We start from the raw sequence: 121,896 nt of genomic DNA, 5'->3' as shown, positions 1-121,896 counted from the left end.
TCCTGTGAGCATCAAACGCTGCAGCAGCAGAGATCTCTGGCAGACCTTGGCTGGTTTTGCTTGGGTTGCACTGCAGCGGAATCTTTGTGTGCATTGGAAGGACGCAGTGTTTTCTTCTGCAGACAGCAATGTGAGGACAATATATATATATTTCATTTAAGGTTCAGGAGAAAAGCAGACACCCTGGAGATGATGCTAAGTCATTTCTGTGATGTAAAAGAAAATAAATCAACACGTCTTTAATCCAACTGGAGCTGGTATTGCAGTCTTGCTTGCCCCAAAATATGTCAGTGCTTCACCTTAATCTAAAGAAGGTTCACTCAGTTGAGAGAACAAATACATTTCTTCACCAAACTATCAAGCATGATTGATAGACAATGGAAAGGTGATATTTATTCAGCAAAGATAGCTGTTTCACATACAGAGGCAGCATGATATACCCAAAGATTAAAATGTCCTCCTGCTTCACATTGCACTATATGGTGGGCTTATGATAGTTCCCTTCCAATTCAGTTGTTTAGGAATCTTGGAGAGATTTTTACTGAGCAAGAAGTGAAAGACAATGTAGGATTGGAAACTATAGCCCATGGGATGTATTAGACTTCTGTGCTCTCTACTGTATAACAATTATCCAGGTTTAAACTCTAAAGAATATAATACTGCTATAATAGTGTGTATTTCTTTTTTAATGATTTGGATCTTTGCCTGGAAGTTTTGGGAAAAGGTTTCCGATCACCTAAGTGTCCCTCAAAGGTTATTTTTCTTGGTAGCTTAAAAAAGATAAAATATGATGTGGATATTCCCTGCTACTTTATGATTACTGGTATATGAACCAAGTTCTTATATCATATTGGTTGTCATTCATTGATTGATGGCTTGTTTCATAACAGATTGCCCACCTTCATCCATATTTCAATCAGTAGAAAGAAGTTAAAAAGGACTTAATTTATTTACATGGTCAGCCTTAACTGAAAAAAGAGACTATGAAATGTACTCTTTATTCCAGAAGGCCATGTGTCTAGCTAAGAAACAGGAATACTATTATCATAGGAGAATAGCGACACCATAATGAAAGGCATCTTTTATTCCAACACCCAACAGCAGAAGACTACTCACCTTGGATCTAAAAATAGAAGGCAGAACAATTAGGCTTATTCTTGATCTGGATCTAAAGTGAGTTAGACAAGACATAGACAAAATTTCAGAGGGAAAAATATCACCCAGCATACCAAGAACTAAGAAAATCATACCTTGAAGGGGAAAAGACAATTTGTAGCACTAATATTAAGTTAATTCAGGTGTTGGAATTGTCTAAGATGTATTTTAAAGCACTAATCAATTAAAATTATCTTGAAAGAAATCTAAAAAATAGAAAACTTCAAAAGCAATTGATTTTATAAAAAGATTGGAATTATGAAACTAAAAAAATATAACAACAGAAGTAAAAATCTCCATAGAAGGGCTCAATAGTAGAGTAGAAATGACAGAGAAGAAAAATCAGTGACTTTGAGTACAGAGCAATAGAATTCACACAAAATGAACAACAGACAGAAAAAATAGACTGGAAAAACGAGCCTCAGGGACCTGTGAGACCACAACAGAAGAATCATCATTTAGGTCATTACACTCCCAGAAGGAAAGTAGAAAAGAGTGGCTGAAAAGTTGTTTGAAAAGTATTGACTAAAAAAGTCGTAAATTTGGTAAAAGACACAAATCTACAATTCTAAAGACTTGAGTGAATGCTAAACAGAATAAACACAAAGAAATCTATGTTAAAGATATACCAAAGTAAAAACTTTGAAAACTAAAACCAAGAAAAAATCTTGACAGCAGCTGGAGGGAGATAACATGGCACCTATCCAGAATACCAATGCAAATGATAATGGATTTCTTATTTGAAGTAATGGAAACCAGAAAGAAGTGGCACAATACTTTTCAAGTGCTAAAAGAAAAGAACTGTCAAATGCAAATTCTATATTCTATAAATTTATCCTTTAGGAATGAAAGAGAAATAAAAATATTCTCAGAGGAAGGAGAGCTAAAAAATATTACTAGCAGATGTCGTTTTTAAGAATTCACTTTAACTCAATATATAAAAATATTATCATTTCAACATGTAATAAATATTAAAATATTACAAAGAAATAAATCACTTACTCTAAAAATATTGGCTGAACATATTTTTTTCCAAAGGAAGGAATTGATAAAGGAAGGAATAATGGAGCATCAGAAAGGAAGAAGGAATAATGGAAAGAGCATAAATATGGGTACATTAAAAAAAAAAACTTTCTTTTCCTCATGAGTTTTAAAAGCACATTTGATGATTGTAACAAAAATTACAGCACCATTTGATTCCTATGACAAAGCTATTTTAAAACAAAGAAGAGAAAGGGACCTTAATGGGGCTTCCACACTTCACTCAAAGTGGCAAAATGTTGAAATTCTTAGACTGTGTAATTCATAGGTAGATAGATTGTTAGGTCGATAGTAATACTCAGAATAATCACTACCAAAAATATACAAAGAGATACACTCAAAAACACCATAAATAAATCAAGATATTTACCTTATTTTCTAATTGATAAAATTTTTCTTTTTCTTCAGAGGTGTGCTTTACTAACTTCACCTGTGCTTTACTAATTTCCAATCAGAACCCATAATTTTTTTCTGTATACATATTATAATTTATACCGGTGGCATAAAAATTACCACATATTATAATCAGCTATATAGTTATGTGTTTCCCACAGAAGTCAGTAAGTTATTTTGTCTCAGATTTGTCTTTGTATGTATGTATGTATGTATGTATGTATGTATGTATATATGTTTATCTACCCAGGTTCTGGGTTTACCTGTAGGATTGTCTCTACTTTTAAAATTTCCTCCATAGAAGAGGACATAGTGATGAACACAGAGTTAGAGACTAAGACAAACATAGAGATAGAGAGATACTCCTTATCTCTATATAGCAATTTCACTAATCTTAAACTTCCTCTGTCTCAACTGAGGTCATTTATTACTAGACAGTTATTGTACAGAGTGATTAAATATTAAGAGTCTGAGACTAGACCTGGTTTAGAGACCTGGCCTGTCATTTACAAGTTCTGTGCTAGATAAAAGTTCTTATAACCCTTCTAATCTTAATATTTTTCATCTATAAAATGAGAATCATCATTGTTTCATGATTGTTGTGAATGCTAAGCTTATGCATGATAAACATTTAGCATGAGACCGGACATAACAGTCTGCCTAACAAATGGTAGCCATTTCCAAATCGTTATAACCCTTTCAGTAATTACATTTATTAGAAGACCAGAAACAATTTTTAAAGAAGCAGATATTGGGAAATAATAGCATACCAATACATTTTTTTTGCATACCAATAAATTTAATTTCAACATTTTTTTCTAATTTCAACATTCAGGTTCTAATAATACTGAAATACATATAATGAATTTAATATGATTTCAATGAAAATAATGTTTTTTACATGTTGTTAATACATAGGGGTCTCTGGTAAGCTTACTAACATTAATTTTACTAAATTAAGTGAATAAAAGGAAAGCACAAATTTTCCCAGTTTTGAATTTTGAGCCTGAATGAATAAACTATAATGCAAGACTCATTTATAAAGGTGTTTCTTTTTATTATAGAAAGTTGCCAAACTGACTTGCCAAAGAAAAGAAACAAAACTTAGTGTGGTTAACAGGTTGCATTTATTATTTTCTCTAAAGTATCTAAAAAGTAGAATATATTGTACGACTTTTTTAAAAATAATTCTTTACACAATATTGGTCGGTTAGTGGCAAACACAGTTTACAAGTAAAAGATATAATTTTCAAACTAAAATCAGTTTGTGGTCTTTATGGAATTTACAGAAGCAAGTTAAGATTCAGTTTAAATATCGGAAGCAGTATCTGCATTAAAGCACTTCCAAGACACAGAAAACTGATAAGCTTAGATAAAGCACCAGGTCAACAGGTTACCAAGTTAACACTGATCTCTTATGGTCCCCATCACATACCTGATGGAGAGCAGGAGGAGAAAGGGAAGGAGCACATAGAAAAAAACAGAACCCTGAAGTTACATTTGCTTAGGGGACCAGGTTCCCCAAAGGCATCTTGGTCAGGTTAATACATTTCTGAGGAGCAAAGATAGTTAGATTATAATAGTTAAGGCTCAAGATCATGCATTCATAATAAAATACAATTGATATTTAAATGGCATTGAATGTCATACAACATATTGAAAACTTGTCATTTACGCTTACAGTATAGATATTTTCATTTTGAATCCTTTAGGACTTTATAGGCACATTGATAGCAAATTTTATACAAAATTAATAAATTTCAGGATCTCAAACTTAGTGGATGTGACTGCATTTTTATGATTATATCGAAAAATAATTTTGTGCCTATCTTTTCAAAATAATTTTAATACTTAAAATTAATGTTTAGGGTTTTAAAGTGTTTCAGACATAAAACATTTTACAAAGTAGTTATGTATGTGATGAGATAGAAACAACAAAGAACTTGGAATGATAAATGAGTAAGTGTAAACTAACTTGCATACATTAATGTTATAAAATCCCACCAACAGCAAACTTACACTTTGATCTCCTAATTCAGAGTTCTCACAGTTTCTTTGATCATTTTCTTTCTCTAAATTTTAAAGAACCATAAAATACAGCCAAACGTACTTCAAATTGGTCAGTTTCCCAATGAAATTGGCCAGTTTACCAGGATCAAGACACTGTGAAAATCCCTAGACACAATGGTAGCCCTTGACCCTTCTAATTCATATTATTATATGCATTTGCCAGATCTTATATACTCAATGTTACATTATGGATAAATAGTAAAATACATCAGGTCTATGATAATGTAAGACTTGAGTCTATTAACATAGCCTATTATATCATTTTAATAAATGTATACTTTAAAAAAATGTGTTTCCCTTATTTTTCTTCTTCTAAGAATCATTCTGTTGAAGAGCTGAGCTTGGGTGGAACTAGCCAGAGATGAGAAACCAGGAATCCAAGAACAATGAAAAACATGAATTCCCCTTCCTCATACCAAAAAGAAAAGAAAACAACAACAGAGCTCCAATCAATCTTTCTCCAATGTGGTCTGATTCAGCCCAAGGTCTTTGTGATTGATCTTAAAGGCACTTTCTAAGAACTGCCCTTCCTCTTCCCCCAATTGGCATCTGTGTAGCTGAGATCATGATTTAATGGCTTGTAGCATTGTACTGTTTTTAAACACTATCCTACATTAAGAAAGAGGGGACTTAAATCCCATCAAATTAAAATATACATAAAATATATAAGGCCCTTTCACTACTAATCTCTACCACCCCCTCCCCATTCTCCAGAGGAAGCACACACTACGTAAATCACATATAGAACCCAAGCATTGGGTTATCAAATGGGAAGTTTAAACCACTTTAATTCACTACAGCGATTTAAAGTGTTGTCTTGGTTACATTGAATACAGAGGGGTAAAACGGTGAATTTAATATAAAATCTTGTGAAAACAAGCTTAACTTCCATGAGTTGTAAACAATTGGTGATTAAGTGAAATCTTTACTATCTCTAATCTTTGCTTTTATTTCTGTCTTAAACTGTTAACATTTTTGCGATATGTAAAGAAGGTGAAAAGGTGGTAAATGGAACTAGATCTGGCTTTGAATAGTTGGTTTTCCTAAGCTTTCTCAAATTAGGCATCTTCTTTGGTAGCTTGAGCTTCCCTGTCATCATCTATCATATCGATATCTGATGTTTTTTTGTCACTTTGCCTCAAACGGTAACTTTTATAAGCACGCTGAATGATGGTTGCGGAGATTGCCTCTTGTTTTCGTTTCAGGGTAGTTGTAATTGGCTCGTATGTGATCTTAAAAGGGTTAGCTAAAATAAACCCCGATTCCATCTCTGAGAGAAGTTTCTCCATCCTCACATCTTTACCCACAACTCGCTTTGTAAAAGCAAGTAAGATGTCCAGGCAATGAATTCTGTCCCCAACAGCCATTGGAAGATCCATGGCCACTAGCTGGCCCTTGTTTGGTTTTGCCATGAAAAGAGGAGCATCCAGAGCAGCTGCAAAATCTGAAAGCTTGCTAGAATCTATGTACTGGGTCCCATCAGGGTCAAACCTCTTCCATACCTGAAAGAATTTCCTAAAATCATCTTCACTCAAGGTCTTGGCCCTTTTTTTAGAACCAATATTTACAAACTCCATAATAAGAGCAATGTACATGTTCACAATGATCAGCCATGCTAGGAGGATGTAACTGACAAAATAAATAATGCCGACAATGGGATTACCACAATCTCCTCTCACCTGGGTCCCGGGGTTAATTTTATCAGGATCACAGTCAGACCATTTACTGTTAAAGATTGCATTGAGCATCCCATCCCAACCAGCAAATATTGTAACTTGGAAAAGACAGAGCATACTGCTGCCAAAGGTTTCAAAGTTGGACACATCATTAATTCCAGCTTCCTTTTTAACATAGGCAAAATTGTACATTCCAAAGATGGCATAGATGAACATGACCAGGAAGATGAGAAGGCTGATGTTCAACAGCGCGGGGAGGAAGAGCACCAAAGGGAGCAGCAGGTCATGGAACACCTTTGGCCCTTTCCCAGGACGCAGGATGTGGACGATCCGGGAGAGAACCACCAGTTGCAGGACGGAAGGAGGTACAAGGTAGTATTCTCCTATCAGAGGCAGAAGTAGCCCTTGATGTGGGGAAAGATAAACCAGGCAATCAAATTATTTAAATTTCATGGTATTTAGAGGAAAATAAATTTATTTTACACTTCACCTTTTTCTATAAGTTAAGATAATTTTATTCATCCTCCCGATATAACATTTAGCACACATTGAAAGTTTGGGTTAGCGTTAGCCAAATAATAGTTGTGGCAATGCTCAGAGTATCTAGTAAAGTTTGGAGGAGAATTCTTTGCATTATCACCTTAAGAGTATTATGTCTCAAGTACTTCTAGAATAACAGAGGGCATGAATCTATAATATAGGACAGTAGTCATTTTTTTCTGATCGTAGTTGAATCAAGAAATTTAATTCAATGCAACCTTTATTGGATACTTAATTAAGGTGTTGCGCAAATATGCAAAGATGATTAACGTGGCTCTGTCCTCAAAGATTTTGGAATCTTTAGAGGTAGACATTTAAACCAATTATAATGCAAAGCAGAAAAATCTGGTTGATAAATGTAATTACAAAAATGTTTTTTATTGAATTTATTGGGGTGACATTGGCTAACAAAATTATACAGGTTTCAGGTGGACAATTCCACAACACATCATCTGTACACTGAATCCAGTGACTCACAGATTATAATTTAATTTATTTATTTCATAAACAGTATTTGGGCCCTTGGGAGCTTTCAATGTGAATCGAATAGCTGAGTCTTTGCCTGGAACAATTTTTTGGCAGTAGTGGGTGAATGAGGGAACTCTGAAAGTGAAGACAGAACTATAAAACAAGGTGAAATTATAATTGCCATAAAAAGCATGAGGATGTTCTCTGGAAGTACTGGAGGGGATGTGCTTCATTTTGAGTTGAAAAGGTGGGGGAGGGGAGAATCATATGAAGCTTTTATCTGAGATGGCATGCTGTATCTGGAAGACTCAGGTCTCACATTCTTTTGAACTTTGTCATTACTAATGTTGGCATTCTCTCTGACGTTCTGTCTTATCTATACCCTCATCTTCAGTGTTTTAATGAACCTTCTACTCTGACTCAATTTTTCACTTCTCCTCAATCTTCCAAACTCTTCCATTATGCAGGAGTATCCCCTTTAATATAAGCATATTTTTCCACATCCTCTAAACTGCAGACAGCTCATTCTTTCCCACTCCATATTTCTCCTGGTAGAAAGATGGAATAAGCAGACATCTTTTTTTTCTTTACAAAGTGATTTCCAGACACCTTTCCTTTCCTTTCCTTTCCTTTCCTTTCCTTTCCTTTCCTTTCCTTTCCTTTCCTTTCCTTTCCTTTCCTTTCCTTTCCATCATGTTTAGAAAAAAATTAATTTCAACTCCTTGTGGGTTATGTTATTTCACAATACCATCGCCTACCATTCCTGACTCTAGGATCTAGTCATTTCTCCTCATTTATATTCAACTAGACTCTTCAGTACTTGGCTCATGTTGTCCTTTCCATCTCAGCACCTACCATCAACAACCCATTCAAAGGCCAGTTGCTCAGTCGTTGGCTTTTTTAATTTTAACAATTTTTCTTTAATGGCCACATTCTGGACCCATGCAGGATACCTGCCTTCCGAGATCTCAACTCCTAACAGCTTTCTCTGACCGCAGTTTCCTCTCTTTCTGATTCAGTAATGCTCACTTCAGTCTCATAAGGCTCTTTAATGCCATATTCCTCCTTTACCTTCCTACCCCCTTCCTCTGCCTTCATGCACTTTCAGTCAAACGTCTTGTACTTGCCTGTCAATAGTAGTTGCACTGTTTCCACTACCAGGTGAATGAGTGGATTTTCTGGAAGCACAGCTGGGCTGACAATTTATCTACACTTTTTTTACTGCTGATACACACAATAGTACTTGACAATAAATATTAAATATTGTCCCTATTCTCATGGAGCTCACATTCTAGTATGTGTCTTATAGGAGGCAGACAAGAAACAAACTTTTCTCTGCCTAAAACCCTTTTCTCCTATTTTATTTCTTGGCTTCCTCCTTATCCAATAGTTAACTTCTGCTTTTTCCATGAAGTTTTCTCTGACCTCTACTTACTGATTCGGTGTGCTGCTGTAACATCCCTTATATAACCTTTTCCTCAATAGCACAGTAAAATGCACCGTTAAATATCTGCACGGGTGCAGTCCCTGGCCTGGCTGGCGATCAAAGTGCAGCATCTGGCATGGAAGGGCAGATCCCAGCTGACCTCTGGGCCCTGGGCAGCACCTGGGCCCCCAAGCCCCCACATGCCCCCCTCCGCCTGAGTCACGGCGCCCGAGTCCCCACGGGGAGATGCGGTGAGCGTGGCTGGACGCCGCGGGCCGGGGCATAGCGTGGGCCTCTGGGCCACCCAGCGGCGCTGCATGGAAGGCTGGTGGGCAGCGTGCTCTCTCCTGGCCAGCCTCCCAGACCAGCTCCTGCATGAGAGCCCGACCAGCCCCTGCGGTCCCAGCAGCTGCAAACCAGCTCATCCAGAAGAGGCTGCGCAGGTGCAGGGCGGGCTCAGATGCCCAGCACCTGAGTGCCCCTTGCCAGCGCTGCATCACCTATGCCCGCTATGTTCCACGCCACCCCCTGGTGATCAGCACACGTCATAGCGAATGGTCAAACTCCCGGTCAAACAACCACCAGAGGGGACAATTTGAATATTAGGCTTTTATTATATAGGATTATAAACTATGGGCATACAGGAATTATGGCTAACTTGTTTACTAATGAGTTCTTTGAATATAATGCAATATCCATTCACAAAGAGGATAATCAAATACATTAGTTAAGTCAAAGACTGAGGTCTCCGGAGTAAAACTAGTGACCTAGAGCATTAAACTCTACTGTTGTGAAAGCTGTAAGTAGTTTTAGAGATTAGAGGAAAGGGAAGATAGTGAGCTTGAAAGTTTATATTATGCTATGATATATAGATATTTAGTGTCATCCTAGAAAAATAATATAGTTGATATGCTGAAGAGGTAATTAAATATTTACCTGGTGGTCTGTGAAGTCTATGTACTAATTCAAACACTATTTTTTAATAGTTTATATATGTCAGGCATGTGTACAAACATTTTTATATAATATGCAAAAATGTAAAGCATTTGTGTTGGAAATAACTGCTTTGCTGAGTAAGAGGAGACATTTACTATAAGAACTTGCCTGAATTAATATTACTACAAATGAAAATCTGATAACATGAGATCTTACCTGTAATAGAGAAAATGACCACTATAAAATCTAAAATGTTCCATCCACTGGTGAAATAGTTACAACGGAAAGCGATGAGCTTCAGCACACATTCTCCAGTGTATAGAACGACGAAAAGTAGCTGAAGCCAGAGGACAGCGGTATCCATTTGTCTACTCTGTTCATCACTTTGTATCATAAGGGTTATTGCTTGGAAACAGATAAGAACCATAATGATGATATTAAAAGCTTGACTTGTTACCAAGTCAAAGATGAATCTTTGGAACTTGTTCTGTGGGTGAAGAAAAGGGTGTAATAGTCATATTAATAGGATATCTATACATACACATAGGCTTTAGATTTATATCTCTCCTCCTAGCATAAATAGGAGAGTAAGTCAGGGCCTAAGTTTTTACCAAACTAGAATTATAGCACACAAAGCAAACAAGACCATCAAAAGCTTTGCCAAGGAACACATTTAGAAAAATTTTTGTCAAAAGCATCTGTTGTTAAGAATTTTAAAAACATGTTTATTTTAAAGATGAATATATTAAGGAAACTTTTTTAGAAACTTTAAAAAATCTAGATGTTTTCTTACTCCTGGGCGAGGTATTGTTTTTCGAGAGTCCTCATACATCAGCTTCTTCAGTGCTAGATATTGTTTCTCCTGTTTTTCTGTTATAAAGATATTGGAGCCTCCCTGGTAAAGAAATGAAATAAAAATATATTAAAATCAGATTTAACCCAAATTTAATTTTATATTAATATTCATTTTGGAAAGCTTGGTAATGATTGATTTACTCTTTAAAGAAAGGCTTAACTGCAATGAAATAAATCACGTTTAAACACGTCTGATTTTCTGCACAAAAATCCATATAAAACATATATGGAATACATATTGGTAGTGATTGATATCTAGTTATCTTTTAGTGCACCTTCCTGTGGGTGGTCAGCCTATTTTAAATTTTCAGTTTACTGAGCTACCTCTTGTTAGACCAAGACAAAGGGGAAAGGGAATCTCTAGAAAGGTGTATCTTTCTAGAAATTTGACCACCGACCTCTCTAATCCCATCTGATTAGTAGAGATTCAGAGTTGTTTGTTTACCAGAATCTGCACATAGCTAAACTTTACTGACATGGCTAAACTGTACTTTTAAAATTAAACGATTCTTTTCTTTGCTTTGTTAGAAGACTTTCCTCCACCAATAAAAAGTAGGTCCCTGTGGTTAGAATAAGTAGACATAGATGAATTCTGAAACCTTTGCAATTTGTAGAAGCATTTACATGAAAATGGGACCAAAGAAATGGTTCAATTCTGCCTCTGAATTCTTTCTAATTAAGCACTCCTATTTAAGCCACCCAATTCAAATGTATGACTCTCTCTACTTCTAGCATGAAAGCTACTCTAACTGAGAAGATGACTATGCTGGTTATGACTCTGAAGACTGAAAATTTCAGAGAGGAAAAACGTGTAGTCTTCACATATTTGTGCAAATGCACAATGTTTTTTATTTCTTAGCATGCCATTATTTATGAACATACTAGTACATATAGAAACACTTAAAATCTTTACTTTTTAAACTTGTCTGTACACATTTGAATATAGAAAACAATGTACAGAATGAACATTTTAGTAATGTTTATCAATATGCAGGAACATCAATCTTTTTTTAGGTGAGTACCAAATAGAAATGACATTAAGTTGAACCCAAAATCAATCATTTGAAGCAGGACATTCTTATAAATGTGTTTGATATTTATACTTATCTTTATTTTATGCTTGTTGAAATTAGCAAGAATAACACCGACCAGCATAGTCAGAGGAAGAAATAATCCAATGATAATAAAACCAATAAAGTAACAATACATGTAGATATTCGCTTCAAAATCAGGCTGCATATTTACCTAAAAGTGAAGTTAAAAAATAAACAAAATGAGGAAGAGCATAGTGGATTTTTAGAGCAGTGAAAATACTCTATATGATATTGTAATAATGGATACATGTCACCATACATTTGTCTAAGCCAGGGGTCCTCAAACTTTTTAAACAGGGGGCCAGTTCACTGTCCCTCAGACCATTGGAGGGCCGGACTATAGTTTAAAAAAAACTATGAACAAATTCCTATGCACACTGCACATATCTTATTTTGAAGTAAAAAAAACAAAACGGCAAAAACACCCGCTGTGGCCCGCGGGCCGTAGTTTGAGGACGCCTGGTCTAAACCCATTGAATGTACAACACTGAGTGAACCCCAGGGTAAACTATGAACTTTGATTGATTATGACATGTCAATGTAGATTCATTCTTGGTAAAATATATATATATATATATATATATATATATATATATATATATATATATATACATATATATATATATATGTATATATATATATATATACACATATACATACACACACACACCATTCTGGTGAACGATGTTAATCACAAGAAGACCATGTATGTGTGGAGGAAGGGGGTATGCGGGAAATATTTGTACCTCCCTCTCAATTGTGTTGTAAACCTAAACCTGCACTAAAAAGAAATTCTTTAAAAGTAAAAATGTATAAAAAGTGAAAAAAATAAGAAAAATATTGGTACTGACTTTTTAAAACATTAGATTTATAAAATAATTTCTGACAAAAAAATCCAACAATGCTACTTGAGGTATGTTTCCTCTTTATTCATTGGTGAAGGGATATCATTACTTTGTTTACTGTATTTTAAAGTTTATTGTATTGGTTTAATAATTGTTATGAAGTCTGATAATCCTTCAAGTGGGCTTATTGGGCCTCAACCATTGTATACAATCCCGAAAGGACTTCATTGTCCATGAAATACTCAGTCTGAACAGTATTTAACTTTTGTCTAGCATAAGTATTTACTTTTACACTGTTAATTATTGTTCTTGCCGGTGCCCTGTTCTTAAATTAGAAAAATGACTTTGCTTGAACTATAACGACTTTAGGATTATATTGTACTTACGCCAGTAGAATCAACAGCTGAATTCATAATAGTGATCCATCCATTAAATGTTGCCTGTAAAAAATGGCATGTGTTTAATTCTTATGGAAATTTTATGCTTCATGGCAAGTTATGAATCTGTTATTAATATAGTAAAACATTTGATTAGTAAGACTGACTCCACTTCAATATATTGTGTAACTGAGATTCCTACCATTTTCATTATTACATTTATGTTGTCTGTTAACAAATATTTAAAACTACTTAGTGTAACTGTAGTTGGTAACCTAAAATATTTTAAGATAGTATAAATAGGAAGGCAGACATATAGGTAGAGAGATAGGTAAATAGTAAATAAATACATGCTGCTCAGGTATCATAGTTACTTGTAACTGCTATTGCATGTGCTTTTCTATGGGGGAGCCAAGACAAGAATGGTTCACCTCCTCACATCTGCTAGATGTTGGGTGACTGAGTAGTCATTCTTCAAAGCACTAAGTAGAAATAAAACTGTAGTAACCTGAGTTGGACCAAAAATTGTGACCCTAGTACATGATCAGTGATGGAAGCAGGTTTGGCCAGTACCTGCCATTTCCCCAGTCAGTCCTGCCTTCATCTCTCCTGCCTTCTCCAAAAAGTACAGGAACTGTTTCACTTTTGTTTTTCCAAATGAACTTATTTGTTTATAACATGTATCTATGAACAAATAATAGCTAAAATAATTTATAACCAATTCTATGAATCATCCACATCTTGTCCTTATGCTTACCTACAATATGGATGCACATGTAAAAGATAATAAAATCAAAAGCACACTTACTACTTGAAGCAATGAAAGGAAACCATTTCCAACATTATCAAAGTTCAGTTTTGCATTCTCCCATGGCATGGATTCATTGAATACAAGACTTGCACATTCACTCCCATTACTGACTTCATATGTAGGAAATCTTTCTCCACTTGTTGGGTCAATGCATTCATAGAACGTGCCAGCAAATAAGTTTACTCCTATGATGCTATAAGCCAGCCAGATCATAAGGCAGACCAGAAACACATTCAAAGCGGGTAAAGTTGTTTTCATCAAAGCTCTCACAACCACCTGGCATATAAAAAGCAAACATGTAAACTTTAGGTAAGAAATGTGAAACTATTTTGATTAAATTGGGAATGCTAATTAATTTAATGTCATATTGAAATAACAAAAAAAAAGGTTATCTTTAAACCACACACATGCTGGTATTTGAATAACCAAAATAAAAAATTTCAATTAAAAGAAATACATGAAAAATCCAGATATTCTCAAAAATTTTTAAGTAAAAATAACCATTAAAAAAATAGAGCTAATTAGTATAAATGCTAGAATAAAGAATTATTTTACTAATTTAACACACGCATATCAACTATTGTGTGAGAAATGGGCAAGACAAATGAACCTGTATACATGTATAAGATTATCTAGAAAGCATATGAGGCCCTGGCTGGGTAGCTCAGTTAGTTAGAGCATCATCTTTTTTTTGTTGTTGTTGTTAATCCTCACCTCAGGATATTTCTCAGTTGATCTTTTAGAGAGAGTGGAAGAGAGAGGGAAAGACAGAGAAAAGCATCGATGTGAGAGCAATACATCAATTGGTTGCCTCCTGCATGTGCCCTGACCAGGGCCCAGGCTGGGGAGGAGCCTGCAACCAAAATACATGCCCCTGACCAGATTCAAACCAGGAATCCTTTGGTCCACAGGCTGACTCTCTATCTACTGGACCAACTGGCTAGGGCTAGAGCATCATCTTGATATGCCAAGGTCAATGCCAAGGAGGACACCAAGGCTGACACCAAAGTTGTGGGTTCAATCCTCAGTCAAGGCACATATAAGAATCAATCAATGAATGCATAAACAAATGGAACAACAAATCGATATTTCTCTCTCCCTCTCTTCTCTCTCATCAATAGAAAGCATCTAAAATGAGAGTAAAATAGGACCAGACATAATTGTTGGGGAGTCTAACCTTCAGGATGAACAGCCTACCTAGGAGAAAGTATAGAAGTGGCAGAGGACATAAAAGAAGACCAAGAGATTGTAGATCAGTGAAATCAATCAGAAGACTGTTCCAAGAGACATGAATAAGCAGCTAGCCTCACAAATTCACAAATCACTTCACTGAATCACTCTATGTCACTGTGAGATACTCCAGAGTGGAAAGTTTGGGAAGTGAATTCACTACCTACACTTGAATTAACAGAAATAGCCTATAATCACTGCCTTCATTTCCTCAACTCCCTTCATTCTTTAATATTACAATCAGTATTGTATTTATTCTTAATCACTCCACTAATGCTGGTATGGCAAATGTAAAACCAGTTGTTATATCTAACAGAATATCTTCGATCTTTGCTATAGAGAGGAACATTAATGTGAAAGAGAAATATCAATGGGTTGCCTCTCTTACTCACTCTGACCAGGGATCAAACCTGCAACCTTTTGGTTGCACAGGATGATGCTCAACCAACTGAACAACTCAGTCAGGACAATCTTTGCTATTTCCTTATCTTTCAGTTACCATTTACACTTTTGACTCTCTTCCCTCGAAATCACTTATTTTTCCTTTTCTCTGAGTCACCATTGATTTTCTTTTCTACCAGTCTAACCTTCCCTTCCCTCAGTCATCACTGGATACATATACATTTGCCTGTACTTTCTTGCTTATAGTCCTTAGTTTTCTGGGCTTGAATTAATATCTTGACTTTTAATTATGGTTTCAAAAAGACTTTATTTCTAAAACTAAGTCACAAATCCTTTGTTGACACTTTAGGTATTTTGATAGGTCCACTGATGCCTCTGATGAAAAAATGCCATGCCTGTTAGTAATTGCACATATGTAAGAATAAAAGCCATGGATATGGTTGACCCAAATATTTCAACAGGGGGAGCATCAAGACCCAAAATTCATTAAATACATAAAATATTAATTTTATAATCATGTAGCTTCCTTATATAATCAGTGATATGTCTTCAGAGATCATTCAACTACAGAATTTCCAGAGGTTTCAATGAAGCTTAAGATCTAGAACTGACCTAAGAATGGCTACTACTAATATATACCTGTCCTTGAATTGTCCATGGCTACAATCTCACTGCCATTCTAGTAAATGTTTGACATCAAATAGTAGAGTGCTTAATTTACAACAAGTAGAGGGAGCTTTCCTGGCAAATATCTTCCTACTTTTCTCTAAATTAGGTGCAGACAATTTGCTAATAGAGGCACTCTTCATCCCGTGTATCTAAATTTACTAGAGAAAAAAACAGCGCTGGTATTATCCCATAACATTTTTTACAGTAACAAAAAGTTTATTTTAGCTACATTAATTAACATCTCTCTCTGTGTTTTCCAGCTTCATGGAGGTATAATAGACAAATAAAAGTTGTATATATTTAAGGTGTACAAAGTCATGATTTGGTATATGTATACATTATAAAATGATTCCACAATCAAGCTAATTAACCACATCTAGTTCTTTTTTGTTTGTGGTGGTGGTGAAAACACTTCAGATCTAGTCTTGGAAAATTTTAAGTATACAGTATAATATTATCAACTGTATATAGTCTCCATGCTGTACATGAAATCCCCAGACCTTATTCATCTTATAAGTGAAAGTTTATGCCCTTGACCAATATCTCCCTTCTGTAATTCCCACCCCACAGTAATATGAGTTAACAGGTCATGTGTAGTTTACAGCCCTAGCATATTCTATAAAAAATTTCTATGTCTATGTTTATGCTGGAAATTTAGTTGTCTTGTTATTTAACCTCTTCAACCACATTTTACTTTTCAGCTTATTTTCCTCCTTATTTTGGTTTAAAAGCAAACCATTGGGGATAATACCACCTGTGGGCCTCAATAATGCTGTTAAAAAATATTTCATAAGTTAACCAGGGACATGAATAATTGTATTAGTTATTATTTAATTATTAATGATAATCCCATAATTCTTTTTTGCATATTCCTAGAAACTGGAAAAAAAATTACTGCAATAATACAAAGCCTAACTTCAGAAAAATTAACTAGGTGACTTACATGAAAGGAATATCAAATACTACAAAACTCAAAGGGATTTTCTTCAGGTTTAACAGGAGACAATTATAGTTCCTCTTCAAAGGCAACTTGAGCCTAAGTCTAAAATTCAATTCTCACGTCCCTAAGTCATGACCTGTATTTTACTAAAAACCGTGTAGCTGTATGTTTTTAAAGATCAAACCAAACATTTATGATCAGTTTGCATAGACATTTTCATTCTAGTAAACAATGAAAACATTTCTAAGAAATATATCTGGATAGCAGGAAATCATACATAAACTTGCACAAATACATACAGTCAAAACAGAGGAAACTCTGATCTTCAGTAACATGGGAAATGGCAATGGTTCTGATAAAATAAGTGGCAGATACTGTAAAGAGCACGTTATGAAATTTCAGTCTCCAAACACAGAGGGTCCCAGAATAACCAAGTAACTGCAGGGCTGAAGGGAGGTGAGCCATTCCTGCCTGGAATAAGGTTTCTATGTTGTACATCAGCTCCTCACGCCCTCAAAGATGGGAGGTAGTCTTCTAGTCATCTTCCTGGTAAAACCAAAAGAACTTCCAAGATTCATTCTTGCCTTGTCAACATATAAGTTCTCAAATTCAAAATGTTTCAGCTCTTCAACTACAGCTCAGACCCCAGTACATGTTGTGTGACTTCTGGCTCTCCTCTCCCAACAAGAGGGAAATGCTCCTCCCATGAACCCAGGGAATCTACAGCTACCTATGGTCAGCTTCTCTGTGCTGTCCAGCTCCTCGCCCTTCTCAGGGTCCCGGCTCCACAGGGCTGCGTGCGGGCTCTGCTACAGGCATCAGAGTGACACCAGGCCCCTACTCTGTGCACCATCATCTGGGGCACAGTCCCCCGCTCTGGGGTGTCTGGGGCAAAGAGGACAAGGAAGAGGATGCGAGGACTAAGAGGGAGCTGAGTCCCACAGGGAGCGATCCTCTGAAAGGAGGTGTCACCCCGCCTGCTCCTGCAGCAGCAGCGGACCCCTTTCCTGTGGGGACCAAATGTTGGGGGACCCTACGGCGCAGGGTGGACCCCTGCTCTCCGCTGCTGGCCTCTGGATTCCAGAGGCTCTGCCCCGGAGCAGCACAGGTTGGGCATTTGATCCAGGAAGTGTTGGTTCACAACCTTTGGAGTTTCCCCAGGTTGAATTCAGAACTGTTCCCCTCACACAGGTTTGTTTGACAAGCAAGGGCACTTTGGAACAAGGCTAGTAGATTTCTGCCGAAAATATTTTCTCTCAACTATTAGGGTTTTTGTTTTTTTGTGTTATACTTTTGCTTATTTTTATTAGTTTTCATCTTAGGAACAATAAACACCTAAAATCCTAGTAAGCAAAGCTAATATACCAGTACTCTTCATCTATACTTTTTGTAGAATATAGGATTTTTGTTAAAGATATAAATGAGAAGATTACAAAACTGTACCTCTGTGGAAATTTAGTAATTTTAAATTAAAAGTTATAGATTAGTTTAGGAACGTTTCTCTTACCTTCATTCTTTCAAATTGAGACAGAACTCTAAGTGCCCGAAGGAATTTAATGGACATAAGTAGTTTTAGTTCCTGAGATTTGCCTATTAAGTTCAGACAAAATACCTAGGTATGTGAAAAATAAATAATTAATAGGATTTAGTGTTAATTTTAACAGAAACAATCTATAAAATAAACTTTTCATTTATTACAAAAAGATACATAGTCAAAGCCTAACAAGAAATATGCAAAAGCTTTACTATATATTTCAATCCATCTTAACAATGACTTATAGAAAGGTATAAGAATATCATTTTGTGTTAAAATCACTTAAATGTTTTAAAGATATCTTCTGGTAATAATACATATTACTAAAAATAAATAATATATATTGTTTATTATTTATTATAATTTACTTTTATTATACTTTATTCTTTATTATAATTAAGGATTAATACTTATATCAATTTTTTAGTTTGTAATTAGATTAAAAATCAGTTTCATGATTATTTCAATATAATTATAGTATACAATTTATTTGCTGAAACAAAACTTTGAATATATTAACATATTCATCTGTATATAAATATAGTTAAGACAATATACAGAATTAGATTTTAGAGGTAAGGCATCAAGAAAGATATAAATATTGTTAAGTACAAAGAGTAGAAATATGGTAAGGTTATTTTTTCAAAGTAAACATATTTGCATAAAAACGATTAGAGATTAATAAATATTAATAGAGATTGAGCAAGGTGGAAGAGTTATGATTAACTTTTATTGTGCCTTCATATTTTCTGTAATTACAAGGCAACATAAATGAAAAATGTGGAAGCAAGAATATCAGATGGGAAGCTATTGCAGTGATCCAAACGAGGAATTTTGGTTGCTGTGGTACTGGTGAAGGGAATGATATGTATCTCATTTTGAAAATATAATTTAAAAGTTGAGCAAATAGAATTTAATTATTTTAGGATGCTGATAATTTTAAAATATTATGCAATAAGCCTAGTTTGTTAGCAGTGGGTACATAGGTGACTGTTAGAATAATCAAGAAATGAAGTGCTGAATTTTACGTTTTAGAATGAGAAGAAAAGGATAAATATTAAACATTACAAATGAAGAAATATGGAATGTTGGTGACTAAAAATGTATATAGAGAGATAAAGGAAGATACAAGTAAATGGAACAGTAAAAGAGTAAGAGTAAAGAAGCAACAGCAAATCAAATAGTTCTAAAATGTTGTTTTGCATACGTACAATAACAACCATGAAGTCCAGCCTGTGCCAGCCATTAGTGAAATAGGCTTTAAAACCATATGCCACCCACTTTAGAAGCATTTCCAGAATAAAGATGTAAGTGAAGATCATGTCCGCATATTCCAATAATATTTTAATGGTCTTTCTTTGATTGATATATATGTCTTCAAAAGCCTATGGGGGAAAAATTCACGGATTAGCATACATGTAATTTCTAAAACATTTTTTGCATGAGGGGAATGGAATGCCACCTCTAAGAAGCAGATGGTGAGCAAAGTCATAGGTTGTAATCTCAAGGACTGGTTCACTTTTCTTGCATTTATTCACATACCCTTAAGTATCATTTTCTGATCCAAATGCCTGTAACAGACATCATTAATTGATCCTAGAACCACTTTTTATAGAGATTGAACATGACTTCATAATTGTTCTAAATAGTGACCAAATAAGTTAATCAACCTTAATATAAAAGGCAGTATTTTCAGTCACATCTGATGTGGCTCTTATCTCTAATTCCATGTGGCCAATGTACAAATATATGCACTTGCTAATAACAGAGCAGATATTGTTTTTTAAATGTTTTTAGAAATCCATAGTGTTATTATAAGAAAACGTCACAAAGCTTGTTTCACTGCAGGAATAATCAGGTATACCAGTTAAAACACACAAATATGAAGTAAAACTGTAATAGTTTCTCTAAAGCTTCTCAGTTTTAAAAGGTCAACCTTGGTTTTTCTATGAAGGATGCAAAGTTTAATAATGACATTCAAAGCAATTTCATGCTGCTTTTATTTTAGCGCTGACAAAAGGCAACAAAGTACTAATAATCTCAGGCAGACTTGTATCAAAGTATATTCAAGGTTAAAAAGTAAACAAGGATTAAAATAATCTTATTCAAGAAATGGTGTGATTTTCATAAACCCACTGTTAAACAAAAGTAAATATAAAATGACAATAGAATTACTGACTTAATTGAACCAATTATGGAGTAAAAGTGTCTATAAAAGCAAATTATAAGTATCATTTAAAGTTACTTTAAAGGACTATTTTATTACTAGAGGCCCAGTGCACAAATTTGTGCACAATTGGCATCTGGCCGGCCCTCTCTGATCATGGCCATCAGGGCCAGCCGGTTGGGGGGAGGGGACATGGGAGATTGGCCAGCCGATCCTGCCCCTGATCAGGGTGGGGGGAGGTGATTGGGGGTGGGGCCGGCTGGGAGGAGGGGCCACAGGAGGTTGGCTGGCTGGCCCGCCCCTGATCTGGGCAGGTTGGCTGGCCGCAGTGAGTGTCATAGCGACCAGTCATGCCAGTCGTCTAGTCGCTTGGCTTATATATATATATATAGATAGATAGATAGATAGATAGATAGATAGATAGATAGATGTGTATTTATTTTTTGAATAGGCATATAATGCAAAACAATATGATAAGATGTACAGAAGTCTCCATTTTAATTTAAAATTTTAAATAACAGGCAAAGCTAATCAATGGCAGTTGAATTGCACATACTGGCTACACATATGGAGTGGGGAAGTGACTGTGGAGAATCAGAATGTGGTTCTGAATTCCTGGTAATGTTCTGTTTCTCAAGCCAAGTGACAATAACACAGGTGCATTTACTTTGAAAATCCTTTATACTGTACAATTATAATTTGTGTGGTTTTTCAGAATGTGTAATAAATGTCCATATAAAGTCTACTTAAAAACATATGCAGTACAAAGTATGGTTCCCAACCATTATTTTATCTTCTCTATCCTGTGCACCTCACAGTTAACTATTTCTTATGCATTCTTCTCTGATCTTCTTCAATCAAACAAAGCAAATAACATACATTCTATTACTCTTGTTTTCTTACCTAAAATGTAGCATGTAATACACTTTATTCTAGATCTTTTTTTTTTCATTTCTTACCATATCTTGCAATATCAGGATGCATACAGCTCCTGCACTTTTTAAATAGCTGCACAGTATCCCACTATATGATAATCCCATAAACACCTGTTATGGACTATTTTTGCTTTTCAATCCTTTGCTACTATAAAAAATTATCCTGTGAATAGCTAGAAGTACAGGGCATACAGAGTCCAGATACTGCTTGTTTGAGAGATTTAGGAGAGTCTGAAGCATGAACCAAGACAGACCATTCATATGGTAAAGCCACTGGAAATGCGTTGGGTGAGATGAAGTCTCAGGGAATCACGAGGGTGGGGCCAGGTTGATGGAGACTCAGATATGGTCCCTGCCTGCTGGCTCTTTCAGGGTGAGGCTCTGAAAAGGAACAATAACCTCTTCCAGCACTTCTGGCTGGGAAAAAGCTGTCCCTCCAGCTCTTGTCCTGATGCTGGACAATTCAGTTCCTCCCTGTATGTCCCTGATGACTTTGAAGGTGCTCCCACAGTGTAGGAGCTCAGAATGAATGAGTATAAGTCCATGCATGGACCCTTTGAGACAGTGGTCGCCAACCTTTCGGACCTCAGGGACCACCAGTGATCTGCAGACCACAAGTTGGTGACCACGGCATTAAGAGAAACCCCTGGGACTTCAGCAGTCTTCTTTCTCAGCCAGCCAAAATCCCCATTGGTTTTTATAGCCAGAAGTTATGGGAACTTCTCTTCCTGGTACTGGAACTCTGGGCTGGGGGGCCTGGTGTGGAGCTTGGAACCCTGGTTCCTCAGGGGGTCCCTCCACAAGCCACGATATCTCTCCCAATTTTTATCTGCCACACTTGGGTGTGGAACCAGCCCATTCAGCGTCTTCATCCCTCCTACCAATCTCAATATGTCTTCTTCTTTATATCTTTAGCTGTAGGACTTATGTTTAGCTACATTTCAGACAGTTCTGAATGATGGTTGTTCTGTAGTTTAGTTGCAATTTTGATGTGGTTGAGGGAGGATACAAGTACCGAGTTTACCTGTGCCACCATCTTGACAGGAAGCCTAAACTTTGTTTCTTATATGAAACTTTAATAAAATAAGAAGAATTAAGTATCTTTTAACATTCCTTTTTCCCACTGCCATTCATATATAGTATTTTGGAATTGTATTATTTATTTAATATTAAGTGATGCCTATACAGATTTTAAAGAAATTATAATGTATATATTTCAAAACTAAAATCACAGATTATGAACTATGGTGTTATAATAATAAGTACTAGGGGGAAACTAATTTGTTAGGTGACTCTACAAATTAACAGACTTCTAATACACTTTTCCTATAAAAAAATCTCACATACCCTCACTTACCAGAGCAACTGTGCTGAGCAAAGTGACAAGGCCAATGAAACACTTAAAAAAACTGTTTTCTACAATCTTGCAGCAGGTTTTCCTTATGTTTCGCCAAATTTTTCCTCTCTTGGATTCTCTACTAATTTGACCTGGTGAAGATCTTCGTTCATTACCTGTCAAGAATAAAACTGTTTAAAAAAATCTTGACAATTCATGAAAAAAATAAACATCTCAAAGTTTCTACCATGTGCTTTACAGAATCTGATTTAGGTGGCCTGTGACTTACAAGCATTTGATTTTTACCCCTGCTATACTGAACACTGCAATCACCGAGGAAAAAACACAAAAACTTAACTTGTGAGTTTGGTAATTAAAAGAAATTATGACAGGCAGAGATGACTTAGTACATTCCCTAAACCTGCAGGACAGAGTCTGAGAGTAGAATTTATCCCCTACTAGTACTACCACTTCTACAAAAAAAAAAAAAAATTAATTACACACATACATCTTCTGAATATCACATTGATATAATGCCTGAGAATTCATTCTCTGAAGATTCCCATGGCAAAACAAGTATTCCCATTTAAATTTGCAAATATTTATTGAATGTCAAGAGGTATTAATATCAGTTAAATTGATTTCAATTCTTAGATGGTATGGAAATGGGAATTTTGTTCGAGATTACCTGAGGAGCTAACCTAGATTATGGAGTACTTTGTGAGTAGGGTACATGTGCATGGGTTTTGAACTCTATTTTCTGGTCAAGAGAGCATAAGGAAAGTTAAGGAGAAGAAAGTGATTAACCTGAAAAAAAAAAAAAGAGGAAATGGAGGTGGATGGAATTTAACATCAACATTTATTATTTTAGAATTTTACCTAATATCAATGTATATGTCTTTGGTCAAATTTAAAAAAAGAAAATATTTCTTCCTTTGTTTTGGATGAAACAAGTCCTACAACTCAGCTACTAAGAGCAGATGCTTATTTTGAATATAAAAATTTGAGCATTTAGTAGTTTCCATTTTGATGATGTCCAGTCATCTCAAAGGATTAGAACCTGTAGCCATTTGTTAATCTTCCTAGGAAACTACTTTTAATTATAAGTCATTAATAGATGTATGTTATATATCTGGTGAGTCAACCAACTGAAGCCTTATACATTTCTTAATATTCATGTGGAATGTAAAAGTATATCACTATTACATGATTTGTTTTTCTATGAAAGTTAAGGGTACTTTCATATGAATATTTAAATGTTGACTCCATTCCACAAGGCATAAAAATACATATACACATAACCATAATTCAATTTTTTTAACAATCTTATAAAATAAGTTTTGTTATTACCTTCATTTTACATATAAGGAAATGAGTCAGAGAGAGGGTAAGTAAAAGTAGAGGACTGGGATTTGAACTCAGGCTCTCTGATTCCAGAGCCCACACTCTTTTTTTAAAAAAAAATTATTTTTAATTTTTATTGATTTTAGAGAGGAAGGGAGAGGGAGAGATAGAAACATCAATGATGAGAGAGAATCATTGATTGGCTGCTTCCTGCACGCCCCACACTGGGGACTGTGCCTGCAACCTTGACATGTGCCCTTGACCAGACTCGATCCTTCAGTCCACAAGCTGACACTCTGTCCACTGAGCCAAACCAGCTAGGACAAGAGCCCACACTCTTAACTACTGCATTAGAGTCCCTAGAAAGTAGCCCCATTTCCTTTTTTTCCAAATGTTGACTTTTTTCTTGATATTTATTGTAGAGGGCCCCCTGGGAAGACACATGGACATTCTTTAGATTGCTGTTGATTAAGCCCAAGATATTTGACAGAGTCATGTCAGTTGCACCCCGCCCCAGGAGTGCGGAGGTGTTGTCAGTTCCTGGCTTACCTTTGTCTAGGTTCCGGAAGAGGGCTTTGAGATGTGGAACCAGTCTAGCACCAGAAAAGAGGAAATGAAATAGACCTGGGCCCTCCCAAGCTCCTTTAATCTTAAGTTTTCCAGTGAACCCCCCTTGTATATGGGAGTATAAATAAATGTGCTGCGTGGCTCAGGGGGTCATCTGTCTCTCCAGCAGAAGAGGTCAGCGACCCACCCGGGACCCAGCTTGCATCTACTTCTGTGTCTCTTTATTTCTTTATTTCTCAATCCCTGGACGCCTCTATCAAGAACCAGTTTCATCTCTCTCTGTGCTGGCCACGGAAAAGGGAGATCCCCGCCGCATCAGGCCCCCGCATTTATTTTAGTTTTCTATCAGGATTCAATATCAGTTCCAATGGGCATGTGCACACACACTGTGTGTATTCGTCAGCCAAGTTAATGTTTTCTACAATCAAAAATATATCCAATAGTATTATATAGGTTAAGAGAAATTTAGTCTAATTGCAGTATAATATCCAAAGGAACTTTTTCTTACTGTTTTTAAGATGCTTTGGCTTCTCATGTTCATGGATCATTTCTTCTTCTTCAGAGATAGCAATATCAACTGTACTGCATTCAGATGAGCTAGATGGCTTTACCTTCTGAAAAGGAAAGTCCCACCAAAAACGTAAACAAAGTTTCATTTACTCACTGTAGTTACAGTTCATCTCATTTTTAGAAATAAGAAAATTTTGCACATGAATACCATTATTAGGTTTAAAAGACTTTAGGCCAAGTTCATGATTAACATTAAAATGCGTACATATATCTGTGATTGATGGTATTAAAATTATTTTAAAAATTAATTTATGATAAAAATTTTTAAATTTAATTTACTTTTATTTTATTTTTTCCATCACCACTTCAAAAAGAAAAAAAAAAACAACAAAAAAGATAAAATACATTTTAAATTAAAATTGGCATTTAGTTAATAACACTGTTCTCCCAAATGATGTATAGGCTATCTCCAATTTCCAAAAGGATTTGAGTTACAAAGTTTTCTTGAAGTTATTCACAAAGTTCCCAGGATGCTATTTCAATTAGATGAATAGCATCAGAATAAATCACCCCTTGATGCTAAAGATGGGCAGCAAGGGTGTACTTAGTATTTACTGTAAAATCCAGTCCAGACATTCTTATGTATTTCATCATACAATGGGACTGATGGAGGTTATCCTGAAGCGAAATGAAGAAATGGCACAAGGAAAAGGGTCAATAATAAACCTGGGAAAGTGGTACCAGGACATGCAAAGAGGCTAGTTGCAGAGATTGACATTTCCCCCCACTCTATTCTTGACTGAAGTTCAAGACTGGCTAGGATAAAGGTAGTTGTGATTTTGTACATGTGAACAAATCTATGAGTAGCTAACCAATCAATAGAACCAAATAAGTATGCGGCATAAAGTTCAACATATCCAATTATATTTCATTTCTTCTTTCCTTTACATTTTCATATCACAGACTTTTTAATGAGATTTGGAAAGGAATTTCCAAGAACATCTTTACATGGTGTGCTGTGATAAATAGCAATTTTGCCCAGAGACGGTTGATAGTCAAAGTCTTAAGTAAAGATACAGAATTGTGCTGGAGAGGAATTTTCTCTGGTTTTCTCATAATAGTATTATTATTATTTTTTTTAAAAGAAGAACCTGAGACTGGCTGGTGTAGTTCAGCGGTTGAACATTTGACCCATGAACCAGGAGGTCAAGGCCCATGCAAGTTCTGCGGGCTTGATCCCCATTAGGGGGCATACAGGAGGCAGCTGATCAATGATTCTCTCTCATCATTGATGTTTCTCTCTCTCTCTCTCTCTCCCTGTCCCTTCCTCTCTCTGAAATCAATAAAAACATACTTAAAAATATTTTTAAAAAGGAATCTGAGAGCTCAGCCGGCTTGGCTCAGTGCTTGAGCATTGACCTATGAACCAGGAGGTCACAGTTCAATACCTAGTCAGGGAACATGCCTGGGTTGTGAGCTTGATCCCCAGGGTGGGGCGTGCAGGAAGCAGCGGATCAATGATTTTATCTCATCATTGATGTTTCCATCTCTCTCCCTTCCTCTCCCTTCCTCTATGAAATCAATAAAAATAAAAATAAAAAAGGAATCTGAGACTGAGTATGCTAAAGAGTGAAAGTTTCTCTAAAACAAAGATGCCTTTACTAAAAGCTAGAAAGCCTTTGAATAATTGAAATTCAACCCTTCTATAAGGCCAGTTTCAGAAGTTATTGCCCAGAGTGGCTGCCAAGCCAGAAGAGGTTTGGAAGACAAGATGGTGCTAGAGAGTTTGGGGACCTGTAAAGAGACATTCTTTGCCTCTCTCTCCCTGGTGTTTATGAGTAATCTGAGAGGAGTCCCTAGTGAGTTCCAATGCAAAAAGCCCACAGGGCCATTGTGACCTAGATAGATTGTAGCTTTCTATTACACTATATCTCCTCTACTAAGACATTATGCAGCTTTCAAATGAAGACAATAAAACTGTATCCAGTAGGATGTATGCATGCATGTGAAAAGCAAGGGAACAGCAATATCTACCCTTCTATTAATGTGTCCCTTTTTTTTGGTCCAGTTTATAAAGCTACAAACTGTTCCCAAATCAAACCGTTGGTTTCTCTCTATTCATTAGTCCAATTTAATTACATATGTTATAAAATACGTTGCAGAAATGAACTGACAAGAATCTTAGAATTTTGGCAAGCAATAATGTATCTTAGCAGTGTTGTAGTCCAATCTCACAATTTAAAGATGCCCAGAAGAGTTTAATGATTTCTTCAGTAGTTCAAATTGATTTTGAAAATTTAGTTTTCTTCAGTATGCTTATCATCACTCCACACTGCCTGTTTATTAATTTGTATAATTTTATAATTATATTATCCAATTTTTGTGAAGTGCTTACTATATTACAGGCATTGTTATATGCACCTCTGTTCTTAATCTTTCTACTTTTATTATTTTTTCTTTTTTAAATATATCTTATTGATTTCAGTGAGGAAGAGAGAGGGAGAGAGATAGAAACATCAATGAGAGAGAATCATTGATTGGCTGCCTCCTGCATGCTGCATGTTGAGTCTGCAACACCTGCATGGACCCAGATCTGGGAAAAGAACCATGACCTTTTGGTTCATAGGTCAACGCTCAACCACTGAGCCAGTCTGGCTGGGAAATCTTTCTTTCTATTAGAAATAGAAACAATTTCATCCTCATCTGTAAACTGAAGTTTATAAAGTTTAAACAGCTTGATCAGAATCATAAAATCAGGAGTGAAGAGTGCTGTTGCTAGGATTGAATGGGTAATCTAACTCTGAACCTTCAGTGCTGATTCACCTTCTTATCAACAATGCCCTAAGTTAATAATAAGCAATCCAGATATTGAAATATCTTACCTCTTTGCTGCTGCCATAACCTGACTTGCTCTGAATCTCCTTATTATCCAGATTTTCTATATCAGATTCTCCGGAAGCAATTGGTACTGTTTCAGAAGCACTAGGACTGGGGATAAGTGACTGACTCTCATTTTCAGTCACTGTGGTTTTCTCTGTGCCACTGCTTTTTCCTTTGTCCTTGAGGGCATCTTCAGTGTTGCTCAATTCAGAAAGGGTATGGTCAGAAATATTCTCTTTAACATTTACATTGTCCACTGTGTCCTTGGGAACATTTAGTCTTTTACATAATATTTTAGAAAGCACATAGCATATTCCTTTTTTAATTCTTGCCATTGCGCGCTGGAGATTTTTGGCTTCTTCACTCTCTGCATGTGTTGCAGCATTGCATGAGCTAAAGGAGCTCACCAAAGCCAGAAACAGGTAAAATATCTAAATGAAGACGTAAATGAGGTTAAGCATATCTCATTTTTTGTTTCTCTTTAAACAATAAAAAAATTCTTTAAAATGGCTGACCTGAGATTTGAAAACAGCATATACTACAATACTATTCAGTTCTTACTCATCTACAATAGGTCAGGTGCTATGCTAGAGATTTGTATAGCTAGAGCTCAACTGAAGGTCACAACATTCTATGAAGTATTTGTTTCTCTTTTCTAGAGGAAACAGGAAAGTTTTGTAGATGTTACATATCAAAGGCCACACAGATTGAATTCAAGTCTGTCTTATTTCAAAGCTTGTTTTCTTTTACTGAGCCAAGCTACCTCTGACAAGGTGAGAAAATGAATTGCTACTCAAAGTGGCTGACTTCAATTCTACCCCAGATGTATAATGACATCTTCTTGGATTCTGCAAACCCATAAGGAATCTCATTGGGAGGCATCTACTCCTGGTTCTGTGGCCCACATATATTTCTTGACCCATGCAAGCATAGGGATTGGGTAGGTTAATTGATTATTTTTAGTAATAATTTTGGCCAAATAAGAAAGAGACAAATGATAGAAAAATTATTATTATTAATACTTTCAAGTTATTAAAACTCTATGATAATATATATTTTGATTTTACTATCACTAAGAAATATGATCTAAGTATGTTCAGTTTCCAGAGAATCAGATTTTTATCTTGTTTATAGTTATAAGGTATAGATGATGTTTTTGGATTCTAGTGTTGAAGATTAACATCAATTATTCTCTTAGACTTACAGTAATAATTTGAGCATAATTACCTATTATGGAAGTTTCCTCTTCTTTCTTCAGATATATGAGCTTAAGAGTTAGTTCATTTTATGTTTTACATATTATTTTAGAGTGCAAAGTTCAAATGGCATGCATTATGTTTAAGAATATATATGGTAAGTCCTCATTTAACATGATTCATAGGACCTTGAAAACTGTGACTTTAAGTAAAATAACATAAAACCAATTTTAACATAGGCTAATTGGTATAAATAAGAGCTAAGTTCCTACAGCATATTTCTGGTCACAAAACATCACCAACCTTCTAAGTAAAGATCCAAAACATTTCCACTAGTAAACAATAAAATAAATGTGAGCTATACACACATTTAAGAAACATTAATAAAAACAAGTAAGACAATTATTTTCCAACCCGCTTATTCTACTTCAGGGTCATGGATGGGTGGCTAAAACAACATTAAGTGAAATGACATTATTGAAGGAACTGCTGTATATATAACTTACGCAATGTTTTCCTGTCAGTGTTTCTGATTTTTTCAAACATTAAGATCTACTCTTAAAAAAAGTATACTGACAATTAATGTGTATACAAAATAAAATAAGTCTATGAAGCTCTCTAAACACTCATTTGTTAAAACTTCTCTCAGAATTCTGTATCTATGTGAAGAGATGAAGTTCTCAGATACTCTAATTACTGTCTTTCTCCTAAATTTACACACCTGAGAAAACATGAACTGCCCACCATGTAGTGTTCAGTCCTAATGGACTACTTGTACTTCCCTAAACCTATATCTTCATATATATGTAGGAATAAAGTTCAAGTAAGACTCAAATGGAAAATTAAAATATTATTGCAAATATTGTCATCACATAGATAATCATAATCTTCGCAATATTTTGGTGGAGCAATAAAAGGTGGATGGCTCAAAATTGGAAATTTCTTACAAGTGATAATATCTGAATAATTAACACATTTCCTAGAACCTCCAATGACAGAGTCTCTGAGGGCAAACTGAAAATAAAAAACAACACATAACTGGAAATACAATGATCAAATGCCAATATCCCCCAAGATTCATGTGATTGTTCTCACATGAGGCCTCAATTGACAAGCTCAATGAGTCTTTACCAGTATAGGAACTTCACTATTAGCCTCTCTGTCAGTCTCAAAGGACAGTAAGTTCAGGATGTAAAAGAGCAAGACCAAATATAATTTAAGGTAGTTGGTTGTTTATTTCTCCTTCCCCTCTTCCCCCTTTGTTTGGTTAAGTATTAGGCATGGTGACAAATAAGAAAAGGGTGTTAGGTAAGAATGTCATGACTATAAGCTTCATAAGAGCAGGAACCACATTTTCTCTTAAGTAGACAACTAGCACAATGTGAAGCACAATGTTAGTGATAAATAAATACGTGTTGAAAATGAATTAATTGTAGAATAAATGAAAGAACAGATTTTGTGTCAGAATTTGGACAAGGAAAATTATGCTACAACAATTATATTTTAAGAGCTTATAATCTAAGATTTTTTTATATCATAGATACACACACACACACAATTACCCACACACACATATTCATGCACACATACATATGCACTAGGAATGTCACATATGAAAACAAAGTTCAAAATACTCTGGAACTTTGGTACAAATGAAGAACTTTTACACTATAGAGTGCTTCTGCTTTGTTCAAGTGTGCTCTGAACTTAGTAAAATAGCCTGGTCTCTTGAAGGATTAAAAAGGAAAAACAGGATGTGTAAATGACCAAAGCTATGGAGGATTGATGACCTCTCCTAATTTGAGGATTAATAAAGAAGGAAGGGGGAAAAATATAAATTATATTATATAAACTTAGGGGTTTTTTTTCAGTCACAGTGTTATAATGAGAGTCAAAACACATATTTATTGCTTTTGGGTTAAGAGATGAAAGTTGAAGCAATATATATAAAACAAAACAGTGGGGTCTAACTTATCAGGTTATTATTATTATTTTTAGTCTTTTGGGAAATGTACTTAATTTCTATCACTTATGAGAAAAAAGCAAATATTTGAGTCCTGTTTTTCTTCCGTAGTAAAATTTTCTTTTATAAGCTATTCCTTTTTCTTAGAAAGAGTAAAAGCTACTTACTCAATTCATGTAGCACCACTTCAATGACTGGATATTTAAAAGTGAAAGCTTTCTCTCTTAGTTAATGCATAGCAGTTTTATAGAACAGTGGTTTTCAAACTCTGCTGCACAATTTAATCAGATAAAGATTCCTAAAAAATCCTGATGTCCATGTATCAATAAAATCAGGATCTTTGGGAATGGATCCAAGGCATTATATTTTTATTAATTCTTCAGGTAATTCCAATGTACATCCAAGTTTGACAATTAGTGTTATGCATAAGTGATTCTGAAAATCTAATATGCATACCAATCACCTGTGGATATTGTTAAAATATAGATTCTGCTCCCATAGGTCAGGGTGGGTTCTGAGAGTCTGCATTGATAACTATCCCCCACATGATGCCAATGCTACTTTGAGTAGCAAGGTTATAAACCAGTGCTATCCAATAGAAATGTGATGCACATCAAATTTTTAATAGCCACATTCATAGCATAAACAAAAAGTTAAAATTAATCTACTAACATTTAATTGAACTAAATATATAAAAATATCATTTTAAAATGCAATTAAATAAAAATCTTCTATATATATAAAACCCTAATATGCAAATAGACCGAATGGTGGAACAAACAACTGGTCACTATGACATGCGCTGACCACCAGGGGGCATGCGTGGAACATGGCGGGCTTCAGTGGCAGCAGGATGGTAGAGCAGGTGAGCGGAGGCACCAGACCAAGACAAGGTGCCAGTTGCTGTCATGGGGCGAGCCTCTGAGGTTACTGAAAATTCTTTGCTTCCATGCGCCGTGGTCCCACCCAGTGCTCACACCTGCTGCCAACACTGGCCTTGCTTGCACCCGCTGCCGGCACCCAGTGCTGGTCCCGATCACTCGGCACTGTCAGCAGGTGTGAGTGGTGGCTGCTGGTCCAAATGCCCCTCAGGGCTTCTCCACCAACCCCTGCTCATGAGGGGTGTTCGGGGCTGGCACTGGCTGCTGCTCACACCCACTGATGGCGCTGGGCCCTCTCGTACCCACTGCTGGTGCCAGCCCCTATTGCCCAGCGCTGTCATCGGGTGTGAGCAGGGCCAGAGCCATCAGCCCGTGGGAGCCACAGTGGCAGGAGTGGGGTTGCTGACAAACAGGGGACAGGGGGCCGTGGTGGGAGGGGCCGGGCAGGGGTGCGGAGGATGGGCCAAGACCTGCCCCTGTGCCCACCGCAGCCTCACGGCCCACAGTTACTTTCAAGATGCACAAATTCATGCACCAGGCCCCTAGTTATTAATCAAGTAATTTACATACTTTTTTGGGGGGTAAGACTTAAAATCCAGTGGATAGTTTTACACTTGGGGCATACCTCAAATTAGAGCACTCATATTTCAACCTATCAAGAGCCACATGTGGCTATGTGGCACCACATTGGGCAGCACAGTTATAGACCATTGGGTCCCATGAATCCACATCATAGAAATATTAGACTATATTACATCAGTCTTCTAAGGAAAATTTAAAAGCATGGCTTACTTACCAAAAAGTTTCCAATTAAAATGACCATCATGTAAAAAGGAACACAACTGACTTGGCCTGCTATGTCAAAGCAATCCCATAGAGTCTCTATCCACTCTCCACAGAGAATCCGGAACACATTCAGAAAGGAGTGGAAAAAGTCCATCATGTGCCAGCGTGGAAGTTGGCAGTCTTTGTCTAAGTTGTAGACATATGCTTTGTAATACAAACCAAGCAGCCTGGTGCCGACCACAGCAGAGAAGAACAGGAATGTGAACAACAGCAGGATCAAGTCACTCAGGGCCACCAGTGACTTTATAAGAGTCAGCTTCAGAATCTCAAATGTTGGCCAGTATTTCCCCAACTTGAAAATTCGCAACTAATAGAGCAATGTAAAAAACAGGAATAAGAAACAAAATACAAAAAAACGTGGTTATTATTTATTATGTTATACATTTAAAATCTGTATCAGCAATATACATATTCAAATATATAGTATTTACTGTAATATTCAGTTTTGAACATTTTAATATTAACCACTAACCATTCACTTTATGAATAATTCTTAATACAAAGCATACATATTCTATAACTATTTACACACAGTTCATACATATTGATCTGTCAATGCCCATTCAATATTATGTTATATTTACTCTAGCTATATGTTTTAATATCTGGTAGGGCAACTGTCTCTTCTGTTTTGCTTTTCACACTATATCAGGTATTTTCCCACATTCTGACATGTAGATGATATTGAAAAAAAACTGTCATTTTCCACTGAATTCCATTGAAGGTTCTATTGTGTGTTTTCCTTTTAAAGAAACACATTAAAGACCAAACACAATATTTAGTTTGAATATTTCCCTTCTTTTCACTAATTTTTTTAATTGGTACAGCACAGATTACCTTAACATTTTAGCCACCATACCACAATGAACTTAGTCATCTAAAATCCACACATCATTTTTATGTGCACTATCTACTTTCCTTAACCTTTCCTAGTATATGTGTGGCTTTCCGGATTCAAGAGTAGGACTTTACATTTATCCAAGTAAAACTTAATCATCTTTTATTCATTCTGTTACTAGCCTTTCAGATATTTTGATCCAATCTTTGATCACATTTTCTGCATTTCCCAGTCTTGTTTCTTACATAAACTTGATAACTACATCTTGATATTTTTCTCTCAGTCATTAGAAAAGTTTATGGACAAGGATTAAAACAGGTTGCTCTTGATTCCTGCTTCATTCCTTCAACTTGTTGCCAGAATGTGACAATATATTACTTATCAAATGCTTAATATTTCCATAAATACCATTCTAATAACATTATTACCTTATCTAGTTTTCTGATTCTTACCATCAATCTTCTTTGCATACATACTGATTCTGACAATAATTTTTATAAGAACATTCTGCTGGCCTGATTGCTGTTATATAAAGTTTTCTGCCCTGCATTTAGAAATACCTGGTTCCAGTTCCTTAGTTACACATTGACATTCAGCTTCTGGGGCTCTTCATTACCTTGCTCCTTGAAGCTGGCCCAGGACCCCTAGCCCTGCTTCCTAGAACTACATCTTAAATTTGCTACATACTAGTATATGGCTTATTTCCTTGAATGCTTTGGTTAAATAATAGCATTAGAGACTGCATACTTTTTCCCGAGGCAGTATTAACTCATGTAATAGTCCAAATGTCCCAGTGGTATTTCTATTACTATTCTTTCATTTTATGCTTGAGAAAACTGAGATAAATTTTCATAAAATAAAATTTAGGTCTTGGATTCTACTTACCACCCTGAATAATCGAAAAACATTCAGTCCATGAATATTCGCTAGAAAAAGTTCTGCTAAACCAAGGAACACAATTATACTATCATAAATATTCCAGCCTACTTGGAAATACCCATATGGATGCATGGCAATTATTTTAAAAATCATTTCTGTTGTGAAAATTCCAATAAAAACCTAAATAAAAACAAAACACATGGATGAGAACATGATTGCAATGGCTCTTTGGAACCCTCATGCACAGAAACTGTATCTTTTTAAAGCCACAATCCTCACAGTTCTGTCTATTACAATAGACTCATATGTTTTATTTAATAATCTAATATTAAACACTGTATACAAAATCATCAATTACTTTTTAAAGCAAGTCTGGAAGAAAATAAAAGAATATTTATGGGTAAAAAAATCTTTTCGTTTTGAATAGTTTCTTTTGGTATATGGGATATTTGTTAAGATATTTAATTTTTCAACTTGCAAAAGATTAAAAGTAGTACATATATGATCCATAAATAAACAGAATGAAGCTATGAAAACTGTCTTTTGAAAACTATATTGGAAGAAATAACTAAATTGTGGTTTTGGTATCAAGTAAATGTATAATTCAAAATTGGTAGCAAAATGGCTGTTTGTATGAATACCAACCAACTAACCAATAACAACTTAATAAAAGGAGAAAAAATTAAACACTATATATTTGCTGGAATGTGACTTGTTTTTAAATTCATACAAATCTGTTTTGCCTTTTGCATTGTATGGGATGAAAAAGATAGGTGGATCCCAACAATACCTTGCAAAGGATAAGCTCCAATCTAAGGCAAAGACAGGTGGTGAGAGCAGACAGGGTCAGGTGCAGTTGTAGTCAGGATTCAGAATCAGGTGTCAGTGAAGAACAGGTGTCTGTTATTTGACTTCTACCCTATTCTGATCTATGGGGATATGGTACCCAAGAGAAGGTATACTTGGGAAAGGAGAGGAAAGGAATAATTTCCACTTAACATGACTGCTAAGCAGCTGGCGAGAAATCACAAATTTAAATGGCAGATTTTTAAACTCTAGGTATAAACCTATTCATTGTTAGGAACATTTACAAAGCAGGGCTGGGGACGGTGAAGTGGGGAAGCATGAACACAATACTTTATCTTGTGCTTATATAATGCATTTGCAACATATTAAAGTTATAAAATAAAATAATGGAATAATGACAACTAAAAAAGATTGAAATTGCAAATGAAAGTAACATAAAATAAGAGCCTTACCAGGTTTCCAATGTTGAGAACATTGGATGTTGCTGCACTCATTGGATAACATTCCATGGCCAAAAAATATATGTTTAGAATTATGCATATAGTGAGAAAAAGATCAGTAAATGGATGCATCATAATCACATGGACAAACTCTTTCAACTTTACCCAACAGGGAGAACAATTCCAAATCAAGAAAATTTTAGCAAATTTATACCAACACAATGGACATGTCTTCTGAGATTTTTTATGCTCTGCAATGAAAGAATAGTAAAGTAAAACTTTAGAAAATTGCCTAAGTATAACTAATAGGAAATTGACTTTTGCATGTACTAGCAAAAAGAGGTTTGAAACTAGACTTCTGATTTGGAATTAGCAAAAAAAGAGAAATATTTTATACTAATAAGCAGAACAAAGTAAATTTCCTCTATTTTTTTCATGGAAGCTGAATTAGACAAATGAAAATGAGACCAACTGTCTAGTGGAAGAAAAACATAAGAGTATCTGTCAAAAAAACAAATATGGAATATAGCTGAGAGCATTATGATTTATAATTCCTAGATTTATATACTTTACAAAATAATGCCCTTTAATATTGGCATAATAATGAGTTACTGGTTGTATGTAAAGCAGAATCAATATAGAGAGGACCTTAACATATTAATTAATATATATACATAGATACATATATACATATATACATACGCACACACACACACATACACACATTCAAGGTTTATTTTTAGTTACAAGTTGCCACTTCTATGTCACTTTCAATGTTAAAAATAATTATTTAGCCCTCTAGTAACCCTTTCCAATGTTTAAAACATTATGTTTATGGAATTTTTCTAAATTTTTCATCCTAATATTCTCAAGTTATTCCTTAAATTTTAGTTATCATATAAAATTCTGAAGTCATTATAAAATTTCTTTAAAAGTGAATCTTATGAATAGTACCTTTCATAGTATCTAAATATTTTTTACTTTACCTTCTTCATGTCTGATAGTAGCATCATCCAACATATCCAAAGAAGTGATCATAGAAGTTGGTGATCTTTTCTTCATTTCTATTTGTGTGGTCTTGGCCTAAAAAGAAATTTGATGAGTATAATACTGGCTTCTTCCCAAGATTATAACTATAAGAAGGTTTACAACCTCTTCAAATATGCTGATTTTTACTTCCAGAAGCTTTTCTTTTTCTTTTGGAAAATACATATAACTTGCAACTTGACAAAATAATTGTATCCTATGAGGTCAACTATAAAAGGAGTAAATCAGAGAGTGATAGTGGTATTACCCATATCTGACAAATAATTCAATGTATAGTTTAGGATTATTGTGAAATATCCAGTTGGTAAGCATGCTATTAAATAGCAACAGTGTTCCTCTAACACAGGGATGGGGAATGTCTGGCCCCTGAGCCATATAAGGCCCATGAAATTATTTGATCTGGCCCTTCCAAGGCATTAGGAGTGAGTTAATTAAATGTTTGACAAAATACAGCAGGCTAATTTTTAAGTTGATAATTTTGTATGACCCGTGAATGATGTTATAAATATCCAAATGACCCTTGTCAGAAAAAAGGTTCCCCATCCCTGCTCTAACATCTTAAATTTCTTTCCTTGAGACTTTGTTAACAATATAACTTTGCAAATTCCCTTGACAAAATAAAAATGACTTGGTTTTGTAACAATGAAATAAGTCTGGAAGAATATCAAGTAATAAATAAATTTTTTAAAATTGCGTTTTTAGAACATATATGATAATTCTACAAAGGAATCACTTCTTTCTGTCTCTCATGTCTCTTGAATAACAGTTTTAAGGTACCCTCTGCTTTGCTGATGTGGCTAGATAGGCTTAAAAAGAATCCTTGCATTGAAAAGGCACTCACAACTCCTAACGTTGATGTGGAGATTATAACTTCTACACATTCAGTATTACAAATATAGCTCAAGATGTTTCTAGTGACCATGTATAAACTTTGTAATTGGATTTAAACTGTCAAGAAATTCATAATGGGTAATGATATTACACCATAGATTTCCCAAGAGTTTTCACATTTGGCACACACAGAGAATAATAATATTTATCTATTTGTTAACTTGGGATAAATAGATGAAGCTACTCTTGGATAGAAGTAACTATCCATGTTTTAAAAGTAGAGTCAATATAGAGAGGACCTTAATATATTAATTACATATATATATGTATTGTAATATATATATATATATATATACATATATATATATATATATATATATATATATATATATATATAATGTAATACCCATATATATGTAATTACATACACACTGTTTGGAATACTCCCACCTTAACACTGAGGGAATCAGTAGTTGAGACTCACCAATAACCCACACATAATACACTCAGGTTGGCAGTTCTGCTGTGGTCTATCTGAAGAGGCATAATAGACATGAAAGGAATCGCATTCATCTCACTCAGTACCAGTCAAATCCCCTCTAATTTCACAAACAGTGGTGAAAACCTATTGTATTTCATACTGAGTTCCACTGGCAGATTCTGCAGGTCTATAAATCTTGGTTTCCTCCCCACCCCCTTCTTTTAACTCAAAAAGTAAGCTAAAAACTGAGGATGCCAAGTTAATGTATTTACTTAAACTATGATTATTTAAGAAATTATTTTAGCTGACTAAAATTACATAAAATACGTTATAAATTATACAATTCCAAATTTCCATGAAATAAAAAAATACATAAGCATACCTTTTTCCTGTTATTAAGATCTGACAAGAATTTCCCAAGTGTATCTTCATGAAGATGACACTTGGGTGATATAGGGAATAATATCTTTCACTATGCTCTTAATATAGAGAAATTACTTCCTATAGAGCTATTTCTTGCAGTGACAATAATTCATGGAATCACACCAAAGAGCAAGTCAGTAAAGACAGCCTTCTGCGTGTGGAATGGAAAGATGGTGTGGGAAGAATAATAATGTTATTGTTGATATATTCAATGCCAAATTTCTACTAATGTGGGTTGAATATGGATGTATTTTAGAATACAAAATGAACAAATTGAGCTAAAAATATTAAATGAACACCCACGTGTGGGCCAACTCTTGAGGATACAGCTATTTATAATGCAAATTGAGAGGATCATAATAGTAACTCCTTTTTGGAAGTTTAAGAGTTAATAAGGGATATGCCTGAATTTCAGACAATTCAATGTCAAAATTAGACTGGGAAAGGGAACTATGTTTCTCATAACTGGTTTAAATTTTCTCTGGAGGGAGGTGTGAATAAGGAAGAAAGAACACAGTCATATTTCTGGCATTAAGCAACAAATACCTGAAGTGTTCATCTTGGACTCAGACTTTCTCTCTTTACAGCAGCCACACTGACCCTGTTTTTTCTCCCTATATAGCATGATCATTCCTCAGATCTCAACTCAAGTAACAGTTCCTCATAAAAATCTTTTCTGACTCAGAGAAATGCTTTATTAGTCTCTCAAAGCAACATATTTCTCTCTTTATAGCTACAGGTGTGTTTTTCTTGGAGAGAATAATAAAGTCAACCACCAGAAACCCAATATTCAGCTTCAACAATTAATAACACTATACCCTTCATTTTTAACATATTATTCATCCAACTTTCTTTCTGAAAGATTTAAAATCAAATTTTAAACATTTTTTCTTATTTTTCAATTATAGTTGACATTCAATATTATATTCTATTAGTTTTAGGTACACAGCTTAGTGGTTAGACATTTACATAATTTACAAAGTGATCACTTTTTAAATCTAGTACCCACTTGGCACCATAGTTATTTCAATACTAGAGGCCCGGTGCATGAAATTCGTGCATGGGGGCAGGGGGGGGGTGTCCCTCAGCCCAGCAAACACCCTCTCCAATCTGGGACCCCTCAAGGGATGTCCGACTGCCCGTTTAGGCCCTATCCCAGTGGGTTGCCCCCACTTTCCGCACACCCTGGCCGGCCCTGGCCTCCCCTTAAGGCTACAAAGTTTCAATTATAGAAGATATACACAAACCCCAACAGAAACGGCTGCCAGCCACAGAGCGAGCAGGAGGCTTGGCTCCACTCCAGGCTACAAAGTTTCAATTGTAGAAGGTAAATAAATTCCAGATACCAGGGCCTCCACTTGGGTCACCAGGGGGCGTGGCTGGCCTGCAAACCACCACAGGCCCCTTGCTCAGGCCGCCCCACGCCCCAAGGGAACCCCCACCCTGATCTGGGACACCCTTCATGGCAAACCAGCTGGCCCCCACCCATGTACCAGGCCTCTATCCTATCTAATAAAAGAGTAATATGCAGATTGACCATCACTCCAACACACAATATGGATGCCCCCATGTGGTCAAAGATCCTGCCCCCATGTGTACACAAGATGGCCACCACAAGATAGCCAGCAGGGGAGGGCAGTTGGGAGGCACCAGGCCTGCAAGGGAGGGCAGTTGGACATCCCTCTCACAATCCAGGACTGCTGGCTCCCAACTGCTTGCCTGTCTGCCTTCCTGATTTCCCCTAACCGCTTCTGCCTGCCAGCCTGATCACGCCCTAACCACTCCAATGCCAGCCTGATTGATGTCTAACTGCTCCCCTGCCAGCCTGTTTGCCCCCAACTTCCCTTTTCTGCCGGCCTGGTCACTCCTAACTGCCCTCCCCTGCAAGCTTGATCACCTCCAACTGCCCTCCCTTGCAGGCCTGGTGCCTCCCAACTGCCCTCCCCTGCTGGCCATCTTGTGGTGGCCATCTTGTGTACACATGGGGGCAGGATCTTTGACCACATGGAGGCATCCATATTGTGTTGGAGTGATGGTCAATCTGCATATTGCTCTTTTATTAGATAGGATAGAGGCCTGGTGCATGGGTGGGGGCCAGCTGGTTTGCCATGAAGGGTGTCCCAGATCAGGGTGGGGGTTCCCTTGGGGCATGGGGTGGCCTGAGCAAGGGGCCTGTGGTGGTTTGCAGGCCAGCCACGCCCCCTGGCGACCCAAGCAGAGGCCCTGGTATCTGGAATTTATTTACCTTCTACAATTGAAACTTTGTAGCCTGGAGTGGAGCCAAGCCTCCTGCTCGCTCTGTGGCCGGCAGCCGTTTCTGTTGGGGTTTGTGTATATCTTCTATAATTGAAACTTTGTAGCCTTAAGGGGAGGCCTGGGCCGGCCAGGGTGTGCGGAAAGCAGGGGGCAACCCTAGCCTACTGTTCTTTCCAGCTCAGTGGCTGCCGCCATTTCTATTTGGATTTGTTTACCTTCTATAATTGAAACTTTGTAGCCTTGAGTGGAGGCTTAGGCTGGGAAGGGCAGGCAGAAAGCTTGGCTTCATCCATTGCCTGGGAAACCCAAGCCTCCCTCCTGCTCTCTGTGGCTGTAGCCATCTTGGTTGGGTTTATTTGCATACTTGCTCTGATTGGCTGGTGGGCGTGGCTGGTGGGTGTGGCTTTGCATGTAGCGAGTAATGGTTAATTTGCATATTGCTCTTTTATTAGGTAGGATTATTAACTGTACTTGCTATGCTATGCCTTACATCCCCATGACTATTCTGTAGCTACCAATTTGTACTTAATCCTTTCACCTTTTTTTACCCAGCCCTCTCCCATCTGGCTACATCTGTTTCTGTTTTGTTTGTTCATTTGTTTTGTTCTTTAGATTTCACATATAAGATAAACCACGTGACAAAGCATTTGTCTTTCTCTGTCTGACAGAATAAGCTTTTAAAGAAATGTAATCACAACACCATTATCATCATCAGCAAAATTAGTAATTCCTTAGTATTATCCAATACCCAGACCATGCTCAATTTTCTTTCATTGATCAGAAACATTCTATTTTAGTTGATTTGTTCCAATAAAAATATAAATAAGATCTACATATTGCACTTGTTGATGACCATTGACTATATTGAGATTTTATTTTTTCTTATGTGATTTATTTGTTGATGATACTTGTAGAATTCTCTACATTCTTTGTTTGACAGATTATGTCCATTTAGTGTAATTTAATCTGTTCTTCTCTCTCCTACTCTCCCTGGAAAAAGATAGATCTAGAGGCTTATTAGACTTAGCTCAAATTTTGGAAAATAATTTATTGTATGTGGTGTTTTATGTTCCCTATTTCATAACATCAGGAGAGACATAATAACTGGTGGTCCTAGAGTTACAATTTTGTGTCATGATAATTTTATAGTCTATCTCCCCACTAGTTCATTAGCTTCATGAAGATAGGTACTATATTTGTATCTATTCAAGTTTATTTTTAATCTTCAGTGTTTTGTACAATGCCTAGCATGTAGCAGATTGGCAATAATGTGTTATTTAACTGGATAGATGTGTTATAGAAATGTCAGTTTAGATGGGCAAATAATTTGAAAATATTTATAATCCTGCAGTTGTATATATCTGATTCTTTTCCTGAGGTTTTTGCCGGTAACTGACAATTTATAGAAAAGCTTTACTTGCAAATTGTGCAATTGATTAACAATACTATTTCAGCATTGAAACAATTAAGTAAAGTGGTGAACACTAGGCTCTCTTCCTATGTATTGAGAAATCAAATACTAATAATTATAGATTTACTAGAGGCCCGGTGCACGAAATTCGTGCACGGGGTTGGGGTGTCCCTCAGCCCAGCCTGCACCCTCTCCAATCTGGGACCCCTCAAGGGATGTCCGACTGCCCGTTTAGGCCCGATCCTAGGATCGGGCCTAAACGGGCAGTCGGACATCCCTCTCACAATCCAGGATTGCTGGCTCCGAACTGCTTGCCTGCCTGCCAGCCTGATCACCCCCTAACCACTCTCCTGCCAGCCTGATCAATGCCTAACTGTTCCCCTGCCAGCCCAGTCATCCCCAACTGCCTTCCCCTGACAGCCCGGTCACCCCCAAATGCTCTCCCCTCCTATTACCTCTTTAGTAGATAGGGTTTTTTTCTTTAACATATTGGACTGTGTACCTGCCGTGGTCTTCACAAACCAGTAAAAAATGTAAACCCAAACTAAAAGTGTCATAAAATAAACTTAAACAGGAATTTCATGAGACCTTAGAAAGGTGATATGATGTGGTTGTTTCTTTCTTTTTTCTTTCTTTCTTTTTCCTGATGTTTCAACTTTTGTCCTTTCTTTCTTTTTTCCTTTTATTCCTTTTCTGTCCTCTCTTTCTCTTAACTTTTCCGTTGGTAGAATTGTCAGTACTTGAATCTGTCTTGCTTCCAGAAGACAAAGAAGAGGGAAACACACAGTCATCTGAAGAAAAAGATGATCTATGATGGGATTGGTGGTGTTTCTGGTTTTGCTCTTTTCCCGGTTTGATTGTCATTTCTGCCGGCCCCGGCATCTTCAGGACTTGTGCATGGGCACTTCTTATTCATGTCTACAAAACCTCCCTGCCTTGGTGAAAACTGTAGGGGAAAAGGCCTTCCTGGGTGGGCTCAAGCCCTGCCCAAGGTGCTGAGGAACCAGGGTGGGGAGCACTCTGCACCACCTCTGCAGAGCCAACCTCCGGACCTCGGGGTACTCTCCAGTAATGTAACTGCAATGTCCAGGTTTGCCTTCAGAAATTAGTTGTAAGTTACTTCTGATGTGAAACCCTATCTCAGACATTTCCATGTGGTTCCTAAAGATTTTAAACAAAACCCATTTACCTCCCTAACCTGGTCAGAACTTTCTACCCAATGGGAGAGGTTTGCTGGGCAGCATCGCCCAGATTACTAACCCCCTCCCTCTCCAATCACTCGGCTGGCGGCAAGGGAAGTTCCAAGGCTATAGTGTGTGGGGGGGATCACTCCATGGGGGTGCACCCTGACACCCCAGGCTGCCTCTTGGAGGGAATAGCTCTGGGGGGCACAGCTGCCTCCCAGGCCTACACCCCCCAGCTGCAGATGGGAGCTGATCTCAGAAGGGGCAGGGTGGGGGGGTGGGAGGGAGGTGTATAGGCAGCCTGGGTCTCCCAGGCCCACAGCCCAGGCTGGGACAGGCAGCAGACGGCTCCTGCCATGCACTGGAACCTCGCAGGCCCAATGCCCAGGCCACTGTGGGCAGCTGATGGCGCCGGCCTTGTGCAGTCGCCTCCCAGACCCACGGCCGGGTCGCAGAGGGCAGCTGATCAAGGCAGCTGGTCTCGGAGGGCAGATGATGGAGGCAGCCGGTCTCGGAGGGCAGCCTATGGAGGCGGCCCAGCGCGGGCGCCTACCAGACCCACGGCCCAGGTCTGGGCAGGCAGCTGATGGAGGCTGCCGTGCGCAGGCGCCTCCCAGACCCACAGCCCGGGTCACGGAGGGCAGCTGATCCAGGCAGCCTATCTCAGAGGGCAGCCGATGGAGGCGGCCAAGCGCGGACTCCTCCCAGACCCACGGCCCGGGTCACGGAGGGCAGCTGATCCAGGCAGCCTATCTCAGAGGGCAGCTGATAGAGGCGGCCGTGCGCGGACTCCTCCCAGACCCACGGCCCGGGTCCCAGAGGGCAGCCTATGGAGGCTGCCGTGCGCGGGCTCCTCCCAGACCCACGGACCTGGTCCGGGAGGCGGCCGTGCGCGGGCTCCTCCCGGACCCACAGACCGGGTCCGTGAGGGCAGCCGATGGAGGCTGCCGTGCGCGGGCACCTCCCGGACCCAGGGCCCGGGTCGCGGAGGGCAGCCAATCGAGGCGGCCGTGCGCGGGCTACTCCCAGACCCAGGGACCGGGTCCGGGAGGGCATCCGATGTTGGCGGCCGTGCGCGGGCTACTCCCAGACCCAGGGACCGGGTCCGGGAGGGCATCCGATGTTGGCGGCCGTGGGCGGGCTCCTCCCGGACCCAGGGCCCGGGTCGCGGAGGGCAGCCGATGGAGGCGGCCGTGCGCGGGCGCCTCCCGGACCCACGGCCCGGGTCCGGGAGGGCAGCCGATGGAGGCGGCTGTGCGCGGGCGCCTCCCGGACCCACAGCCAGGGTCCGGGAGGGCAGCCGATGGAGGCGGCCGTGCGCGGGCTCCTCCCGGACCCACGGCCCGGGTCGCGGAGGGCAGCCAATCGAGGCGGCCGTGCGCGGGCGCCTCCGGGACCCACAGCCAGGGTCCGGGAGGGCATCCGATGTTGGCGGCCGTGCGCGGGCGCCTCCGGGACCCACGGCCCGGGTCGCGGAGGTCAGCCGATGTTGGAGGCCGTGGGCGGGCGCCTCCCGGACCCACGGCCCGGGTCCGGGAGGTCAGCCGATGGAGGCGGCCGTGGGCGGGCTCCTCCCAGACCCAGGGCCCGGGTCGCGGAGGTCAGCCGATGGAGGCGGCCGTGGGCGGGCTCCTCCCGGACCCACGGCCCGGGTCGGGGAGGGCAGCCGATGGAGGCGGCCTTGCGCGGGCTCCTCCCGGACCCACGGCCCGGGTCCCGGAGGGCAGCCGATGGAGGCGGCCGTGCGCGGGCTCCTCCCGGACCCACGGCCCGGGTCCGGGAGGGCAGCCGATGGAGGCGGCCGTGGGCGGGCGCCTCCCCGACGGACGGCCCGGGTCCGGGAGGGCAGCCGATGGAGGCGGCCGTGCGCGGGCTCCTCCCGGACCCACAGACCGGGTCCGTGAGGGCAGCCGATGGAGGCGGCCGTGCGCGGACTCCTCCCGGACCCACAGCCAGGGTCCGGGAGGGCAGCCGATGGAGGCGGCCGTGCGCGGGCTCCTCCCGGACCCACAGACCGGGTCCGTGAGGGCAGCCGATGGAGGCGGCCGTGCGCGGACTCCTCCCGGACCCACAGCCAGGGTCCGGGAGGGCATCCGATGTTGGCGGCCGTGTGCGGGCGCCTCCGGGACCCACGGCCCGGGTCCGGGAGGTCAGCCGATGGAGGCGGCCGTGCGCGGGCTCCTCCCGGACCCAGGGCCCGGGTCTGGGAGGGCAGCCGATGGAGGCGGCCGTGCGCGGGCTCCTCCCGGACCCACGGCCCGGGTCCGGGAGGGCAGCCGATGGAGGCCGCCGTGCGCGGGCTCCTCCCGGACCCACGGCCCGGGTCCGGGAGGGCAGCCGATGGAGGCGGCCGTGGGCGGGCGCCTCCCCGACGGACGGCCCGGGTCCGTGAGGGCAGCCGATGGAGGCGGCCGTGGGCGGGCTCCTCCCAGACCCAGGGCCCGGGTCACGGAGGTCAGCCGATGGAGGCAGCCGTGCGCGGACTCCTCCCGGACCCACAGCCAGGGTCCGGGAGGGCAGCCGATGGAGGCGGCCGTGCGCGGGCTCCTCCCGGACCCAGGGCCCGGGTCGCGGAGGGCAGCCGATGGAGGCGGCCGTGCGCGGGCTCCTCCCGGACCCATGGCCCGGGTCCGGGAGGTCAGCCGATGGAGGCGGCCGTGCGCGGGCTCCTCCCGGACCCACGGCCCGGTCCGGGAGGGCAGCCGATGGAGGCGGCCGTGGGCGGGCGCCTCCCTGACCGACGGCCCGGGTCCGGGAGGGCAGCCGATGGAGGCGGCCGTGGGCGGGCTCCTCCCGGACCCACGGCCCGGGTCGCGGAGGTCAGCCGATCCAGGCAGCCGTGGGCGGGCTCCTCCCAGACCCACGGCCCGGGTCCGGGAGGGCAGCCGATGGAGGCGGCCGTGCGCAGGCGCCTCCAGACCCACGGCCCGGGTCGGGCATGAAGCTGATCATGGCGGCCGAGCGTGGGCGCCTCCCCGACCCACGGCCAGTTTCAGGGCTAGAAGAGGATCTGGCTGGAGGGCAAAGCCGCCTCCTAGGCCAACAGGCTGGGCTGCTCGCTGCCTTCTCTCAGCGGCAGCCTTCCCTGGGACTGGGGGACTCCTGCGGGCCTGGGCGCCGCCATCTTGTGTCTATGGGCGCCGCCATTTTTGTCGCGGAGTGATGGTTAATTTGCATACTACTCTATTATTAGATAGGATTGCAACTGGAACTCCTCAATGAGGATTACATTTGAGGATTCATGGAGACACTCATGTGTCTGGTACATAGCTGATGACCAATAAGCATTATTTGTTATTATTGTTATTATTATTTTAAACTTCCCTAAAACAGGATATAGTCAGTGACTTAGAATTTTATGTTGATGAAGTATTCTCCATATGAACTGCTGTGCCTTTTTGCGTTTGTTTTCTTGTGTTCCCTATAATTAGTCATTAACATTTTTCAGTTGCTTAGTATATTCTGAGAAGTGCCAAGCACTTAACATGAATTTATTGCACTTGAATCTTATAACAACCTATGCGACAGATGCATACTATAGATTTTTACATATTACAGATAAAGAAGCTGAAGTTTAGAAAAATTAACGGAATTGGCAATACATCCATTAAATGATTAAAATGTACTGAAAAACTGAGCTGTTAGCCAATATGATCTTTTGCTTTCCTGTAATGTGAGAATATGAAGCATCTAAACACTCTCCCGATAATACCAACATTGGAATCTGACTAGTCTTCATTCAGATGGGTCACCTAAAGTGTCCTCAGTATGTTCCATGTTAAGTTCTCCCTCCAGTGTTTTCTCATGTATAAATCAAAAAAGAAAAGAAATCCTGTGAAAATGTTTTTCACTCTCACTTCTTGGAAAACCTTTGCATGACAAAATGTTCTAGTACTCTTCCAAGAAAAGAAATCCTTTACAATTGGAAATTTTAATTAAAATCAGAAAGGCTTTGTGTGACCCAAAGCAGCCAAATGAATGAGGATATTGGAAAATTAGGAAATAATCCAAGTTCTTAAGCAGAGTTAATAGGGCATCTCATCCTGGGATAAGAGCAGTATTGTGCTCTTGGATACATTTGTGTGTTGCCCTTGACATTTGAAATGTCACTTCAAAAGAAATTACACATTCAACATATCATTCAGACGGTAATCATTCAATCTGAAGGATCCAAGACTCATTTCTAGAAACAGAAAGCTTTTGTAATTTGTTTTTCTGTGACTTCCTCATGGGTGATATAATGGTTATACTCAATAGCCTCTTTTTATACATGTTTTCTTCATATGGTGTATAACTGCTTCTTGTTTCAATGGTATGTGTGTTATGGACCACGTAGACATAAGTATCCTATATAATAAAGAATTAATATACTAATTAGATCGAATAGCAGAACGACCATCCAAGCGACCTTCCAGACGAAACCAGGGCTGCGAGGGCTGAGCCCCTTGCGTGAAATTTGTGCATTGGGCCTCAGTCTATCAATAAGTTGTCATTCGGTATGATCCTGCATCATGTCACCCAGGCCCCACTATTTGGAATAATGATTTTCCTAGAGCTTCTTTATTGATAACTAGAGGCCTGGTGCACAAAATTCATGCATGAGTAGGGTCCTTAGGCTTGGGAGGCAATCAGGGCTGATAGGGGCCTTCTGGGTGCCAGCTGGGGCCTTCCTTCCCCAGTGGCCAGCTGCCTTCCTTTGTTCTGCCCCGCTCCCTGCTGGTCAGCGCACGTCATAACGAGCAATTGAACTCCCGGTCTCCTGGTCGAACTCCTGAGGGGACACTTTGCATATTAGCCTTTTATATATAGGGATGACTTGCTAAAAAGGATTACATATGTAGGTAAGTTAACATTTTCCCCTTTATGACTCAGAAGGAAACTTTAGTATCCATGAACCTCCTAGCCAGCTTTACTAGGCATTTCAATTAGTGTCAGAGCATATATCTTGAACCTTTACTTTTCCCTATCTCTCCTATATTAAGGAGATAGAAGGGCTAAGCAGTCAGGGACAGGACCTTGGGGGAGGGAGAAGAGTGGGGAAGTCCTTGAATAATAGGACAGATGTGAACAGGATACAGCTTTCTGACTGTACCACAGAGACAAACAAAAGGATCTAGAACTGACCCTAGGTGGAATTGCTAAGCAACCCAGCTGGGCGGGAAAAGAAGGGCACATGGGAGACATGAGCTTTAAAATGTATGGATCTTGCTAAGACAGGCAGCTTGCAGATAACCAATCACAGGGATGTTGCTAAGGCGGGATTATTTGAAAGCACTAATTAGGATCTAGCAAAGCATGTATCTACCCTACACAAAGAAGAACACACTCTTCTCTTCTCTCTCTAGCTTCTATGGAAGAGGATAGGTTCCTCTCTGCCCTTGTGGCTTATGACTGTGTGGGACTCCACACAAGGACTAATGGACTTTAATTAGCTTGGGTGCTGAACTACAACATGGAATGGAAGCTCTGGACACTGGCCTACTTTTCGAAACCCAGATGCACCTTTTCCAGGACTTGCTTGGGGTGCATGGAACTTTGGAACCTGAGACAAAGAAGCTTCATGAGTAAAGCTTTGGGCCCCCTTCCTGCTGCCGCCTGCGGCAAGAAGTCCATCTACGCTCAATAAACTTTGCCTCTGTTCACCATTTTTGTCCGTGAATCCATTCTTCGGTTTTGCGAGACAACGGAATCGGACCAGAGCAGAAAATTTGGCATCAATATGACAGGGTCCCTGGTATAGGGCCTTTCTAACATTTGTCAGCTCTCTCAATCTATCCTTTTTCCATCTAATAGAGAATGTAGTTTGAGGGTTTTTCCCTCCACAGTGCACAAATCTTTATTAGCAGGTGTCAAGGGTACAAACTAGTAACAATTCCAGAGGAATCCAAAGGAGGCAGGACATGGCTCCTTCCCCCCAGCTGAGGGCCTGTAACCAGACCAGCACTTGGCTGTGGCCACCTTGGACCCAGCAGTCTTCAAACAAGATCCCAGAGGAAAAGGAGCAACGCCGCCGAAGAGGCCTGGGCTGGGTACCATCATGGGCTGCTTGGCCTCTGCTCCCAGCACAGCTCAAAGACTCCAGGTAGGGTTGTTAGGAGACTGGCTAAAACTATCCCTCTCCAAGCCAAGGAAGAGGTGTGAGGTTGCGAGCTCCTGTGGGATTTAAGAAAGCTACTTCCGGTTGTTGTCCTGAGTCCTGTTCTCCCATTTAGCCAACTTTGCAGCACTATTTAGATTTTAAAAGATAAATTCCTACAACTTCTTTAATGCCACTTCTGTCATTTGTTTTGATTCATAAACCAAATATTTTGCTAGGAAGCTAAAAATTTGAAAATGTACTTAAACACACTAAAATCATCAAAAATTAGAGTTCACCCTTGTTAAGTCTTACTAATCATGGATTTAATTATTTCATGAATAAAATAATTCATATATCATGGTGCATAGTGCATTTCCTCTTGAAGGATCTAGAAAGCCAAAAAAGTAATTTTTTTCTCCTTTCACAAATTCAGCCCTGTGTGTTTGTTTATCCATGCTTTTAGTATTTTGTGATTTCTAATTATGGAGGACATTAACACTTTGAGTTGATCACCAACATTTTCAAAATTATGATGTGCTATTTGAAGCAAGTCTGAATTAATAAACTGTAACTGCATTGTGGGAAGTCAAGTTTACATATATATGTATATAGTTTATTAGCAGCAGTAATACATGTTTTGTAACAAAAATGTATATATTAATGAAATATTTATAGGTATTGGCTTTTCTTACTATAGTGCACTCAGGAAAGAATGTTATGTAGAAAAAAAATGCTCTTATCAAAATTACTTTCAATCTTCTTATCATGCACCACACACATATTGAGGATCTAGCAATATACTCTAAGATCTTAAGAAGACAATCAAATTCTGTGATTCTAAGAAGCATTTTAAAAATTATACCTCAGCTGCTTCATTTTCTTCTTGAAGTAAAGTGTGCTGAAATTCTGTTCCAATCTTCTTAGTTTTTTCAGCAGCTGTCCGTTTCTCTTCTTCATAGGACATTGCAAGTATGCCCAAGAACAAACTTGCCATGTAAAAGGCAAACCAAAAACTTATTATAATAAAAAATATCATGTAGATCTTTCCAGAAGCATAAAGAATCTAAGGATAGGTGGAAAACAGGGCAAAAAAAAGGAAAATGTTATTTGTCTTCCTGTAATCTTTTTTAAAATAAAAATGAAGATTTTTATGAAAATAATTTAGTCATAAGTGAAATGTAATCACAAGACAGTTCAAGCACTGGCTCTATGTGGAAAAATAAGCAAAATGAACTTCAACTTTAGACTTATCTAAGGTATAAAATATATAGTACAAAACCAAAGAAAGATTTGAGTAATTTAATTAATATAGGGTAAGCATTTGACTTTTATGTCTTCATTAATAAAGAAAACATAGTAAAAGAAAAAAATTGTCATCTCCCAATAAAGAAAGCTGGATGATCTAAATATGGAAGGTTATTTTCTTTGCAATGGAATCTTTAAATATATGAAATTTAATAAAGTTAGAAAATGAATGTTTACAGATTACTTTCTTCTAATAATTACTTTATGTTAATATTACAACAAAATCCAAAATTAGGTATTCAAAGGGATGGGGAACAGAAATATTTCTGTACCTGTCAGAATATCTATTTGGTAAAGAACTTTAGGATTAATCACAAGGGAAAGACATATAATTCACTTACATGTATTCATTTATAGATAGAAAAATACTAAATTTTAGATTTCCAAAGTAAGCATTAACTAGTTTTTATTTCATAATAAGTACCTAAGACAGATCATAAAATTAAAAAAATTTAGAAAATTACAAGTAGACATTACAAATCCAAAATATAGTCCATTGATTTAGCCTTCTCGTTAAAAATATATGAACAAAGTCAAGAAAAAAATGGGAATAGTTTAATTTTTAAATATCCATTTGATTCAATAAATAAGCATTATTTACAGAAAATATTGTGTTGATATAAAGAGTTAAGAATGTACTGATTAATAGGAAGTTGTAACATTCCATGAGGAATAATTTTCATTAATCTATAGTATATAGTCTTTAAAAATATTTTTAATAAACCCTCGTATCCCAATGAGTCAACTGTTTAAGATTTGGTTAAATATTTTTTCCTATTGAACTAGCTGTCATTTACTGTACTATATTCAGGAGTCAGAATCCTCTCTGAATAAAAAACTTGAATCTTTGTTTTAATTATTATTATATCTTCTTGAGAAACTATGGCACACAAATCATCAGTGATGAAGACAGACTTTCAGAATTTGGATTTCAAGTCTGATAACAGCAAGCCTTCTGTTACAACTGAGGCATGATTGAACATTAAAGAGAAATGAGAATAGAAGAATTGAAAAGAAATAGCCCATTGTAGGTATTCAATAAATAATTATGTAATACTTGGTAATCTCATAGGTTCAAATTTGTGACTGAAGAATTGGTACCCAGAAATCTTCTTAACTTAGTTCATATCACAGAGCAGGACAGTGATCCCTGTATATACCTGTGTTGTAACTTTGAAGAGGTTACGCAGCCACTGTGAACTTAGTGTCTTCATATAAAAATCAGATGTATATATACGCACCATGTAAGATTGTTGTAAAGGTTAAATGAGATATCACACATAAGAGTACAAACTTCAATACAGTGTTAGGGTATAGTTTGACCCTTAATAATTCTTGTTCTCTTTCCTTCTGTCTTCAAATGCTTCACATCCAAATGTAATAAACTATGTCACATTTGAACATTGTCTTGAAAGGGAGGGGCGTGGTACCATGCTTATGTGCATGGCAGATTCTCTCTGTTCTTACCTGATGATACAGTGCTTCAGGGTAATCCTGCATCACCAACCGGAATAGGGCTAACAAGGCCCAGCCAAAGTTGTCAAAATTTGTGTAGCCATTATCAGGATTCATGCCAGCTTTTATACACGCATATCCTTCAGGACACTGACTAAAGAATACAAAGAAAAGAACAACTGCTTACTTTTAGGTGACTTCCAGATTATGGCCAAATCATAAATATAGAACATTTGCCCATAAATAAGAAAGGGCTCTTGTTTCCATAGGGAGCAATCTTCTCCCAAACAATTTCCAGTGGAAAGCTGCAAATGAGTTAGATTTTTAAGTTGGTATAAGTGAAGAGTGTTAATTAAGCTAAAAAGAAAAGGGGCCTGACAAGTACTTTTTGCCAAGCCTTTGTTAAAGTTTTCTTTAGTACCCAATATCAGCGTGAAGTTATGAATGATGAAATATTACATAATAAAAATAAAACTACAAGAGTTAAGGGTTTAATTTTTAATTGGTCTCACCTCAAATCCTTAGATCCTATATCTAAGGGTGAGAAAACATTTATTACATCAGTAATTACAAGCAGTACTTGCACTACCATGGAAAGAACAAATAATATTTCATTTCCTTTTATGGAGTCTTCATACTTTTATCTACTGGGGGCTTGAGTGTTGAGGTCAATTATTACAGTAGTGGCCCAATAAATGATTATCTATCCTAGTTCCCTCATACATTATTTTGGCTTTGGCCATGTGTCTTTTTTTGAACATTGGTTAATGGTTAATAAATGTGATACAAACATAGGTATAAAAAGTAATTACGCATTGAGGCTTGCTAAATTGTTGATCCACATAATCTGAACAAATGAATATTTGTTTTTAAGGCACTAACTTTTGGGATCATTTATCCTGCAGCAAAGTATGATGGCTACAGGTGAAGTATTGCATGACTTTCTGGCCTTGAAATATATTATTGTGATTCTGGATATTCATAACCAGGTATCTTCAATATGTGTTAGGAATGTCCACAAAGAGGAGTTAGCTGGTGTTGTATACGACAGACACAATGGGATGAGTTCACAATTTGGACTTGAGAATAGAGTGTAAACCCAGAAGTGGCTGGGCAAAAAGAGTTGAGCAAATATCTAAATCAATGAAATACGACAAAACTGCATAATTTAGGCTCCTCTCCCCATCATGTGCCATTTGTCAACCTGGGCCCCTGCGCCTAAGAAAAAGTAAGCCTACAGATGGGTATCAAGTCATCCAGCTGCGGAAAGTAGCATAAGGAACTCCGAAAGGCATTGCACTGTCAAGAAGCACTTTATTTCTACTTTATTATCTCTTCATCTGAAATTATAGGACAAGACATGAGAGCTGTGTTCTCACTGAAGAATTACTTATAAATATTGTTTTCAAGAACAATAAGCTTTTTCTTAATTAAAATTATAGTCATAAAAGATAGACAAGCCATAAATAAGTGAAATAACAGCATATCTTTAATATTTCTTTCTTCAAAGGCTTGGGGCCAAAGAAAAGATTTTATTGTCTTTTTTTGGTATTTTCTGCTAGCTCTGAGGCACGCTGAAAACAGAAAAAAATCAGATCTTGTTTAAGTCCCAGCTCTGCTGTTTCCAAATGAGCATTATATCTTTCTTGACCTTAAACAAATCATTTAGCTAGCTTGCCCATTGTTTTCTAAAAAAAAAAAAAATAGAATCGGTTTAATAGTATTCCATACTATTCATTCTCAGCATGGTTTCAATGAAAAAAATAGATGATCTAATCAAATAGGAACCATAAGTAAAGATAATAATTATCCAATAAATATAATTGATTGGTAATACTGACTTGACAGAAGAAAACATTAACCTCACTTACCTGGCATCTGATCCGTTGCCACAAAGGAGAGCATATCTTTCTCCTTCCAAATAATAATAGTTTTCTGTTTCTGAAAATAAGAAATAAATTATATTCTATATCTAATTTTCTAATCTTGAGTGAACAGCATATCTGAAAGCCATTTAAACCTCTATAGTGAGAAGAAATTAGCATATAGCCTGGCTTTCTTTTTTTATTGTCTAAAGTTTTACATATGTCTCCTCTCCCCCACATTGTCCCCCCTGCCCCTCCAGCCATTCCCACCCCAGGCAAGCCCCCACCACCCCAGTGTCTGTGTCCATTGGTTATGCTAATATGCATACATATAAGTTCTTTGGTTGCTCTCTAACCCCCGACATCCTCTGCCATTTGTCTCTGGATCTATTTTTGTTCATCAAATTATGTTGATCATTATATCCCACATATGAGTGAGATCATGTGATATTTATCTTTCTCTGCCTGGCTTATTTCACTTAGCATAATGCTCTCCAGTTCCATCCATGCTGTTGCAAATGGTAAAAGTTCCTTCTTTTTTATCGAGGCTTAGTATTCCACTGTGTAGATGTACCACAGTTTTTTAATCCACTCATCTGCTGATGAGCACTTAGGTTGTTTCCAAATCTTAGCTGTTGTAAATTGTGCTGCTATGAACATAGGAGTGCATATATCCTTCCTGATTGGTATTTCTGGTTTCTTGGGATATAGTCCTAGAAGTAGGATCACGGGGTCAAATGGGAGTTCCATTTTTAACTTTTTGAGGAAACTCCATACTTTTATCAAGGAAGCTGTCTCAGCATCTGAAGCACAGGCCAAAAGTCCTCTGGCAATTCATCTACTTCACTGACCTGAACGTGACAAAACTCAGTGTAGAAAGAGGAGAATCCCTTTCAAAATTAGAGTTCAAGAAAATGAATGTAACCAGCCAGGTACATCCAGACCCCTGAAGGAAAATTTCCTAAAACTAGTATGTTGGAAAGCCAAGGGTCTTTATTTCCAAGATTTATTCCTGATGCTCTTCCTGAGCAGAAGACAAGATTTTCTGTCTTTGGGTTAAATTTCCATTCTCTTCTCACTTCGAAGCTTATTTTTCTTCATTGAGCAGCCAGAGCCAATTATTTCCCTGGTGTCACCTAATTTCAACCACAACCGAAGCTGATCTGAATTATAGCCCATAGAATTTATCCAGATATCCTTACCTGTCTATTAAAATGTAAACTGTGTATTTATAAATATAGTTACCAGGGTTGGGAACATGCATTCCTAGGAGCATTTATTTTTAGATCCTAAATTCAAATCACAGAAATCAAACCCATGAGAGCAGTCTGAGTGTGTGTGTGTGTGTGTGTGTGTGTGTGTGTGTGTGTGTGTAAGAGTATATACATACAAAAAATACATGTACACAAAATTGTACTATATATGTTATATATACAAAATTGAATTACTCCAATCTCAAATAATGTCACTTAAATTTGTCATCTAAAATCATTTTAGAAGAATTTTTAAATTATACATAATTAGAAACCATTGATCAAACCTCTTGAATAGCAGTTAAAAACGAAATGACAACCAAAGAACTTATGTGTATATATGCATAACCCAATGACACAGACAATAGTGAGACGAAAGTCTGAGGAGGGGATGGGAGTGAGGAGGAGGGAGTCAAGGGGGGGAAAGGGGGACATCAGTAATACTTTCAATAATAAAGATAAATTTTAAAAAACAATTGAAATTTGACATTAGTAAAACTGGACAGTCCCAAATACTTTTCTATGTACAAGGATTATGACGTGGCAATTAGGTTAATAATACTATATTTCAGCAGCTCCTAGCATGCTATTTGAGGAAATGGATTGACTATTTTAAAGAGGTAATCTTTAAAAGTGATTTGTTCTTAATATATTTTAACAAAGATGAAAATAACCTGTTTTCTTAGCAATAATTAGTGAAGTAGCAAAAATTATTTTTAAGTAATTAGCATATTTTGTTACATTGTCAAAGCAACCAAAGGGTATTTCAATTGTAATCTAACATTTAATATCCATCTCCTAATGTCCTCACCACTAAAATTGGGGCATTGAAATAGACACATGTCATAAGGAAACATTTCACATACTCATATGCTAATAATTCTGTATTACTTGCATCATTATCATTTCATGGGGAAAACTAAAGAGTAGAATTGATTAAGATTTATTTTAGAACTTATTAAATCCAAAGTATAAATTAATGTAGAAGGACTACATAAGGTTAATCAATATTTGGTTTTTATTAGTTGAAAAATATGCTTTTATTTTTTTCTAAATTCTGTCAGAAAGGACCTGATAATTTTAATGTGAGAGAAAAATCCAGTAAGAGTATGGTCTGTGTAAAGGGAATGGGTATTAAACCTGGATTGTGCTTGGTTAGAATCCTGATTTTATCCCCATGTAGTTACAGTATTCTGGAGCATTCACTAAATTTCTCTGAACTTCATTTCCTTATTTGTACCAGGGGTTATTCATGTCTCCTCTGCAAGATTATGGTAAATATTATTTCTATTAGCCTAAAATATGCTCAAAATTGGAAACTTTAGAGATCCAAAAGATGCTATCATGAAAGTGAAAAGACAAACCATAGAATGGAGAAAATGTTTTCAAATCATGTATCTGATAAGAGTCTAGAATCCAGGATATATAAAACCTTATTTTGATTCAATAATAAACAGAAAAATAACTCAAAGAGAAATAGATTAGAATAGACATTTCTCCAAAGAAGAAAGTAAAAGAAGTTAGTCACAAAAGACCATACACTGCTTGATTCCATTTATATGAAACTAGTGACCTGGTGCACGAAATTCATGCATGGGGGTGTGTGTCCCTCAGCCCAGCCTGCACCTTCTCCAATCTGGGACCTCTCGAGGAATGTCCGACTGCCCATATAGGATCGGGCCTAAACGGGTAGTCAGACATCCTTCTCACAATCCAGGACTGCTGGTTCCCTACTGCTCGCCTGCCTGCCTTCCTGATTGCCCCTAACTGCTTCCGCCTGTCAGCCTGATCACCCCCTAACCACACTCCTGCCAGTCTGATTGATGCCTAACTGCTCCCCTGCCAGCCTGATTGCTCTTATCTGCCCTTCCCTGCAAGCCCGGTTGCCCCCAACTTCACTCCTCTGCCGGCCTGGTCACCCCTAACTGCCCTCCCCTGCAGGCTTGATCACCCCCAACTTCCCTCCCTTGCAGGCCTGGTCTCTCCCAACTGCCCTCCCCTGTTGGCCTGATTGCCCACAACTTCCCTCCCTTTCAGGCCTGGTCCCTCGCAACTGCCCTCCCCTGCTGGCCATCTGTGGTGGGCATCTTGTGTCCACATGGGGGCAGCCATCTTTGACCACATGGGAGCAGCCATCTTGTGTGTTGGAGTGATAGTCAATTTGCATATTACTCTTTTATTATATAGGATGTCCAGAATAGGAAAGTATATAGATACAAAAAGTAGATTAGTGGTTGCCAGGGGCTGGTGCAAGGGGAATGAGAAATGAATGGTAATGGATAGGAGTTTCTGTTTAGGGTGATGAAAATGTTCTAGAATTAGATAGTGGTGATGGATATAAAACCTTGTGAACAAACTAAAACTGTGACTATTATGGTACATAAATTATACCTCAATTTTAAAAAATAGAACTAAAAATACCCCCCGTCCCCCTAAAGAAGCATTTAAATTGTTTAACATAGATGGCAAGTGATTCTTACCTCGAATATAACATGGGTTTCTGGTTCTGTTGTGCAGGATTTCAGTTTCATTTTCTTGGGGCCATCGGAAACATTTATGCTTTAGGTTGCCCATGAAGAACCCCATCCCAATTAGAGAAAATATGATCAGAAAAAATAGAGTAAGGATAATGATACTGGTAAGTTTCTTCAAGCATTGGAGCAGGATCCCTACATAAGACTTCACACCTGAAAAGAGACAAGTTTGTTTCCAATAAAGTAATATACTTTAGTAAAGCAACATTAGCAAACTTCTCCCATGGCAAATACATATCCATTGAAATTGGTAGCTTTGTGTTTCATAATCTAATTTACCATTATCTAGGTCTAATAAATAAAATGAATAAAACACCAAACTGGAAGGTTTTTGTATAATTGCTAATGTTTTTATACTTAACAAAATAATGTAGTCACAATATATTTTATAATTAGGCATTTGTTTGTTTCTCTTTACTACATAAAGGACAGACTTTATCTCTTGGTTACTGCTTTTCATATCAATCACTATTGTTTATAAGCATATGTAAAATATAGAGTTATTAATCAAAATGAGTTGAAAATGTTGAAACAAAAACTAGTTTGAAACAGCAGTATTCTATAATATTCTTTCATTAATTTTTAAGAATTCATTTTTTGGAGCTGATTAAATAAGAGATGTAAAACCAATGGATAAACCAAACACTACATATGTATATAACCAAGTCTTCATTAAAAATGAAATATTTAACAAGTATTTCCATTTTATTAGAAGAAAAAATGGGAACACTTTACTACAATGTAATTTCTGTGACTACCATAATGAATTTTTAAAACATGTATATTTGCACTGTACTTCGGTTTGGCAACTACCCCGAGCCCTCTGTATATTATTTTACTGAAAAATGTTTCATATTGTTTTATTGGAGTAGCTCTTAAATAATATCACATGTGTGTGTTTGTATATGTGTATATATGTATGTGTGTATACATATACAGTATATATAAACCAGGTTTTTGTGAGTTTTATTCTTTGGTAACATTTTGTTTGAAGGTAAAAAAGTCACCATCCAATTTTACAGAATCAAACTTATTAATAATTTTCTTTGTTATCTACCATTCATTGTTACCTACCATATGCCAACTTTGACTTTGATTTCTTGGTATTGTTTTCCCCTTCATTTTAGTTTTAAACTTTTATTTTGTTTTAGTTTAGGTATCTCTGGGGGAGTTCAATTTATTTCTGATTTAATATCAAAGTCTCTACATTTTAACAGAAACATTTAACTCAATTATTTTTATTTTCATAAATTGCCTTTATTTTGGATTGGCCTTTGCCATTTTGGTTTCCTATTTTATATTTCCCTTATGATTTTCTATGTGTTTTATCTTTCCTAAATTAACTTTAATATTTTTCTTTTTTCTTCTAGTATGTCTATTTTGAGCACCTGTATCAAACTAAAATTCTTATTTTCAACAAACGTACTCTCTACATCAAAAATAAAACTGTATCTACCATAGTCTTCTCATATAAGAACATTATCATTTTTGCTTTCTCACATTTCTCAGTTTCTAGTTCTCATTTTTATTAATATAATTTTGAACCTCTGACCTAATTATAATAGTTGAATTTTATGGATTTAGCATTGTATATTATTTTTCATGATTTACAGGAAAGATAACATTGATATTCTTACAAAGGCTTGTCAGAAAATATAAATTCGTGCAAGTAGGGAGTGGAGGAGACTTGGATGAATGTGCCTGACCTAAAGGGTAAGCTGCTCTTCAATTACAGGTGGTAGTTGCATCCAGGAATTTGGTTGGATTGATGCTGACAATTTATCCAAATTAATTTAGATTTGAATGTAAAATCACCAGATTTTTATAAGGTTGGTATTTATTCCAAAGTTTTTAAAAGCACAAACAACATATGTTTCTAGTTCAAGAATGACCCACAGATGTCCAAGTTAGAATTTATAATATTTGTATTCTGTTTTGCAACCCACTAACAACATAATTTGGAATTCATTCTCTGTTGAAATGATTTAAGACTTCGTTGTGATTACTTTTGATAGTAAATCTTCTCATTGTTGAATATTTTATTTTTATATTTTTGTTTTTCAGCAGACATTCAGGAAAGACACATGTAAAATTCAAGAACTCTTGGGTGACTGAGATTATTTTTCTGTTCACTTCACACATAAATGACAAACAGGTATGAAGTTCTGATGTCATAACCTCCCTGCCTACATGCCCTCCAAGTTCTGAAACTCTACTGCCCACTCACGAGGTCTAAGGATTACCTTTCCATAGGCTCTTTATCTTTGCTTTTTTGCTTGTAGGAGTTTTGTAATACTTTTATGAATGTATCATTTATTTATTTATTTGTTTGTTTATTTATCTAGTATAAAGATGAGCCTTTTCTATTTGTAACTAAGGTCTTTCTCAATTTAAGTCAGGGGTCCTCAAACTTTTTAAACAGGGGGCCAGTGCACTGTCCCTCAGACCGTTGGAGGGCCGGACTATAGTTTAAAAAAAAACTATGAACAAATTCCTATGCACACTGCACATATCTTATTTTGAAGTAAAAAAACAAAACAGCAAAAACACCAGCATGTGGCCAGTGGGCTGTAGTTTGAGGACGCCTGATTTAAGTGATTAAAAAATTCTAGTGTATTTTTTAATAATTTGTCTTTTACATTTTTCTGCCTCCTTTTTAGTATTACCTATTATCCATAAAATGAAACTTAAATTTTCTCTCCTTTATTAATCCATCCAATTTTTGGTTCTACTGTATTAATATAGAATGTCTCTAATTTTTCTGTACAACAGATTTTGCTTTACCATAATATTATAGAGATGATACTATATTTTAGTGCCATCAAATATTAACCAAAGTTATTATAATTTTATATTTTAGTTTTAACAGTATTTTTATTTTTCATTTTATAATCTCATTTTCCTCTTTTGCTTCAAAGAGTCTCAATTTTCTTCTATTGGGACTACAAAATATGATATTTTTGTGCTTGCTCCTATTTCTTAGAGCACTATTTTTAAAGAAAAAAAAGAGAATTATTTTCATTCTCTTAAATAGTATGTTTCTCTTTCTGTGTTGCAAAATATTTTTATACATTTTATATTGCTGCTATGTGCCTTGATTACTTTCTCCCTTGTAAAGAGCAGATCCTACCAGCCTGAGTGCTCTGAACTCTAGTGTGTGTATTCCTCTTGTATTAGCCGGGATGCACCTGATTTCTTCTATAATCCTTGCCAAGATTAAGATGCAGTTGATGCAATTTTATGTTCTAGTGATTTGTAGAGACCAGTAAGGAAGTTCAGACTATGACTATTCCTAGTAGGGCAATTCTCACTGGTTTCTTCACTGGGTTGGGCAAAACTGTCATGCACAAATCATGTTTATTATACACCTCTACTGAGATATAACTCACAAACCATACAATTCACCCATTTAATGTGTACAATTTAATGTTTTAGTATGGCCACATGGTTATGCATCCATCACCACACTCCCCAATCTTTTTGCTGTTTTGCCAACCTGGAATTTGTTTGAATTGATACACAGTATGCATGTGTTTGGCATTCTTCATGGGGTACCAGTGCACAAAAGTTGCCTGTAGTTCTTACTTTTGGTATTATCACACTTGCCTCAGGGTTTATTAATCTACTAACTATTTCATATTAGTCTGAATCATAGCAGCAAAAAAAAAAACAAAACCCTCTGATTGGAGTTTTCCTACTTTGTTGTTTTTATTCATTCTGAATGACAAATTAGAAGGTTTTATGATATCTTCAGGAATGGGAGCTAAAATTTGTCCTCAGCATCTTCCATCAATGTGGTCACAGCCTTATTTAGCAGGAACTCCTTGAATTTTGTAGAATATGGAATACACCCTATCCAAGCACTCAGAACAAAAGGGAATTTATCTTATTTTACATTACTTTTTTCATTTCATCTGGTTGTTAGATGAAATTAGAAAAAGGAGAAGTTAGATTAGATATCTGTCTAGGCTGCTGTCTCTCTAAGAAGTCTAAAGACAATTATATAAGTTCATATTTAAGATATAAGAATAAATAAATAGATAAATATTAAAAATAGAAAAATTATATTTTTGATTGATCTCTACATTTTATAATTAATTAACCCACCTCAAATAAATAACAGTCAAATGTGTAATTTTTTGCCTTTCCTGTAATGACTGAAACAAATTTAAAGATCAGATAATTCATTAATTGAATAAGCTGAAGCAGTATTTAATTTAATATTTCTCCAAACAATAACAGAGGAATTCAAATGATTATATGGGAGTACATAAAACAAAATGAAGAAAAGGAACTCAATATCATTTCTTACCTTGGTTTAAGGGAATAATTTTCAAAATTCTCAAACTTCTTGCAACTCTAAATATTGGTGTGAAGTTTAGAGGCGAATATATTGTTATGTGCCTGTGGAATTAAGTTAGAGTTATTTAGAGGTTATACAACGTATCTTTGGCTCCTTATGTTCTTTAAAACTTATTTTAAAAACCATATATCCAAACATTTTCCTTGCTTTTATTGTTCCATTTTGAAAATAGTTTTATTACTGATTGGAAGACGAAGATTGCTACAATGTGCAAAGTAGCCAGGTAAATATTAATCCACAAATAAATTATGAGAATTTATAAAATTTTGACAGTGAGTACTCTTAAGTCCATATTTATATCATCTTCATAAATATTTTGTTGCTTAACTAACAAAAAGATTATTTAAAATACAAAACCACAGTCTTTTAAAGGAATGAGTTTCAATGTAAGGGTTTAAGGTGATTCTGATGATGACAATGGTGATGGTGGTGATAGCAGAAGGCAGGGTACTTACTGGTCCAGAGCACAGACTCTGGATCGAGACTGCCTGTGTAGAAATCCACTCTTTACTAGCTGTGTGACAGAGAAAAATTACTTAACCTTTCTTGCCTCAGTTTCTTCAGAAGTAAGGTGTGGATAATACTTTCTTTTTCAGAGGGTTAGGACTAGGTGAGCTAATATATGTAAAGTGCATAGAAAAGCAACTGGCACATGCTATAAGATATCTAAATGTTAGCTATTAACTGTTTGCCAACAGCAACAGCAGAAATAATCTATACTAATAAAAGGGTAATATGCTAATTAGACCGGGAGACCTTCCAAATGTCCTTCTGGACAAAGCCATGGTGGTGGGGCTGAGGCAAAGGCAGTTAGGGGAGATCAGGCCAGGAGGGGAGGGCAGTTGGGGGTGATCAGGTTGGTGGGAGCAGGGTAGTTGGAGGCAAGCAAGCCAGCAGGGGGGCCAGTTGGGGGCAAGCAGGCCAGCAGTGGGGGGCAGTTGGGGGTGAGCAGGCCATCAGGGGGGCAATTGGGGGCAATCAGGCCGGCAGGGTGGGGGCAGGGGGCGAGCAGGCCAGCAGGCAGAGTGGTTAGGGGTGATCAGGCAAGCAGCAGGGTGAGCGGTTAAAAGCTAGCGGTCCCAGATTGTGAGAGGGATGTCCGACTGCCAGTTTAGGTCCGATCCTAAACCGGCAGTCAGACATCCCCCGAGGGGTCCCAGATTGAAAAGGGTGCAGGCTGGGCTTAGGGACACCCCCTCTCCATGCACAAATTTTGTGCAACGGGCCATTAGTGATAGTAATAGTAGAAGTAGTAGTGATAATTGCAATAATTTTAGCTACTATTTTTTATTGCTTACCATATGGCAGACACTAATTATTAACCTTTATAAAGATTTTTTGAAGAAAAATTCTTGACCCAAAATCTAGAAATAGAATATTATTTTTAATTTCTTTAATAGGGGTTCAACACCATTGATCACTCAGCTACAAAGCAGAGTATATTAAACAGATGCATTGAAAAAATAAATACACATGTAAATCATTAGAATTTAATGTAACAACACTCTATGAAATGTAGAAAATGTATGTGTGTGTATTTTTAAAATATCTTATTCAGATATCTAATATATTTACTGGTATTAAGAAAGGTAGCTAAAAAAAAATAGTAAATGTGAGACAGGACCAAATATGCTAGTATCCTCTGCTGAGTCTCCAGAAGATTTTCTGCTCACTAAAACTAACTTAAAAAGCAAAAATCAACCTCTATTTTCTTCATTTCATATTGAAAACATAGATAATATCCCATTCCTTTCATTCTTATTCCATATTCTATGACCTAGTTCAGTTGGAGCTGTCTGAGAGAACTCACTATGATTAGAATTTATAAAATACTCTATATTTGCAAAAATTTTTCGGGCAGAAAATTTTGCCAACTTCAATTTTTTAATGAAAAGTATATGCTTAGCAAGGTATTAAGATGTTCACAACTTAAATAAATACTCACTCAAACAAAGTTACACTGAAGTCAAGCCAGTTCCACGGATCACCAAAGAAGTAGAAAGATCCTGTCCAGATGCCTCTTGCAATGAGTTTTATAAGTATTTCAAATGTGTAAATTGCAAGCAAAGTGATCCTGCAGAAAAAATTATATATTAAAAATTATATATATATATATATATATATATATATATATATATATATCCTATCTAATAATAGACAAATATGCAAATTGACCGCACCTTCGCTACGCCAAGCCACGCCCACCAGCCAAACCACGCCCACCAAACAATCAGGATGAATATGCAAATTACCCCAACAAAGATGGTGACTAATTTGCATATCAAGACAGCGCAGAAAGAAGCCAAGAGCTGCAGAAGGGAGCAAAGCTGCAGAGAAGCAAGCAAGCCGGGGGGGAGGAGAAGGGAGGAGCGGAGGCGGGGCCGGGGGAGAAGGAAGTTGAGCAGGCTGGGCCGGGGGAGAAGGGAGGAGCGGAGGCGGGGCCGGGGGAGAAGGAAGGAGAGAGGGCTGGCGGAGAAGTTAGAAAAGCAGGGGGGCTGGCGGAGAACGCGGGGCGGGGGACAAGGGAGGAGAGCAGGCAGGGCGGGGTAGAGTGCAGCAGGAAACCTTATTGCAGGATTTTTCCTGCAATGGGAACGCTAGTATATTTATATATATATTGAAAATAATACATTGTCAGTTCTGAAATACAATGTTTATGATAACTGTCTGGCAAACAATCAACTAATGAACCAAGCAACCAACCAGACAATAAGAAAAGCAAGTGCCCTTTGAACCACAGACAGGCTTTAGATAGGGCTTCTAGGGTGGCATATGTCTCATGGCATTAACCATATAATTTGATTATCAGTTTTTTCAACAAATCCTAGCTCAAGGTTATATTCTCTCTATATATTCAGAAATATAAAATATCAACTTTATTCCATATTGGGGATCACACTGAATTGTAAAGGGGTTTAAAGACTAATTTTATCATATGTTTAAATAAAGATTTTTATAGTGAATCAGTACTATATTTATCTTTCAATTTCAACTAGTTTTAAGAATTAAACTTGAGAGGTAGCATCAAAAAAGCCTTCATCCCTAGAAAATGTAATGGTCCTTTCCATCATTATAGGCTAATGCAACTCAATCTACTCACATCTCTCAGGAAAGAGAAAAGAGATAGGAAGAAAGGAAAATAACTTTTCTTAAAGAATAAAAAGAATAAAGTGATTTGAGTTTGAAGCAAATCAGGTATGGGATTGCAATAGTAAAGAAAATCTGAGGCACTGAAATATTACATTAATCCTTAGTGATTAACTTTAAAATTATACCATAGACATAAACATACAGCTAAAGACTCAAATTTACACAATGTTAACCTAACAGGTTTGGAAATAATGAAAGGGTAGAAAAACATTAAAATTGATTCGTTGATATATATGTAGAGTTCTGTTTGGCAAATTCATTAATCATGATATATAAATATTATATTATGTACAATGAATATTATATATACATTATAAATATTAAATTATGCAATGTTATAATACTTAGTATGTAATGTACTATAATGCCACATGTAAATATAAAATATAATCTTATATTAGATTACATACAATGAAATTATATAACTTACTGTAATTCTGGCCCCCACTTTGGCCTCTCAGTCAGGGACATAAATATGCAGTCAATCAGAACGCTAATCAAAATTAATAGTCGAAAAAAGGTAGATTGCAGTCAAGGAATAATAGATAATAAATAATATTGGAAATATATGTTTCTAAATCTGTTTATATGTATGTACACATATGAGATAAAATATTCTTTTTTTAAATATATTTTATTGATTTTTTACAGAGAGGAAGAGAGAGGGATAGAGAGCTAGAAACATCGATGAGAGAGAAACATTGATCAGCTGCCTCCTGCACACCCCCCACTGGGGATGTGCCCGCAACCAAGGTACATGCCCTTGACCGGAATCAAACCCGGGACCTTTGAGTCCACAGGCCGACGCTCTATCCACTGAGCATAACCGGTCTCGGCAAAAATAGTTTCTTAAATTATCAAAAATATATTAGTCATTGATAAATGATGAAGATTAAGATTTATTAATGTTTACTACTGTTGTGTATACTTGAAAATATATTTAAATGAATTTTCAAATATGAAACATTTAGTGCAGTTATAATCCAAATTTGTATATGACCTAAAATGAGATATCAATTCAAAAGAGGAAATGACTGCAGCAATATTTGAATAGAACGGTTGCATTTGATATTTGTACATTCTAAAGCCAATAGAAAAGGATATGGATGTACCAAAATCTTAACAGCTGCTCTTCTAATTGAATTGAAAGGAGACAATGTACACCAGGTGGCATTAAATCTGAAAATTTTTCTCTTCTTATTTAATACCATGAAAGTCTGTAAGGCAAAAAAAAAGATCATGTGAAATTAGAACATGAACTATATAATCTAACCAATTATGCAACATATTGACAATGGTCATTTCCGAACAATTACATTTTTCTTATATTTTGATATTCTTTTACATATAAAAGCAATGGAAAAGTGTTTTTTTTATACTCTTTTAATTGATATTTAGGCTTATCTACCACTATTTTTTGCTGGGGGTGGAGGGGAGGATTCTACTGAGAAAACCATTTGCCACACACCAGTCCTCAAAATTTCCAGCAAAATTAAAATAATAGGAAGAAAGGTATATATTAATGATTCACGGAGATTTATTTACACATACCAGAATTCAATGAATGTAAAAAAACATTAATTTCATTTCAAAGCCAATGAGGTGTGGGATTACAATAGTAAAAATGACCCAAATGCACCTAAATGTTACCCCAATCATTAGTAATTATCCATAGTATAAAACCCCACTTGTTTATTATCATTTTCATAACATACATTTAAATAATGTAAATATAATATGTTGGAACATAAAACCAAAACTAATGAAAGATAAAAAAATATCCTAAAAATGAGTCATTTATGTATATATGTGTGTATCTGTATATATGTATATATATGTGTATATCTACAATATATATGTATATACATATACACTTACACACAGTGAAAGTGTGTGTGTATGTCTCTGTATACACACCTTTACTATAATACATATACAATTGAAAAATTCATTTATTGTGATATGTGCATAAATACATTTCATATTGAGTATTATATATGTTATATAACAGGATATAATATATAGCATATAATGCAGTGTAATACAATCTATAATAATAAAAGCACAATATGCTAATTAGACCAGTCGTCCTTCCGAACAACCTTCTGGACCAAGTCGGGGCTGCCAGGGCCAAGGTAAGCTGCCATGGCTGTGAGGACCGAGCCCCTTGCATGAATTTTGTGCATCAGGCCTTTAGTATACTATAATATACTAAATTATATGTATTAAATATGATCTCTTATATAGGGTGGGGCAAAAGTAGGTTTATAGTTGTTCATATGGAAAGTAATACAATAATTAATAAATAATAATACAAATAAATTGTTTCACATACAACTGTAAATCTACTTTTGCCCCACTGGGTATACTATAGTATTATATTTTATGTTATATAACATATAATTATACAGAAGTGTATATGGTAATTATATATAGGTATTTATATTTATACTAGAGGCCCAATGCATGAAATTCATGAAAGAGTAGGCCTTTGCGGCTGCGACGGCTACCTCCATCTGTCTCTCACAGCCCCAGCTTTGTCCGGAAGGTCGTCCGGAAGGATGTACAGATGGCAGTTTGGTCGATTTGCATTTTACGCTTTTATTATTATAGATATAGTTCTTTAAAATTGATAACTTTAAATAGCCAATCACTTATATATATAAGTATTTATATAAGTGTATATAGTTATTTATACTAGTATATAGGTATTTATATTTATATTAGTGAATAAAAATATATATTTGCTAATTATTTATACATACTAGTATATGTTCTAAGTGGAAACCTTTTCCAACATACAATCTATGGATATCTCAAAAGAGCTGTGGTTCTACAAAATGATCACCTTGCCGTCCATCCAGAATTTTGTTTCAATTCTATTGGTATATCAATGAATGCTCTACACAAGCATGTCAAACTCAAAGGCTAACACAGGCCAAATAAACAAAGTTTAAGTTCATGTGGGCCACACAAAAAAAAAAGGTTCAATTTTCATAAAATCGTAGGTTTATTTTGATAGAGCCATGCTAAATACAAAGAGCTGAAATAAATGAGTAATCTATACTAATAAAAGGTAACAACAGGACAGCAGGCTGTTGGGGCGACAAGGCCAGCAGGGGGGTGAGGGATGACCAAATGACTGAACAGCAGGCTGTGTGGGGCAACCAGGCCAGCAGGGGGGGCCGTGAGGGGCAACCAGGCTGGCGGGGGGGGGGGGGAGTTGGAGGTGACCAGGCCAGCAGGGGGGGACAGTAAGGAGTGACTAGGCCAGTGGGGGGGGCAGTTGGGGGCAACTAAGGCAGCAAAGGGGGGCAGTTATGGGCAACCAGGCTGGTAGAGGGGGGCAGTAAGGAGCGACCAGGCCGGCAAGGTGAGCAGTTGGGGGTGACCAGGCCGGCAGGGGGGGTAGTGAGGGGTGACCAGGCTGGTGAAGGGGGCAATTAGGGGCGATCAGGTTGGCAGGCAGAGATGGTTAGGGGTGATCAGGCTGGTAGGTGGGGCAGTTAGGGGCAATCAGGCAGGCAGGCAGGTGAGCAGTTAGGAGCCAACAGTCCCGGATTGTGAGAGGGATGTCCATCTGCCGGTTTAGGCCCGATCCCCAGGAATTTCGTGCACCGGGCCTCTAGTCATTAACATAAAATAATAGAACATTTTATTTTCTTTTTTTCTTTTTTTCTTTATTGATTAAGGTATTACCTATGTGTCCTTATCCCCCCATTTTCCCCCTACCCTCCCCACCTTCCGCTAATGCCCTCACCCCCCTGGTGTCTGTGTCCATTGGTTATGCTTATATGTATGCATACAAGTCCTTTGGTTGATCTCTCCCCCTTATCCCCACCCTCCCCTACCTTCCCTTTGAGGTTTGAGCATCTGATCTATGCTTCTATAAAAATTAATATTTTTTCTTGAACATTAACTTACCAGACACTGAATAACTGCACAAATTAATAAGCATAATGCAAATAAACCTATTTTTCTTGTTCTCCGAAAGCGAAATATTTACTGTTGTGTACAACCAAACAAGTCAGTCCAAGACTAATGACATGGAAATCGGCTGCTAAAATCTTCGCTGCTAGTATTAGTGGAGAGAAATGGTGTGCCTGTGCATAAGGCGTGTAAGGTAAATGAATGCAACATGATTCTAGTGATCAGTCATTAGCAAACGTTGTAGTTTGTTATTAATAATTATGTATAACAGGATATTGTAAAAATTAAGTTATGAAATTTTTATTAAAACGTTTCTTACATACCATTAAATTGGCTGGGCCACAAAATATTAGTTGTGGGTCGCATGGGGCCCACGGGCTGTGAATTTGACATGCTTGCTCTACAAGAATATCAAATTACATTTGTCCACAGTGGGGCTAATCATTTTGTCCCCCAAACTTGATCTAGTTTATAGTTATTGCATTTTTGTCAGCAGTACCACCATTCTTTCAGGCTGAAGACCTTGGCATTATTAGTCAGTCTTCAAATCTTGCTGATTCTTCTCGGATTTGTTACCTCTCTCTCTCCTCTAAGACACCATTAGACTGGATTACTCTTTCTCTCCTATTTCATTTTTCTGACCCTATCTCTTCCATGCAATAATAATCTAGAAATCTTCATATTAACCTTACTTAAATATTGCATTCATCACATCCGTCTTTTGGCCATCACATTAAATCCATGTTGAAATCTCCCTTATTTCATCTATTTCCTATTCCAGAATTAATCTCTGCTCTTGCTTGTTCATAGGTCTTCCCTTTGCCTTGTTAAAATTTGAAATGTTCTCTAAACTGTAACTCACATTCTATTTCTTTAATGAAGACTCTTCCAGCTACCAAGCCACACAGATCACTGCCTTTTCTAAACAATTATTCTTATGTTTAACATTTTGTGCTTGTTTTTCAATTTTTCAAATATTTAGTAGTCTCTTCAAGTTATTCTGGAGATAAGATAGGATATGATTGTATGAATGAATAAAAATGATAATATATAGGTTGACTTTATTTTCCTAACTACTGAGTGAGCTCTTATCAAGTTGAACATGTGAAATTGTGTAGCTATTATATAACTTTTATATTATAGTGCTTTAAAACTGATAACCTTAAGTAGCTGATCATCATACTCCAATCAATCAAATCATTATATGAATGCATAACAGGGGGGAGGGAGTGAGAGGGTCTAGATAAAAGAAGGTGAAGAGATTAGCCAAAGAACACATAGGTATAGCCCATGTATGCAGACAATAATGTGGTGAAGGCTCGGGGTGGGTGGGGTGGGCAAAGTGGAGGTGGGCAAAGAGGGGGAAATGAGGAACATCTGTAATAGTGTCAACAATTTTAAAAAATATTTTAGTGGGGTTTCAGGATACGAGATTAATATTTTAAAATAAATTGTATTCTATACTGTAACAATAAATAAGCAAAAAAATGAATTAAGGAAACAATCCTATATAAAACCCTAATATGCAAATTGACTGAATGCTGGAATGACTGGTCACCATGAAGTGCATTGTCCACCAGGGGGCAGATGCTCAACACAGGAGCTATCCCCTGGTGGTCAGTGCGCTCCCATGGGGGAATGCTACTGGGGTACCACCACGGGGTGGGGGCCTAAGCCAACAGGAGGACATCCCCTGAGGGGTCCTGGACTGCAAGAGGGCACAGCCTGGGCTGAGGGACGCCCACCTTACCCCGTGCACAAATGTCATGCATCGGGCCTCTAGTTCCATGCACTAGTATAATATTGCCATAAAGGATATAATATTTAGGTATACATTTAATAAAAGCAAACACATGTACATTGAAAACTGCAAAACACTGTTGAAATAAAGAAGATCTAAATAAATGTAAAGACATCTCATGTTCACAAGATGGGGAGAAAAAATAAAAATGGTATAACAGTATAGCTGATTGCAAAGTAAAGTAACCCCAAACAAACTAGCCAACCAGGCAAACAGTGACTTTTGATAAAATTCTCAAATATGTGTGGGATGTCTTATGTAGTTTTGTATAATTTAAAATTACTTTCTAATTTATTCTTAATTCTCTTTATATGTCTTATCTCAATTACATTTTTTGCATGTCTGAAAAACAAATGTGGTCACAATAAGTTCAATCGATCCTTACATTTTGATTCTGGTAGTATGGGTCCACGTCTTCCAAGGGCTCTGACACCATTCCTTGAGGAAGATTTCCATAAACAAATGGAAGCTCTTTTCCAACTTCCAAGTCAGTGTTTGGCTTTAAATCTTCTTCATGGTCCTCATTGTGTTTTTTAGCAATACGCTGTTCCATAAGTTCAAGAGACTCCCTCGTGAAGGGGACAAGGCCCTTAGGTTCTGGGGAAGCCATTTTCAATTTTGCACCTGCAAGAAATGTATTTTTTTTAGCTCTCTATTAAATTTGGATATATTGTAGAAAGAAAATTTTTAAATTAAAAAGTTTAGGAAAAATATAAATAAAAGGTAACAGATAACTGCATGTATTCAAAGAAAAGTCCTGAGTTTCTTAGAAAACTGAGCTGTTAAATTAGGTCCTGCTATACTTAATATTAGGCTTAGTTTGTAACTTCATGTGTAACTCACTCTGTTTTCTTTACCTCTCCACTGAATCTTTTTCCTCTTACTGAAATATGCCTTTCCATTTCTCCTTTGTAATAAGAGTTCTAAAGCTGCTAGAGATTTAGAGGTGGGAAGTGGGGAATCCAATGATTTCACTCTCATCTGCATTTAACTATTGACTAGGCTTTCCTTTCCTAAACGCAGTCTTCATTGCCTCTGAACCTCACTCTTCTCGTCTTTTTCTTAAAATTAAATTTATTGGGGTGACATTAGTTAATGAAATTATGTAGGTTTCAAGTGTACAATTCTATGATACATAATCTGAATACTGTGTTGTATAAAGTCAAATTTCCTTCCATCACCACACATTTAACCCCCTCTACCCTTTTCTACCCCTCCACTCCCATTTTTTTCTCTGGTAACTACCATACTCTTGAGTGTGTCTTTGAGTTTTTGTTTGTTTCGGTTTTATCTACATGAAAAATTGAAAACATTTATTTGCAAAGACATATGCAATCCTATGTTCATGGCAGCATTATCCACTCTTCTTATGATTCTGAATACTCGCTTTGACACAGTTCTTCCCTCCAAATTTTAACTCTGATATTCCTTGAAGTTATGCCTTTCCCTTCTGTTATGTCCTTCTTTTTGGTGAATGCATAGGCAAACACACCAATGAGAGCAACTTAACAAGTAAAAACAAAATTTATTGTTTTTCCCCATTACTATAATCAAACTTTAACCTTCTACTCATTATATAAAAAAACACAAATATAAACTAATTATCTTGAATATTATTCATGAGATTTGTATTTGTCATCAATTTCTCTAAAGAAAATAATCTTCTTTCAATTATTTTTCATTATGTATTTACATATGATCCATTGTTTACATATCTACATTGAGGTAAGTCATCTATATCTGGGTTGCTGTAGTATTTATAGGTTTCCTTCCGTCCTAGTCTTTATTTCAAATCATCCTACAGGCCACTCAAATTTGTCTTTATGAAATGTAATTTTATGTATGAATTCCCCATTCATAAGCCTTGTTACTTCCTCTCACATAAAAATATGTTATTTTGCTGATTTTCTCCAGTCTAATTCTTGTCAAAACCTACTCAAGTGATCCTATTCGGTGACAACCAACTGATTATTCTTTATTCATTCCCCTTAACCCTCTTTGTAATTTTATTACTGCAATAAAGGATAAGAAATTTTGTACTTGATAATTGTGGCATTTTGTATGTATATATGTTGTCTCTTATAGTGCTGGCCTTGGCTGAATTCCTTCTATAATGTTTTCCTAAAACAGAAAGCACACACATATGTACACACATATATATTCTGCACCAGAATTCCACAGTTTAATGAAACTGAGTTGTTTAATAGTTTAGTTCATTACTTATATATTAAGAAAGAAAAGATGTTAGTTAATATTAACGGAATAGCAGTCATTGTAAAAATCAAACTCTAAATGCTTGCTTAAATAAATGGTGTGAGGCAGACATTTAATTATACAAATGGTAAACTCATAGACATCCAAGGAAAGAAGACACAGTACATTTTTGTGTCCTGGGACATAAAAATGGAAAATCAAGTACTGGGATGACTCCTATGCCTCTCATGGGATCACCGTCTTCTGGACTTTTCTTTTCATCTTCTGGACTTTTCTTTCCATCTAAAGTGGTTCTCAACCTTTCTAATGCCATGACCCTTTAATACAGTACCTCATGTTGTGGTGATCCCCAAACATAAAATTATTTTTGTTGCTACTTCATAACTGTTCACAGGTTGAGAACCGCTGCTGTAGAGCCTAAGACCATCAGAAAACACAGATATTTACATTACGATTCATTAACAGTAGCAAAATTACAGTTATGAAGTAGCAACAAAAATAACTTTATGGTTGGGGGTCACCACAACATGAGGTACTGTATTAAAGGGTCACGGCATTAGAAAGGTTGAGAACCACTGATCTAAAGAATGGCTGCCTTTGCTTACTTCTCAGAATACACATTAAACAATGCCATCTCAGCTTCAATTTTATTTGTTTTTTCAGTTTAATTTCCCCCATATGCCTATGTCTCAAAAACTGTAAAAAGATACTCATAATTGGTCTAGCCCAGCCTATGGATTTATTTCCCCTTGGTATAGTCACTTGTGACTAGAGAGAAAGATTTTCACAATAGCAACAGCTTACCTTATTTCTACTTCCCTCAAGGCATGTTACAAGGATGGTGTGTGAAGCAATAAGAGATAAATATGGAGTACACATAATGGCATGTATCTACTTGGATCTCTCTTTCCAGATTAATGCTTTAAAAAACTAACAATTGTTCATCTTAAAATTTGCTTATATTCCAAGTACCTTGCTCAATATCATGCACAAAACTAACACATTAAAAGTTGGTTAAGAATCATTTATATATACCATATGTACATACAAACACATCTACAGCAACAACACAATTTATAAACATAGGCTACAGATACTGAAGTTTGTTGTTACATTTGAAATCTTACTTCTTTAATATATTAAATGTGCTTTCAAAATTGAACTCCTGAGGAGGAACCAAGATGGCAGCCTAGGTAAGCACCTAAACTGCTGCCTTGCACAACAATTTTAAAACAACAACTAAAAGACAGAACGGACATCATCCAAAACCACAGGAAAGCTGGCTGAGTGGAAATTCTACAACTAGAAGGAAAGAGAAAAGCTCACGGATCAGAGGAGCCGCAAAGCGCTGAGGTACGGAGACGCGCGCACAAAGAGAAAGGGCGGCCGAGTGCCTGGCTGGCAGGAGAGAAAAGGAAGCCCCCGACTGCACTGAACCCCAGTTCAGACTGCACTGAACCCCATCTCCGGCCGAAACCCCGTGGACCCAGGCTCATATGGGTGGAGTCTGAACTGTAGAGAAAGGCACATGGAGACTCAGAGACTCGAAGACTTGGGGGAGCAGCAGTGGGCAGGGGTCTGGAGGCGCGTGCGTGCGTGAGTGTGCGCAGAGAGGTCTGACTGCGGAGGTTGCTGCAGGCTTTCCATAGCGGAAGGAGTCGGAAGCTCCTGACTGCACTGAATCCCAGTTTCGACTGCACTGAAATCCAGTTCCAGGTGAGCCCCTGGGGGACCCACGCTCTTACAGAGGGAATCTGGACTATCAGGCGGAAACTCAAGGGATCCGTGGAAGGCAGAGGTCTGGAGGCACGTGCGCAAGGGCAGGGCTGACGGGAAGCCAAGACGGTCTGCTCAGCCCTGAGACTCCGCCCCATCCAAGCTGAGCACAGAGGCTTTTGCAATTTTGCAAGTCTGGTCCTATAAGGCTGTCTCCAATACAGAAGGTATCCCGGTGTAGACACAGCTGATACTCACAGCCAATTGGCCTGGAGGTCAATTCCTCCCAGTGATACCAACAACAATCAAGACTTACCTACAACAAGGCTGTACACACAGTCCACAAAGGGGAGCACCAAGAGTGTTCACCTCAGGTAACTGGGGAGGCCAACCCACTGGGCCATATAGGAAACCTGGCACACAAAGCTACCCTACCAACTCAGGGAAGCAGCGAAAATGCAGAGTCAAAGAAACAAACCACAAATGAAAGAAATGGAGGAGAACAAATGACTGGATATAGAATTCAAAACCATGGTTATAAGGTTTTTCAAGAATTTCCTAGAAAAGGCCGATAAATTTAATGAGACCCTCAAGATATGAAAAAGGACCAACTAGAAATTAAACATACACTGACTGAAATAAAAAATATTATACAGAGACCCAACAGCAGACTAGAGGAACGCAAGAATCAAGTCAAAGATTTGAAATACAAAGAAGTAAAAAACACTCAACCGGAAAAGCAAAAAGAAAAAAGAATCCAAAAAGTTGAAGATAGTGTAAGAAGCCTCTGGGACAACTTCAAGCATACCAACATCAGAATTATGGGGGTGCCAGAAGAAGAGAGAGAGCAAGATACTGAAAACCTATTTGAAGAAATAATGACTGAAAACTTCCCCCACCTGGTGAAAGAAATAGACTTACAAGCACAGGAAGTGCACAGAACCCCAAACAAAAGGAATCTAAAGAGGACCACACCAAGACACATCATAATTAAAATGCCAAGGGCAAAAGACAAAGAGAGAATATTAAAAGCAGCAAGAGAAAAAAGAGTTAATTACCTATAAGGGAGCACCCATATGATTGTCAGCTGATTTCTCAACAGAAACTATGCAGGCCAGACAAGAGTGGCAAGAAATATTCAAAGTGATGAATAGCAAGAACCTACAACCAAGACTACTCTACCCAGCAAAGTTATCATTCAGAATGGAAGGTCTGATAAAGAGCTTCACAGATAAGAAAAAGCTAAAGGAGTTCATCACCACCAAACCAGTATTATATGAAATGCTGAAAGGTATTCTTTAAGAGGAAGAAGAAAAAAGTAAAGATAAAAATTATGAACAACAAATACATATCTATCAACAAGTGAACCTAAAAATCAAGTGAATTAAAAATCTGAGGAACATAATAAATTGGTGAATATAATAGAATCAGGGGCAAAGAAAGGGAGTGGATTGATAATTATCAGGGGGAAAGGGGTGTGGCGGGTGCAGGAAGAGACTGGACAAAAATCGTACACCTATGGATGAGGACAATGGGGGGAGGTAAGGGAAGAGGGTGGGGTGGGAATTGGGTGGAGGGGAGCTATGGGGGGAAAAAGGAGAAACAATTGTAATAATCTGAACAATAAAGATTTATTAAATTAAAAAAAATTAAACTTACATGGAGTTCCTTGAGTATAAATTAAAAGATTTCTTAATGACTTATGATTATAGGTTAGTATAAACAATAAACAATTAAAATCATGAACTTTGAAATTATATAGACATGCATTTAAAAGCTAAATTCTGTTACTAATGTTCTGAGAGGTCTCAGTCAAGTTATTCAATATTCTTGAACATTGTCATAAAATTGGTGTTTTTCTTTGGGTTAAATAAGAATAAAATAAAATAATATAGGTGACAATGCCTAGTACATTGGCACCTAATAAATGGGAAGCAAATATAAATTTTAATTGTGATAAGATTTTATATCTTAGAATGATGGGCCAAACCTAATAAAATAATATATAATGGGAATATATGTATGGTTATGAAAGTTGGGCCAAAAAATCCCATCTGCACAAGTACAGTGAAGATACTTTTTTTGTAACAGAGGAAACTGCCAAGGATTTTACTTAATAGTAATTGCAATGTAAATCAATACTACCTTGTATCTGCCAAATAGCTATATAACCTTGATCCGTATTGAAGGAAGATGTAGGAGGCAGATCTTCTCTATTCTGCTGTAATCCATAACCACACCCAAAAGGCATGTAGGTAAACTGAAGGGTCTTCAGATAGAATCGGAATATTGATTAGACTCAAATTACAGCATCTATAGACTACTTAAAAAAATAGAGGCTACATTAGTTGAAGTAGAAAAGACTCAAGTAAAACATTCTCTTTTCAAAGTATCATAACATTGCCTGGGTCATGTTTCTTCACATGTAAACCAGAATCCCTCATGTATTGCACAAGGTCATAAGGGTTAAACAGACCATATACAGAAAGCCTGCAGGACAGTACTGACTCTGTCCATGCTAATTCTCTCCCCCAATTCAGTTATCCCAGAAGACTTCCTTAGTGATTTTTTTTTAATTTTTAAAATATGTTTTTATTGATTTAGAGAAGAAGGAAGAGGGAGAGAGAGACAGAAACATCAATGATAAGAACCATCCATTGGCTGCCTCCTGCACGCCCTCTAATGGGAATCGAGCTCAGAACCTGAGAAAGCTCTGACCTGGAATTGAACCCTGACCTCCGGGTTCTTGGGTCCACACTCAACTACTGAGCCATATAGGCCAGGCTCCTTAGTGATAATTTTGATGCTGAATGAAAGTACTCTGGGTGGTTGACTATGTAAATGAATTGATAGTGAGCACTGACTTTTATAGTATGTCAAAGAAATGCAAGTACTTATCAAATGGAACCGACTTGCATCTGACTTCTAGATGGCTAAGAAAAGATTATAAATTATTAATAATTAAGTCACACTTAGGTAAAAGCATTTCTGTGGGGAATTTATAAAATATGGTCCAGGCACTATGCTTTCCGGTGAGTGATCTTAATACAGCACACTAAAGCCTGAAAAATATAGAAAGATTAATAGTTAATCTGTCCATTAGACTGCCTTTCTAAAAAATCGAAAGCTAAAGTGCGCTTTTGGCAAGAATTGTATCAAATTAAACTCAAGTTTGGACTCTAACAAGTTCTAGTTGCACTAATATTTTATATTGATTAAAGTGCAAGCCATGTATCTTGGATATCAGTTGAAAGTAGCACAACCAGCATCAATATGAGAAAAAGAGAGGCATTATGATAGAAAAGTATTCTCCTTATAACAATTTTCAAGCATTTGAAAATGAGCCAATATTGTATTTGTCATAATTAAGGCAATTATAATTTTGGTCACACTTACTGAGTGACTACCATTTGTGAGGCACTGGACTAGATGTTTCTATTATCTCATGTTCTCACATGTCATCCTTGTGATCACCATTTATAAATAAGGAAGCAGACATTGATGAGTTTCATGACTTCTCCATCATGGTATAGCTAGTTGAGTGGTGAAAATATATGCTAACTCAGGTGTGCCCAGTGAAATATTTTTGGTGGTTTGAGCTGGAAGTATCATTGATGCTCACTGGACTGCTTCTGCCATATGATATTGGCTGTGATCTTGGCTTTGACTTAGTCCTCCCCTTCTCTCCCCGTCCTTACATTTTCTTCTGTAGATGCTCAAATTGAGGATTATTGAGAGCTGAGTTTAAATCTATCAATGATTTCATTTCTCCCAGGCTGATATGTTACTGTCATTAAGCATAACTTGAAGCATTGGGATCATATAGAATATACTTAGTAGTTTATTTCAAAGCAGAGTGGCAAAATAGAGGCTATTCAATAATTGATACAAAGAAGTTAGTGGGAAATGCTTTTCTCCCAAGTATTTTCACCATTAGTGGGAGTGTTCTCTTTTTGTCAGTCATTTCAACTTAAATTTAGACTACATTCTCTGTAAAGCCTTTGGAGCATGAGAGAGAGTGCATATGGGTTGAATTTTACTTTTTCTTCACTGGCATTTTGAAGTTTGGGCATTCTCTGACTTCTAGTTTTGCTGGTGGTGTGGGTTTTGTGTCGTTTTAATTGTTGTTGTTGTTTTGTATTGTATTGTTCGTGAAACATACAGGGAGGTTCAGAGTTGGGCAGTTCCCATTATCCTTGGCTCCAGACACTTCTAATAGCCAAATAAATTTTGGACGGCTGAATGATTTAAATGCTAAACAAAATTTAAAATTAAAAACCTACACAATAAAACTTATAAAAGAAAGCATAAATAAATGGCTTTATAATTATTTAAAATGAAGTTCCTAGTTTAATGAAGCAAAGTGATGGCTAGGATGTGAAGAAATAAATACTTTAATATAAACTTTTTTGGTATTATAAATTGGTACATATTTTCCAAAAACATATCTAGCACTTGTTCTCTAAATTAAAATATATAAACTTTACCTTAGTAATTTGAGCAATAAGAACATACCCAATAGGTACACCTCGAACCAATTAACATACACAGTGTTCAAAGTTGTATTTTCTGTTAAATTTATTGGGGTGACATTGGTTAATAAATTATATAGGTTTCAAGGGTACAATTCTATGACATAACATCTGTATATTACACATATATATATATATATATGAATAATAAAGTAAACATTATAAAATGACAATTGAAGATTCAGATGGTATTTGGATGTTCCTTGTGCAGTTTTGTTTGCTTTTCCATATGTTTAAAATATTTTGTAATAAATATTTGGAAAATATCTAGCTCCATAACCAAATATTTATTGGATCACCTGGATTTCAATCTGAAGTTGAGAACTCTTAAACTGTGACCTTGAGCAAGGCACTTAACCTCTCCATGGCTAGTTTCCTCAATTATAAAAAATGGGAATAATAAGAGTACTTACCTCCTAGAATAGTGTGAGCATGGAATAAGTTAATAAATACAAAGCATCCAGAAGAGGTAATATGCACTCAATATATACTAGCTGTTACTATTTTAAAGCACTGTATTTTTATGTTTAACTGTCTTTAAGTTAAAATTTCTGCCATACTTCCTAGAATGTATAAAGAGAATATGCTGAATATAATTTCTTACTAATAAATCAAAGGAATGATAATCAATTACAATCAACTGCCATACTGTGACATGCTTAATTTTTGAAAGAGTTCTGCTCTTTACATTTTTTTCTGCTTTATTTATTTGTATCTCTTTCATCACCATACTTTTAGATTTTTTTCCTGCTGCTTTCACATTGCTTCCTTCTATTGGCTTCCCCTTCTAACAATTCCTCTCTAATTTGCTAGCGATAAACAACCATAACAATTGCACATGAGAGACAGTCCAAAATCTCCAATGGAAAAAAAAAATCAACCATACTGTAAAACTTTTAACTTTTCATTAATCTTCTCCATCCTCCCTAACCCCAAGTTCCATTATTTTTTGTCCTGAGATATAGCTTGCAGCATAAATAAATGGCTTTATAATAATAAATAGGGCAGAGCATAAGTCTCTTTAGATTTCAAGATTCCAGTCATGTTTAGAAAAATCTGATATTTCTTTTATTATAATTAAAATGTCACAAATTATTACCTGGTAATTTGAAGTCCCGAGGGTAGACTATTTATAAGCGGAAAGACTGAATGACAGGCAACTAGCTGAACAGACTTAACATCTAATAGCAAATAACCATATACTCCTGTGAGTATACAATCTCTAGTCTCCAAAACTGGCTCAGATTTCATTTTAATTATCACATAATAATTTATACGCTTAGATTCTTCTTGTATTAGCATCTCTTTACTCTAGTGTGGCTAATCACTTTTTTTTATTTCAAATCGTTTTCTTGCCCCTAAGATTATTTTGCTCTTTCTGACTAAAATGACTGTTGATACATAGCTCTTGTTTTTACATTCTCTGCAATTATGGTCTGCCCAGAGTTCAACCGATGTTGGCTAAGGCTCCTAATCTGTGTGCCTGACCTAGGATTGACCTACTCTCTGGGTGGACATTCTGCGTTTTTTGATGGCTTCGGATTTCCTGATTGCTCAACTCTATCCTTCCTAACCCCTCTCAGAACCCTTGAAACACATTACTGAAATGTGCTCTCTTTCAGAAAGAAGTTGTAAACAACTTCTTGTTTGGCAGATTATATATATATATATATATACACACACACACACACACACACACACACACATATCTATATCTATCTATATATATATATATATATATATATATATATATATATATAAAATTCATCAGTACTTATTTTTAATTCTATATTATGCTCCAATTTTCCTTAAAAGGTTCTTCTTGCCAGTTAATATGTCATGTAGGGAAATATGTTCAACCATGGTGCTTACTTTTGGCATTAATTTATATGGCAATTATTTGCAGAACATTCTTAAGTGCCAAGTACTATGCCCGGTAGCAGTGCTAGAAAAATTAATATAATCACAGGACAATAGGAGACAGACTTGTACACAAATAAGAACCAAGTCATCTTGGTCATCTCTGAAAATTTTTAAGTTTTAAGAGCAACATTAACTGAAATTAAAATAATCTCCAACACTGGTAGACCTGGATTCTTCAGAGTGCCAAATTTTCTAATAACCTGATAACAATTAATGTCTCTCTTTTTGAGGAAGGGAGCAGTCTAGGGAACTAAGCTTCAGAATTACAGTCAATATACACAGTAGGATTAGAGGTCCATACGCAGTGTCAGATAACAAAGTCTCCCTATCTGCATCTGAGTGTAAATTTGCTATGAAAAATGAATAAAGGAAAACGTATTGGCAGCTGAAACACCTGGAAGGAACATACAGCACTGGGGATAGGATCCCCATGAAGGACTCCTGGCTCACTAACAAATGCCACTATGACCGTGACAGAGATGATAGAAAGTGAAGCTACTAGGAACACAAAAGTAAAGCTGCTCTGGCTTAAATAGTTCAATTTGAATCTTCTAAGACAACACAGGTTTGGGTGACCTACTAGTAAGTCTGGGAAAGTGGTCTAACCCAACATTGTAAACCACTAATGGCTCCAATTTCTCCAGATGTTCTTCAAACTTCTCCTTTGTAAAATTGGCCTCTAAAATTTCTGAATTACCCCTTATTACCCTAACAAAATGAACAAGTTGTTGAAGAGCCAGGATCTTCCTAGAATTGTATTTTTGGTGAACCCGGTCTGTCAAATCTTTGACCAAAAATCCCTGGCCAGTGACCACATTAGGGCTCAACAAGTGAAAGAAAAAGTACCACTTGTCACTTCCCAGTAGAATGCATGAGGGTTTTGTCATGCAACCAGATTCTATAACTTGCCTTCAACCCTGAAGTTCTTGGTGCCACTGGCTCCCCTGAGATGCAAGACCTGATCTCAATTTCTGTTTAATAAAATCCATAACTGGAACTCTTCCTGGAGCTCTTGGGGACCATACACAGCAAGCTGACTTCCCTGAGCATCTTCCTAATCTGCAATGGGACTGTTGAATTTCTCTTAACCTTCATTGTTGCCCAGCTTCTGAGCAGTGGAACTAAGCTCATAGATCCACAAACCATGCCCTAAATATGCAACAAGATAGAGTTCTGAACCAGTTGTCACGTAAGGCAAACCACAAACCTCTAGCACTTAGTCTGGCTCTGGGTTAGCTTGAGTTGTGTATAAGAACTTCAACAATGTATCAGACTCTGGATGGTTGACAAGATGGCACAGTGTCCAATCTGCAGTTCATGAATCCCTCAAAAGACAAAGGTGAGAGTGGCCTCTGGTCAAAACCTTGGTACTGAATTAGGGAAAGCAAATCCCCTCAATGCAGCTGAATTACTAGTATTCTAGCTCTTGACTACCTATTAGAATTCTCCAGGTGTTAATATTGAAAACCTAGGAGCAACCCAGCAAGATAGGTTCAGAATATGTTGGGCTGAGGCCACCTGAAATGAATCTAATGCAGCCTGTCAGACAGAAAGATTCCTTTGGATGATAGCCCAGCTTCATCCAACCACCTTTATAAAGCAAGCAGAGACATCATTACATTTTCTTTCATTGTTTTTTTCTTGTTGGATATCCTAAGTATGAGACATAGAACATCACTTCCCCCGAAGATCCACATCCTTTTCACCCCTTTGAGCACCTTCTTTTCCTTAGATCTAGAGTTTCCTCATTCTCTGGGTACCCGTTTAGCAATGACCTTACCAAGTACTACCATTCTGCCACAGAGATCCTATGGTAGAAGAGTTCTAAAGTTTGAAATCAAAGAAATGCACTGATGCTAAATGAAATAAGCCAGAGAAAGATAAATGTCACATGATCTCACTCATTTATAGAATATAATGAACAACAAAAACTGATGAACAAAAACAGATCCAGAGACAGAGAAGCATCGATCAGACTGTCAAACCTCAGAGGGAAGGTAGGGGAGGGTGGGGGTAAAGGGGAGAGATCAACCAAAGGACTTGTATGCATGCATATAAGCCTAACCAATTGATACAGACAACAGGGGGGTGAGGGCATGAGTGTGGGGGTTGGGGGGATAATGGGGGATATGGACACATGTGGAATATATTAATCAATAAATAAATTTAAAAAAACACACAAAGAAATGCACTGGGACATCCACCTTATCCTATTGCTCCCAGTTCCCTCGGAGATAGCAAATCTCTTTTTCTTTCCACTCTTTCCTCTTGTTCCCAACATGTCCAATCTTATCTATAAGTAGTGTGATTAGAAGTCACGGGTTTTGGGGAAAGTTTGGGTGTATGCTGAAATTGTTGAAAAGAAATTATTAAGAAAATGTCATTCTCTTTTCTTTTCAAAAGCATCCTGAGTTGGAGGATGAATGACATGGCCACTCAATCAGTAAGCCAGTGCTTTGCCTCTGTTCCCAGGGAAGAGGCTGTGTGGATAACATTTTCTACCAGCAGCTGTAGCTGCATCTTCTGAGAGATAATGATGGAGAGCAAAGAAAGGGCAAGTAAGAAGCCAATGTTTTTCCTCTCTCCTCCCACTCCTCTTTCTTCCGTCTTTCGGTTTGATTCCCAGAGAACAGCCTGCCAGTAATGCAGTCAGGCTGTGGAGACAGATTCTGCACATGTAGGAAGTGACTGTCTAGGGCAGTCACAGCCTCCTCAATTTCATTTTTCTCCTTAGGGAATGAAACAACAACATACACATAATCAACCTCTGTGCTTCCTGGGAAGCTGAATTTGATCGTAGTGATGAGAAACAGATGCTAGATTTGCTTTGCCAAAAAGAATTATGAAATGTTCTACTCTATACTAGATAGTATATATTCATGTATTCTCCTTACTTACTAAAAGATTTAGGGTAGCTTACAAGGGTGTAAGCCATAGAGCAAGATAATATGAATTAGGAAAAATGAAGGGGAAAATAAAGCATAATGGATCCACAGAGTAAGGATAATATCCCAAATGCCAATTTCACTCTAACATGAAATCCTATCTAATAAAGAGGGAATATGCAAATTGACCATCATGCTGTCACAAAGATGGCAGCGTCCATAACTACAAGATGGTGGCGCCAAGTCCTCTCAGCCCTGCCCAGTCCTTTCAGCCCAGCCAAAGGGTCAGCAGGCATGTGGTGCGGCCAGACCTGCCCTCAGCCCCCCAGCCGCCCAGGGTCGGCCCAAGGTGCAGGCAAGCCTCAGATGGTGGCTGCCTAGCTGATGCCCAAGGCACAGGCAAGCCTCGGAAGTCGGCTGCCCAGCTGCCAGGGCAGGCCTGAGGCACAGGCAAGCCTCGGATGGTGGCTGCCCAGCCGCCCAGGGAGGGCCCGAGGTGCAGGCAAGCCTCAGATGGTGGCTGCCCAGCTGCCCAGGGCCACCCGAGGCTCAGGTAACCAGGGCCAGCCAAGGCTTGCGCTGCTGGCAGTGGCAGCAGCAGAGGTGTGATGGGAGCATCGCCTTCCCCTGATTGCCCACTCGCCTCCTGCCCCTGAGGGCTCCCGGACTGTGAGAGGGGGCAGGCCGGGCTGAGGGACCCCCTCTCCAGTGCATGAATTTTCATGCACCAGGCTTCTAGTAGAAAATAAAAGGTAAAAATGACTTCTCGTTTAGTTTCCAAACTATTTTGAAACAATTAAGCTTTCTATCAGCATGAACAATGCATCAAGCCTATTGCACCAATGAAATTCAGATAATTGTAATAAAAAAAAGTAATGACAATGCTGATAAACAAGTTAACTTGGGACTAGAATGTACTGCATACATAAGTGAAGGAGACAGGTAATGTAATCACTGAATGAAATCTATATTGTTGAGAATGTAGAAATTACACATGCTTTAGAGAAGAGACCAATTTATATTGACATTTTTGTTTGTCAGGGCTACTTGAGTGCACTTCATAGATATATTATGGCTTATATTTCATCTTTCCCACATTCTGTGATGACTCACAACTAAGTTCTCTGATGCAGAGCCTTTTCCCTTAGAGCTCTCTATCATCTTCACTTTCTCCCCCACCCCTCCCCACAGGGGTTTAGAACTCAAATGATATTAGATGCATTGCTTTTTTTATGGAAGACACAAAAATATTATCATTGTCTTTTAGGAAGCAGAAAAATATGAGGAAAGGTGATTGAAACTAACAATATTCTGAAAGATATGGATAAGATGAAAACAATAGCTTTAGCAGTAAAGCTCTAGAGACATAAATGAGACTCTTCTCAGTGGATACGACCCTTGACCCACTGGGATATGAAAGCAATGGGCACCTTCACACAGTTCAGGTGAGAGTGTGAATACTGCATTTTTATTGGAAGGACTGTTTGGCAATAGTTACTTGTACTCTTTGCTCCCCGCCACCACCACCACCACCAAATTAAACTTCCCAGTGAATATTCTTGCTGAAGTTGAGAGGTCATGTTTGCAAAGATGTTAGTCACAGCAGGCTTTTCATTTCAAACACTGAAATCAATCCAAGTGCCCACCCTAAGGAGCTAATATTGTAAATCCAGTAGGTTGCTATCATGAGACACTATTTAGTAAACGTGAAGAATGAGCTGTGTCTGTGCTCATATGGAAAGATTCCCAAAATAAATTACTTCATGAAAAATGTAACATTAGGAATGGCTTGCCTTGTTTACCTTTGAATAAAATGTTTTATAAGTTATATGCATAGGGTTATATATGCTACCACATGCATAATGTTTCCCCTCTGGAAGAAATTAAACTGCTATATCCATGAAGAGGAACTGAAAAGGTGTCAAGAGATTCTGTTGCTTTCTGGTTAACGGTTCTCTACTACTTGAATGTAATGTAGCATGTACGTATTACTAAAACCCAGAATTGGAACGCTCACACACCGAAGGCTTGGGAATAAAGGTTAGATTGACCAAAAAGGCATCAATCCACCTGGAATTTTGCAGCTGCCTGTTCCCCTTGATTTCAACCCACTTGGTTTTCTGCTTTGGGATTATTTTTCCACTTCAGCTGCTTATTTCCTGTTGAACTTTGATGAGCTGACTCCTACTCTTTAATTCTTCCTGGCATACAATTTATCTCGCCTGCCTTAATTGACTTTGCCTCCTTTGTCCTCGGACCTGGAGTCTGACTGCAGCTGTTTCTATTCCCAAGTCAGTCCATTTTGGCCTCAGTATATCCACTTCATTCTGGTCTCAACTCTCTCACTCTGGCAATTTCAGCCAATATGTCATCTTGCAGAAGAAAATTATAAATAACTTTCTCAAAAACACAAGTATGCACTGTCATTTCGTCTTTTTAAAATAAATTTTAAGAATTTTAATCTAGGCATTCTTCTGGATTCAAAAACTAGGAAAACAAGCCTTGTAAATCAACGAGCAGTAGCAAAAGTTCAAAGGGACAGGTCCCATCTCTCCTCAAATAGAAAGATCACTTTTGAGAACTGAACTCCTCTCAAAATCTGGTAAACTTGTATTCCAATGATGGCTCATTAAAATAATCAGGACCTGAGGTCTTTGCAAATGTCTCCTATCCAGGATCAGAGTATGTGTGATCCTCCTATACTGAGGAGAATAAATCTGGATAAAAGTGTCATATGACAGTCTTAGCACCCAGTCTCAAACTCCCTTACAAGAATGAGCCCAAAGAAAGCCAGGTGGATGTCCCAATGCCTTGAGAAGATGCAGGACAATAAGTCTCTGTGGGGGACAGAGTCTCAGCAGGGTGAGCCATTATGGCTGGTAAGGCAACAAAGGGGTTCCAGGAACATGAAGAAAAGCTGCCTTGGTCTTTAAGTGTGCCCACTTGAGCTTCTCTATGGCAACCTCATGGTTCACTAGTCGGGTCCCTTTTTTCTCTGAATATGACAACAATTTCCAAGCTGTGCCTGTCCAGCCCACCAAAACAAGTGTGTTAGGGAAAGGCCAGAATCTTTCCAGAACTAAATGTTCTGTGACCCTAGTCAGTCAGACCCCTTAACAAGGAAAATCTGGCCAGAGGCCAATTAAGAGCTCAACCAGGAAGAATGTATTTTTGCCTTTGCTAGAGTCATACAAAGGAGAGCTTGTTATGCATGTAACTTCCATACTCATCAGCAAGCCTGAGACCTTTTGACCTATGGTTTTAGGTGCCACTGAATCTGTGGAATATAAATTTTTTAAAATTCCATAACTGCCACCGTCACTGGAACCCTGAAGGCCTCCTAAAGCTGGTTGTCCACCTCGGCTCCTGGTCACTCTCAGAGAGTTCGTCTGTTCCTCCAGGATCTACTCCTACTCCCCCAACTCTCTGGCTTTTCAAATGAGGAACCAAACCCATAAGTACCCAACCACTTCTCGAATTTCAGAGAAACCAGAGAGGAGCCTTGAAACATATTAGCACAAAACTAGCTATGGACCAGAGCCAGAGTTACAGCCCATAATTAGCACTTAGACCATGCAGCTTCTGGAAGAACTCGGAGCGTGAGAGGCTGGTGGCCCGGGAGCCTCACTCTGGCATCTAAAGCAGATAGGAAGGAATATTCCATTCAACACCATAGATTCAACCAGGGACCATCGCCGTCCTCCCCCCACCCAATCAACATCCTCTGATGTTCTGGTTTAAAACCAAATGCCCTGACCTAATTTCAGCCTTTTAAAAACAGAATTTCCCTGGGCAGGGCCCTAACTTAATCAAGCTTTTGTTTGATGCTGATACAGTCAGTTTGGCAGTTGGCTGCCACCACAGAGGTGGTTATCCTCAGCCAGCATCCGTCTGAGTCAATTCAGTCAGAAATACTGTGTACACAACAGGGATATCTGTTGGCCAGACAAATGGGGTTCCCCTGTCAGAATGGAGTATAACCAGAATAAGGCTGATGTATAAATAGCAATGATTGAACAAATTCATGGAAATCATAATCCCACCTGGGCCAAGAGATAGAGGCCAATGGAAAAATATCCCTAGAAGCCATGATATGAAAACTTTCTCTGCAGCATTAAAGGTTCCTTCTTTCAATGTTGTAGAGGTGAGACCTTGCTTACCTGGCCTTGATGGTGAGTGACTGTGCATTGCTGACAGCTAGTCAGGAGGGGCAGGGTTTACACATGTCCTCTCACAACTGACCAATGTTGATACTGGTTAGTAAAAATAATAGGACCAGACTCCCAGAAATCAAGAATGTCCTTTTTATGCTAATGCCCCCACCATATACTTTCAAGAGACAGTCTATGGTGGTAGGGATAGGATCATGGGTCAGGCTCTGAATGCCTCATTTAAGGTCCAGATCCTGTCATAATGAGATCTAGGGCTGGGGTGTATTAGGATATTTCTTCCCTAGGTAAAAGTTGAGCAAAATACTGTTGTTTTTATTTCCAGTGTGCTTTAGGCCTGAACTTATCCTCCCTGATCAAGTTTTGGGAGTATAGATCAACTACCCTCCCAGGGCTTCTCCCACAGGAGGCTGTGAGACACAAGACTCAGTTCCCAGGTGCCTGGCTCTACCACCCACTCTCCAATGGAGGCTGATGGGCAGTGGCAGGTCCTGGGGCCTGCCCACATCATCTGGGATCTGTTGGTTCCTCTTCCTGAGCCCAAGTCCAATTTTAAGATTTTCTCTTATTGTTTTAAATATATTGATGGGAAAGAAGGGGCTCAGAGTACTTCTCCCCTGAGGGCAGGGTTTTAATTACTCCCAGCCCTCAAGAGTGGATTATTTATGCCTAAACTCTGATTTTTTTCCTATATTAACTAATGGATTAAAATACATTCAGCAATAGCCAACTTACTTGATGGTTTCATCCCAAGGAAGTAAGACCATATGACTAAATCAAAATTTGAAACTAAAAAGAGAAAGAGGCTAAAGCATATGTTGAGAGCATTCAAAGGTGTTTAAACATAAAATGTTGCAAGGATGGAAGCTCACAGGTTAGAATATACTTGAAACTGTACAGGTGGCAAGAGACCATGACCTGCATGTGAATTCCACTTCCTCTAGTGCATTCTAGTGAGGCCTGTGAAAGCCCCTTTTGTTCAGATATTGAACTTGACTTAAAATGAGAGCTGGAATAATGAAATGTATAAAAACAGAAAAATTCTTTATGCAAACCATAGTTAAACATGACATTACCTTCACAAAACCCTTTTGTAATTTAGTCCTTACCAGAATATAAGTTTTTTGATGTGTGCTTTACAAATACACAAAAGAAATACAAAGCTTAATCAGAAGTTAAATAATTTGCTTCATTTTCACATAAATGGAAATCATGTTTTATTATTCTTAACCTCAAAGTCTTCTTCATTGGACTTCAACTCTTCATTCATTAGCTAGGTAATTACTGACTAATTACTCCGTATGGGCCTTCTCTGCTTGACCTGTAATTTTAATAAGGGCTCCATGTAGCAGGTATGGTACCCAGGATTCTTTTTTTATTGGGCCCAGCTTCCTCCTATTTGTGCCATAAACTACTCTCCTGAACAATAGCCAGGAAGAAAAAAAAAACAACCACAAAAAGCACCACCCAAACTCCTTCCCATTTCAAGAGATTTTTCTGACCAGTATCCAAACTTGCATCCATCATTTCCACAAATAAAGGGAGCCCATCACTGTCATTCCACCTGTATTCACCATTTATCCTGCTTTGACTGGTACCCTGGGTATTGGAGGCAACATAGAGCCAGAGTCACAATGAATAATCATCGCTTCTAAAAGAAAACCTCCGGACATATGCATTTCACAGAACTAATCAATGAAAGAAAACAACCACAGCCCAAAACCTGTTGATCCAAACAATACCCAAATGCCTAGTGGTTTAAACTAGGCACAACATTTCCCATCACATCTATGCCTCTAATTTTATACTGTCAGTTCTTACATGCAAAGCACCAATCTTGAAATCACTAAGTTACTTAGGATATGAGACAAGATTCCTTAGGAGAAATATGCTCCAGCCTGCATAGGGTGTCATTCCTTCTCTTCTATTATTGTGTCACGTGACCTAAAAACCATGGACAGGTGGGGTTTCTAGATATTTCACACTAACATAACTTCTTGGCTTCAGAAGCTTACCTGGTGGGATGAACAAACTGACCACACAGACCTTGCGGGGCAAACATCCACAGGCCACTGCTGCTCTCAAAAGCAGCTCTCTCAATTCCTGTCCAGAATCTATTCATCGCCTGGGGTGTGTATGGGGTGGGGTCGGTGGGGGGTTGGGTGGGAAAGACTGGCGGCTGAGGACACCCTCCTGGGACTGGGCACACAGCAAGGAAAAAACACTTACTTGCTCCCCTGTGATGGGTCTCCGCCAGTACCTGGGCTCCTTGGAGCCCTTGGAGCTGGGCTCCTCGGAGCCCCTTCTCTCCTCCTGGGCTTCTCTTGCTTTCTGATCTCTCTGGCTTCCTGGGCTCCGGTGGCTTAGATGGTGTTGCTAGGTTAGCATCTGCCCTCACCAGCTGATGCCCCCTAGGCTCGGTAGGAAACGGCCCCACTGAATTGCCAGCTAGAGGCCCGAGTCCCTGGGGCCGCTGCCCAGCCACTAACCCAGGGCAGCCCTCCGGCCAGATGCGCAGTGGAGCCGCGCCCGCCGCCTGGAAGCTGTTTTGTGTTCTTCCCACTCCTCCCTCCCCGCTCCTCCGCCCTCAGCTCCAGGCCAGTGTTGGACTTCAACACCCGGGCGTGGGCGGAGTGATGTTGACTGAAACCGGCTGCAGAGTCTGCCGCCGCCGGCCGCAGGGCCCGGGCAGCTGCGGGGTCTTGTGCACCAGCTGCCCTGGGAAGGGAGGGGGCGAGGGGAGCGGGATCTGTGAGGAGGTGGAGCTGGGAGAAGACTTGGACTTGAGGAAATGGAGAGACGATTTAGAAAGAAACGATTTAGAGCAGGGATGCAGTTAAGGTGGAAGGTCTGAGAGGATGGCAAAGAGATGTGATTGGGAGGGAGAGGGAGAGAGGACGGCTGCAAACAGGTTCTTTACCTCCAGTTGCTCTCTCTGTCGCCTTGCCTAGCTGCCCCAGGGGAGCCTGCAGCATTCAAATCTGGACGTGGCTGAGGGGTGGCTGTGTGATGTGTATGTAGGTGTGTGTAGGTGTGCAGCTGTTTAGGGAACAAAGGCCTGGAGCCACAACCTCCTCCCTCTAGATTTCTTTCCAGCTCCGGCGATTTGAAACACAAGGGACACAGGGAAAATTATGCATTTGGGGAATTTTGGGGAAACTGGTGGACAATAGTAATGTGATGGTGAAGGGAAAAGTTGTTGAACCTTCTTTCTCAAAGGGAGTTTGGAAATTTTCCCACACCATAGCACATTCATTTTATAATTCCAATTTGTTTGGAAGAGGTAAAGTTCCCTTAAAAAAAAAAAAAAAAGATTCCTGCAACACACCGGGAAGAGAAATCATTATTTATGAGATTCAAATTTTATATTGCCAGTTATAGAACAGAAGAGTAAAGTGGGATTAAGCTAACACTGTTTCTGTGCAAAACCATCTTAGGGACAGCATGTTTTATTCACGATTCACAGAAAGGGTCTGGTGCATGCATTTTGTTTGTTTAAATTACATAGTTATTATGAAAAAATTCATAATATACAAAAAATACAAAGAAAGTACAATAAAATCCTATGTACTCAGCTTCAACTATTGTGAACACGTAGACAACCTTGTTTTTCTGTATCCTCCTTCCCACCTTAAATGAACTTAAAAGTAGTTCAGATGTCATATCGTTTTATCCAAAAATACATCCGCAAATGTCTCTGAATTATAAGGATGTTTAAAACATATAACCCAAGACCATTATCATACCTAAAAATTAACAATGATTATTTTGTGGTGTCAAATATGCACTTGATTTTTTTTCTAACAGACAACATATGAATCACCAGCTTTCTTCCGCTTGCTTTGTGGTGACAATACAAGTGAACGTTCCAGTGCATAGAACTTTTCCTTGGAGCAATCGGACACATCCCTTCTCACTTAGTAAAATCCCATGCATCTCTCAGTACATTCACACATAATATAAACTTAAATTTATTAATATCAAATAGTTGATAGCTTAAATAAGCGATTTGACATAAATAAAGAGAAGTAGAGTAAGCCCCTTTACCTGCGGTTTCTCTTTCTGTGGTTTTAGTTACCTTATTGTCAACTACGGTCTGAAAATATTATGTGGAAAATCCCAGAAACAAACAATCCATACGTTTTCAAGTGCCATTCTCAGCAGCATGAGGAAATCTTGAGAATCCCGTTCCGTCCCGCGAGATGTGAATCCTCCCTCTGTCCCCTCCTGGACCATCAGCAGCCACCTTGCTTATGGGAGCCATTGTCATGGCATCACAAGGCTCGTGCGTTTGCGTGTTCAAGTACCACTAGTGTTCTTCGTAAGGGCCCCAGAGCGCAAAAGTCATTATGCTGGCAATTTGGATACTGCAAAGAGAAATTTTAAAGTTTTGAGTGAAAGGTGAAAATTCTCTACTTAATCAGAAAGAAAAAGAAATCGTATGCTGAGGTTGCTAAGATCTACGGGAAGAATAATTTTTTCACCCATATAATTGTAAGGAAGGAAAAGAGAAATTTGTGTTAGTTTTGCTGTTTGTTGCACCTCAAACGGCAAAAGTAGTGTGGCCACAGTGGGTGATAAGTGCTTAGTGACAATGAAAAAGGCGTTAAATTCGTGGCTGGAGGACACGGATAGGAACTTGTTCTGATTGGGGACCACGTGATATGCCAGAAAACACCGAGCCTACAAGAAAACTTCAGCCAGGGAGAGCCGGAAACAAGTGGCGCCAAACCGCTTGTTTACTGAAAGTGAGGGATGGTTACACAGATTGAGGAATAGGTTTGGTATTTTGTCATCTCACAACATCACAAGAAGAAGGGTGAGTAACTACAATAGGATATATTCTTGAGTGTGTGTGGGGGGAGAGACTACATTCACATAATTTTGTTACAGCATATTATTATATTTTCAATTTTATTAGTAGCATTTTTGTTAATATTTTATAAATTAATAAAATTATTGCCTAATTTATAAATTAAAATGTATCATGCACGTGTACATATAGAAAAATATATAGTATATATACAAGGTTCAGCACTGTCTGTGGTTTCATGCTATCCACGGGGGGGTCTTGGAGTGTATAACCATGGATAAGGGGAGATTACTGAACGGCTTTGTGTAATATGGAATGAACATACAACTCATCTCAAACCATTTTACGGAGCAATAATAGAAACAAGAGGCAAATAGAAGGGAAACTGATGATATTGGCTGTATCTTCTGAGTGGTACATCCATTTTTTTTTTGTTGTTCTGGAGCACATTATATCTGTCACCACTGTTAGATAATTTTGCTAGGTTGGATCTAATAAATTTTAGCAATTATTGTGCTCCTAATAAGCTGATGAGATCCCTTTGATTTGCTCAGAGGTGTATGTGGTGGGAGCGGTCATTTGCTATTTGTTTCCCACATTTCTGCCTTAACACCCTTGTTCTATGCTGTGTTTTCTAAGTATCTATAATAATCTATAATAATAAAAGCATAATATGCTAATTAGACCAAACGTCCTTCCGGATGACCTTCCAGCCGAAGGAGGGCTGTGAGGGAAGCCCGGGTCTTGGGTGCCTGCCAGCAGCCGGAGGGAAGCCAGTGCTGGCAGCCGGGGGAAGGAAGGCCTACTCTTGCACAGATTTCATGCATTGGGCCTCTAGTATATTCATAAGGTGGAAGCTCTAGACCCACATGTCCTACCTTGTCAAGATAAAACTGCTCTATCACACTGCACTTGAACCAGATAAGCCCCCTGGGGGAATTACTTTCCTTGCAGGATGCCACAGTGGGGCCAGTTTATTCTAGCGTCAAAGATGTCAGTGTTTGGAGTGGGGATAAGCCTAGGGTTTTAATTCCCACTCCACATCACTATATTCTCAGTTGGTAAAACCTTGTGTAAAACATGACCAACAATTCTCCCAAAATACGAACAAATCAAAACTCTTCCTTCAAAGATAGGACCTCTAGCTGTCTCACTCTTTTCTTCTTCTGCTGTGACAACCATCTTCTTACTTTATGGACATTCTTACTAATAATTTATTTTCTGGTTGAAAATCTTCCCCTTCGTCTGAATTCTTATTACAATTATGAACAGATTTTTTATCCATTTGGCTGCCAATAACCATTGTGAATAAAACACAAGCTTCTGATTTCCTCCCTAATAGATGATCTTTTTCCTCCACTGCCCCTCACTTATTAATTCCCACACTCACTAAACAAGAATCATTGGGCATTTGGAGAATGCCTTTGTTATGGCAGAGAGAAACTGAAACAAATCTATTGAAACCAGTAACTCTATGGAAGTAAAGACAGAGCAATAGAATTAATGTGAGAAATAAGAGTGATACATCCATGGAACAAGAGTAGGATGCTCTATATATGAAAGCTTTTGTAATCTTAATCTATGAAGAAGAAAGAGGAGGAGGAGGAGGGGAGGGAGAAAAAGGAGGAGGAGGAAGAGGAGAAAAAGTGGAGTAGAAGAAGGAGGGGAGAGGGAGGGAAATACTGGGGGAGGGGAGGGAAGAAAGAGAAGAAGAGTTTGGAAAATAAAATTGTGAAAATCACAAAGAATGTACAAAGAGATGGACAATAGGATAGTAAAGATAAGAATAGAGAATAAATTCCAAAGGTTTAACCTCCAGCTGACAGGAATTTCAGAGAGAACAGAGAACAAGGAGAGTAAATCCTCAAATAAATAATACAAGAAAATTTCTCAAAATTGAAGGACCCAATTCTCCTAAGTGAATGAGCCTACAGGGGGTCAATCAGTTTAAATGAAAATAGCTCCTCAACCAAAGAAAATTATCATGAAATATTAGAACCTTTGGATAAAGACAAGATTTTAAAGCTTTCATATAGGAAAAAAAATGAGTTAAAAAGAGAGATGGGGAGGATACCTATTTCACAAATTTTGGGTCTAATATAATTCTCCAATTAATATCAACCAGGATTTCTTTGAGAAATGGATTGCAGTAGGAAATTTACAAGGAGAGTCTGGAGCATCTTATAATTCCAGAAATTAATGTGTTCAAAAAACCCTCACATTAATGGAGGTATAGCAAAGCAAATGAGCATGGGAGCCACCTTCGAAAGCTACTAATTACCAAAGCTGGAACAATTTGAGCTACAAAATAAATGAAGTAGAGTTGGATTATAACCCAACGTATAAAATATCCATGAGACCATACTGATATAAATAAATAATTGGATAAATTAAGAAATGTGGGAGAAGAGACAAATTTTTCATGCAGAAGAATTCTAAATAATTGATGTAGATACTCCACACTAAAGGAAAGGGAGCATAATTCCTCACTTCTTACATGTGGGCTGCACGTAGAGACTTTTTTCCAAGGTGTACAACATGGCAATAGGGGAAAAGAGAAACTTTATTGTGTAGAAATCTGAAAAACATTTTTACCTCAGCCTGGTGGTCAAGGTCAACATCCACTCATAAATCATGTTGATAGTATGTACTCTTGATGCGATTTGATGAAAATGGCGATTTACCTCTTTGATCTTCCTCTTAACACCCAAGTCCCCAGAATAATAATTACAAAGTAGAAAACAGCAACTTTTCAGTGACATATCCTGGCAGAAGCCAATATAATAAAATAATCATAGTTAACACATTGCGGGCGGATCACAAGAATTCTCACTTCATATTACACAGTGTTTTACAAAGTATCATGCTTTAAAAAGATATTAGCTTGTAAGAACATGTAATAAATAACTTCAAAATGCAATGGGTATTTAATTTTAAAGTGTGCCTTTAACATTTATGTAAAACGTTTTTTGAACTCATTCAATAGAAACTTATCTGGCCACTGGGTAAAGCTAGCAATAAAACTACTGGTCCGCAACGTGATAACATTTTATGTAATAAAAGGTTAATATGCAAATCAACTGAACAGTGAAACGACTGGTTGCTATGACACGCACTGTCCATCAGGGGGCAGACACTCAACACAGGAGCAGGCCTAAGCCATCAGTCAGACATACCCTGAGGGCTCCTGGATTGCAGAAAGGCTCAAGCAGGGCTGAGGGAACCTCTCCACCCCCAAGTGCACAAATGTCGTGCACTGGGTCTTTAGTCACCAATAATAGGACATGCAGACATCATGTTCCTCCTAATATTATGCACCGAGAAGACATCAATATTACTTCTGTGATTTTGCCAAATATGCATTAAACTTAATCTAATCAGTAGGCACATAAGACAGTCTAGGAATTGAGGGACACTCTACAAGATAAACTGGTCAATACTCTTCAAAGGTGTCAGTAATTAAAGGCAAAGAAAAACCAAGGAACTGTCATATATTATAGGAGACTAAGGAGACATCTCAAGTAGATAAAATGTGGAATTTTGTATTAGATTCTGAACCAACAAAATGACATTGGTGGGAAAACTAGGGAAATTTTAATAAAGTCTGTAGATTTAACCCTTTGCACTCGCTTGCTTTTTTCTCTATTCCTTTATTCTAATGCTAACCGTGTCGAGTCACACTCAACATCCGGGTGCAAAAGGTTAAAACTACAACAACAGGGGATTGGGCTACAATGGTATAGGATTCAGCAATAGCATCATTGGAATCCAGAAGGCAATGGAGTGGTATGTTCAAATTTCTAGCAAAAAATGATCTCCAATCTAGTATGTTATATATAGCCAAGCCATCAGTCAATATAAGAGAAAATATAATTAATTTTTAGATGTGGAGACTCTCAAAAATTTATTTTTCATGCTTTTTTTCAACTCCTATGCATTCTTACATAAGAAGTTATTGGGAAATGTGGTTTATCCAAGGAGAAAGCAATACAAAAATGTTTCTGGCATCCAAAAACCAGGATTGCAACACATGAAAAATGAGAAGTGCTTCCTAATGATGAAAATAAAAGTGCCAGAATGAGAGCTGCACAATAGATCCCAAGAGCATCCAGTCTAGACTGGAGGTGGAAGTCCATGTGGTTTTTTACAGAAAGTTTGAAGAGTGTGAGTAAACTTAGTCAAAAGATTTAAAAAAAAAGTGAAACTAAAAAAGTTATTAAAGTATTAATTTGTAAAAACAAAAACACATGTTTTTTTAAATATATTTTTATTGATGACAGAGAAGTAGAGAGAGATAGAAACAACAATGATGAGAGAGAATCATTGATGGGCTGCCTCCTGCAGGCCCCACACTGGGGATTGAGCCTGCAACCCAGGCATGTGCCCTTGACTAGAATCGACCCCAGGACCCTTCAGTCTGAAGGCTGACGCTCTATCCACTTAGCCAAACCAGCTAGGGCCAAAAACACATGTTTAAGGAAATATAATTACAATACTCTTCTTTCTTACCAGAATCATATTATGAAAGCTACAATGGGGATTTAATTAGTGTCATATAGCCACATTTGCAGGATGTTTGCATGGAAAGGAGATGAGAGGGGAAATGCTTATTTTCTATAGTAGAAATGTATTATGTAATACCTAAATTGATGAATCAAAATAAAGCAGTTCCATATATTATTTGTAAATTTGGTAGATTACAGATTTAGCAGCTAAAATGATTTAAACAATTGCCTATTGGGAAGAAAAGTCAAGAAGATTGGAGGGCGTTGATATACTAGCATAAGCCTTTTAGGACTATTTAGAGTTTTAAACCATCTTTATGCTTTACCTTAATAAAATAAAATTTATTGAAAATAAAATTAATACATAATTTCCCAGGAAGTTATTACACCAACATGAATATTTAAACAATGTCCCGCCTCTCCCCTTGATTGCTCCTATTTTCCACCAGAAGAAAAAACAGCCTTGTAGTGATAGATTTCACAAAACAAGTATTCAACAGATGACTCTACTTGACGCTACAAAGAGATGGTATCTCATCTCACCAGAAATGAGAGGAATTTCCAGAAAACCACCAAATCTTAAATTGTCTCTTCTCTTATTAATACCGTGCATTTATAGCCATAGCCTGAGAAATTCACCTCTACCTCCTTCAAAACTCCATTCCCACATCCCCTGAAGCCTACCTGCAGATTCCATCTTGTAACTTCTTTTCTGTTGGCAACTCCCTCCCAGAAGTAATTCCACCCCTTGAAGAAACAATGTAATTGTCCTTCAGAACCCCCACATTACAGCTGATGAAGGGAACAAGTCTTGAATGAACTTGGAATGAAACCCTTGAGGAGAGTTCATATGTTGTCAACACTGTCTCAGTTTGCACAACATCAGCTCAGGAAAATAGCTACTCATCTAAAGCCAGCCTTCTCAAATGTTTAAAATGGTGGAGTATTCAGATATTTTTCCTTCAGCATGTTATACAAAATGAAGAATGAATTATCAATGCCTTGCGGATCACCTTCTTCTCCAACAGCATCTCAAGACATTTTGCATCTTGCTTTATTTTTCTTTCAACTGTTTATCCTTAATGTTTCATTTATTTTTTAAATTAAATTTATTAGGGTGACATTGGTTAATAAGATTATATACTTTTCATGTGCACATTTCTATGATACATGGTCTGTATATTGCATTGTGCACCCATTACCCAAAGACCCCATCTTCCAGCAACCCCTTTTTTGATGCCCTTTACCTTTTACTATCTCCCCACCCCCTCCTTCTGATAACCGCCATACGGGTGTCTGTGTCTATGAGTTTTTGTTTGTTCATTTTTCTTGTTTATTCATTAGTTGCTTTCAGTTTCATGTCCCACATGTAAGTGAAATCATATGATTCTTTACTTTCTTTGTCTGACTTATTTCACTTAGCATGATATTTTCAAGGTCCATCTATGTTGTCCAAAATGGCAGTATTTAATCTTTTCTTATGGCTGAGCAGTATTCCATTGTATATATGCACCACATTTTCTTTATCCAATCATTTATCAAAGGGCACTGGTCGTTTCCATGTCTTGACCACCGTGAATACTGCTGCAATGAACGTAAGGGTGAATATACTAGTGTCTCTGTGAATACATGTTTTCATTCATGTTTTTAATCCTTAGGGAACTTTTTGCTGTTTCTCCTACCAGACAGAGTTAGCTATGGACTTCCATATTACTTATTGTAATTAAGTTATTGTGTCACTGTTTAATTTATATATCTTTTTCCTGGAATCCAAGGAGTCAGAGTACTTACTGTTCTTACCACTATGCCTCAGTATGAGTTCTGGAGATTTTAGAATTGTTGCATATATTATCTGTAAAACAAGATAATAACATATTAGGCCAAAAATCATTGGGATTCAATGAATATAAGCTTCATTAATGTAGATATTACTTAATAAATAGTGTATTGTTATTGGACTTTTTACTACAGATTATTAGGGAACAATCAGAACAATAACAGAACGACGATAAAATTTCTAAACACCTAAAGTAAAAGAATATAGACAGATTAAAGGAAATGATGTCACATTGTAATTAGATAGGCTTTGTAGGTACTGCAACTACTTAATGTAAAATACAATGAGGGTTTTTGGACAAGCTGAAAGAAAGGCAGAAAATAAATTAATTATGTATGATGAAATAGGAGAGAAAAGTAAGAGTCCAAAATGTATGAAATATATTAAAAATATTAAAGTTATACTGCACGAGGTCTTTCTTTGCATAGTTCTTGTCTTGGTACAGTAAACATATGTAAGAATATTAAAACAGTACTGAACATAATCAGCTTAATTAAGTGCTTAATTAGTATGTGTCGATTTATTAGTTTATAATCTGTGTTTTTAGATATTTTCCACAAAATATAGTTTAACCGAAACAAATTTCTATATAGAGGTCATATTTGGCAAAAATATTTGGAGAAAGCTGGCATGAAACCAAGAAGAAATTTGAAGCTCTTTGAACAGTGTTGCAAAATTTCTCAATTCAATTATTCAAAACTATCTCTGCTTATGTGGCCTTTCTTCCTATGATGACCAAAACTGAAGCTTTTGTACTCTTTCCTAAGATTTACTTCTCCCTCTCTACCTGATTCCTTTTCTTACCTGCTTCCTCTGGGACCTTGCTTGATTGGTTTTCTGTATGTTCAGATTATCCCATCTGACTAACCTAGATTATATATGGTCCACACTCTATCTACAGAAAAAGACACAAATTCACAAACCTAGAAAGTTTTGCACTGAGTTTTGTAAGATTCATGAACGAATCTGAAACGCATTTACTAATCTTCAAGTTGATAGGCAGAAAAACAAACTCCTGGTCTTCCACATGCTGCCATCCTCTCTTTTCTCTGTCACCTTCTTAGAAGAACAGGTTGATGCTTTTGCTTCCTCCCCATTGGTTCTTTCATTCTTGGAACCTGGCTTTAGGCTGTTTCTCTCCCACTGAAATGTAAATGCCAGGATCACCAATAAGAGCATCTTCTATGAATAACTTTCCAGAGGGCACATAGGTGGTGGGCTCCCAAAGAAGCCATCTTAGTTTATCTTTTCTTCAGTGTATAGTTTCACAAATATTTCACAAAGTTTACATTATAAAGATTAAAACTGGACATGTTGCAAGGCTGATTAATTGATATGTCTTATAATTCAGTACTTTCATTTGGTGCAACTATTTTCCCTTTTTGGGAAATCATGATGTTATGTTAAGAGCCTGGGAGGTGGGGAGGCACTGTATACTGTTATGGTAAAGATTCCCTAAATGCCAGAATCAATGGACTCCTTTCAGTTTCCATCTGCCTAACACCTCTGTTGTATTATTATTTCCTTCTTGAAACGATCTTTTGCTTTGTGTTTGCTGACACCACATTTTTCTGATTCAATTTCTCTGGCACATCATCTCAAGAGATCTGGTTTTATTCCAGCTCTTTCCTAGTTCAGTGTGATCCAAAAGAACCTTCTGCTGTGATGGAAATATTCCATATCTGCCTAATACAGTAACCATTAGCCATATGTGGCTATTAAGCATTTGAAATATAACTAGTGAAGTTGAGGAACTGCACTGTAAAAGTTTAATTTGTTTTAATTTATTTAAATTCAAATAGCAACATGTATCCAGTGGCTACAATACTGGACATGCTAGAAAACAGTGTGATGTTGCAGTCAGAATAGTTGTTTTCAACTATTCTTTCTACCTTCTAGCTCTAAAATTTTGATTGCGTTCCTTCATATGAAAAAAAAAAAAGATTTCCTGGAAACATAAACCCCAAAGATTTTCCTTTTCATGATTTGAAGTAGTTTGAATATTGGAGAAGAGAATTAGCACTCAGTTTTTGGCATTTATTCAGAAAGCATTTGCGCAAAGAAGGTAGAAAGCCACTCAAGAAATTATACTTTAGTTGCTAAGAGAGTAAATCTTAAAAATTCTTATAACAAGAAAAAAATTGTAGCTATGTGTGATGATGGGTATTATTGTGGTGGTGGTCATTTCACAACATATACATATGTCACTATGTTGCATACCTGAAGCTAATATAGTGTTATATGTCAATTATATCTTAATTTTAAGAAGCAATTATAGTTTGCTGTTATAAGAGGCATATGCACTAGCTACTTTAATTTTAATTAAATTAGAAAGCATTGACTTACATAAGTTAACATTGGTAGATAATGGATTTAATAATTATTCCATTTTAAATACCTATGAATTGTGTGCATTACTTCTTCAGGAATTTCCTCAACATACATGGTGGGGCAAAAGTATGTTTACAGTTGTTCATATAGAAAAGAATACAGTAATTAATAAATAATAACAATATTAGAATAAACTGTTTGTGTACTCACAACTGTAAATCTACTTTTGCCCTTCCTATATTTTTCAAGAGTCTGCACACAGTGGGCACTGAGTAAATGTGGCTGATTAAAAAATGTTTCAAATTATTTTTGATACATTATATTTTATTTCATTTTTAGGTGATACAAGGAACCTTATATTTCACAGGCTGTACTTTGATAACATTATATTTTAAATAAGAAAATACCCTACTGCCCCCTGGTGTTCAAATTAAGTCTTATTTGCTACACAGTCTACCTCCACCTCACATCCCCATCATTTTGATAAGCATTTCCTCATTGGAGAATACAGTGTTGTGCAAAATTTTTATTCCAGTAGATCTATTTTCATTCAAGCTGTGATTTTGGCAAGATTAACCATTATACCTTATACTTTTTAGTTGATTCAATTGGTATATCTGACATAATTAATGTGTAAAATCTAAATTTCAGAATCTGTTTGCTCTCTCTTTATCTCACTCTTCTTCCTTCCTTGCTCGTTTTCCTGCTCTCCCCCAATGGAGTATGTAAATAATGCTGTTTATTGGACTCTCCAATAATCAGTTACTCAGTTTATATGTACATTCATGCACATTTGAAAGAATGCACATTCATTTAATTTGCCTTCTGCCCCTCCTGTCCAAATTAACTGTAAGGAACATCAGAAATCATATATTATTAGATATTCATAGCTTGCAATGATCTCTAGATGGCATCTAGTTTGACTTCTCATTTTAGAATAAGATGTATTTCATAAGCAACATTTAGAATAACAGAGTATCAGTGACAGAGTGTTAGATGTCCTGCCTAACACTCAGACTTTTTCCTTCTTAAGCCTCCAGAAGCAAACACAAAGGAGATTTTTACTGTTAATTTTATATAAAAACTAGAGGCCTGGTACATGAAATTTGTGCAAGAGGCTTGGCCCTTGAAGTCCCGGCTTCATCCGGAAGGTTGTTCAACTATCCGGTCTAATTAGCATATTACACTTTTATTATTATAGATATTTGTAGGATACCTACTGTGTGCCAGATATTGAGTTAGGCACAAGGTATAGACCTCTTCTTTGCCTCAAGAAAATAGTCTAGTAAAATTATAATCTACAGATAAATAAACAGGATTTACAGTACAATGTGTTAAGTGCAATAAAAGAACAAATAGAAGGTACTACAGAGGATCCAGAAAAATCATTCTGATTTACATGGCAGAGATGGAAAAAAACCTTCTCATTAGGAGTGATGGTTAAGCTTTGACCTATGCAACAACTTCAATAATCTCTATAACAGTGAGTTTGGTTGTAGCTGCAAGAAATTTGGTCGTGAAGTATAAGAGTAAGGGGCTTACATTTGTAGAGCCATAGTTGTTTAGAAATAGAGATTAATGTATGAAGAAAAAAATGAAAGCAAATTTAGAACCTATTCTCTTCCTGATTAATTACTTGAGCCTCCCCTAATCCAGGTGTGGGAAAAGGTAAGGAAAGAAGAAGAGAGAAACAAGTTGGCAGAAAGGACATTAGAAGGTTTTAAATTTACGTCAGTAAAGATAACAGCACTAAAGGGCTTCAGAGAGTGAATTGCATTTGAAATTCTAGGTACACTCTAGGGAATTTGTATGAAAACAGTTCTCAAACTTTATTTTAATAAGAGAATTTGTTTCAAGAACTCAGAATTTCAGGAAATGTTTGCTCCATTGTGTGTGTGTGTGTGGGGGGGCGGGTAGTTGTGAAAAAGGTGACCATTTATGTTGGGAGCTAGGAAGAAAGAACAGCATTTTGAGGGTCAGAATTAGTTACAAGTTCCAGATATTGTTTTAGAAAAACACTTGTTTTAGAAAATTATATTTCATATTTTAATGGCAATTTGTTTTCTTAGACACCGTTTTAAAACTTACACAAATGCTATAATTGTAACCAAAAGAGCCTTCTGCATATAATCAATTGCAATTGCTTTTTGGCTTCTGCCCTTGTAGTCATTAGAATAAATGCCATTATTTGTAATAGCACAAAAATTAGTCTTGCTGCAAAGGTAATGATTTTCAATAAGGCCAAGTGCAGGGAAGAAAACTGAAAATGCATTTGGAGAGTGAATATAATGTAAAAAATGTATTACTGCTTATGCAAGTCTCTGAGTCTTTAGACTAAGAAGGTTGTGATTATCTCAGAACTCACGTTTGAGTCTGAAATAGAATGGCTTCATTTTCCTTAAAATCAGTTGTTTTAAGAGTATTACTTATACTTTAAGATGTTTTGATAACACTATATACAATACGTATTTCAGCTCAAACAAACTATGGTAGATATTTATTTCATGGAGGATTAATTCTTTCTTGAAGTCTGAGGCATAATGGAGGATGTAAATAATGCTGTATATTGGACTCTCCAATTATTTGTTTGCTTGAAAATGGCCTGGATTCTCCTTTGAGTGGGGTTCCTTACTCCTCACCCAGTTCCTTCATTCCCTATTCTTCCAATATCTAGTTATTTTTCACTTGTCTTAAAATTTCAAATAATTCTGAATTGCTTACCTTGGTCCCAGTTATTTGGGGGAAAACTCAGCCTATTTTCCTCTGACATTTAACCCAGCTGAACGATGATGCTTCTACTTAGGTAACTCTAGCCTTCCTCTTGTATAGAGAAGTAACTAGACCATAATAAATAGATCCCTGACTCCAGAAAGATTCATAATATCTTTTATTTTCAATTTAAAACATCCCTAATTATGCAGGTTTAAAATAATAATTGTCATTCAGAGAATTATTAAAGGGGAAATAAATTCATTAATATCAATATGTTCCTAGGCCCATGTGACTCAGCGGTTGAGCAACAACCCAGGAACCAAGAGGTCACCGGTTTGATTCTGGCCATGGCGCCTACCCTGGTTTCAGGCTTGATCCCCATAGTGCGTATGCAGGAGGCATCTGATCGATAATGTTTCTCTTTCATTGATGTTTCTATCTCTGTATCCCTCTCCCTTCTTCTCTCTCTAATATATATAATTTTTAAAGCAACATGCAAGGAGCAAAGGCATTGAAAATATGGATCTTTCCCTTTGCAATTATAATTTTAACCACCATTCATTGAGCACATATAATGTGCCAAACTAAAGGCTCATAAAGGAAGTAAAATTATCATCCCAACATAAATAGTGAGTGCAGGTAGACTTATTTCAAGGTCCGTGTTCTTAACCCCTAGTGGATAACTTTTAACCTTAGAGTCTAAGCCAACTCTTAGTTCCCAGCCTTCAATTTGCATACAAATAGCTTGAAGAACCTTTTGTAAATCTAGTAGATATGGAGTGGGGTCCAGAGAACTATATTTTAACTGCAGTTCCTATCACACTTTTAGAGAAACTAAAGTACTGTGCTATACTGGTTTGGCAATGATCAGAAATATAATAATGGAATCATTTTGCACATGTGGGCGTCAGGTATCTGTTTTCTACCAGTTGGAGGAGCCAGCTTCTTCATTCAGGACCATCCCTCTGTGCATCACTGCCTACCCAACACCAGCCAAACTCCCTCCTAGGTCTGCTCTGTTTACTTAGGAAGAACAGTACTGGCTTCTTCCAGATATTCCCTTTTCCTAATATAAATGCTTTGGCTAAGCATTGGCATCTTAGAACATAATGCCAAGAGTTGGAAGAACATAATACTCCTCTCAGGCCCACTGGGACTGTGGAAAGTTTTGAAAGAAACTCTCTCCAAGCTTTACTAACAGCCATAAATGACAGGTTAAATTTAAATCCATTTTCTAAACATAATAAATGGAGATGCTAAAAGGAATGGAAGGATGGAAGTAACCATCTCTTACGGTAGTAACATAATTTTCAGTTTTATTGTAACTTAGATATAAAAGAGAAGTGTTAACTTGTAAAACCCATTAGCATATTGGCCATTTTTATTCTTTACTTCTAACCACCCAGTTCACTGTTTGCTAAATGTGTTTTTAAATTTACTATGAATATTGCTTATAACTGTCTAAAAGGGATTCTGTTTTTGTCATCACACTGTTTTATAATGTCTGAGAACTGCATTATGCACTCAAGAAATGTTAACATAATCACTGAGTGTATGCTAAGAAGTCCTATAAAATAAGAAACAATGTATTTGGGTAAAATTATTGATTTTGATAAAACTTGCTATTAGCGCAGGTCTTTTTAATATATTCTGAATGTCAATGAATGACTTATATTTTTTGAATGATAAATTACTTTACTATATTAGCCTGTTATATTCTGCTAGGATATGTGATGTTTGTCCCAGACCTTAAAAAATGTGGTAATGCTGATTTTGCAAACAGTTTGGGAGACAGTCTAACAGTGTTCTTGAGTATGATGTTGAATACCAGCAAATAATTTCATTCATTAAAAAGGCAACACTAGGCCAGCTGGCATGGCTCAGTAGTTGAGTGTTGATCTATGGACCAGGAGGTCATAGTTCAATTCCCAGTCCAGCCATATGCCCGGGTTGTGGGCTCGGTCCCCATTGTGGGGGGTGCAGGAGGCAGCTGATCAATGATTCTCTCTCATCATTGATGTTTCTATCTCTCTCTCCCCCTCCCTTCCTCTCTGAAATCAATCTTATATAATAAAAAGGTAATATACAAATAGATGGAACAGCAGAACATCTGAACAACCGATCAAAGCGCAATATGCTAATGATATGCTAAGGTTGCTCAACCACTCGTTATGACATGCACTGACCACCAGGGGGCAGATGCTCTGACTGGTAGGTTAGCTTGCTGCTGGGGTCCAGCCAATTGGGACTGAGCAAGATGGGCCGGACATGCCCTGGAGCCCTCCCATTGTCCCTCCCCAGCCCGATTGTGCACCTGTGAGGTCCCTCAGCCTGGCCTGCACCCTCTTGCAATCTGGGACCCCTCGGGGGATGTTGGAGAGCCAGTTTCAGCCTGATCCCACAGGCCACTCCCCTTGGGAGAGTGCCAGATGCAGGGCTCATGGCTGGTGAGCACTGCTGCAGCAGCTCAAGCCTCTCCCTATTGGGACTAATTGGTTGCAAGCCCACGACAGGCACAGTGGGGCCAGGATGAGCAGGAGCAACAGCTAGGAGCTGCAGGCAGTGTTGGACTTCAGGTTTTGGCCTGATCCCTGTAGGCCATCCAGAGGGACCCCACGCATGCACAAATTTGTGCACCGGGCCTCTAGTAAAAATATATTTAAATTTAAAAAATAAAAAGAAATAAAAAGAACACTAGAAGTATGGACTATATTTCCAGAGTTAAACAGACAGACTTGGGTTATAGGAGTACACCTGGCATCACTTATTGCCACTACAGATCTTCTTGAACTCATTTTGTTTCCTAAACCAATTCTTTGGTCCCAGTTGTTTTTGATCTACCACCTTAATGTGGACCCTGTCCCAGCACTGCAGTATGATATCATGCAAAATTTTGTGATTGCTTATTCCTCCCACCCCTTCTAACTCAAAGGAAGTTCCACACAGCAGGCAAAGGAATTGGGTTTCCTGACAGTAGCTAAAACAGTCAGGTGAAGAACCTGGAAATGAAGGCAAATTAATCTTTTATTGAGGGAAAACGTTGACCCACGAGGAATAGGAGTCCAGAGTGAAGCAGAAGACATCACCTATCAACATCCTTCTGGTTTGGATTATTTGAGACGCAGTAGTTCCCTACTTCTATGACAGTATCCAACAAGACAAAGGAAAAACTCATTCTGTTTCAAAGCTGTGTTCCTACTTAATCTGTTCTCTCATCCCTTATGGACATCAGAACCTGAAGCAAAAGCTATTTGCTTATGCTTTACTAGAGGCCCGGTGCACAAAATTCGTACATGGGTAGGGTCTCTAGGCCTGGCCAGCGATCAGGACCTATTGAGGCCTAGCTTCATTCCATGCTGCCCTCTGGTGGTCAGCACACATCATAGTGAGTGATCAAACTCCTGAGGGGACAACTTGCATATTAGGCTTATATATCTATACTAATAAAAGCCTAGGTGGCCCTCCTGCCCTTGCGCGACGCCCTTACGTGATGCCCTCACGTCATCACAAGATGGCTGCCCCCACATCATCACAAGATGGCCACCACAAGATGTTCAGCAGGGGAGGACAGTTGGGGCCAAACAGGCCTGCAGGGAGGACAGTTGGGGGGTACCAGGCCTGCAGGGGAGGGCAGTTGGGGGGGACCAGGCCAGTAAGGGAGGGCAGTTAGGGGTGACCAGGCCAGCAGGGGAGGGCAGTTGGGGGGGACTAGGCCTTCAGGGGAGGGCAGTTGGGGGGACCAGGCCAGCAGGGGAGGGCAGTTAGGGGCAATTGGGCCAGCAGGGGAGCAGTTAGGTGTTGATCAGGCTGGCAGGGGAATGGTTAGAGCAGTGGTTCTCAACCTTTCTAGTGCCATGACCCTTTAATACAGTTCCTCATGTTGTGGGGACCCCAACCATAAAATTATTTTCGTTGCTGCTTTATAACTGTAATTTTGCTACTGTTATGAATCATAATGTAAATATCTGTGTTTTCCGATGGTCTTAGGTGATCCTGCTAGCGGTTCTCAACCTGTGGGTCGTGACCCACAGGTTGAGAACCGCTGCTGTAGAGCCTAAGACCATCGGAAAACACAGATATTTACATTACAATTCATTAACAGTAGCAAAATTATAGTTATGAAGCAGCAATGAAAATAATTTTATGGTTGGGGGTCACCACAGCATGAGGAACTGTATTAAAGGGTTGCGGCATCAGAAAGGTTGAGAACCCTGGGTTAGGGGTGATCAGGCTGGCAGGCAGGCGAGCAGTTGGGAACCAGCAGTCCTGGATTGTGAGAGGGATGTCCGACTGCTCTTGAGGAGTCCCAGATTGGAGAGGGTGAAGGCTGGGCTGAGGGACACACCCCCCATGCACGAATTTCATGCCCCAGACCTCTAGTCTAGAATAATGTCACACCAATTTTACCTTATTGAAAAAATTTGGTTTGATTTCTTTTTATATATTATTGGGTTTAATTTAATAATATTTTGCTTAGTGTTTTGCATCTATGATCATGAGAGACATTGCATGTAATTTGTCCTTCTTATAATAGCCTTAATCACATAGTGGATGCATAGCTATGTTGACCTCATAAAAGAATTTGAGTCATTTTTCTATTTTTAGAAAGTTTATGCATACTAGTATGTTTAGAAAAGTTAACATGCAAAACTATCTGGTTTTAGCATTTTGTTTGGGATAATGATTTTTAATATCTTATTCAATGTCTTAATATCTACAGAACTATTCATGTTTTTCATTTCTTCCCATGACAATATGGAAAATTACATTTTAAAGAAATTTGTCCATTTATCTAAATGTTTAACCTATTGAAATAAAGTTGTTCATTATGCTCTCTCCTTATCTTCTTATACCTAGAAAATATGTAGTGATGTGCATTTTAAATTCTTGATTTGGTAATTTTTTTAAAATCATTTTTTACATTTTTTGGTCTTTTAAAAGAACTAATTTGTTTTTATGGAGTCATCTACTGTTCATTTGTTTTATATTTCATTGCTTGTGTATCTAATCTTTATTTTCCTCTTTCATTTTGTCTTAATTTGCGAATATTTCTCCAGCTTCTTTAGATGGATTCTTTAATTTTTTTGTTGTTGTTAATCTTCACCCTAGAATATTTTTTTAAAAAGTTTCCCATTAATTTTTAGAGAGAGTGGAAGGGAGGGAAAGGAGGAGGCAGAGAGAAACAATCGAGAGAAACATCGATGTGAGAGAGACACATCGATTGTTTGCCTCCCGCACCTGCTTAGACCTGATCAGGAATCAAGTCTGCAACAGAGATGCCTTCCCTTGACCGGAATTGAACCTGTGACCCTTCAGTCCATAGGCTGGTGCACTAACCACTAAGCAAACTGGCTAGGGCAGATTCTTTAATTATTACTGTTTAGGCTTTGTTCCTTTTCCACAATACCTATTTAAGGCTATACGTTTCACTTAGCACTGTTTTGGCGACATTCCACAAGTTTCTGTTTCTTTTATTTTATTTAATTGAAATATTATCTTATTTTCTGTACAGTTTGTCCAATGGGCTATTTAGAAGTGTACTATTTAATTACTAAATAGATATTTCCTTTTTGTTGTTGTTATTTACTACTAGTTTAATTCCATGGTGGTCATATAAATATTCTGTATGATTTTGAAACCCTGGGCCATATTCTCAAAGATATGGTCCATGTGCCCTTGGGTAGAATGTCAGTCAGTCATTTTTGTTCATGGTGGTGTTCAAGTATTTTATATGCTTCCTGGTTTTTCTGTCACCTAGTTTTACAAGTTACTGAATGAGATTTGGCAAAATATCCTAATGTTATTGTGGATTTATGTGTTATTTCATACAATTTTATCATTATTTCATTTCTATATTTTAAAACTATATTTTGGATATACAAAGATTTTGTGGTATTTCTAGTATATTCAATCTTTTGTCATTATGAAACATCATCTTTATTTCTAGTGATGCTTCTTGCTTTCAAGTATTTTATGTAATTTTAGTAAAGCTGCACACTCTTTTAGTAAATATTGCATGGCATATCCTTTTACCTTCAATCTTTCTTAAATTTAAGGTGTATTTATTGTAATCAGAAAATAGGTCTACTTTCATTCAGACTGAAAATCTTCATGTTATCACTGGTATGTTTTGATTTTGATTTGTCAGCTTACCCTTTTTTCCATTTTCCCCTTTTGTTCTTGCTTCCCTTTCTTTCTACTAAACTTAATATAAATTAATCAAATGCATTTTTAAAGATTTCTATTTTCCCTTATGTAATCTCAACTATAGATTTTATTATTGTTTTGCGAGAAGCAGGGAAAAACTTCCTAGAGATTACACAATTGGTCCTTAATTTATTGAGTCTACCTTAGATTAATACTTTACTTTTCCAGTCAGTACAAATGGACACATAAATGATGGTATAGTCCAGTGGTCGGCAAACTGCGGCTCGCGAGCCACATGCAGCTCATGAGCCGTGGTTTGCCGCTCTGTTGACTAATGAGTTTGCTGACCACTGCCTTAGGGAAAAACACTTAAAAAACATTTTAATAATGTACTAATGTCTTTAACCTGAAGTCAAAACTTCTGGGTAAGGGTAATGCCTTACGCAGTGGTCGGCAAACTCATTAGTCAACAGAGCGGCAAACACGGCTCACGAGCTGCATGAGGCTCGCGAGCCGCAGTTTGCCGACCACTGGTATAGTCAAATTACTGCTACATACAACAATTTGTATGAATCTCTTAATCATAATATTTTGCTAAAGAAGATATACATATACAAAAAATCACATGCTTTAGGATTCTTTTTCTATAAAGCAACCAATAAATCAAATTTATGGTGATAAAAGTCAGAATAATAGTTTCTTTTGGGGAAGGTGGTAAAGAGGAAGCACAAATGGGATTTCTTGGGTGCAACTACTTTGTACATTTCATCTGTATAGTGGTTGTTTGATTGACTGTATCCAATGTAAATTCATTGAGGTGTGCACTTACATATGTACTTTCTTTAGGTATATCATATTCTATCTAAAAAAGAGGGAATATGCTAATTGACCCTCATATTGTCACAAGGATGGCGTTGCCCAGAGCCAATAAGGAGGTAATATGCTAATTGACTGTCACACCCTCAAAAATGGTGGTGCCCAGAGCCAATAAGGAGGGAATATGTTAATTGACTGTCACTCCCTCAAAGATGGTGGCACCCACAGCCACAAGATGGCGGTGCCCAATTCCCTCAGCCCTGCTGGGGTGCCTGCCTCTGGAGTCCCCCATTCTCCTCAGCCCCCAGCTGCCCAGGGCTGGCCCGAGGCACAGGCAAGCCTCAGATGGTGGCTGCCCAGCCGCCCAGGGCCACCTGAGGCTCAGGTAACCAGGGCCGGCTGAGGCTTGCACTGCTGGCAGTGGCAGCAGCAGAGGTGTGATAGGGTGTCGCCTTCCCCTGATCACCAGGTCGCCTCCCGCCCCTGAGGGCTCCCAGACTGTGAGAGGGGGCAGGCTGGGCTGAGGGACCCCCGCTCCAATGCATGAATTTTTATGCACCGGGCCTCTAGTAAATATACACTGAGTGGCCAGATTATTATTATCTCTGAACGCATAATCATCTGGCCACTTAGTGTATATCCTATATATAAAAGGCTAATATGCAAATTGTCCCCTCGACCAGGAGTTTGACCAGTAGGCAGGCGGGCCAACCACCCATGTCCCCTCCCCCTGGCCAGGCTGGCCGGACCCTACCCATGCACAAATTCATGCACCAGGCCTCTAAAATATATATATATATACACACACACTGAGTGGCCAGATTATTATGCGTTCAGAGATCATAAGTATCTGGCCACTCAGTATATATTAATCTTGAATAGATATAAAGTAAAAATCTAGTTTATTAATATCTCCTCTGGGCTAACTTCTGTCAGTTGTCCAGAAAGGGTAAATCACTCCCTTTTGTTCATTACACACTGGTTGTGTGCCTTTTTAAAATATATATATTTATACCTTTTTTATTGATTTCAGAGAGCAAGGGAGAGGGAGAGAGAGATAGAAACATCAGTAATGAGAGAGAATCATTGATTGGCTGCCTCCTTGACCAGGATCAAACCCTGGGCCCTGTAGTCCACAGGCCAATGCTCTATCCACTGAGCCAAACTGGCTAAGGTGGTTGTGTGCCTTTTTTGAGCACTCATATAGGTGTATTGAAATGTTCCAGTTTACTCAACAGATTCACAATTAAGTTATTTATTTTTCAAGGAAGGTTCTGTGAAAATCAAGGGCATGGGTCCCTAAAAATCATAGTAATCTATCTTGTAATATACCTTTATTTCAGGGGGAAAAATATAAGTAATGTTTTTTCAACTATGTCATAGGCTTGCTGTGGTGATCCTAGGGACATGGAATGGCAAAACAGCTCATTAGGAACTTGTCTTCTTTCTACAAAAAACTGACGCTTACCTGCATGGCACTTAGTTCTTCAAATCTGTCTGCTTTTTTCTTAGTTCTAGACTCTGCCTCATTTCTCCTCTTCTTTCATTCTTCAATAATTTTACCAAGTAATCAAGATGTGTGCTAGGTATATGATTAAGACAGATTTCTTCCTGAGAAAGATTCTGCCATCTCTTGCTTCAACTAGTATTGATCTTCCAAAATATTGATTGGCTTCTTGACTTGCAACTCAGAGTAGAACTATTTTCTCTTTAATCTCAGAGGCAGATTATTTCTACCTTTCGTATTGAAAGAGTTATAAATTCTGAACATGAATCCAAGTTACTGTGCTATCTGTAGAATAAAGAGGGCATCCTCTGCTAAAATATTGTCTACTAATGTCTGACTCTGTAGCCCTTCACACAATTAGCAGCATTTTTGTGTATCTTACATGGTTTTCATCTTTCTTCTATAAGAAAAGTTTATTGTTCTTTTAACTCAAATTTCTTTTCTACTCTTCTTAGCACAGAATTACCTACAAATTTCTTAAATCTCTTGTAGAAAACAGCCCTTACTACCTTCAAATTCTATGGCGGCAGTCAAGTCTCCAGCCTCAGCTAACAGGGCAGCATAATGGCTTCAAATTCATCCAGTCATGTCTAATATTATCTCTTTTCAGCCAAGAAAAGCTTACACTCATTTAGGATTTGGGTTTCCTTTCAGGTTGGGTTGAAAATACTGTTTAGTTGGCAATTTGGCTTTGTCTGTGCAATGCAAACAAACAAACTATTGCACCGAGTATGTTTTGTCTTCTACCTTGTTTAACAACCTTTTCCCCCAAATCACAACTTCAGTCTCATCAATGTGCATGCCTTTCAATAGTAAATTTTAATATGCTATGTTCATAGTTAATCAGTATTCTCAGCTCATAGCTAAGGTGATGATTTGAATCCTAGATAATTTGTGCTTTCATGTTGAGGAAAAATTTGCCAAAGAGTCAAAAAATAACTTCAATACCAATTTCTAGTCTCTAGTATTCCCACAGATATAGCTGCTACCTGTTCAACTCAAGCCAGAAAGTTCTGAGTCATCCATGATACTCACATTTATTCCATCACTAGAGGCCTGGTGCACGAAATTCATGCATGGGTAGGGTCTGTAGGCCTGGCCAGCGATCAGGGCTGACTGGGGCCTTCCTTCCCCTGGCCGCAGGCTGCCAGCCATGGCCTTCCTTCATTCCGCGCCACCCCCTGGTGGTCACCACATGTCATAGCAAGTGATCGAACTCCCAGTTGGTCAAACTCCTGAGGGGACAATTGCATATTAGCCTTTTATTATATAGGATTATTAATGAAACCTGTTGATTCACTCTTAAACAGTTTTCAAATCCACACACTCACCTTCATTTACAATATCAGTACTTTATTCCTAGCTATCAGCTCTCACCCACACTAATGTAATACTTTCACCCATACTACTGGTCTATCAAGATATTCTTTTCTATTCCAAGATGTCTTGGAATAAACATTTCTCACAATATAAAATAGATTATATCAACCCATTTCTTCTAAAGCCAAAAATCAAAATCACTAATAAGACTCACATGGCCCTATATGGTCTTGACCTCTCTCTACCCCTAATGCCACTTTCATTCCTAGTACGAACTCACTAAATTCACCCCAGCCACACTCCCTTCATTTCCTAGAATGGGTTGTGCCAACTCCCTTAATCATCCTTTCGAACCCAGGGAAAGCTTTGCTGATCATTCTGAGCAGATAAAACTACTCTACATTTACAATAATAGCAATTGTAACATTAATAATTTAACATATGCATAGCTGAGTATTCAATCAATGTTTGTTCATCTCCCTGAACAAAACTAAATTCAGACAGAAACCCGAGCCTAGAAAGTCTGAATCCACTGTCTATGATCTTCATCACTAAGCAGTACCCCAGTGTCTCCCTACAGCAGCAAAATCATTCTCAGTGGTGGTGAGACTGGAAAGGATGTGAAAACTCAGGCATCTATGTATTCATTGTGCTTGTCACTTCCCACCCCACCTAGTGTCTAGCACAAACTATAGAAAATGAGCAATAAAATATCAATAGAGTGAGCAAATTAATGAAATAATTGGCTAAACAATGAATCAGTCTGTCAAGAGGTATATAATTTAAGGGGTTGAAGCAACAAAGTGATTGGTAAATAGCATGTGTTAAGAATAATCTGTAGGATAGGTTGTAGGTGATAGCTTTGAAAAAACACTAGTAATTAGACACAGTCATTTACATAAAAGTGGTGGGGCTTGGACTAGAATATAATTATGAAGCTGGTCAGATAAATACCTTTTTAGAAAATTTCTTAAATGTGAAGTTCTTTTTTTATCTTTTTCCTGTGGCTTCTATTTACATATCTGTAGGACAGATCAGGCAAATAATAGGAAGGCAATTTATATATTGTTTAAATATCTCATGGCCCAGATTAAAAAATCTCCCAAAAAGGCTGACTTCTGCCTTAACAGAATGTATTTCCCATTTCATATCCAGCAGGGATTATGTTAACCTCTTTCACTGCAGCTTTAGCAATAAGTAATAAACTTAAACTGTTTCAAGTGGGTCTTTCTCTTTTATTCATCTCTATTGCTTTCTTTCTCATTAAATTTAAACTCAAATTTCTAAATGCTGGTAGTAGACAGAATAACGTTCTCCCTCACCTCCCACCAAAGAGGTCCAGGTCCCTATCCACAGAAACTGTCAATATGTTACCTTACCTGGCAAAAGTGACATTGTATATGTGATTAAGCTAAGGATCTCATGATGGGGAGACTATCCTGGATTATCTGAGTGGGTCCAATGTAATCATAAGGGTTCTTAAAAGAGGGAGGCAGGTCCTGGCCGGTGGTGCTCAGTGGTTAAGCGTCAACCAGGCTGTCACAGTTCTATTTCTGGTTAGGGCATGTGCCCAGGTTTCAGGCTCGATCCCCAGTGGGGGGTGCACAGGAGGCAGCCGATCAATGAATTTCTCTCATCATTGATGTTTCCATTTCTCTCTCCCTCTCCCTTCCTCTCTGACATCAATAAAAATATATTGAAAAAATAAAAATACAAATAAAAATGCAATGGAAAAATATCCTTGGGTGAGGATTAACAATAAGTAAATAAGAGGGAGACAGGTTCTAATTTCAACTCACATCTCTGATAACTCAGCCATCAGGAAGAGTTTTGCCACCTTTTTGCAAGGAGTCTGAATAGATATTTCAGGTTACAGCATGCATACTTTTCTTGGCATAAAATGGACCAATGTAGCCCATCAATTTATGTAGAATATTTTCTTTAGGATCAGGTCAACTAGACAATATCAAATATTCATTTCATCTATATTGGATCTCCTGTCTTCTGGAAGTAAATTACTGTATGGTGATATTTCACTATTATTTTTCCCTGCTTTTTAACTTAAGTTCAGTAGGTTTTGATAACTTTAATGAGACTTTCCTGTACTCATATGCCTGAATTTGTGTTACTAGATTTAGAAACTGGAAAGTGGACAGAACATTATTTTACTTGAAAACTGCATTTTTAATATCACCAGGTGGAGACAAATATATAAAACAGGTTTTATAAGTTTTTTGGGAGCATTGGGATTTCTGCACAACTTTTTTCTTGTTCAATAACAGCCTAAGTGCCCATCAGCTGATGACTGGATTAGAAAACTATGGTACATCTACACAATGGAATACTACGCTGCTTTAAAAAAGAAGGAATTCTTACCATTTGCAGCAGCATGGATAGAACTGGAGAGCATTATGCTAAGTGAAATAAGCCAGTCAGTGAAAGAAAAATACCACATGATCTCACTCATTTATGGATAATAAAGAACATTATAACCTGATGAACAAAAAGATAGATACAGAGGCAGAGAAACATCGAACAGACTGTCAAATTACAGCGGAAAGGCTGCGGGGGGGCGGGGGGAGGTTAGAGATCAACCGAAGGATTTGTATGCATGCATGTAAGCATAACTAATGGATGCAAGACACTGGAGGGTGAGGGAATGTATGGGAGTGGGGTGGGGGGCAATGGGGAGATATGGACACATGTAATACCTTAATCAATAAAAATTTGAAAAAAACAACAATAATAAATAAATAAATAAATAAATGTTTCATGAATGACTAAAAATAATAATAATAATAATTTTAACTCTGTTTATTTCTCCTAATTGGTGAATGAAGTTAAAATATTGTGGACTTTTTGGGGTCACTTTCAAATTATTAATTTCAAAGCAACTTGGTTTTTTGTTATATATTTTGATGATAAAGTCTTTGTAAATATTTTTAAAAGTATTTAATATACTCATGATCAAAAATTAAACTTGAAAAAAAAATGAGGGAGGCAGGGATGTCAGAATCAGAGATAGTTTTGAAGGTTCTGTGCTGTTGTTTTTGAAGATGGAAAAGGGGCCAGGACCCAAAGAATGGAGAAGGCCTCAGGAAACTGGAAAAGGCAAGGAAACATCCTGCTCTAGAGCTTCCAGAAAGAATGTATCCCCTCTGATGCCTTGATTTTAGGATTTCTAACTTCCATATTGTTAGATAATGAATTTGTGTTACTTAAAGCCACCACATTTGTGATACAATAGCAATAGGAATCTAATATCTTTATGGTATGCCTATAACTTTATTTTTTTTTATTATTTTTAAGATGGGTAAAGGAGCAAAGAACTAGTATTGGCTGTCCTCAAAGTCAATTGTTTTGCTGTTGCTGAGGACGGGAACAATTAAAGCAATTATTGGAACATTCTGAAGTTAAAGATAACCTGGTGTATTTTTTCAGAGTTGCTTTAAATGGCTTCAATAATTGTAGTTTTTCAAAACTGGATTACCTCTGGAGAAGTAAGTAATTGATAACAGAGGAAGACGCGATGTCAGTGTAAAACATGTAGATTACTGATTTAGATACGTGCTTAATTTATAAAGTACCAATTTTTTATTCTAATGTTTAAGATGATCAGAGGAGAAAAATAATACCTCCTGAGAGATAATGATATATTCATGCATATTTCAGTTTGATATACAAACTTTACTTCATATAAAACATTCTGAAATTATAGTGTTTAAACCAAATTTTTCTAGCAAATTAGAAGCAATGTTTACTTTCCTTTGTGTTAATTACTCCCTTTATCCATATCCTAAGCTAAAATATACATTTCAAATTGTATATTTTTCACTCTATAGTCTTCTATTGATTTTCTCAGAATCTAAATACTTAATTTTTCCTTTGTATCCAATTAGTAGATGTTTATCTTTCCCATCTGTTGTACAGCTAATCTATCTTACTGGTCAACCAAGACTATTGAATACATTCTTAAATAATAGTGGAAAGGATTCATGCCTTAGTATAACCTTATATTCAAATCCTCCTGATGTGGAGAAAAAATTAATATATAAATGCTTTATATATTATTACTGATGCTATGTAGATAAACTGGAAATAATTCCAAAGCACCTTCTGACTGTGTTTATTAAATGATGTGTGATTAGTAAGTTTTTGTTCTCAAAGTAATTTAAGAAAAAAACTCCTACCTGCAAGACATCCCTCTCATGTCTCTTGCACTTACTTAGGGGAGAATTTTTACAACCCAAACTAAGTTTTGCTTTCCTAGTAGCTGCAGAGTGCAAACTAACAGGCTGTCATCTCACTAGATGATACCAAGAGAATCTGTTATTTCTATCTGATTGCATGAAAACCTTATTCTGATGACTGTCCTGAGTCACAGACTTAGGCAAGACCTCTAGAATCTATAATCTAAAAGAAGGAACCAGTTTAAATGTTGATTTAAAATATAGACAAATTAGTTTTTTCCTCACCTGAATAAGGTGTTAGTCAGCCACCATTTCTTTCAGTTAAAGAATGTATCTTTGTGCCTGAATTAAATTCTTCTTACACAAACATTCTAAATCAATGAAAACAGAATTGATAACTATCCTTCCTTTTTTTTAGAAATAAAAAATAACTTTCATTTGAAAATACAATTTTCTTTTCCAACTTTTACAATTACAGGTTTTTAATGGAAACTTTAGAATATGTAATACCCTTTAAAAAATACAATATTTGCTTAAAAGCTGGGACCAACATAAATTGTTATAAACAGTTGCCTACAATGTGCATGGGACATTTGTTTCATTTCATTTTTTTACTAGAGGCCCATTGCACGAAGATTCATGTAAGAATAGGCCTTCCTTCCCCTGGCTTCGCTCCTGTTTGGCCGGGAGCCTTTGCAAGTCTTTGCTCCCGGTCAGTGTGCCACTCCTGTAGCTCCCTCCGCCCCCCACCCTCCCCCTCATAGCAGGTGTCCCGACCTGCCTGGCCACTCCAAGCCTGCATATACAAATTAACCCGCCATCTTTGTTGGGTTAATTTGCATACTCACTCCTGATTGGCTGATGGGTGTCAGAGAGGTATGGTCAATTTGCATATTTCTCTTTTATTAGTGTAAATCCTTCCTTTTATGTGCATGTTCTTGAATCAATCCTCACTTTGTAGTTGAACTTCATCATGTCAAACAGTTCATTTAAGTGGTGACTACCATTGACCCTTGTGATACTGATGTTTGGACTGGAACCTGGATTCTTTGTCTGCCAGAATCAAAGAATGAATCCATGGACAGAAAGTGGTATAGCAAAGGTGGAGATTTATTGAAGAACAAGTACAAACTCCCACATGGGGAGAGAGAAGAGTCCCACAGAATGCACTCCCACATAGGGAGGAGGAAAAGGGTCCCACTGGGTTCCCTTTCCCTATGGCTTATAAAGGCTGCAGTTCCTGGTGCCTTGATATCCCCTCTGATTAGTCACTATTCCCTTAGATTGGTTATGATAGCAACTCCTGGGCTCAAAGGTCGAACCTCACGTGGGACATGTGAGGTTCTCCCCCTCTCCTTCTTTATTGTTTTCCTATTCCCTTTGGGCTTTCTTCTGAATGAATGAATGAAGGGCTTCCTTCTCTTTATTTTGTAAATATAGACCTTTCTTGGCTACTTCCAGTTCCCTTGTCTTATGGAGATGTAACTGTTTCTGCTCCCTTGTCTTATGGAGATGTAACTGCACCTGGCTTCCTTATGTTATGGAAATGTACCTTCTCCCAGTTTGCAACCATGCGCTTTTCCATGGACCTCAATTCTAAAAAATCCCTAAGCCTGCCTTTGTTCCCCCCAAATTCCTGCTTCACTTGCAATTCATTCTACATTCCTTTGCAATTTCACATTGTCTCATTAGGTTCAGTTCCAGCCCATATCAAGATCAGACTGTTAATTTGTGAATCTTGCATTAACTTCATTATCGGTAATCATTTAAGAAGTTCTCTTAAAGAGGAGGGAATTTCAGCAGGTTTTAGAGTTACTCTGCCTCTGCGTATACTTTAGGCAGATGATAAAGTCCCAGAAACAATCTGGACTTGCTCAAGTAGCCTCAGGCATGCATTGTAATTCCTATGGTTCCTATAGTCAAACAGGTTTGAGTGAGTCTAATTAATCACTCTTCTCATCTTTGGGAATTTAACCAATTGAAGTCAGACCAGGAGCCAGTAAGTATTAAAGTAGGCTCATATTTTTTACTGGTAAAGGGTTTATCTGGAGCCTAGAAATGGAGACCCTCAAGTCTCTGATCTGCCCATCACATTGCAGGTGGACAAGCTCTTCCTAAAAGGAGGATGATTCTTCAGCTTGCTCTATGCAATTTATAAGAGCAAACTCTGCTGTGCCTGGTCACAGTTCTCTCCAAAAAGACTAAAGAGAGCGGGGTTCACGCTACCTAAATTATGCTTGGGTTTGAACATTTTGATTATGTAATTCAGGGAACAGTGCACTCTTAATTGGAATGTTCACTTCTCTGGTGGGGAAGACCCAATACTGGAGCATGGTAGGAAGGAGAATGGGATGAAGTGTTCCTGAGAAGTAGAGTGGAAGTGCCTTCATAGAAAAATGGACTTGGAGAAATAGCTCCTGGCACCAGGAAAATTACCCTGGTGTCAGGTGTATGACACTCTGACTTCCTAGAACTTGGACTCAGTGGACATGACCTTAAATCCCAAACTGCCACCTTTCAAATAAATTATTGGACAAATATCTTAAGTGCCTAATCCTCAGTTTCTGCATCTGGAAAAAGACAATATACTAGTACTGACAGAAATTTTTAGGGGTGAAAAAGACAGGTTTAGAAAGTTTTAGAAATCAAGGGGACCATGGAAGAAGCACAGGGCTGCAGAGCAGCAGAAGGTGTATTTCCATAGAATAGGGAAGCCGAAAAGCTGCAACAGGTACATTTCCATAGAATGAGGGAGCTGGAAACAGCAAAAGGTCTATATTTACAAAATAAAGGGAAGGAAGCCCTTCATCAAGAAGGAGAAGAAACCCCAAAGGGAATAGGAAAACAATAAGGAACCATG

At 37.9% G+C, this 121,896-nt stretch overlaps 1 protein-coding gene across 1 annotated transcript; it reads right to left on the bottom strand.

Annotated features, from left to right (window-relative positions):
* Nucleotides 1-3,512: 3,512 nt before the first annotated feature.
* Nucleotides 3,513-91,213, bottom strand: SCN7A (sodium voltage-gated channel alpha subunit 7). The gene is made up of 25 exons (XM_079782442.1): nucleotides 91,088-91,213; nucleotides 71,805-72,043; nucleotides 66,794-66,905; nucleotides 66,119-66,209; nucleotides 64,484-64,612; nucleotides 62,488-62,579; nucleotides 58,122-58,328; nucleotides 54,395-54,464; nucleotides 52,536-52,677; nucleotides 50,626-50,826; nucleotides 37,038-37,134; nucleotides 36,064-36,302; nucleotides 34,811-34,984; nucleotides 33,038-33,394; nucleotides 28,204-28,632; nucleotides 25,320-25,425; nucleotides 22,922-23,076; nucleotides 19,674-19,847; nucleotides 18,436-18,540; nucleotides 13,685-13,963; nucleotides 12,886-12,939; nucleotides 11,668-11,805; nucleotides 10,499-10,603; nucleotides 9,922-10,192; nucleotides 3,513-6,739 (listed from the first exon to the last, which is right to left on the bottom strand). The coding sequence occupies exons 2-25, from the start codon at nucleotides 72,027-72,029 to the stop codon at nucleotides 5,718-5,720; spliced, it is 4,974 nt and encodes a 1,657-aa protein (XP_079638568.1). The 5' UTR covers nucleotides 72,030-72,043; nucleotides 91,088-91,213; the 3' UTR covers nucleotides 3,513-5,717.
* Nucleotides 91,214-121,896: the final 30,683 nt, after the last annotated feature.

Source organism: Cnephaeus nilssonii (genome assembly GCF_951640355.1).
Source record: "Cnephaeus nilssonii genome assembly, chromosome: 10".
In the NCBI taxonomy this organism is placed as follows: Eukaryota; Metazoa; Chordata; class Mammalia; order Chiroptera; family Vespertilionidae; genus Cnephaeus; species Cnephaeus nilssonii.
This window is presented reverse-complemented; position numbering and strand designations above follow the sequence as displayed.

Coding starts and splice junctions, on each gene's coding strand:
- SCN7A (XM_079782442.1), bottom strand. CDS start 72,029: ATGGCTTCCCCAGAACCTAAGGGCCTTGTCCCCTTCACGAGGGAGTCT. Junction 52,678..54,394: donor GGCAACGGATCAGATGCCAG/GTAAGTGAGGTT, acceptor TGTATTCTTTAG/TCAGTGTCCTGAAGGATATG. Junction 18,541..19,673: donor TGGACTTCATGGTTGTTATT/GTACGTATGCAA, acceptor TCACATACCTAG/GTATTTTGTCTGAACTTAAT.